This window comes from Pelobates fuscus, chromosome 8 (assembly GCF_036172605.1).
Source record: "Pelobates fuscus isolate aPelFus1 chromosome 8, aPelFus1.pri, whole genome shotgun sequence".
NCBI lineage: Eukaryota > Metazoa > Chordata > Amphibia > Anura > Pelobatidae > Pelobates > Pelobates fuscus.
Window position 1 is genome coordinate 72,654,506 of NC_086324.1, and position 144,179 is coordinate 72,798,684.

At 43.0% G+C, this 144,179-nt stretch overlaps 3 protein-coding genes across 6 annotated transcripts in view; 2 read left to right on the forward strand and 1 right to left on the reverse strand.

Moving 5' to 3' along the window:
* The first annotated feature begins 2,114 nt into the window (after positions 1-2,114).
* C8H21orf58 (chromosome 8 C21orf58 homolog) lies at positions 2,115-19,736 on the forward strand. Of its 3 annotated transcripts, none has more exons than XM_063428742.1 (10): positions 2,115-2,203; positions 2,607-2,679; positions 3,674-3,731; positions 4,254-4,327; positions 11,161-11,352; positions 13,902-14,019; positions 15,846-15,985; positions 17,835-18,076; positions 18,231-18,274; positions 18,728-19,736. In XM_063428742.1, exons 2-9 carry the CDS (start codon positions 2,620-2,622, stop codon positions 18,247-18,249), a joined length of 903 nt encoding a protein of 300 aa, XP_063284812.1. In that variant the 5' UTR covers positions 2,115-2,203; positions 2,607-2,619; the 3' UTR covers positions 18,250-18,274; positions 18,728-19,736. The 3 variants fall into 3 exon arrangements, with proteins under 3 accessions (XP_063284812.1, XP_063284813.1, XP_063284814.1); XM_063428743.1 differs by having other exon boundaries at positions 2,123-2,195; XM_063428744.1 differs by lacking the exon at positions 2,115-2,203 and adding an exon at positions 2,222-2,242.
* Positions 19,737-23,484: 3,748 nt separating this feature from the next.
* On the reverse strand, positions 23,485-103,713 carry YBEY (ybeY metalloendoribonuclease). 2 transcript variants are annotated; one of them, XM_063430045.1, is made up of 5 exons: positions 103,665-103,713; positions 43,691-43,904; positions 26,253-26,384; positions 24,161-24,229; positions 23,485-23,836 (listed from the first exon to the last, which is right to left on the reverse strand). In XM_063430045.1, the coding sequence occupies exons 2-5, from the start codon at positions 43,898-43,900 to the stop codon at positions 23,750-23,752; spliced, it is 498 nt and encodes a 165-aa protein (XP_063286115.1). In that variant the 5' UTR covers positions 43,901-43,904; positions 103,665-103,713; the 3' UTR covers positions 23,485-23,749. The 2 variants fall into 2 exon arrangements, with proteins under 2 accessions (XP_063286115.1, XP_063286116.1); XM_063430046.1 differs by lacking the exon at positions 103,665-103,713 and adding an exon at positions 48,262-48,354.
* A 22,496-nt stretch (positions 103,714-126,209) lies between these two features.
* LSS (lanosterol synthase) overlaps positions 126,210-144,179 on the forward strand; it is a 24,648-nt gene continuing 6,678 nt past the window's right edge. Inside the window, exons 1-20 of the mRNA XM_063430043.1 lie at positions 126,210-126,312; positions 127,205-127,364; positions 128,961-129,099; positions 130,137-130,245; positions 131,023-131,144; positions 131,331-131,427; positions 131,611-131,746; positions 131,824-131,932; positions 133,281-133,399; positions 133,475-133,572; positions 133,889-133,916; positions 134,002-134,058; positions 135,517-135,588; positions 135,866-135,916; positions 138,538-138,687; positions 138,767-138,863; positions 138,974-139,079; positions 141,332-141,397; positions 141,492-141,572; positions 143,426-143,590. Coding sequence (XP_063286113.1) covers positions 126,299-126,312; positions 127,205-127,364; positions 128,961-129,099; positions 130,137-130,245; positions 131,023-131,144; positions 131,331-131,427; positions 131,611-131,746; positions 131,824-131,932; positions 133,281-133,399; positions 133,475-133,572; positions 133,889-133,916; positions 134,002-134,058; positions 135,517-135,588; positions 135,866-135,916; positions 138,538-138,687; positions 138,767-138,863; positions 138,974-139,079; positions 141,332-141,397; positions 141,492-141,572; positions 143,426-143,590 — 1,976 coding nt within the window. The 5' untranslated portion in view covers positions 126,210-126,298. The remainder of the gene's footprint in view (positions 126,313-127,204; positions 127,365-128,960; positions 129,100-130,136; positions 130,246-131,022; positions 131,145-131,330; positions 131,428-131,610; positions 131,747-131,823; positions 131,933-133,280; positions 133,400-133,474; positions 133,573-133,888; positions 133,917-134,001; positions 134,059-135,516; positions 135,589-135,865; positions 135,917-138,537; positions 138,688-138,766; positions 138,864-138,973; positions 139,080-141,331; positions 141,398-141,491; positions 141,573-143,425; positions 143,591-144,179) is intronic.

Genomic DNA, 144,179 nt, shown 5'->3' on the forward strand with positions numbered 1-144,179 from the left:
AGTTGACCAATTAATATCTACACAAGCCGATTATCATATGAGTGTTAGAGGTAAATCTGAGTGGAGATTAAAGACCTCCATCATAGGTTATGTTTGCATAGCAAGGAAAGGAATAATGTATAATACTTCTGTAGGAGAATTAACTTGTCTAGGGCAAAAAGCTTATGATGATGATACAAAGAATACAACTTGGTGGTCGGCTTCAAATGTCTCAGAACCATCAAACCCGTTTGCTAGATACGCCAATTTAAAGGACGTGTGGTTTGATCTATCCATCACATCTACCTGGAGAGCCCCAGCAAATTTGTACTGGAACTGTGGTAAGAAGGCCTATTCGGAGTTGCCACAGGACTGGGAAGGGGCATGTGTGTTGGGTATGCTCAAACCATCCTTCTTCTTGTTACCGATTGAAACAGGTGAGACTTTAGGTGTTAAAGTGTATGATGTGAATCATAGGAAGAAAAGGGGACCCATAGAGATAGGCACCTGGGAAGATAATGAATGGCCTCCCCAGCGTATCATAGACTATTATGGGCCAGCCACGTGGGCTGAGGATGGTACCTTTGGTTATAGAACCCCTATTTATATGCTCAACCGTATTATAAGATTACAGGCGGTGGTTGAGATTATCACAAATGAGACATCACAAGCGCTCAATCTTCTAGCGAAGCATAACACCAGGATGAGGACAGCAGTCTACCAAAATAGATTAGCCTTGGATTACCTTTTGGCAGTAGAGGGAGGTGTATGTGGGAAGTTTAACCTGAGCAATTGCTGTCTTCAAATAGACGACGAAGGGCAAGCAATAGCTGAGCTTACTAGCCATATGGTTAAACTAGCGCATGTGCCTACTCAGGTATGGAAAGGGTATAATCCAAGTAGTTGGTTTGGTAGCTGGTATGAGTGGTTTGGAGGGCTTAAGGCAGTGGTAGGTGGAGTCCTACTAATTTTAATGTTGTGTCTACTCCTACCGTGTCTTATACCCTTAGTAGTTAGGTCTGTGCAAAGCCTGATAGGAAGTATAGCAGAGAGGAAGGCTGCTGCACAGATAATGGCGATTTATAAGTATAAGGCTTTAGATCAGGGAGAACCAATGCAGGAAGATGAGTGTTAAAAGATTCACATCATAAGATAAGTCTGGTCTGGTTCAAGGTAACTTGCGGTGTAAGCAAACCAAGGTTAAGTGATGCCTCAAGTAATTGTAAAATATCAAGAGGCATCAAAGGGGGGAATGTGGTGGAATCTCGGTAAAAATAAATTTAGTAGGCCGAGATTACCACGTGGCATGTGTACGTGCATATGCTGACGTATCGATCAGTTGGTTGCACGAGGCAAGATACGATCAGTAGTGTACGGAGCATGTGCAAGAATACAGGATGTAGTATTCCCCCTCCTCCATTGTGCTGGACAAGCCATGCGGTCAAACAGGAAGTTAATTCTTATTTGTGTTGATTGGTTAAGAGAATGTGCGGGTGGAGCTTAATATGGGAGGAGTTATATGCCTATATAAGGAGCCTGCACTATTGTCCGGGGCTCAGAACTTGCTGTATTTTGGTGACATTAGTCCCTCTGAGTCCCGATCGGTGATCCAATAAAGAATCTCTTCCTTCCTGAAGAAACCTGTGTCCATCTCTCTGTGCTTGGCTTCCGTCAGTTTCTCCGGTATCACTGGGGCAAGGCTTTCCTGAGAAATGTAAGATGACGTTATGATTTACTAATACAAATAAATTTAACCAAAATGTAATTTAGAATAAGAATATTGTATCTTATTTACACAGACTGGCTTTTAAATACATTTATTGTATTTTAAAGACAATTTAAAGGGAGATGTATTGCTGTGGAGCTCTTGTATAGACTCAGGCACACCAAAAATACAAATAGAAAACAGAGGGTCCATCCATAATAGGGACACTTGGGACTGGTATGCATTACACAAAAGCACTCTGTTTATGTAACATGGAAAACTAACTCTTGTCTCCTCCTGAAATACAGCATAAAGATTATCAAGGAGGAGTCAGTTGTTAGGTTTCTTTTAAACATAGAGGCCTATCCAAAGGATTTAAGGGTTGGGCCAGATAATTTACATCCCTTGGTTACCAAACTGTTTACAGGAAGTGGCAAGTGTCACATAAATCTACATTGAGGGCACAACATTTACTGGACAAAGGCTGGAACAAAAAAATATATCGGATAAAGTAAGCAGGTGCAGTATTAACAGGCCTCTTCTCTGCGTAGTCTAAAAGTATGCTTTTATTTGTATTTTATTTTACCTTCTCTCGGGCTAGGAAGCAATGTTTGAGTATGGGTATATAGTGATATAAAGATGGCCAATTAAGGAATATATTACATGGTACACATTGAGCAGAGCGATAAGGTAAGATATTTTGATAGAGTAATAGACCAAATAAAGGGTTCATAGTGACAAGGAAAGGCATGTATTAAAAAACTACTTTTTTTATGACAGAGTCAAACTTATTTCTAGAAGAGACTCATGGACAGTGATTTCCACTGAAAAGGCAAGGGAGCCATATTCAGAAGTGAAAAAAATGGGCTTTAAATATAACATTTAACTTTAATTTGCATTTTGTGTCCCTTTGTCATGGAAGGGTCACGCTGAAGATGGAGGATCAGTCACTGGTGGATCACATGACTAGGCTGAAACTTAAACTACTGGAGAAGGTGAGAGTTTCGCACCCGTGGAACTACTAAACTGCTTCTAATGATTTATTTCTATTTGTACGGATGGTGACATCGCCTATACATTTATTTCTTTAATCCATGAGTAATAATGCACAGATTAACTCCTTGTAGTCTGTGGGTCATAAGCTTGGGTAAAACACAAACATACATGTCAGAGTCTGCTCAAGATTTGTGGGAGTTACACTTCTGAGGAGTACTTGTGGCTATTTTACTGATGGCAGCTGATATATGTTCTGCCCGGGGCTGTAACTCCCACTAATCTCAGGCAGCACTGGGACATTCCTCCATGTAACCCCTACATCATGGGTGCCCAAAATGTAGATCCCCAGATGTTGTAGAGCTACAACTCCCATGATGCTTTGCGTGCCTTTGGAATGCCTTTAGAATGGCAAAACATCATGAAAGCTGCAGATTTAAAACTACATTTTGGGCAACCCTGCCCTATACTAAACGAACCCTCTACACACGAACCACTACATTACCCTAGGCCTAACACATTACTCTAACACACTACAATTGAACCACTACCTTTGGTCTTATGATTTATTATGAAATCTCCATAACAAGACCTCAAAGTGCTTTTTATGTTTTGCATATGTATTCATTAAGAACTCTAACAAAAGGTTTTAATGTAAACTATAATATACATAATTGTTAATTTTTTAAGTTCTTAGAGTGCTAATATTCTTACAAAAGTATTAATTTTGCTGATGTAAAAAACACTGATGTACATAACTAATTACGGTAGGTATAAATTCAATTATGTATTATGCACCCCCCTTATGTATTATGTTTAGAAGCATCCATAACAATCTCAGAACCCAGAGCACCAATCATGCCTCCTTCCATTCGTTACTTGTGTCTGCCTAATTTATAAACCCATCTTTCAGCTCATAAAAGAACATAATTACAGTACTTCATCAATTAGAGCCTTCTTATCTAACTGTTTTAATTTCTGTTTGATGTTTATCAGAGACTGGAAAATGAGCGTGACATGGCTGAGGAATCTGACACTGAGCCTAGCACTGCAAGTAAGAAGCCTATTGGAAGAAATTGGGTGATCAGGCTGTAGGGGGTTATTATTTGATGTCATATGTTAAGTGGGTTAGATTAGCCGGTAAACATGTTACCTACCTACTTGTGTTAAAACTACAAGTTATTTTTCTATGTCGTTTGGTGTAGAGCTTGGCAAAGCCAAATAAATGCTAGTGGTGAGATCACACCTTACAAAGCATGTTTATGTAATAGGGTGTTGGCTCATTGTGCAACAGCAAATCTCTCTATCTGTATGATAATTAGGAATATTCGGGGCTGAAAATTAGTCTAGCCAATTTTAGCGGAGCATAGATTTAAAGCCTTTATTACTGGGGATATTGAAGGCTACTGTGTAAAATATTAGGCTAACTGATCCAGGGTATGTGTGAGATTGGCCTAGGTTTACAAGTAAAGTAGATATATCATAGGCTGTGCAACCTGGAAGATGTTCAGAACAAATGCATGATTATGTAGGTCATTGTGTTGTCTGTAATTGTGACAGTGTCCTTTGTATTTAGGAAGTTATGATGGCCATGAGGAGGCACTGCAGTCTGCTTTGCGCAGGAGGAAGGATCTGCTGCACAAACTGAGAGTGAGTAGCTCAAGAGTGTGTGCAAAGTATACAGTTAAATGGATGCTCCAAGATGGTTGTACCACCCATCTTTAATGGCTTACTCCAAGCACCATTACCACTTCAGTGTTTTGAAGTGGTTTGGTGCTAGGAACCTGTATGCGCTTTGGTTCAATAAGAAACAATATATAATGTTGCTGCTGGAGATATAACTCCAGCTCATGCAGTTTTCATTAGCCAGTGTGGGATGTGAGTTCCAGGCTTTCTAATTTTAAAGGGGCACTATAAGCACCAAAACAACTTTACCTTAATGGAGTGGTTTTGGTGTATAAATAATGACCCTGCAGTTAAACTGCTATGTTCTCTGCCGTTTAGGGGTTATATCAATTTGTTCATTCAACTCTAGCAACACTTCCTCTGCATATGATGTACACAGTCTCCCCAGTGGCGTACTAAGGGGGGGGGGGCGGCCCGCCCCGGGTGCCACTGACTAGGGGGGTGCCATGACTTCCAGTGTCATGTGTCACCCCCCATCATTACGCTGCGCACAGCCGCAGCACCTTTGCGGCCAAACACCGGCGGGACTTCTTTCTTTATGAGGAGGAAGGGGAGGAGCGCTGCGGGCCGCGGCGTCGCGCAACGTGATGACGACGTGCGCAGCGCCGTCAGTCCGCCTTCACGGATCTTCAGCGGAAGGATCCATTTCCGGGCGGTGAGGCACCCAGGCATCATCAAAATGTAAGTAGAAAGTAGTTATTTTATGTCTGGGGCTGACTTAATTAAAGGGAGGTTGGATTAATTAGAGGGGGGTGGATTAATTAGAGGGAGGGTGGATTAATTAGAGGGGGGTGGATTAATTAGAGGGGGGGTGGATTAATTAGAGGGGGTGGATTAATTAGAGGTGGTGGATTAATTAGAGGGGGGTGGATTAATTAGAGGGGTGGATTAATTGGGGGGGAGATTAATTAGAGGGGGATGGATTAATTAGAGGGGGGCTGAATTAATTAAAGGGGGGGTGGATTAATTAGAGGGGGTGGATTAATTAGAGGGGGTGGATTAATTAGAGGGGGTGGATTAATTAGAGGGGGGGTGGATTAATTAGAGGGGGGTGGATTAATTAGAGGGGGTGGATTAATTAGAGGGGGGTGGATTAATTAGAGGGGGGCTGAATTAATTAAAGGGGGGTGGATTAATTAGAGGGGGGTGGATTAATTAGAGGGGGGTGGATTAATTAGAGGGGGTGGATTAATTAGAGGGGGTGGATTAATTAGAGGGGGGGTGGATTAATTAGAGGGGGGCTGAATTAATTAAAGGGGGGTGGATTAATTAGAGGGGGTGGATTAATTAGAGGGGGTGGATTAATTAGAGGGGGTGGATTAATTAGGGGGGGTTGGATTAATTAGAGGGGGGGTGGATTAATTAGAGGGGTGGATTAATTAGAGGGGGGCTGAATTAATTAAAGGGGGGGTGGATTAATTAGAGGGGGTGGATTAATTAGAGGGGGTGGATTAATTAGAGGGGGTGGATTAATTAGAGGGAGGGGGATTAATTAATGGGGGGATGGATTAATTAGAGGGAGGGTGGATTAATTAGAGTGGGTGGATTAATTAGAGGGGGTGGATTAATTAGAGGGGGTGGATTAATTAAAGAGGGGGGTGGATTAATTAGAGGGAGGGTGGATTAATTAGAGGGAGGGTGGATTAATTAGAGGGGGTGGATTAATTAGAGGGGGTGGATTAATTAGAGGGGGTGGATTGATTAGAGGGGGGTGGATTAATTAAAGAGGGGTGTGGTTTAATTAAAGGGGGTGCAGCACGGGGGAAGTTTATTTAGAGGGGGTATGTTTAATTAAAGGGGGGTGCAGGTTGTTTTTTTTTAATTAATGGGGTTGCAGTATTTTATTTATTAAGGGAGGATGTGCACTGCAGATTTTTGTTTTTTATTAAGGGGGTGTGCAGGGTTTTTATTAAGGGGGGTGTGCATGTTTTTTGTTAGGGGGGTTGTGCAAGTTTCTGTTTTTTATTAAGGGGGTGTGCAGAGTTTTTATTAAGGGTTTGCAGGATTTTTTTTAATTAAGGGGGGTTGTGCAGGTTTTAGTTTTTTTAAGGGGGTGTGCAGCTTTTTTTTTTTTTTAATTAAGGGGGATGTGCAGGGTTTTTTATGTGTAGGGAGTTTATGAAATGTATGTGATCGGGGTGCAGGGTTTTTATGTGTAGGGAGTGTATGAAATTTATGTGATCAGGGTGCAGGGTTTTTATGTGTAGGGAGTGTATGAGATTTATGTGATCAGTGTGCAGGGTTTTTATATGAAGGGCGAAGGGCAGGGGTTTTCTAGAAGGGGCGAGACCAGGGGCTTTGTAGAAAGGGGCAGGGGAGGAGTTTTCTAGAAGTTTCTCACCATCCCCTTTCTACAAAAGCACTGGTCTTCCCCCTTCTACAAAAATGGCGCATTTATACAAAACCCCTGCCCTGGCCCCCTTCTACAAAACCTCTGCCCTAGCCGCTACATCTTTTGAACCAAAATCCCTTTCCTATGCTATTTCTAAGGATCAGCTCAATAAAGTGGTATGGGTGCCAGGTCCCTCTAGTTTTAACCCTGCAGCTGAAAACATATGTTTCACTGAGGGTTAATCCAGCCTCTAGTGGCTGTCTCACTGACAGCCGCTAGAGGTGCTTCCGCAATTCTCACTGTAAAACTCACCGTGAGAAGCCGCTGGACGTCCATAGGAAAGCATTGAGTAATGCTTTCCTATGGGCAGTTTGAATGCACAGATTGGATCTAATCTAACGTCGGCAGGGGGAGGAGAGGTCACCAGCGCCGAGGGAGCCTGACGCTGGAGAAAGGTAAGTGGCTGAATGGGTTTTAAGGGTTGACCTCTTCTCCCCCGCCGACGTCAGCTCCCGAGTGGAGCCGAATGCACATGCGCGGCAAGAGCTGCGCGCACATTCAAACAGTCCATAGGAAAGCAAAAAAACTGTGGGTGTTTTCTTAAATTTTTATTATGGGGGGGGGGGGGAAGGTGCCACACTCAGGGTCCGCCCCGGGTGCCAAATGCTCTAGGTACGCCCCTGAGTCTCCCTACACATTTCAAGTAAAGAGAGTTCTAATGTGTAAACTTTCTGTTTAGTTTAGAATGTATCTCCTTCTCTGTTAATAGCCTGCTGTGGGATTAAAGTTCTATTCACAGAGTAGGAGAAAAAAGCTTCTAAAATAAACAAACTGTGCTTGTCAAATCTGATTGAAAATGAAACAATTTTTTCATGTTGGCTATGTGAGTCACTGCCAGGAGATACGTAGGTAGGGCTGAATAAACAGAAACAAAAGTGATTTAACTCCTAAATGGCAGATAATTGAACAGTGAAACTGCAGGGACATGATCTATACACCAAAACTGCTTAATTAAGCTGAAGTTGTTTTAGTGCTTAGAGTATCCCTTTAATTCTGTGCATATACTATACACAGGCACTTCTTCATTGGTTAAGAACAATCCATTGATGCCAATGAATGAACAGCAGTATCGGCATCTGACTTCTTTTATTTCTTTTTATGATTTTGCCTTGTTCTCAGCCTTCTCCTCTGATGTTCACCTCAACTAGGAAGTGGCTGAGATTTCTCACTAGTTTTCCATTTGTTTCTAGTATGTGTATGATATCACATGCAGCCTGCTCTATATTTCTCATCAAGGTAAAGTGTGTGTGTGCGTGCGTGCGTGCGTGCGCGCGTGCGCGCGTGCGTATCTATTCATTTCCCTCCCAAGTGTTTCAGAAGTGCGACCAGACCTCATTCAACAGAATAGGAAAAACGCAGTTTATGGATTTCTGGGGAAACATGCAGGCTAATGAGGTTCGAGGGGGTGCTAGGTTGCATGGATATTTTGTTTGTTTGCAATAAGCCATGATTCTCTCATCATGCAAATAAGCAAACTAACAATAGTGCTCTGTCAGATAAATATTAAAAAGTGAACTTCTCATAATGCTCATATAACAGCCTCCAAAACAAATATATAATTTTATCATAAATAAATGATATATTGAATAGCTTTAGGAGATGCTATATACTTACCTCCTCTCCAGTGTTTCAGAGCCGTAATGCTCGCAGGTACAAGATTGTTACACAACTCAGTGGGATTGTAAAGTGTCCATAAGTAGCGTAATCCTCTTTAATGATGCCAGCACATCAGAACATAGTTACATCAGTCACTTGGTCCCTTTATTCTTGCAGGAAGTGCTCTGAGAGAATATCAGTGTGACAGAGTGCAGTAGAACCTACTGTGGGAGGGTTCTCCTGCTGTCTCATTTCAATGTAGGCCACCTTGGAGGGCGCCAAATATCAACTTAAGAACAGTAAGAAAAAGTATATAGAAGCAAATGGGTAAAAAGCAGTAACCACTCCTGTAGCTTTAAAAAGCTCACATATAATAACAATAAATAGAACTATGGTAGCAAGTAAACTCTCAAAAAAAACAATGCACTAATCTAAAAAGATAAGTGCAAGAAAAACAATAGTTTTATTTATTGTTATCAATACAGTTATTGTGCCATTATATGTTTCCATCTGTTTTTCTCTTTTATATGTGAGCTTTTTTAGGAGTGGTAGGTAACTGTTTTTCTACCTTTTTGCTTCTATATACTTTTTGTTCTTTCTGATCCTAAGGTGATACTTGGCGCCCTTCAGTGTCCGCTTGATGATATTATGTTCCAGCACTTTTATTTGTATGTTTTATTTGAAGGCTTGTTGGGAGTTGGCGTAGAGAGGCAGCCTTTTCCACCTGTCACACCTGCATCCATCTATATTGTGATTTATTCGCTTTCATTCTATGCGTTACTGACAGGTGGGGGAGTGACCAAAGTTTAAAAGAGCTTTAAAAATCTTTCAAATCTATATGTTTATTAGCATTTTTATTAACACGATGTGTAGATGAAAAGTTATGTATTTTAATTTAGTTTGTATATGCCATGACAAGCACAACCTAAACTGTGTCCCCACCCAAAGAATAATTATAATCTTGATCCATATATTTATCTAGCTTATCCTATCTATGCAGTATACATACCTTGTTATCTCTTAAAGTTAGTTTTTATTCCTTTTTTTTTCTTTCCACATTCCATTTTTTAAGATTAAACAAGTATTAAACAGTAATAGTTGTTTCATCACAAGATAAACATCAACATATGAATATTACATTACAGTGTATACAAAGCTACATAAAAAGACATACAACATAAAAAAGATATCGGGTCAGCCATCGGGATCTGAGAGTTGGACGGAGTCAGTGTCACTTCTTTAAAATAATCATTTAGTGCTAGAGCCACTTTTGGAATGTTATTATTCGTGTTTTATCTTATAAATGCATCTATGCCAGGGTTATTAATTTAAATAAGGTATAGATAGTTTATTCTTTGTAGTAATCAAACCATTTCCCCCAAATCTTATTGTAGGAACTGTTATTGTTATCCTTAAAATATACCGCCTTTTCCATTAAACCTTGATATTGAATCTGAGTTTGGATGTCTGTTATAGAGGGAGATATATTCTGTTTCCATTTTCTAGCAATGCACAATTTGACAGGCATCAAGACATGTATAGTCAAATATTTAGAGAATTTATCCATTTTTGGGAAGTCTAAATGGAATAGGAATCTTTCTGGAGATAGCGTCAATAAAAAGTTTAGATAATTCCAATTTAAGAATATCTAATCCTGTACAGTCCCACCACACATGTTTGAATGAGCCACATTCACTCTTACAATGCCAACAGATATTTGAGGAGTTAGCTTGGAATTTACATATTTTCGAAGGGACCAAAAACCATCTATGGATAAGTTTAAGGTATGCTTCCTGTATATTTATACAATGGACCGTTTTCCTTAAAGCTTCAAATACTTTTGACCAATCCTGACATTAAAAAAGATTTATTTAATTCGGTTTCCCATCTAGAGATCGTATTGTATTTTACCTCTTGATTTAATACCTCCAAAGATCTTGTAACTGCTGAAGATTTATTTTTAACCTCTCCAAAAAGGATCTTGTCAAAAGGCGGGTCTTTAATTATAGTTACCTTAGAAAGAAAGTTTTTTTATTCTTAAGTAAGTGAAATGTTCTTTATTTACAAGTCCAATTTTTTCTTTAATACTTGAAAAGCTGCAAATACCAGAGGTATCGTATAGGTCCTGAATTTTTATCCCATCTCTAACTAACCAACCAGATAAATGAAGATCTTGAATGAAAAATTTTAAAATTTCCAAAGGGGCATTTGAGGAAATTAGATTTTTAGCAAAAAAGTATTTCTTTATTGGTATTATAGATTGAAAAGTGTGGAAGATAATTAAATTATCAATAGGTAGGTTTTTAAAACGTTTTAGTTTTCATTCCTTTTATGGTTGATAAACTTGGGTTCATTAAAATTAGTCTACATGTTGGATTTGACCAATATTTAATGGATTATACAGATATAGCATTAACAACATGTGCAAACATTTTTTTTTAAACTAATAACTAAACACAAAACACAGTCACATTTGACATTACTGTAAATCCACTTGCTTTGCATCTTCTGAAGTGGCATGAAATGTGTCAGCCAATCAAGTTACTTAACGTTCTACAACGTTGCTGAGTTAAACGCTAAGCAATGATTTAAATTACAAAGCAGGTTCTGAAGCAGAAAGGATGGTCCAATGCCTGGAACCCCTCTTTAAGATGCATGAAATAAACAGCGCTACAGAACTTGTTGGCGCTTTATAAATAATAATGACATTTTAAAATGAGATATTTCTTTCCAGTAAAACTACAGAATTTTTACATTTGAACACTTTGTCCTGTTTGTCTTAAATATAAATATGATTCAATATTCACAGGAACAACACCTCCTTGAAGAGATCGCTCGGCCCCACACTTGGGAGGGCACACGTCGCAAAAAATTCAGTGCGGAACCTCTTCAACCAGTGGCCCATGTGCCGTATTACCATCCACCACCTCCTGCTGAGCCGCCTATACGCTTTTATCCTCCACCACCTCCTCCAGAACCTCCCAGAATCATCCAACAACAGGTAGATCTTTTATAATTATCATAATTTTCATACAGAGCAGTGAAAACAATGGAAATTATTTTGATTCATGCGCCAATGGCAATCTTTTTTTCTTCACTACTATAAGAACACCTTTAACTTTGAGTACAAGCTGTAGAATAATCCAACCATTCATAATACAACATTAAACTTGTAATAACGTTGGTAGAGTGATTTTTGTACTATCTGGATGATGTATTGTGCAAAGGCATTATTTCCATCCTAAGCAAGGTTTGATAGGTCTGTACGCACATTTGGAAATAAAAAAAAATGTATTAACCCAGCTACAGCAGATATTCTGGGCTTTGGTTGTATAGTTTGTTAAACTACTACTGTGAGAGAAAGTGTGAGGTTGTAACCAAAAACTGATAGTACCATAACAACTACAATGAGTTGTGGTGATTATGGTGATTAGAGTGCCCATTTAGAAATATAAACTTAGCTTAACCAAACTATTGTATTCTCCAAGGAATTGCAAATGTAAAGCTAAAATAACTGAGATGGAAGCAGAACATAGGTAGTTTCAAAGCCTTGGTGACTTCCCAACCATTCATGTTTAAGGGTTTATTCATTATACTGCAAATTGTTACAAATTAAAACCGGGATTGTAAACTGTAGAGTGAAATAGCTGATATGGAAAAAAATCTCCAGCTCAGTTGTATTCACTATTTTAGTGTCAATGTTTACATTTGCATTTAAATAATTTGGAGCAGAATCTTGCAGAGAGACTCATGGGCTGGTGTCTCACCCAAAGACTATGGTCCCTTGTGATAGAAATTACCCTCCAGCCATGGTAGGCTAAACTCTTCAGAACATCTCAATACAAAATATCTGGGCATTCGTAACAGGTTAATTACCAAGGACACAGTAAAACCATTGACTGGGCAATTGACAAGGTTAAATCATACTGACACCTGAAGGGTTAACTCTGTATAGCACAAACCAATGTGGACAACAAAGGGTTAACATTGTGTTGGACTGGTGCAGTTTACGAAGGAGGACAGTATTTGATGCGGCAGGCCTGCTGAGTTAATTGCGTGCGTGTTTTACAGTGGTCAGTGTGTCCAACCACGGGTGCACCTTTGACTGCAGAGCCACCTGGCACAAAGTGGTAAATGTGCAGAGCTTCACCTAGGCTTTGCAAAGCACCAGGAAGGTTCACGGGTTACCAAGACTCATTGATGCACTTGTGGAGCGAAGGCAAGCACGCCTGGTCCAGCCACACAGAGGAGCTATTGTAATTTAAATTTCTGAAAAACTTAATGCTTGCCATGATAGAAAGGTGTCAGAACACACAGCACTTTCAATAGGGATGTGAGCATCAGAACTGAACCATGGAGCAGTGGAAGAATGTTACCTTGTCCGATGAATATTGGTTTCTTTTAGATCCGCTGGATGGCCAGGTGCGTGTGTGTCATTTATCTGCAGAAGTGAGGGCAGCAGGATGCACTGTGGGAAGAATACAGGCCAGTGGAGGGAGGGTTATGCTCTGTGCAATGTTCTGCTGGGAAACCTACCTAGAGATTGTTGCAGACTACTTACACCCCTTTATGGCAATGGTGTTCCCTGATGGCAGTGGTCTCTTTCAGCAGAATAATGCACACTGTCACACTGCACAAATTGTTCAGAAATGGTTTGAGGAACATGACAGAGTTCAAGGTGTTGCCTCGGCCTCTAGATTCCCCAGATCTTAATCAGATTGAGCATCTGTGAGATGTGCTGGAACAACAAATCCGGTCCATGGGGGCCCCACATTGCAACTTGCAGGACTTAAAGAATCTGATGTTAATGTATTGGAGCTAGATACCACAGGACACTTTCAGAAGTCTTGTGGAGTCTATGTCTTGAAGCATCAAAGCTGTTTTAGCAGCACAAAGGGGACATAAACGATATTAGGCAGGTGGTTTTAAAGGGACACTCCATGCACCCAGACCACTTCTGCCCATTGGAGTGGTCTGGGTGCCAACTCCCACTACTCTTAACCCTGCAAGTGTAATTATTGCAGTTTTTTATAAACTGCAATAATTACCTTGCAGGGTTAACTCCACCTCTAGTGGCTGTCTACTAGACAGCCACTAGAGGGCACTTCCTGGATCATAGCACAGGAAACCTGTGCTAGAGCGTCGCTGGGCATCGCTCATTTCCCCATAGGAAAGCATTGCATGCGCATTAGGTCTCCCCGGCTGGTGGGCGGGATCAGTCTCGCCCACCGTCCGACACAATCACGGGGAGGAGCGGCGGCGGAGGAAGAAGCAGCGATGTGGGACATGTCGCTGCCACTGGTAGGTAACTGAAGGGGTTTTCACCCCTTTAGCAACTGGGGATTGGGTGGTGGGAGGGAGAGGGAACCTGCAGTGCCAGGAAAACGGATTGTTTTCCTGGCACTGGAGTTTCCCTTTAATGTTGTGGCTCATCAGTGCACATGTCGTAATGCATGGATATATTTGCGTATGCCCATGTTCCATACAGATCGGGCATATTTATAGATTTTCTCTTGTTTGTAATGAGCTTAATCTGTTTATTCTTTACAGTTACCTCAGCAGCCAGCAACTATAATTCAGCAGTTACCTGCACAGCAGCCGCTCATCACTCAAATTCCCTCGCCACAGGCTTTCCAGCCACCTCCTCGCTCAGGCAGCATAAAGGAAGGTGAGGGATAGTGAACAAAAATTGTATACACAACACAAATCTGTGGTGCCTTTTAGTAGACAGCTGGCACACTTGATTCTTCTTTTATAAAAACTTGTTTGTGTTCCATGTCCTACAGTTGTGGTTATTGTGGTAGAATGACTCCAAGAGAACATTCCAAAATTGAGGTAATCAACAGATATGTTCAAATGGTTTCTGTGGTGACTACACTACTTTTATAAGGTTATTTATTAGGAAGTCCAAAAGGCCCCATACAGAACAGGGTAAAACAATCTGGCTGCATCCATGTGTATTTGGACTGCAAAATCTGGACAATGTGCAGTTGTGCACACTATTTAACAATGTCCAGATTTTGCTAGTCAGACACTGAGGAAGTCTGAATAAGGTTTTAGCCGCATTGGACGGAAAATTAACTCTGCAGCTTATGTAAGGGAAGTAACTTCTATTAACATTATTTATCTACATAATGCATTCGAAAATGAGGAGTCTTTTCCCCCACCAGTTTACAGTTTTTCTCTCACAGGAAATTTTAACAGCTGTAAGAGTAGTGTGACATCTAGTGGTCATAGATAAGAAATACTTTCCACTCTTTCCTCTCTAGACCCATTATGTGATGTTAATAAAAATAGATAAATGATAGAGTTAATCCTTTAGTTATTTTGGGAAATTATCTTAAATCCGTAAGGTTTTAATAACTTTATTCTTTTAGTAATAATAATTTTACTTGAGTGTTCCTTAGTAGTTTTAGCTTGGGCCCTTGCCCTTTAAAAAATTATTTTAAAAAAAAACAAAAAAACAAAAAAAATTTTACTCATGTTTTATCCAGGGCATGTCAGCTGCTGCTATTCTTTGTAACCTGATCCTTGTTCTAGTGTAATGCCTTTCAAAGGAAAATATTGGAAACCTATTGGGCATGTTTGGCACTCATTCAAAGCCATTGGGTGCATCATACTATTCCTAATTACCTTGCACATGAAGACTTTAAATTATGTAAAGTTTTCAACAGGACTGCCACTGTAATATGACATGTTATACCAAAATGTAAACTCTGCTGTTTTCTTAAAACTGCAATGTTTTATATTGCCACACAAAAATGACAGGGTCTAGGTAACAAAACCACTTCATTGACATGAAGTAGTTTTGGTTATTCTAGTGTCCCTTTAATATTACTACTCCATGGACAAAATCTTCAGAGTTTAATAACTTTGTTAAGGAATTACTAAAGAACCCACAGTGCATTTGTTTGTTTTTCAATCTGATTAAATTATATATATATATAATATTTAATGAACATGTGCATTGAATTTGTTACCATATAAACCACCAATACAGCAAAATACGTGGACTTGTATCATACTACACTACCAGGGTTATTCACTGAATTGTGGGTTCAAAATGAAAAAGTAAAAATTAGAAAATTGAGAAAGAATCTCAAATATTGAGCGAAAACAGATGAGCTGGGTGAAAGCAGAGTTAGATTTTCTTCCTGTTTTCGCTATTTTGGCCTAACATAGAAACATAGATAGAAACATAGAATGTGACGGCAGATAAGAACCATTCGGCCCATCTAGTCTGTCCAATTTTCTAAATACTTTCATTAGTCCCTGGCATTAATCCAAGATTAGTGATTAACTGTGATGGTAATTACACCACTTTCAGACTTTATACCATGATGAAACTGTTAGATATGTTATTATATCTCTCATTGCAATTTATTTTTTTATCATTGGGGGGTTTCATGTTATTCCTGACATAATATTGTAAAAACTCTACACAGTTTTTCTTGTTAGAGTCTGTTGTCAAACTGTACATTTCTTGTTTTGCAGACATGGTCGAGATGATGCTTATGCAGAATGCACAAATGCACCAGATCATTATGCAGAATATGATGCTAAAAGCACTGCCCCCTCTTGCACTAACACAGCCTCCAACCAGCACACCCCAACCACCAGTCCAGCCACACCAGGTACTGGTTTCGGATTCTTCTTCATCAGTGGTGGCTCTTTTTTCTCAAAGAGTTTATTTCCCCTTTCCTCTATTCTTTTTATTTTATTTTTTTATAAAGGTATACACTTCTTTTCATCTGGCGTAAATGTACTGATTTGGGTAGGGCCTCTTACAGGAAAATAAAATTAGTATTAATGAAAATGTGATTAGAGATAGGGGTAACCGAACATGGTACACTGATCTGCGTCACCTAATACACTTTGTTTATTTTTTTAAATGTTGTATTTTTTGTTGTGCATTATAATAATAATAATACAAACGAGCTTGGGGTGCCCCAACAGCAGTCCTCAAACATAGCTTCATGTACAACATTTTGGGTAAATGCAAATTTTTTCTATTTTTTTTAATATGATCTAAACAATATATTCAAGACATGAGTGAACTTTTGAGTACAGACATGTGGTAAGAGTACTAATAAGAGCAGAGCATGCAGACTGACCTGTCTGTAGTTAAAGATAAATTAAAACAATAATGGTAGCGTGTTTTAAATTTATAACAGGCTTATCTCAACAAGAGAACTAATGGCATGCTTCCCCCAGGAGGCTTCAAGCAGCTTACCTAGGTAGGGAGTAAGTGTCAAGGTATAAGTGATTGCAGTAATTGCTTAATAGGTGTAACGTTCACTAGGGACAGAGTAGAGAGAATTGCATTAACGATCCCTAGAATGGTCGGATTATGCAAAAAGGGATAGTCAAAACACAAGTGCAATGCTCAATGGTAAACCAAGACCACAACAGGGCACTGAGGCAAGGGAGGGGTTAGCTTATATACACACAGGGTGTGTCTGATTGGCTGACCTCCAATTAGTGTTAACCTTTGGGACACAGGTGAGTGTCGGCAGATCTGAGCAGAGGCCGGGGACAGAGCTCTCCATGACCCCTCTGCCTTTTTGCTTGGCTCAGGCTTGGTCTAAGACGGCTAATTCTGGTGCCCTCACCGCCGGTACCATTGTGGATACCCGGTGGGGCTTTGAAACCTGGAGATAGCATGGGGGAACCCGCGGGTGCGGTGGCATCGCAGGTCGTGTAGGAGTTCCAGCGCTGGGCTGTGTTGGTGCCCTCCTGTGTGCTAGCTCTATGCTGGAGCAGTGTGTGCTTCCCGCTTCGCTGCCATGTTGGAGCACCTTGCGCTGTTGGAGCCAGAGTTTCCCGTTTCAGGCAAAGAGTCTGCTCTTGTGGTGAGTAGGCACTCGATTGTCTGGGTAGAGGCTGCTGCATTCTCAGCTCCAGTTTGCACCAGAAGGTAGCGAAAGATATGTCCAGTCTGGACATGATATCTTGAATGTCCCTTGGGTTGTCAGGGGACCCTGTTGTGTGCGTGGGGGAGTCGGAATATTTTGCTTCAGCCCACATGGTTTTGCCCCATGGTCTTTTTTGAGCAAGGTAGTCTCCCAGAGGTGGACCGGGATCACCCCCGCCGGACTGGTGGGGGGAGGGGGGGTTATGGGGCGCCTCTATAGTGCTGGATGACGTCGGGCAACTCCAGGCCGGGAGATCGGCCACCTCTCCCACCTGGTGTGCTCTAGGTCGCATGTTCCAAGTCGTGTAATAGATGAGCTCTTGTCAAGTGTTTGACCCCTGCAAGGATTGTCAGCTTGTGTAAGGAGCAGGTACGTTGCAGGATGCCAGCCAAATCATACTTTTTAAGGCCAAAAACAGCTTTTTAATCAGTAGAGGAGAGGAGAGGAGCTCTATCAACACAGAGCCCCGGAGAGGAGCTCTATCAACACAGAGCACCGGCCCTCTATTTCCTCTGTACGGAACTTTTCTTGATTGTTGAGTTCTTTGTCTGTATTTTTATGTTCGTAGGATTCACACTTTGCTAATCCTGTAATTATGAGAGCTGAAAAGATTAGACCGTCCTCTGTGCATCATCACCACCATTACACCCCTCCTAATCAGTCACCTCTACAACCTACCATGCAACCAGGACACGGATATCCTATGTGGTCACAAATGATGCCTTCAAATCACATGGGACAGATGGGTGGATTCCCCCCTGCCATTCACCACGTGACAGGCCCAACCTCCACACTACCTGCATTCAATACGTGAGTTTTTAACAGATATCCCCTTTATGTATTGGGCTTTAATCTATTTGTTCATCCCTGTCATTTAGGAACTACCATCCCCATTTTTTTATTTCCCTGATTCTCCATTCACATATTCTCTCTCAGGTGCAGTAACAAATTTTGTCTTCCACAGACTTCCCAGTGGATTATGATACAGTGAGCTGACAGAGGACAAAGGTAAGAGTGGATTACATATATATTTTCAGGTACCTTCTCCCCATTACACAAAAACAAGCACACACACACACACAAATTATAGTGAACGCTCACGGTAGTAATCATGTTAGCTGGGTGGGACAACTAGTGAGTGAGCATTATGAGATGCAAGGAGGGTAAACTTAATACCTATGTAAGGTATTAATAGCTGGGGTAAGGACAGACAAAAATGGCAGTAAGGGGTTTAAGAAGAGGCACACAAGAGGGTAAGGATAGTAAGGTGAGACACACAAGGATGTAGTTCAAGTAAGGAGAGAGAACAATTATAGGGGCCAACAGATAATTACATAACCTAGACATGCCTCTGATTAGCCTTACACACTACATATTTATAGCTATAGATATAGATATAGAGAGAGAGAGCGTGCTACCTTCTTGTATTGATATGCTTTCTTTTGCTTATTTTTCGGACAGATCAAAAGAGCAGAGTGCAAAAAATCTAAATGAAGAATATACAGAGCTTATACGTGATCCACGTGTTCAGCTGAAAGTAAACACGCAACATATGCACCATTTCCCTGTATAAGACAGATTCTGGAACAAGCTACAATAACATCATCATGTTATGAAGCTGACACATGTTATATGAGCTGGGGGGATGTAATTCAATTTCTCTCAGTAACCAAGACTGACTTATCAGTATACATCTGACCACTTAATTACAGATCCTAGCTAGCACTGCAATATCTTGATCGGGTATATTCTATGACTCATTATTTTGTAATACAATTGACCAGATAAAGATAACAATTATGTTAATTTTGTATTTTTTGTAAATTTAATCCATTAAAAGTTTTTCTAACTAAATATTACTTAGCATCACCACCTTCGTTGGTAATTACAAGCAAATTTGCTCTTCTCTTTTCAAATCAATATTTAATTTATTTTTGTCAGATATAAAAAGCTCTATAACGAGTGATGGTATAGTGGCAAATACAACAGAAAATAGGTGAGCATTTGCTGAAACGGGGGTGCTATAAAAACCTCAATTATCACCACAGCAATGATTAAATCCAAAAAAGAAACCGTCCAGCCAGCACTCTCCAAACATGTGAAGTAGTGCTTATTGACCTAGTTCATAGTAAAAAGCAGACAAATTGCAATGTTTTGACTAACATAGTGTTTGTTAGGCTTGATTACTGTATTCATTGAAACATTGCCATTTGTATGTGTGCTGCTATGCACTGAATACAATGACACTTAACATTTTTATAGAGTGCTGGGCTGTTTATTTTTTTTGATGTTCTATAGACAAATGATCTCATCGTAACTTCCAAATAAACAGATGCAAAAAAGGAAATATTTACATTTTAAGGAAAAATGTTCATTAATGTATGCTTCTCTTCTATCTGAAAATAAAGGTTTTACGATAATTGTTTTAAAAAATAAATAAATACATTAATAAAATCTGATTTTTATATATGAGTTTTAATCAGAATCTGTAAATCTACTGAAACTACAATATTTAATGAAACTCTCCGGGCTAAATTTATATAATTCTTTTAAATGTATTATTAATATTTTATCATTTATGTATAGCACCAGCAAGTTCCGTAGAGCTGTACAAGGGGTAGACTAACAGACGTAATTGTAACCAGACAAGTTGGACGCACAGGAACAGAGAGGTTGAGGGCCCTGCTCAATGAGCTTACATGCTAGATTGTGTGGGGTAGGGTACAGTGACATAAAAAATAAAGGTAGGGGAATCAAAGAAGATTGCTAGAAACGTATTCACTGCTGACTTAGTAGGATATTTTTGACAGTTGCGGGAGAGGAATCAGGGTGCAGGGATGAAAAGCTGTTAACAGTTTAATTGATGCGCTTTCCTGAAGAAGTGAGTTTTCAATGATTTTTTTTAAAGAAATGGAGACTGGGTGAAAGTCTAACGGAGAAGGTAAGGGAGTTCCACAGAAAAGGTGCAGCCCGGGAGAAGTCTAGAATGCGAGCATCAAAGGTAGGAGTACTGACAAGGATAGATGTATTCAGCAGAGCATAGGGGCCTAGACGGGATATACTTGTCACGATAGTGACCCCTTCTCACAGAGTGTAACCTTAAATAGAACGTATACCGGACCTTAGAGTGGCCGGACTAACGTTTAGAGTAGTCAAAAGGAATAGCCAGAGATCAAGGGAGTACAGAAGACGGATAAACGATAACCAAGCCAAAGTACGGGGAACCAGAGAGTAGAGTAGTCAATAAGGAAAGCCAAAAGTCAATAACCAGTAAAGAATCAATAGTTTAGCTAGAGAGCACTAGGGGAACCAACAAGAACCACACTAGGGCGCCTTACAACTGTCAGGGACGCCCTTTTATAGTGTGGGGTATGTTGCTTTAAAACCACGCCCCCAAAAGGTCCGGGGGCGTGGCCGCGTTTGAGTTACGTCGGCAGTTACTTGCCGGCTACGGTGCGCATGTGCCGTATTATAAAAAAACGAGCGGTGTGAGCGGCCGGCGTCAGAAGGGCTGTGCCGCTCACCGGAAGAGGATGCCGTGCTGCGCGGGTCCGAGGAGGTAAGGTAAGGTATCGTTACAATACTTGTCTTTTTAGGTAGGATAGTAGGTTGAAGCAGCATTATGTAAAGACTTGTAAGCAAGCACCAGAATCTTAAATTGAGCCCTATATCTAACTGGAAGCCAATGTAGGGACTGACAGAGGTGGGAGGCGTGGGAGGTGCGGGCGGACAGGAAAATGAGTCTTGCCGCCGCATTCATTATAGATTGCAGCGGTGCAAGCTGGGAACACGTAAGACCACTGAGAAGGGGATTGTTGTTAAGGTGAGTTGTTAAGGTGAGAAAGAACAACGGCATGAACCAGCACCTTAGCCGCGTCTGGCGCTAAATATAGGGGCCAGATTTTTGAGATGGAAGCTGCAGAATTTGGCGAACGACTGAACATGAGGGCCGAAGCAGAGGCTGGAGTCGAAGAGAACGCCTCGGCAGCGAGCCTGCAAGGTAGAGGTGATGGTAGCGCAGTTGACTTGGAGGGTTGTACAGATAACATTTAAAAAGTATGGAAAAACAACCAATCTAAAAAAAAATAGCCAATAAAAAGATTCACATTTATAGTTGCAATAAGTTTAGTGAAAAAAGCTTTTCTACGAAATCTTTCAAAGAGTTGGCTTTTTCACACAAGTCTCTGCACAGCACAGCTTTATCATAAGGATAGAGATTTCTAAATTGAATTGAATTTTAGCACAATTCCTGACAGATCCTGTAATATAAAGGATAGTTTTATACGTCCATATATAGGCATATGCATGCCTCTAGAATCCTAAAATATAATTTTTCCATAACACAGTTTATAATTCCTGTTACCTGGCTGTTGTAGTGATGTCATTTCCAGGTGTGGACATGCCTCCCAGCATGCTTAGATTAGCTCTTTCTGGTATACATGGTGCAGGGCCATGTTGAGTCTGGTATGCATGTTTAATATGTTGACGTTATAATATAAATAAAAGAGCACAAGACTTTTCTAAAATGGGGTGCATTGTGTGTTACTTAAGGTGCATGTGTAGAGACTTGTCCACTAGTGTTGATTTATATTTCATTGTATCTGCCTTGCTCATGTTTTATGATTGTTTGCTCTTGCTCTTGGCATGCATCATCATATCTGCATACATTCATGCCAGGATTCACCACTTTCTCTTATTGGGATATATGTACTAAGCGCACCATTTACATGGGAGAGTTCTGTCGTTGCTTTAGCAGTTTACCTTTAAAAGGGCACTGTTTCTTTGGCTGGGTGCTTGCCTATTACCTACATGGGTCCCAAGTGTGGTGTTTCTGTTTCAGTTTTGTCTTGCTCTATAATTTCAAGTCTCATGTCCTGATCATGTTGCATATTCTCCAAGTCAAATAAATATGGTTTTTCAATCCACGTTTCAGAGCAGAGAGTCGCAGCATGTTCTGAAGCTAGTTGTGCCAATGCCAAACTGGAGGCTTACCGATATTGCTTCTGTCTGCGACTTTTCTTATCTTCATGTGCTTTATCTATGTACTGACTTAGCATTTGACTCTGAACTTGCTCCATTCCATATGCAGAGTTTGTTGTGCTTGTGGTTAAATTACTGGCACAGCCAGAGTGTGAGAATTAATGCTCTGCACCAGTCCTGTCTTGGGCAATACTCTACATATTGAGCTCCTTCTACCATCTGTTCTAAGTCTATCCTGTTAAAGCTTGGAGATAGGAGCTGCACTCAATCCCAGCAGCCACCCGGTGCTCTGGAGCAGGACTAGCAGTCCCACAACGATAAGGCAACCAAAAATAAAATTTTCCAGGCAATCAAGGTGTTGACAAAGACCCCTTGGCAGGTCGAAACGTTGCTGCTATTTTCTGTTCCATTAAAACTGCTTGCGGCTTGAACACCTTGAATGCCTGGAGATTTCGCTGCGTTCGTTATGGAACTAAATTTGGCATTAGGACTTTGTGGATTCCCAGTAACCTAAGTGGAACTTAGCCACGAATGTTATTGAACTGTTTTCAGCATGAGGTGAGCATGAGCACCCCATATTGCGGCCACAGGAGCTCCCGAAAGTTGACCGGCCAAAGCACCGGTGGCGTTTCCCCTACACAGCATGGATCTAAGCGCTATTTGGAGAACTTGAGCCCTTAGATCAGGGCTATTTGGGCATGTTATTTTGTGGGGTTATTTTATATTTTTATGATGTTTTTGGTTATTTTTATGTTTTATATTTGTATGTTTGCATCTCTGTTCCTGGGAGATAATTAGCTTACCGGTCTTTAACACAATTATCTCCCAGGCACTGAGATCTTTGGGAGGGGCTTGCATTGTATTGTGTGGAGACCCCTTGCTGGGGGTTATGTATATAAGCAGGCAAATTGGCCATAATAAAACAGTTCATTTTGTACCCTTCATCAAGTCTAGGCTGATGTTTGGGGTAGCTCAGAATTATAATCACTGCTTCACTTTGGGACCTGAAAGACTTTAACGGATATACCCAGTCAGAGTATACGGGATCCGTTACATAACTCTTCTGGCTTTTTACACAACATTAATACCTGCAAAGCAGGTAAGTAGCCCGTGCATTGCAATGGAAGCACACCCAGAGCTGGTGAATTTACATCATTGATATCAAATGAGAAAGGATTACAGTGATAGCTGTTTAAATACTTTGTTATTTAAAGAAACAATAAATCATCTATTTAAGTTCAGTTTAATATAAAAAATAAATATTTACAAATATTAACATTCTGAGTGCAAGGTCTTAAAGTATGTAGAGTACTTGATGCTGCCATCCATTTCCAAAGGTAGTAGAGCCTAGTTTTCTTTAAAAGTAGAAAAAAAAAACCAACAACCTGAAAGAAAGACACATTTTGAACTTTGAAATATACAATGTATTTCACAGTCTCATGTGTTTAGAAACCATGTAACACCAAAGTATCTTGACATATGGATAAGATGTCCAAGTTATCGTTACAAATGGTTTGTAGTCAGAGGCTTCAAGCTGTATCCGGTAACTTTATTTATCTCCGTCAGAATCTCTCTTTCTTTATCAAACATCTGTTGAAGAGAAATATGGTTTACATCCACAATGCTACTGTGTGCAATCTTATGGAAAAACATAGGACTCTTGATGAGTGATTCAACGGAAACCTTCACGACACTGAATAAAGCATTGAAAAATCACTTTTAACTTGAATCAACATTTTTTTCTTTTTTGTTGCATGTATTGGAAGAGGAGAAGCATCAACAAGTGTTTTTTGTTTTGTTTAGTTTTTTAACTAATGAACCACATTGTACATGTAACATAACACTTTCTACATAAAACATTATATCACTGGGTAAGTGTTTGGCTTAATATACACGTATTTAATATGGACCGACCTGCCTCCATTCTTCCACACTGTCATGTCTGTAACCTAGAAGATGGCAGAAACCGTGCACAGCAGTAACCTGGCAGTGACACAAACAGTATGGTTATTTAATGTCTGACTTCCCCAAATTTCATTAATAATAATCTATAGATGACATGCGAGGAATGGCTGTAGTGGTTATGGTGCTAGAGGTGTTCCTTTAAAAAGAAAATATGAATAAATAATTACGTATATTGGAAAATTTCGGTTACAAGACAACCAATGCAGAGAAGCTTGTACCAGTAAAACGGCTAACTAGAATCCAAGACAGACCATAAGTTACATAGAACATAGAATGTGACGGCAGATAAGAACCATTCGGCCCATCTAGTCTGCCCAATTTTCTAAATACTTTCATTAGTCCCTGGCCTTATCTTATAGTTAGGATAGCCTTATGCCTATCCCACGCATGCTTAAACTCCTTTACTGTGTTAACCTCTACCATGTCAGCTGGAAGGCTATTCCATGCATCCACTACCCTCTCAGTAAAGTAATACTTCCTGATATTTTTTTTTTTTTTTTTTAATTCTTTATTTTTACACACGACAGGTAAGGCAAGAATATTACAACTATGAGGCTTACGCAGAAGCCAGAATACAAAAAGATCAGTCTTGTAAATACAATAATTGACATCAAACGAGGTTTCAATCCACTTTATAACTTCTATACAACCTGCCTCCCATCGAGGATTATGTGTTTTTTAATTCTCCATTTATACTCGTCTGGTAGAGCAAGTATACTTTAACTGTGATGCCTACGCCTGATTTTATTTTTAAACCTTTGTCCCTCTAATTTAAGACTATGTCCTCTTGTTGTGGTAGTTTTTCTTCTTTTAAATATAGTCTCCTCCTTTACTGTGTTGATTACCTTTATGTATTTAAATGTTTCTCGTCTTTCCTCCAAGCTATACATGTTAAGATCCTTTAACCTTTCCTGGTAAGTTTTATCCTGCAATCCATGAACCAGTTTAGTAGCCCTTCTCTGAACTCGCTCTAAGGTATCAATATCCTTCTGAAGTACAATACTCCAAGTGAGGTCTCACCAGTGTTCTGTACAATGGCATGAGAACTTCCCTCTTTCTACTGCTAATACCTCTCCCTATACAACCAAGCATTCTGCTAGCATTTCCTGTCAGTCTATTACATTGTCTGCCTACCTTTAAGTCATCAGAAATAATCACCCCTAAATCCCTTTCCTCAGATGTTGAGGTTAGGACTCTATCAAATATTCTGTACTCTGCCCTTGGGTTTTTACGTCCAAGATGCATTATCTTGCACTTATCCACATTAAATGTCAGTTGGCACAACTCTGACCATTTTTCTAGTTTACCTAAATCATTAGCCATTTGGCTTATCCCTCCTGGAACATCAACCCTGTTACATATCTTAGTAACATCATCAAAAAGACATACCTTACCATCAAGACCTTCTGCAATATCACTAATAAAAATACTAAAGAGAATGCGTCCAAGTACAGATCCCTGAGGTACCCCACTGGTGACAAGCCCAAGCTTCGAATATACTCCATTGACTCAGTCAGCCACTGCCTAACCCATTCAACAATATTGGAATCCAAACTTAAAGTTTATTGATAAACCTTCTATGTGCAACAGTGTCAAAAGAGATAATAGATCATTTTCCATTGAAAAATTGTAAATTGGCAAGTTGGTCTAACCACAGAAAATAATATTAAATGGGGTGTTTAAATGGTAAAAAGCAAACTAGTGAATGGAAATTACACAAGTGTGTGAGTATTGAGATCAAGAAGTCCAAAAGAAAACAAAAATACATTTTGAATTACACACATCTAACACACAAATACACACTGCACACACACCCAAACTAAACTCAAACTTTATCCACACACTGACATTACACAAATACAACCAACCTGCAATCAAAAACAGACAATTCACCAAAGTCAGAAATGTCAGGAATTGGCCAGGGAATTTAAAAATATAGGACACAATAGCTGAAGTGGAAAGACTTCAGTTATAGAATTTATTTTTCCAATTTGTCTGTCATTATTGGTTTCCCCTTATGGCTTAAATCTTAAACACTTACAGTACAGGTACTGATGAAATCATCTTCCATTTCTTGACACTGCTGGTATATGTATTCAACCCCAAGGTAAATGTCACCCAAATTATATTCATCCTTAAAGGATGGAACAGGTACAGAGCCAGCATGCAGATCCTGTAAGCACAGATCAACATATACACAATTGAGTTTCTGGTCATATGCAGGCTATAAAATATGATTCCCTGCTTTGTTATGGCACACATGAAAAATAAATATAAATAATTACTAATTTGTTTTATCTTTAGAAAGTACGGATTGTAAGCAGTGAATTTTCTGTAACAATGAGGTGGGACACTATGTTTATTTTTTTATTCTTGTGTATCTGGAACCAGATTTATGGGCCAGAATAAAAGATAACAATAAAAATACAAGTACTATTCAAAATAGTCTTTCAAATGAGAAACACTGGAACAAAGTAAACCCTCTACTATCTTATGGATCAGTGTTATAAATCTCCTGGCCAGTATAAACCCAGATAAACATTGGTCAAGGGGAAATGTATCAGACTATGGGTAATTTGTATCAAGGCAAAAACATGTTCTCTTTTGGGGTAATATCATAAATAAGGAACAATTATCAAAGATATCAGTAGACTGTATTTAAACATCCAAAATCTTGTTGCAGAAGTGTGCTTGTTTTTCCATGGTAAATATTGTTTCTCAGTGGCAGTCTGCCATAGTGAACTGAAATAAATTGCCAGTCGGAATAGCGGAGTAGAGCGCTACCGTGTGTAGGAAATCAGGGTATGTCAGTCTCAAAAGGTAGTACACTGCGTCTTTAATTTATTACACCTTATTATATTGTTGTAGAATTATTAGCCCCTTTGTTTAAAACTATACCCTTACTGGGCCCCTTTGAATCTATACTCTTATATTCCTTTCATAGGCCTCATAGTTTAAATCTTACAAGAATGCTTTGTTCATAGAAATAGTGTGTCAGCAGGAAATGCTAGGATCCTGTTAAGTGAAACATTGTAGCAGATAGTCTTAATAAAATGTATAATTGCTAAAAAGGCCTTGAGAACTAACCTTGAAGAGACTAACGTGCCAGTTACTCAAAATGGTTGCTAAAGCCCCCCTCCCATCGAGTGAGCTCCTCGTGCTGGCAAGATGGTGCTGAAACCTGGAGGAGAAGATCATGACGTCAGCTATGACTTGAGGTGTAACACCCAGTGGGGAGGGCATTTAACTAACCACTTTACACCTAAGCCAATTGATAATGTTTTCTTGTTGATATCTTGATTTTCATCAATGATGTAATTTTGCCTTTATAAGGGTCTGCGTACCCACTTTTGAACAGATGCCATTACATTTCCTGAAGTTCTTTCATTTAACCTGAACCTCGTGTCAGTGTGAATTTACTTCTGCGTATACGCAATTTAATCATCTCTAATTTGGTCAGGAACAGATAGTCATTCAAACTCATTTGTTTGCTGAAAAGATTACTATATCAGTTGGCGCCCAACGTGGGGCTCTGGGTTATGCCCTGCTAGGGCAGTCGTCCAAGAAGACGCAGGGTGGATGAATCCTGGGGGAAGGAAGGAGATTGATCACCTCTGAATACCCGGTAGAGTTTGCTGCAGCACCTGGCCGGTATGTTCCAGCCCCTGTGATTGACCTGCCCCAGCGTCTGAGAGTGGCTGCCGAGAGGACATCAAAGTCAGGTAATATCTTGCCCAGAGACCCCTGTACCTTACCTGTTGACTATCTGTTACCTGGGTGTGTTTGAATTGTTTTGTCTTTAGCTTATGTGCCCGGGTTGAGTGATTGCCTGTTTACCCCTTTTAGGAGCCACGTGGCTGTGGCTGTAAGGAAAGAGGGGGGTGGATCTGTGGAAGTTTTCCTGGGGATCCTCTGTTTGCCTGTTTTACTCTTTTAGGTGCCGAGTAGCTACGGCAGTAAGGAAAAAGAGGGGTGGGAATCTGTGGAGGGGTGTAGACTCACTGCTTCCTGGGGATTCCCCATAAGTGTCGCTTTGACAAGCTGGCCTCATTGGACACCACGTTACTCTGCTTGCAGAGGGGTGGAACACTTCAGCCTTGAGCGCTGACGCTGGAAGTGTTCCGTTTTGTGTTGGTGGGATTGGATTCGGGCAGGCATTGCTGTCTCCATCACCACGTGGTAGTGTGACTTGCGGGTGGTTCCGCAACAGGGACACTACGGGAGTGAGGGTAGAGGTGGTTACGGGTTCGAACCACTATAACGAGGGAGGCATACAGAACTCGGGCCGGTGTTTGCTGTGTTCCGTTGCTGTCAGGTAGTGCGGCTAATCTGCAGTCATTCCCCAAGCGGGGACACTACGAGATTGAGGGAGGTGGCTTCGTCCACATGAGTAAAGGAAAGGGATTACTGTTGAACTTATTTGCACTGTGATGCATGTACTGTATTTACGCTTGAATATTGTCTTCATTGTCTGTCACGCAGATTCCTGTGTTTACTTTCATCTTACTCTCTGTATCATTTACACTTTCCCCTCCTATTTCTCTTTATTGAGAGAAGTGATTGGTCACACACATCTCGCCTCGCTCCAATCCGCGGCTACCTCGGGTAGGCGGAACCAGTGACTAGTCTACGTTTTGGGAAGACGTACGTAGGATTCATTCTTACGTAGCAGTCGAGCACTGTAGACATTCTCTTTCCATTTATCTTTCTCTATATCTGGGACGCCTTATATAGAGGGTATGGGACAGAAATTAGGTAAACCCAATAAGGGTTGGTTAGCATGTGATCTGGTAGAAGATAGAGAAGGAGAAGAGATGGTTAAAAAGGTTGATAAAATTGCTAAAGTGTGTGGGATTACCGTACCTCCGTGCGGTAGATTGCAGCCTGAGAGCTGGCGTAAGTTACTGACAGAAAAGAAAGGAAAGCTATTAGATCATGATTTAGTCCGGACAGCGGAGGCTTGGTACCGAGTGGCAAAGGCTATTCAGCAGGAGGGATGGATTGAGGAAGAGGTTGATCATAAAGGTTTAAAGATGTTTGTGTACTATAAAAACTTTGTTGCTGGGAAGTTCTCCCAGCCGGCCCCCACCCCTGGTCCTTTCCCCATCAATGCCCCTGTTTGCCCAGTCCTGAATGCTGATGGATCCTTATTCTCCCCTCCATCAGTCTCGCAGCTCCCATCATCCTCATCCAACCCTCTACGACGCCCATCCCCCTCCAGCCCATTTCACCCCTCCAACATGCCCTCCGTCCGTCCGTCCTCCCCAACCACGTGCCCCCCTGCCTGCCCTTCCTCCTCCTCCTCTCCACCCACTGACCTTCATCCGTTTCCCCTCCTACTGCTCTCTCTCTCTCCCCTCATGCATCTCCTACTTCTCTTACTCCGCCTTCCGCTCCACCTACTACTCCAGTTCCTCCTACTCCACCCTCTCCTCCTCCTTCTCCACCCACTTCCCATCACTCCCCTTCCCCACCGTCATGCCCGTATCCTCTGTACCCTTCCGCCCTCCCTAGTCCTTACCCATCACCACCGCCCTACGCCTACGCTGCCCAAATGCCTTGGCCCCTCACATATCCTTACCCATCGCCTCCGCACCATTCATCCATCTCCCCTGTGCCGCCCGTAGTCACCCAGCCAGCCCATGTTGGACCCGCTATGCCCACATCCAACATGGCCGCCACGTCCTTACTAAACCCGAACATCACTTCCTTCCACGCCTCCAATATGGCGTCTCCCAGTAACACAGCACCCCTTATGCCAATCCTTCCGAATGATCTGCTACCACCGGCTTTTAATTCACCAGCAGCCCCGGCCGGTGGAGTGCCACTCCTACCTCCAGCATTAACACCACAAGTGGTGCATCCCCCGGGAGTCCAGGGGACACGCGCAGATGAGTTTGACTCAGTTAGTTCCCATGACTACCAGGTCCCGCCAGACTCCAGGGGAGTTTCGCCCCAATCATCCCGGCGTTCTCTAAGCGACCCCTTCGGCCGTAGACATCAGGGAGACAAGGCCCCTATAATGTATGTCACCTTTAACCCAACCCAGGCTAGTGCACTAATGAAATCACTTCCTGACCCTGAAAAGCAGCCCATGCCCTTCTACAGAGCGATAGTTCAGATCCAGCAGACCTATTCCGCCGCCTGGCGAGACTTGTTGAGCCTTTGTGCCATTAAGGCAGGAGATGCCTATTGGCCTAGCATTGCCCACCACCTCTGTACTAATTGGTTAGCCAGTGATACAGATTATATGTCTGGAATTGAGTTCTGTGACCAACTGAGGGCCTGGGCTAAGGACAAGCTTGCAGACCTGGCAGCAGGCCTTAATGACATTATCCAGGAAAAAGGTGAATCTGTAGAAAGATTTCATGCCAGACTTTTCCAAGTGCTTACTGACCTAGGGTTTGAACTCAGCAATAAGATACATGCTCAAATGCTCTCTGGAGCTTTTGTTCAAGGCATCAAAGACTGCTCCTAGTTGCTAGGGGCCTGGAGGCAGCACAGGTTCCGAGGAGACCCCTTCCCACTCCTCTTATGGTGTCACGACCACCGATCCCCAGAGGCACCAGACATGCAGATGTAACCTGCTACAACTGTGGGGAAAAGGGCCATTACAAGAGCGATTGTCCTGCACCCCCTAAACAACAAAGACCATATGCTGACAGGCAAGGATCTAGGCCTACAGCTACCACAAAGGCCCCAGCATCTCCTCCTGATTCAGCCCAAGAAGACTAGGAAATTGGCAAGCCTGTATCATTAACCCCTGTTATGGCAGTGTCTACAGGGGAACAAGGGGGGGCCACTAGCCACTGTTACTCTACCCCTTGAAGGTCACCCCACTACATTCCTTGTCGATACAGGTGCAGCCAGAAGTGTTCTGCGAGAACAAGACCTGCCTGATTCTTCATTTCTGTCTAATATTGATGTCTCCTGTGTAGGGGTGGATGGTCTTCCAAGACAGAGTCCATTAACTACCCCCTTACGGGTTGGCAGCTGCCCCAGCCTGCTTGCCCATTTTGTGGTGTCATCCACATGTCCCATTAACTTGTTAGGTGCTGATGTGCTTTCCCGCCTGCAGGTGTCAATCACTTTCACACCTGATGGCCAAGTGTATTATCTTCGGCCCTGTCTGATTCAGATACCTCAGCCTTGTGTTCCTTACCCCTGATGCTTGATCTAGAGAAACCCCATGGTTATGCAGAAGGCATGAGAGACAATTTCCCTGAATCTCTAATGAACAGTGTCCCTAAGACTTTGTGGTCCTCAGGCCCGGAGGACATAGGCCATATTAAAGTCCCACCAGTGATGGTCAAGCTCATCCCAGGGGCAAAGCTACCAAGAAAGTCCCAATACCCATTGAAACCTGCCCAAGCGGCAGCCATTACTAAGCAAGTCCAGGCACTACTGAAAAAAGGGGCTCTTGTTAAATGTGAATCTCCATGTAACACTCCTTTGTTTCCTGTGAAAAAGAAGACACCCAAGGGTGAACCAGAGAAGTACCGAATGGTCCAGGACCTCAGAGCAGTAAATGAGGCAACAGTTCTGGACACCCCGATTGTGCCAAATCCGCACACACTCCTCTCTGGCGTTCCGCCCTCTGCTAGATACTTCACAGTGATTGACCTGGCCAATGCATTCTTCAGTGTTCCCCTGGAACCAAGCTGTCAATACCTGTTTGCCTTCACACATGAAAAACAACAATATACATGGACTGTTATGCCCCAAGGAGCACAGAATTCCCCAAGCCAGTTTGCAAAAGCAATGAGTACCATTCTTGACCCCTGGCAGTCTGACCATCCGGAGGTTGTCCTACTTCAATATGTGGATGACCTTGCTCCTTTGTGGAGATGATGTCCCCACAACAGAAACATGTTCTCTGGATCTCCTCTGTTATCTTGCAGATTGTCAGGTTACCTGAAGTCTCTACCTCCGAAAGAGGTAGAGACTTAGTAGTTTATCCCTCCAGCAGGTCGGCTTCCTCCATCCCTCGCGGCTCTCCTAGTCACTCTCACGCCGGCCGCGAGGGATCCGTCTCATTTTATGACGTCACGCACGCTGCCCGACGTCATGACGTCAGTCCGGACTGAACTGTCACTCAAGTGACTGGGAGCCACTCAGGACTCGTCGGAGGCGGGTCTACTCACGGTAACCAGGGTATTTAAACCTGTCTCTCCCATTCACTCATTGCCCTGTCGTGGTTCTAGCCTGTCTAGTCACACAGTGCTCTGGTGTTTTCAGTTATTCCTTTGGTTCCGACCCGGCTAGTTTGACTTACTCTGTTTTCCTCTGGTATCCTTGACCCGGCTTGTTCCTCGCTTACCTGTCCTCTCGTTCCCCCGACCTCGGCTTGTCTCTGACCATTCTCTTTACTCTCCGTACGTTAGTCCGGCCATTCTAAGGTCCGGTATACGTATCCTGTCCTGTTTGTACTTTGCGTGTTGGATCCCTGTCCCGATCCTGACATTACGACAGGGCCAATGGATCCTGCGGGTACAAACAGTCAGGTTGGTCCCTCTGATTCCAGGTTTGACGCCATGGATCACAGAATGGACCAGATGGCACTAGCACTACAGGCGCTATTATCTCGTGCCAATAACCCACCTGAAGAGATCCGTACTACTTCCATCTCTCCTGTAAGTTCTGGCCTAGAGGTAGCCACTGTAGGTGCCTCTTCCCGTATTACCCCACCTGTACGTTATGGTGGTTCACCGGAGAGGTGTCGTGGTTTTTTGAACCAGATTAGTATCCACTTCGAACTACAACCCCGCTCCTATCCTACAGATAGGGCGAAAGATGGATTTATTATCACCTTACTCATTGAGAAAGCTCTGAGATGGGCCAACCCACTATGGGAGAACGATAACCCGTTGGTATATAATTATAACGCCTTTGTAGCTGCATTTAGAAGAACTTTTGACCCCCCTGGTAGGAAGGTCAATGCAGCCAGATTACTGTTGCGCCTGAGACAGGAGAACCGAACACTTGTGGATTATGCACTAGAGTTCAGGTCTCTGGCGGCAGAAGTCAAGTGGAATGAGCAGGCTTATATAGATGTATTTTTGAACGGGCTATCAGATATTATCCTTGATGAGGTTGCTACTAGGGAGCTTCCTGAGAATTTAGAGGACTTAATTTCGTTCATTTCTCGTATTGATGAGCGTTTAAGAGAGAGACAGAACACTAGAGAGAGGAACTTTAGACCTGCCTTTAAATTAGCCCCTACATTTCAAAGTCCTGATTCCAATACCTCACTGTATCCTGAACCTATGCAGATAGGCAATACTCGCCTCTCTGAGGAGGAGAGACAGTACAGGAGAAGGGAGGGTTTATGTATGTATTGTGGAGTCAGAGGTCATTTGCGTCTGAATTGCCCTATTCGCTCGGGAAACGCCCGCACCTAAGTTTCTCTAGAGGACAGGCCTTGGGTGTTTCTATTTTGTCCTCTACGCATAATTATAAAGATCACAGGCTTCTGTTACCAGTTTCTTTAACGTGGGAGAAGGGAATGCTAAAGACCATGGCTTTGATAGATTCCGGAGCTGCTGAGAATTTTATCGACCAAGTCTTTGCTACTAAACACACTATCCCATCCCAGTTAAGGGATACAACCTTGGCCGTTGAGGCCATAGATGGTAGACCTTTACTTGAGCCTGTTATCTCTCGTGAGACTATACCCATTAACTTAACTGTTGGTATCTTACACGAGGAGAACTTATCACTTATGCTCATTTCATCTCCTTCTGTTCCCATAGTCCTGGGCTACCCATGGTTAAAGAGACATAACCCTATTATCGATTGGGAATTAGGGGAGATACTCTCATGGGGCCAGGGTTGTCAGGAGAGGTGTTTACGCAGGGTGTCTCCATTGGCTGTGATTAACACACCAGATAGTTCTACCCAGTCTACAGGGAGACAGATACCTCCTCTGTACATAGACTTAAAAGCAGTATTCGATAAGAAGAACGCTGATACACTACCCCCACACAGGACCTTTGATTGTAAAATTAATCTATTGCCCGGCACCATGCCCCCCAGGGGTAATGTATATCCTCTATCCATTAAAGATAATTCTGTTTTAGAGGAGTATATTCAGGAGAATTTAGACAAGGGATTCATTAGGGATTCATTAGGAGATCCTCTTCTCCCGCCGGGGCTGGATTTTTTTTTGTTAAAAAGAAGGATGGTTCACTCATGTATTGATTACCGAGGTTTGAATAAAATAACCATCAGGAATGCCTACCCGATCCCCTTGATTACCGAGCTCTTTGATCGGCTTAAAGGTTCTAAGATTTTCACCAAGTTGGACCTCAGAGGAGCATATAACTTGGTGAGAATTCAACAAGGTCACGAATGGAAGACTGCGTTTAATACCCGCTACGGGCATTATGAGTACACGGTCATGCCTTTTGGTCTTTGTAACGCACCGGCAGTATTCCAGGATCTGATTAACGAAGTTCTTAGGGAATTTCAACAGGATTGTGTTATTGTGTACCTAGATGACATTCTCATACACTCTAGAGAGATTGAGACCCATCATAGACAAGTCAGAAAGGTATTACACAAGCTTCTACAACACGGCTTATACTGTAAATTGGAGAAATGCAGTTTTGACCAGACCCAGATAGATTTTCTTGGATACGTGATTTCTGGTGAAGGCTTTAAGATGGATCCTGACAAACTCCAGTCTATTCTAGATTGGCCATTGCCTAAGGGACTCAAGGCTTTTCAGAGGTTTATTGGGTTCTCCAATTATTATAGGCGCTTCATTAAGGGTTACTCTTCCATTATTGCACCCATTACCAATATGACCAAACAAGGGGTTGATACTAAGACCTGGTCTACTGAAGCTCTCATTGCTTTCAAAAATCTCAAAGAACTTTTTGCCTCCGCTCCAATATTAGTCCATCCTGATACGTCCTTGCCGTTCCTACTTGAGGTCGATGCCTCTGAGACAGGAGTAGGTGCCGTTCTCTCACAAAGGTTGGGGGTGGATAAACCGTTACATCCTTGTGGTTTTTTTTCCAAGAAACTTTCTGGGCCTGAAAGCAGGTATGACATCGGAGACAGGGAACTGTTAGCAGTCATTAAAGCCTTGAAAGAGTGGAGACATCTATTGGAGGGTACCTTACATCCGGTTACTATTTTGACGGACCACAAGAACTTGTCCTATATTGGGGAGGCCAAGCGTTTGTCCTCTAGGCAAGCCCGTTGGTCCTTATTCCTGACGCATTTCAATTATGTGCTTACTTACAGACCTGGTTCTAAGAACTCTAAAGCCGATGCTTTGTCTCGACAATATGAACCTTGCACTGTATCTGAACCGATTCTTTCTTCTATAGTTCCAAAATGCAAGATTGTTGCTAATACGAATCTTAGGATTCATTCCCCGTTACTGGCCGAGATCATTAAGCTGCAACATCTAGCACCTAATCAGACTCCTGAGGGTCGACATTTCGTCTCCCCTACTCTTCAACTGGAGCTGTTGCAATGTTTCCATAACAGCAAGATGGCGGGACATCCTGGTATCCGTAAGATGTATGCTTTGATTTCTAAAGACTTCTGGTGGCCTACTTTACGTAAGGATACTAAAGATTTCATCGCTGCGTGTGAGGTGTGTACTAAGACCAAACAACCTCATACGCTCCCAAGTGGATTCCTGCATCCCTTAGAGGTACCAGAGAAACCATGGTCTTGTTTGGCCATGGACTTTATTGTCGATCTACCTGTATCTAAGAAACAGACTGTTATCCTCACCGTGGTTGACAGATTCACCAAGATGGCTCACTTCATCCCCTTGCCTAAACTTCCATCCTCCCCAGAGTTGGCAGAGATATTCGCGAGGGAGATTTTTCGCTTACATGGGATACCTTCTCAAATTGTATCTGAGAGAGGGTCCCAATTTGTTTCCTGTTTTTGGAAATCCTTTTGTTCTCAACTAGGTATTAAATTAAATTTCTCTTCTGCCTATCATCCCCAGTCTAACGGAGCTGCTGAACGCACTAACCAAAAAATTGAGCAATATTTACGTTGTTTTGTTTCCGAACACCAGGATGATTGGGTCGGTTTGATTCCTTGGGCGGAGTTTGCCACAACAATCTCGTTTGTGACTCTACTCATTCAAGCCCCTTCTTCATGAACTATGGCTTTCATCCATCTATTCTTCCCTCGGTTTCTCCTTCCCAAGGTGTACCGTCGGTTGATGTACATGTTGCCAATTTGAGGAAGTTGTGGGACCAGACTCGACAAATTCTACTACACAATTCTATGCTGGTTAAGAAACACGCCGATAAACGTAGAAGGGCGGCTCCGATTTTCGTTCCAGGCGATAGAGTATGGTTAAGCACTAGGAATATTCGGCTTAAAGTTCCTTCCATGAAATTCGCTCCTCGATATATTGGTCCTTACAGGATCTTGACTCGAATTAACCCAGTGGCGTATCGTCTAGCTCTCCCAGCTGCCTTACGCATCCCTAACTCCTTTCACGTTTCATTGCTGAAACCCTTAGTCTGTAACAGATTCTCCTCCACGACCGCCCCTCCTCGCTCTGTTCAGGTGGAGGGTCAGGAGGAGTATGAGGTTAACTTCATCATTGATTCTCGTATCTCTCGGGGGAGAGTACAATATTTGGTCGACTGGAAGGGATATGGTCCTGAGGAGAGGAGTTGGGTACCACAAGAGGATGTTCATGCTCCTCGCCTTCGCAGGGCGTTTCACTCACGCTTTCCGTCTCGTCCCGGTTCCTTCCGCCCGGTGGGCGTATCTGAGAGGGGGGGTACTGTCAGGTTACCTGAAGTCTCTACCTCCGAAAGAGGTAGAGACTTAGTAGTTTATCCCTCCAGCAGGTCGGCTTCCTCCATCCCTCGCGGCTCTCCTAGTCACTCTCACGCCGGCCGCGAGGGATCCGTCTCATTTTATGACGTCACGCACGCTGCCCGACGTCATGACGTCAGTCCGGACCGAACTGTCACTCAAGTGACTGGGAGCCACTCAGGACTCGTCGGAGGCGGGTCTACTCACGGTAACCAGGGTATTTAAACCTGTCTCTCCCATTCACTCATTGCCCTGTCATGGTTCTAGCCTGTCTAGTCACACAGTGCTCTGGTGTTTTCAGTTATTCCTTTGGTTCCGACCCGGCTAGTTTGACTTACTCTGTTTTCCTCTGGTATCCTTGACCCGGCTTGTTCCTCGCTTACCTGTCCTCTCGTTCCCCCGACCTCGGCTTGTCTCTGACCATTCTCTTTACTCTCCGTACGTTAGTCCGGCCATTCTAAGGTCCGGTATACGTATCCTGTCCTGTTTGTACTTTGCGTGTTGGATCCCTGTCCCGATCCTGACACAGATTAAGGATGTAAGGCGTCTCTTGTCAAACTTCAATTTTGCCAGCCTACTGTAATCTTCTTAGGCCACTGCCTGTCACATGGCACCAGGCATCTCACACGTGATCGTGTCAGAGCAGTGTTGGCCATTCCGCCTCCAAAGACCACGAAATCCCTGCATGCTTTTCTAGGCCTCATCTCATACTGCAGAGCCTGGATCCCTGAGGCCTCTCTGCTCATGCAACCCTTGTATGATGCTCTCAAATCAGACCCCTTCTGTCTGTCATCAGAAGCATTTGACAACTTCTATACTCTTCAGCGTGCAATTGCCTCTGCCCCTGCTCTTGGCCTGCCAAATTACGACAAGCCTTTCAAATTATTTGTGTCTGAACGAAAAGGCCATGCTACAGGCGTCCTCACTCAACCACATGGTCCTGGCGGACGTCAGAGGCCTATTGGTTTCTTCTCCTGTCAACTGGATATCGTAGCCAGAGGTACCCCCTCCTGCCTTCGTGCTGTCTTTGCAGCTCAAGAACTTATTGAATGTACTGGGGACCTGGTTCTTGGCCACCCTATTACTGTTTTGGCACCTCATGACATTTCTGCAATAATTAACCAGGTCCAAATCAAACACGTCACAGCTGCCAGACACCTTCGACTCCAGTGTCGTCTTCTACTACCTGACAACGTCACCCTCCAAAGATGCCAGGTTTTAAACCCGTCCACTCTTCTGCCACTCCCTGAGGGGGGTACCTATTATGGATTCATCATGGATGAAGGATATGTCCTACTCCTTACACACACCCTTGCAAAACTGCTCCCCAATTTGCCTCCCTGTGACGGGCCTGAATATGCTTTCTGCACCATGTGGTGCAAACCAACCATCAACCCTGACCCTCATTATGAAGATGAACTTTTTCAATTGGTTGAGGTAACATTCACCCTACAGGACTTCTACTATGATACTGAAGGTAACAGTATGGCTTTGGTCCAACTGCCACATGGACTTGAACATCTGTACCATCATTGGGACACAGCCATCCCACATGTCCATGTAACCAAGTCAAAAACCAAGTCATGGAGTGATCTTGGGCCCATGGCGAAATCGTGGGCCACCATGAATACTTCACAGCTTCAAGAGAAAGGCGTTGCCAGGTATCCATCAACTGAACGTGAACATATAAGAGCATGGCCACGTTACTTTCTGGAAGAAGAATTTGAAGACCTGGTCATACAGCATGACTATGATCCAGAAACCCCCCATGATTGCTTCGAACAGATGAAAATGGAAACAACACACCTACCAACCGTGCATGAGGATCCACTAACAGATCCTGACATCACCCTGTTTGTGGACGGCTCCAGATATGCTGATGAAGAAGGAAAATATCATACAGGATATGCCGTCACCACAACAGATTAAATTATTGAGTCATCATCTCTACCATCAACAAAGTCTGCACAAGAAGCTGAATTACAAGCCCTAACTTCAGCATGCAAGATTTCTGAAGGAAAGCGCGCCAATATCTATACAGATTCAAGATATGCACTGGGCGTGGCTCATGACTTCGGACTGATTTGGAAAACAAGAGGATTTCTTACCACTGCCGGTACACCAGTCAAGCACAGTTTTGCAATCAGGGAGCTGATGGATGCCCTCCTACTTCCAGAAGAAGTGGCTGTTTTGAAGATAAAAGCACATGGGAAGTTGGACTCGGATGAAGCAAAGGGCAACCATCTAGCTGATCAAGCTGCAAAGCAAGCTGCAAGAGGACCACAGGAAGTGGAAAGAAGAGTGTCCGGAAATGAAGAAACTCCAATATTCACTTTGCAGACTCTTCCAACCGATCTAAAGATCTTACGAGAACAACAGGCTACAGTAGCCCCCGAAGAAATACAAAAATGGAAACAGAAAGGGGCTGTTCTAAAGGATGGAGTGTATTACAACAACCTCAGATTCTGCCTCCCTAAGAGTTTGTACCCAGCAGTTGTTCAATGGGCACATGGCCCCGCACACTTATCAAAAGATCTGATGAATGCCCTTGTACAGAAGTACTATGAAGCTCCTGGAATTACCACGCTAATCAATAATTACTGCAAGGCGTGTGTCATCTGTGCTAAATGTAATCCTGGGAAAACAGCTAAAGTCCCCTTGAAACACCTGGCTAAACCCATGTATCCATTCCAAAGAATCCAGATAGATCATATCCAGATGCCAAAGAGTGGCAACTATGAATATGCACTAGTAATAGTGGACATGTTCTCAGGCTGGCCAGAAGCCTACCCAGTGATTAACATTACCGCCAAAACAACAGCACGACGTCTACTTACAGAAATTGTGTGTAGATTCGGGTTGCCGGAAGTTATTGAAAGTGACCAAGGTCCGGCCTTCACAGCATCAGTTACCAAAGAAATTTGGACTGCTCTAGGAGTGACTCTTGCTTTTCATACCCCTTATCACCCACAGAGCAGTGGTAAGGTGGAGCGTATGAATGGTACCTTGAAAACTAGAATGTTAAAAATGTCACAAGAAACAAAGATGCCCTGGCCAGAAAGCTTGTCAATAGCCCTGTTCAGTGTCAGACATACACCCAGAGGAAAGCCCTCATTGTCCCCTTATGAGATTCTATTTGGGACTGCACCCAGGCTAGGTTGCTATTTTCCCCAACAACTACAACTACAAACTGATGTTTTGGTAGATTATGTAACTGAACTTGCAGGTGCCTTAAACAAAATCCATGCCCAAGTTTTCTCTTCAATTCCAGATCCCGATACTGACACAGGCAACCACAGCTTGCTCCCTGGTGATTGGGTCCTGGTCAAGAAATTTGTGCGGAAAAACACCCTGGAACCCAGATTTGACGGACCATTCCAAGTTCTGCTGATCACCTCCACTTCTGTCAAGTTGGCCGGGAAAGGCAACTGGATCCACGCCTCCCACTGCAAGAAAACACCTGCCCCAGAGAAAACCGATTCCGCACAACCATGTACTTCTGGTACCTTATCCCCTTAATTGGTCTCCTTAAAGCACAGCAAGTGGCCATTACTAAAGATGCTAGTGGGTACACCTTCTGGTATAATTCATCATGTACCCGTGTAGCCACCTTTACCTTTGATTACTGTGATATTGTAGATTGCCCATTCCCTAAATCACAGATCCAAGCCATTTATAAAGATATACCACAAGCAAAAGACCCTTATGTTTGTGTAGTTGACAAACAGTGGGGACACAACTGTAACCATTGGGGGGCGGCGGGATGGAATGCCGGGCCTGCCTGGGGTTACAAACCAAGAAGTGCCTTATTAAAGATAGATGACCATGGTAGATCCCTCCTCCAAAGAATGACTTTAAGAAAGCCTGGAGGAGGTACACCTATGAAATTGATGTTGAATATTGAACATCCTGGCCCAGAGGATGCTGACCAATATGTAATGGGAATGTATTGGAGAAAGGGTTCCTATAACAAATTAGGTAATTTCTACCTCAAGGACATGTGTCACTCTCCAGAATGGCAAGGGGCTGAACATATGGTCCCAAATCCGCTGAAACCACATATCCAGTCCTTTAGGGACATGATGGCCATTGCTAACCCCACTTTTGAAGATAAAATGGCCGCTGAAACTGGATTTAATGACATTAATTTATGGTTAGAGTGGATGAGATATAATGCCAACAAGCATAATAGAACCGCATGTTATGTATGTGGTGGTGCCCGGCCTCATCTTGGCACCGTTCCCCTAACCCTCCCTTTAGAAATAGAAGATTGCTTCTTGAATCTTTTTGCCTACCGCTATGATTTCAACAGGTCCCTCTGCAAAGCATGGACAGCAGAGTACCCTCTCCTAGTAGGAAGTGTCAAACCCCCAGATGGAATCACAATCTATAAAGGTAATTACACTTGTTACACCATGTATGATGGGATTGGTAAATTCGTGGGTAACTTTTCCAAGGGTTATTGTGCCACCTACAGAACTGTTCCTATGCGCCTGTTACAACACCATCCAGGTCACTAGGAGATATTTACTGGTTATGTGGAGATTTACAGTTAAGGTCTAGACTGGAGTCTGAGTGGTGGGGAGAATGTACCCTAGTTAAATTCATCATGCCCATTCACATTATTTCTGATAGTCATCCTGACATTCATGATCCTCCACTAACATCAGCCAGAGTCAAGCGTGAAACCCCAGTAAAAGGCAGTTTCGACCCACACGTTTACATAGATGCCATTGGAGTGCCTAGGGGGGTACCTAATGAATTTAAAGCCAGAGATGAAGTTGCCGTGGGGTTTGAATCACTGTTCACTATAGTCACTGCCAATAAAAACCTTAACTGGATAAATTATATCTATTACAACCAACAGCGCTTTGTTAATTACACCAGGGATGCCCTCCAGGGTTTAGCCGAGCAACTACAAGCCACATCCCAGATGACCTTCCAGAAGAGACTGGCCTTAGACATGATTCTAGCTGAGAAGGGGGGTGTATGTAAAATACTACCCGACACCATGACTTGTTGCACTTACATTCCAGAAAACACAGGCCCTAATGGTAAGGTCACCCTGGCCATAGAAAAATTAAATAAACTCTCAGAAGAGTTGAAAAGGAATTCTGGGGTGACAGATCCCTGGGAAAAATGGTTTGGTTGGATGACTGATTGGCAGAAAGCTTTAGTCCATATTGGTATGGCTCTATTAATTTTTCTTTTTATCCTCGCTCTTCTCGTTTGTTGTGTCCTCCCATGCCTCAGAAAGTTCCTACAGAAGACTGTAGACCGAACGACACCAACCTTTACTCATCTGGAAATTGGTGATCAAGACCTGACATCACCCTGTATTCCGCTACAAACTCTACCTTATGACGATGAAGTGCAGAAATTATAGGAAAGGACAGCTTAGGGACAGCTTCCGTCTGTATGGGTTAGTCTACCGTGTGGAGAAGTGGTGGACAAGCCACCGCGGGATACCCATGGAGTGAAGTGTTCGAGAGCCGTACTGACGGATGAGCTGCAGCCTGTTAGGGTCAGACAAGGGATAGACTTGCACTTTGCATTAACACCAAGTTAGCGGTCATGGGGTTTACGTGTCTTTGGGCTAACAAGTCTTCTGATATTAACAAATAAAGTTTTATCTTTTTAGTAATTAACATTTTAAGGGGGGACTGTTGTAGAATTATTAGCCCCTTTGTTTAAAACTATACCCTTACTGGGCCCCTTTGAATCTACTCTTATATTCCTTTCATAGGCCTCATAGTTTAAATCTTACAAGAATGCTTTGTTCATAGAAATAGTGTGTCAGCAGGAAATGCTAGGATCCTGTTAAGTGAAACATTGTAGCAGATAGTCTTAATAAAATGTATAATTGCTAAAAAGGCCTTGAGAACTAACCTTGAAGAGACTAACGTGCCAGTTACTCAAAATGGTTGCTAAAGCCCCCCTCCCATCGAGTGAGCTCCTCGTGCTGGCAAGATGGTGCTGAAACCTGGAGGAGAAGATCATGACGTCAGCTATGACTTGAGGTGTAACACCCAGTGGGGAAGGCATTTAACTAACCACTTTACACCTAAGCCAATTGATAATGTTTTCTTGTTGATATCTTGATTTTCGTCAATGATGTAATTTTGCCTTTATAAGGGTCTGCGTACCCACTTTTGAACAGATGACATTAAATTTCCTGAAGTTCTTTCATTTAACCTGAACCTCGTGTCAGTGTGAATTTACTTCTGCATATACGCAATTTAATCATCTCTAATTTGGTCAGGAACAGATAGTCATTCAAACTCATTTGTTTGCTGAAAAGATTACTATATCAATATCACAAATTGGATTTGAGAAGCAGTGAATTATAAATCCAGAAGATCCAAGTTAGGTGGAGACATTTTACTACTTGATGATTTTTACCAAAATATTGCAAATTCAGTTTGAGTGTAAACCAATCCTACGTCCCCTGGGGAACTGGCTTTACCCTCACAAGCTCTGCTTCAGCTGGGAAAAATATCTTAATATGACAACAGGACTGACATTTCTTATGGAAATGGACATTGGTCCTAGACATACAGTTGATGGGATTAGTGTTTTTTTCTAGATGATGTAGAATGGCATGTCAGCTCACAAAGGACACACAAATGAGGTTACCTCTCCTTAATAGAAATATGAGGTTATATGTACCTCATAAAATGGGAAAGAAAGTACATCTGTGGCTGTGTCCTTCCCTCGATATATTCTGTTGATTCTCCTCATCTTGGCATTGCTTGCACAGATCACAGCCATGTCAAAGCATTTCACTCCAAGGCAACTTCTGGCAATCTCCAGGCTAAGCCGTATGGGAGTCCTGCGGACACTGACCACTCGTTGCACATTCCTCACAATGATGGACATTACCCTGAATGAAGAACATGTATATAAACACACAGTGAACATTTCTGTACTGACTCGCTCTGAAGCAGGTTTAACGACAGCTCTGGCAGTTGCAGAAGTCGTATCCCAGTACTAACGAGCATTCACTGGCTGGATGCTCTCAGCCAATGTATGACATTCTATGCATACAACTATGAACAACATTTTCATCTGCACATATAGATTCCAGGCACCATGACTACTTCAAATTATTTAAGTGGTTATGGTGCTTAAAGTAACTCTTTGGGATATGTTTGTAAGTAAAGTGTGCTGAGTTCGAATATGTAATTTTTATGAAGATTGAATGTATAGTTTTAAAGTTATAAAAATGCATAAAAAAGTACAAGTCTTAGCTTGGAGATAATTGAGTAGATACAGTAAGAAACTCAATTATCTCCCAAGCAGAGTACCTGCCATTAAACATCAGTTCTTCTTCACCCTCAATCTAGAGTCCTGTCTCTTATTGGGGGAATTGCTATATCACTACAAGGGATTGCTATGCTCTGCATGCTCCCTTGGATAATCACTTCTAAGCTCTTTTAAGAGCTTGTTCCTGCTTCACTCTCTTGGATTAGAGGTTCACCCATTGGAGCCTGGATGGCGAGACCCCAACCAAGCTGCGGCGGTTTGTGGGGTCTGCGAAGCGCTTGGAGCCCTCTGTAAGCGCTAGGAGCATCCTTCAACAGAGGTACCCACTTAACACTTGACCAATTAAAGATGTATTCTCTCTGTTATCTTGCTTTCTGCATATGATGTATTTCTGCCTTTATAAGGGGCTCGCCGCCCCCATGATTAAAACATTCCGAAGTTTTTCATTAACTGGAAAACTTGTGTCTCAGTGTGATTTACTTCTGCATGCATGCATCGTTTCAAACAAACTGGACAGGGGGCATATACTCGAGCAGACACTTACAAATACACAGACAGCCATACAAATACACAGCCATACACCTATACACACAGACACCCATACACCTGCTGCTGGGCAGGCAGGTAGGGGGGCGGACAGGCAGTGAGGAACGCTCAGCTACCTCGTGGGCCGCAGTGATGCCGGGAGCCAGAGTGACGCCATATTCCGGCTCCAGTACCAGCATCACTGCGGGGAGCTGAGCAGGGAGAGCTTACACTCAGCGCTCCCTCGCCGCGGCCCGCATAAATATTAGTTGTGGGACGCCCACGTGTTTGACATGGCTGATGTACATGGCATTACTGTTTTGATCAATTCTGCAACTTTGTAGCAACTGGTAAAGGCCATGCAGCTACAGGAAGTACTCTATTGTGGGAAGATGATGAAATGCATTTCTATAAAAATAAAATTAGTTTTCATGTATGATGCATTCAGAAGTGTGAATGTTTTACTTTAAAAAAAAATCTACTTGTCCAAGCGACTAAAGTGGCAGTCCAGTCTACTTGTCGATAATGACAATCTACTTGTCCTGACACCAAATAATTTCAATTACAAAGATTGGAGCGCCTGCTAAGAATCCTGGGTATTGACAGGACTGCGTGCTAGTCTCTCAATTTTCACAAATTAAATCTGAATTAAAATGGAGGCAAAAACAGCTGGTCTGGTAAAATTCTCTAACTCTCCATTAGTCCCAACATTTGCCAGAGTTTTGCCATTTGGTTTCATTTTGTAAACATTCTTAGTTTTGTGAATCACCCAAAGTGTCTCACCGTCTACTTGCTGTCTGTCATGTGTGTGCGGTGATACTGGCTGTGTGTCTATATAATGTGTGGAGTGTACTGGCTGCATGTAAAATGTGTGTGGTGTGTCCTGGGTGGATGCAATGCACATGTAAACAAACAACAACTTTCTGCCAAGGTCCCGTGGAACTAATTTCCTCTGCAATATAAATTCCACAGCCCTGTGCATTCAAATTTAACAAACTATGTAGTACTCTCTTCTATTTATGGGATTATGCCTGGTCTGTTTTATTTAAATGTGTGTCAATAACACATCTAGTAACAGTATAATGATAGTATATTGAAAACTTAACAAAAGGCAGTGGTCTTTGTTAAGTTTTGTTAGTGAATGTTAGTAGACAAAACGTTGTCATGGCAGCTTACTTGTATTAAAGTCTCCACTTGAACACATTTTATGTGCCTGGGCCCATTTATCTTCTACATATTCCAACTCAAAATACCATGGACTTGTTAAGCAATCCCTGTGTTCCGCTAGCGGATTACATCTTTTAGAAAAGAACCTCTTGACCTTTCTGTTGTGTGATGTGGCCATCAGATGTATCTGTGGGGATCCCCACTGGCTGGAAATGCCCCTGAAACACTTCTTCTGAAGGTGCCCATTCTGCTGAAATAGTCGACTCCACAGTCGAATTCTCCAGATATGGAAGGTAGATGGCCATCAAGCCTGCTAGTACTCTGTTCCCATCATGAGAAGATGGAGGATTGACATAATCATGAAACTTCTACTTTCTCCTTGATTATTTATGTCAGATACCACAGATGTGTTGTTCACTTTTTTTTAATCACTAGTTCCATATAAGAATGCTAAAGTGACGAAGGACTAGCCATACCGCTCTGAAGTCCAGAAAATCGGTATGAACTGACTTCATGGCTTGAGATCAGTGACATTGAACATATTGGGAAAACAGAGAGGCACACAATGCTATCTGCCGGGCATCGGTGATGATTATTTCCCAAGAATCTTCCTTCAACGAATATCCCTTAAAGATGTAATCCTACACTAATCACCATTGGAGAACAAATTTCACTTGCTGGGAAACAGGAATCTCATGTTCTGGGCACTGTTATTTGTAGTGATCCAGGAAGTATCTTTGAGGTATCCTCGTTCCACTGAGCCCACCTGGTAAGGCGTATTTTGGATGAAAGAGAACCCAGGAGACTCACATGCTAGAGATAGAGATCCACCTGATCTTATATTGGATGTGAAAACTCCTCTATTGAGAGGAACACTGTAGCTGTGGTCATGATTAACCTTGTTCTCAAGTAAACCAGCTCATGAGTCATCCTCAGATGACTCTTCTAGTGTTTTAATCCATTCATAATCTTTAAAAATCGTTATTGTCAATTGTCTGTGTTCCAGAATAGATTCTTTGCCGGAGAAGAATATTGTCCAGACCATGGAAGATGTTGATCCCTTGTGTACTGATCTTTGCCACCAGTTCTACCAGTACTTTGGGAAAGTGTGAGGAGCCATGCTCAACCTTAATGTCAAAGGAAATGCTGATTCTCTATAAGCAAAGTCAGGAGTCAACAGGTATCTGGGGTGGACAAGCAAGGCAACTGTGCGACAGGCAAAAAAACTGAGCTTGAATGGAAGTCAGGCTGTCTGTAATCATGCATCCCACTGAAGGCAGGGCAAGCAGTGACCACTGTTTAACTGTACAGTCTATACACGTTTAAAGATGCGCTCACATTATACCTTTTTTGGACAGATACCTGGTATGCACAAAAGGAGGAGTCAGGACAGGGGAACAGGGCCAGAAATTCAGGACTGTCCCGTCGAAATCTAGATGATTGGGAGGCATCTAAAATCTAATCTATCGTTTAGACATTTAACCCCTTAAGGCACGTGACATGTGTGACATGTCATGATTCCCTTTTATTCCAGAAGTTTTGTCCTTAAGGGGTTAAACTAATGCAGTAGAAATTGGCATCTATACTACAGCTCATTGAGAAAATAAGAAAGCCCTGAACGTGTGTCTCACTGAGATACCTCTGATTGGTTTATTACCAAAGACAGACTGATAAGGGAGAGCTAGCAAAGGCTGCAGGTCTGAAACTTTTGCAAGCTGTTTTTTCATATAGCCCAAAACAAAAGCATGAATGTTTTCTTTAGCTAAATGTGGACTGAACTGTTGATAAAAATAAAATTGGAGTATTATTTTATATATATATATATATATATATATATATATATATATATATATATATATATATAAAAGTGCAACACTGCTCCTATTTTTCCGTGGGATTTTCAAGTTGCAAACAATATGTATGAACGTATAAAAATGTGGCACAAAATAGAGAAAATAGATGCAGCCATGAAATCAGTCATATACCACTTTTACTACTTTACATTAAACAGTTTCTATACACAGCTCCCATGGCTTCAAGGTGACCCTCAGAATTTCTAGGCACCTCAGTATAAGGTAAAACTCTGGCATCCCTTTATGTACAGTAACTCATTTTATCACTTTCCCCATTGGACCCAGTGACCCCGGAACCTTTATCTCGCCCTACCCAGGAGTCTAAGCCGGTAAAATCACGCAATAAACCGTAACTATTACACTTTACCGCAGACTTCACCGTGGGACATTATACTATGTGACACCCGGTGGCTATTTCTCTTGTATTACCTTCAGTCAGTGTACAGCAAGGATGGGTTTCCCATTGGCCGGAAGGCATTGCTGCAGCACCGGAAGTTTACATTCTAGACCGGAAGTGCGCCACCGGATAGGAAGAGGACAGCAGGCTGTGTTGTGTTGTATGTATCAACATGTCCCAAGGCAGTAAAAGAAAAATGGAGCAGTTTAATTTAGCACACTGACAGACACGGGTTTAAAACATACATCAGTGAGAACTTATTGTTTGACTGGAGAAAGTCCTGTAATAACCTCGCACTCTGGCAGCATACTGCAATGTGAATCACTGGCATACGTACCACCATTTTAATCACTGGCAATTAAAACTGATGTTTAAGGTTTTAGCTATCAAAAAAAAAAAAAAAAAAGCCAAAGTAGAAAAATGACCTATGCTCTCAGTCTGGCTATTATTATTTTTTTACCTACAATTTCAAATTTGAATGTAAGATGTCTTGTATATAACTCTGTTTAAAGTAAATGTGGATTAATTCAGACATTATTATAATTAATAAACCGAACCTAACTCACTTCTACTTCAGAGGCGAGAGTTTTCCCCACTGCAGCTATACTCCAGGAGATCAACGTTAATTGGACATTAGTAACCAGAACAACTACACCTTAAAGGACCACTATAGTGCCAGGAAAGCATACTCGTTTTCCGAGCTCTAGTGGGTGGAAGGGGGACTCTCATCCTCCTTTGGCCGTCATCGGCTGAATGCGCATGCCCGGCAAGAGCCGCGCGTGCGCCAGCCTCATAGGAAAGCATTCTGAATGCTTTCCTATGGACGCTGGCGTCTTCTCACTGTAAAAATCACAGTGAGAAGCGCGGAAGCACCTCTAGCGGCTGTCAATGAGACAGCCACTAGAGGCTGGATTAACCCTAAAGTAAACATAGCAGTTTCTCTGAAACTGCTATGTTTACAGCAAAAAGGGTTAAACTTAGATGGACCTGGCACCCAGACCACTTCATTAAGCTGAAGTGGTCTGGGTGCCTATAGTGGTCCTTTAACGCCGTTACGGCGTTCTATGCCGCCCAGGCAGCCCTCCCACGGTAAATGAGGCCCCCTATAGCTGGCTGTGGATCTGTCAGCATGGGGACTGTCTAAAATGTCAGACAGTCCCCCTGCTGGTGGGGAGTGTAAAAAAAAAAAATTACAAGTATTTATATATATATATATATATATATAATATATATACATCTTATATATATGTAACGTCATATGTAATGTATTTTAATATTAATAAAATACACTTAGAATGATGTTACATATATATAAGATGTATATATGATATATATAATACATCTATATCACTAATCACTAATCTTATTGATTTTTTTGATTGGGTAACTAAAATTATAGATCAGGGTGGTGCAGTAAACATTGCTTACCTAGATTTCAGTAAGGCTTTTGACACTGTTGCACATAGAAGGCTTATCAATAAACTGCAATCTTTGAGTTTGGATTCCAATATTGTTGAATGGGTAAGGCAGTGGCTGAGTGACAGGCAACAGAGGGTTGTAGTCAATGGAGTATATTCGAAGCTTGGGCTTGTCACCAGTGGGGTACCTCAGGGATCTGTACTTGGACCCATTCTCTTTAATATTTTTATTAGTGATATTGCAGAAGGTCTTGATGGTAAGGTGTGTCTTTTTGCGGATGATACTAAGATATGTAACAGGGTTGATGTTCCAGGAGGGATAAGCCAAATGGCAAATGATTTAGGTAAACTAGAAAAATGGTCAGAGTTGTGGCAACTGACATTTAATGTGGATAAGTGCAAGATAATACATCTTGGATGTAAAAACCCAAGGGCAGAGTACAGAATATTTGATAGAGTCCTAACCTCAACATCTGAGGAAAGGGATTTAGGGGTGATTATTTCTGAGGACTTAAATGTAGGCAGACAATGTAATAGAGCAGCAGGAAATGCTAGCAGAATGCTTGGTTGTATAGGGAGAGGTATTAGCAGTAGAAAGAGGGAAGTGCTCATGCCATTGTACAGAACACTGGTGAGACCTCACTTGGAGTACTGTACACAGTACTGGAGACCATATCTTCAGAAGGATATTGATACCTTAGAGAGAGTTCAAAGAAGGGCTACTAAACTGGTTCATGGATTGCAGGATAAAACTTACCAGGAAAGGTTAAAGGATCTTAACATGTATAGCTTGGTGGAAAGACGAGACAGGGGGGATATGATAGAAACATTTAAATACATAAAGGGAATCAACACAGTAAAGGAGGAGACTATATTTAAAAGAAGACAAACTACCACAACAAGAGGACATAGTCTAAAATTAGAGGGACAAAGGTTTAAAAATAATATCAGGAAGTATTACTTTACTGAGAGGGTAGTGGATGCATGGAATAGCCTTCCAGCTGAAGTGGTAGAGGTTAACACAGTAAAGGAGTTTAAGCATGCGTGGGATAGGCATAAGGCTATCCTAACTATAAGATAATGCCAGGGACTAATGAAAGTATTTAGAAAACTGGGCAGACTAGATGGGCCGAATGGTTCTTATCTGCCGTCACATTCTATGTTTCTATGTTTCTATATATATTTATATATACACGTATAAGTACAATAATTAATAAAATATTAAAAAAATAAATTATATATACATATGTAATTTCTTTCTAACTGTATTTTGTTATTAATATATATATATTGGTAACAAAATACACGTAGAATGATATTCTATATCTATCTATATATAAAATACAAATAACCGCAAATATATACAGATAAAGATATATAATTACATAAATAACTACATAAGTGTACACGTAGACTTTAAATACATATATATATGTATATATATTAAAGTTCTATGTGTATATTTAAGTAATATTTTAACATAATTATGTGATTTAATTAGTTAAAATTTGATTGACATGCCTGACAACCCAGGCAAAAAGTGCAGAGAATTTGAATTGCAAGCACTATATTTAACCCTGTAACTTTCCAAGACACCATAAAACCTGTACATGAGGGGTACTGTTTTACTCAGGAGACTTCGCTGAACACAAATATTAGTGTTTCAAAATGGTAACTTGTATTACAACAATGATATTTTTAGTAAAAGTGACTTTTTTAAATTTTTCACACATGAACGGCACTTTTACTGACGATATTATTGTTGTAATACAAGTTACCATTTTGAAACACTAATATTTGTGTTCAGCGAAGTCTCCTGAGTAAAACAGTACCCCCCGTGTACAGGTTTTATGGTGTTTTGGAAAGTTAGAGAGTCAAATATAAAATACAACTCTTAAAGGGACCCTATAGTCACAGTCTAACGTAGTGGTTCTGGTGTCTATAGTCTTTCCCTGCAGGCTTTTCAATGTAATCACTGCCTTTTCAGAGAAAAGGCAGTGTTTACCTTACTGCCTATTAACACCTCTAGTGACAGTCACTCAGACAACCACTAGAGGTGCTTCTTAGTCCAGTGCTGCACAGTGTGCAACACCTACGTTTAAAGTCTCCATGCTCTGCATGGAGGCGCTGACAGATCCCCATAGGAATTCATTGATTCGGTGTATGTGGAGATGCTGATTGGTGAGGCACGGCGTTTTGACACGTACATGCAATAACCTTCCAATGCTTTCCTACGGGGCTTTAGCTGACACTGGATGTCCTCATCCAAAGCGTGAGGACGTCCAGACTCAGACCACCAAAAGTTGCCTAACGACCCGCAAGTGCCTCTAGTGCCTGTCTGGTAGACAGCCACTAGAAGTGGTGTTAACCCTACAATGTAATAATTGCAGTTTATGAATAATTGCAATATTTGTAATTGCAGGGTTAAACTGACAGGGGCACTGCACCCAGACCACTTCAATGAGCTGAAGTGGTCTGGGTGCCTATAGTGTCCCTTTAAATATAAACTAAATGATATACTAAATATTAAACCTAATATTTATTATTATTTTATTATTATTATTGCCATTTATATAGCGCCAACAGATTCCGTAGCGCTTTACAATATTATGAGAGGGGATTTAACTATAAATAGGACAATTACAAATAAACTTACGGGAACAATAGGTTGAAGAGGACCCTGCTCAATCGAGCTTACATTATGAATGATTATTATGAATGATAATCCCTAATTTAATCCTAATCCCAAAAGTTTCCTGCTGCTAATATCATTACTGATTACTGATATTAGCAAAGGGAATTGAAGCTAAAGGGCTATGTTGCTGCCGTCTACTGGCTATTTTCAGTATGACAGCTTCCTATCTTTAAAGGAACACTATAGGGTCAGGGACCCTATATTGTTAAAATCACTATCTAGACCCCCTGGCCCTCCCTTACACGCTAACTATACTACATTCTTTTAGTCCAGTCTGCTGCTGGCTCTGCCCCGATCTGCCTGCTTGACGGATATCATCAGGAGTGTTGAACTGAGCCAATCACAATGCTTTCTCATAGGAAAGCATTGGATTGGCTGACCTTGTCAAGGAGGCAGATGAGCCACCACAAGCCAAACACAGTCCTGGCCAATCAGCATCTCCTCATAGAGATACATTGAATCAATGCTTCTCTATGAGGAAAGTTCAGTGTCTCCATGCAGAGGGTGGAGAAACTGAATGGTGTGCAGCACTGCCCCAGGAAGCACCTCTAGTAGCCATATGAGGATGGTCAGTTGAGTTATCCCTAGGCTGTGATGTAAACACTGAATTTTCTCTGTAAAGACAGTGTTTAGTGCAAAAAGTCTAAAGGGAATGATTCTACTCACCAGAACAAATACAAGTTGTTGTTCTGGTGACTATAGTGTTCCTGACACTGCAGGCACCCAGAGCACTTCAGCTCATTGAAGTGGTCTGGGTGCAATGTCCCATGTCCTTTAACCCTACAGTGGTAATTATTGCAGTTTCTGAGAAACTGCAATAATTACCTTACAGGGTTAACTCCTCCTCTAATGGCTGTCTAGCAGACAGCCACTAGAGGGACTTCCGGGTGCTTAGACAACTTTTGGTTGTCTAAATAACACTGAAAGTCTTCCAGCGTCACCCAAATTTCCATAGGAAAACATTGATTAATGCTTTCCTATCGGGAAATCCTAACGTGAGTGTGGCCACAGCCACGCATGCGCATTAGGTCTCCCCCGCTGGCTGACGGCGGGGAGAAGCGTGGGCTGAGCCTGATTCAGGTAAGTGTCTGAAGGGGTATAACCCCTTCAGCGCTGCGGGGAGGAAGTGGGGCACTGTAGGATTCTGTCTATCTGTAGGATACTGTTACAGAGTTGCATATAAAGCAATATACTGTAAAATTCCCAATATAAAAATATAGGGGGCGGAGCCGAGCCACGAAGCGGAGAAGTCGCATGGGGCTGCAGCTCCCGCGGAAAAAGCAAACTTTTGCCCATTACAGCCCATTAAACCTCCTACAAATCACCACAGGTGAAAGAGAGAGACGGCAGAACCGATATGGGGCGTAAATCTAAAAAAGCAAAGCCCGATCAGCCGAGGCAGAGCCAAGACATTGGGGCCCTGTGGAGACAGGCACGCGAGGCGGCAAGGCCCAAAATGGCCGACCATACTGACACATATTCCGACTTCTCGGACGATTTCTATCAGGAAGAAGAAGTCCCAATGACCACACACTTACCTACACTGGGGACCAAACCTCCAGACCCGGACAACACTCCGTTGACCACATCAGTGCTAAAAGCCCTGTTGGCAGGCCTCCAGACCACGCTACAGGCGGACATGGCTGCCCTACGCACGGAGCTACAGGGCATGAACGGAAGGCTGGGAACCCTGGAAAACACCTCTGTGGTGAGAGATGCGCAAATCACCGCAATGCAGGCGGAAATTACTAACCTACAACACAAAAATGAGGAATATGACCGACGGTTCGCCGCCGCAGAGGAAGAGCGCAGAGCCACTAATATAAAGGTACGGGGGCTGCTGGAAGATATACCGGCAGAGGAGCTGCCGCACTTAGTCCGCAGGCTCCTGACGGAGCTACTCACACCGAAGCAGTCTAAAAATATCCCAGTTGAATCCGTATTCAGGGTCCCAAAACCGGCTAGAGCCCCGACCTCCGCAACCCGTGACCTTATAGTCCGCTTCCACCACCGCAAGGACAAGGCCACAATCCAGGCAGCGCTTAAAAATAGAACCCAGGTCTAATTTGAAGGACATTCCTTAACCTTCTTCGCCGACGTAACTGGCGGCAGGCTAGCTTGGAGGGGGTCCCTGAAGCCATTCACTACCCTCCTCAGGCAACGGGACATTAAATACAGGTGGCGCTGTGGTGGAATCTCGGTAAAAATAAATTTAGTAGGCCGAGATTACCACGTGGCATGTGTACGTGCATATGCTGACGTATCGATCAGTTGGTTGCACGAGGCAAGATACGATCAGTAGTGTACGGAGCATGTGCAAGAATACAGGATATAGTATTCCCCTCCTCCATTGTGCTGGACAGGCCATGCGGTCAAGCAGGAAGTTAATTCTTATTTGTATTGATTGGTCAAGAGAATGTGCGAGTGGAGCTTAATATGGGAGGAGTTATGTGCCTATATAAGGAGCCTGCACTATTGTCCAGGGCTCAGAACTTGCTGTATTTTGGTGACACTAGTCCCTCTGAGTCCCGATCGGTGATCCAATAAAGAATCTCTTCCTTCCTGAAGAAACCTGTGTCCATCTCTCTGTGCTTGGCTTCCGTCAGTTTCTCCGGTATCATTTGGTGCATTGGCCGGGAAGCTCATCGTTCAACGGTAGCTGAGAGGCAGAGGCGTGAGACGGTCTATCTTTGCCCACGTTCTCTACGGCTGCACCCCTGAACTTCTGCGTGGACCTCCCTTCGTCTCGGCGCCACTGGTCTGTTGTCCAGGAGATCATCGGCCTCTACGTAAGAAGTGCTGGGGTGTCCCCGTCGATGAGTGTGAACTCAGGTTCAGGAACGAGGAGGTAAGACAACTGCTGTTTTAGACGGCAGACCCACTAGGGGTATACCGATTGTGCGGTAGGCCCATAAGGGGTTTGAATTGTGTATGGAATCTGCCCCCTCTGTCGGAGGGAAGGAGCGAAGGCGCACCGCTCAATCGAACGCTCTTTAGTAAGACCATTTGATTTGGTTTGGAGTCAGGCGGGGTTCTGGTGTAAATAGCCCTAGCCGGACACCGGTGTCTTGTCTAGACTAGCGTTCTACGGTGTATATTTTGTTCGCTAGGTCGGAGGGACCGGGAGACTAAGCGGCGTCTGTGTAAATTCGGTTCGCTAGCTCTCAACCTATCTTGGCTAAGTGGGAAGGCGTGTAAATTTGGAACCCACTAGATTTTTGATAGAGTAATCGACTAAGAGGCGTCTGTGTAAATTCGGTCCTCTAGTTCGCTATATGTGGTGCTTGGGCAGTGTGGCTAACCAAAACGGATGTAGATAGTTTTAGGTAGTCCATTCAAGGTACTGGCCAATAGTTTAGTTGGGAATTGTAAATGTGTTAAAGATTGATAGTAAAGTGTATATCTTGTTAGATAGCGCAAGCTCAGCCGTCTAGCGAGAGTGTTAATAGTGTGTTGCTGTATCATAGTGCACGGTACCATAACCCTGTATATTTACTGATACTGTATATAAGTACTAATCATTGTCGTCTATTGCATGTTTAACACCATAACCACTAATAATTGTATTGTGACCTTAAATTATGCTTTGACCTATGCTAACCGTACTGTAACCGCTATTTGTAAAAGACGATGTTACTAGGGTGTGTTATAGACGGGTAATTCATATATAGAGAATTATAGCGTGGGTGACTGTATAGTTTCGCCAAAGGGCATAATATTGATTATTTAGTGACTGGTGTAACAGCTGTGTGTGTACGGGAATTCCCTGAGTGTTTATTGTGTTATTGTGTACGTTTCACTTGGTAACCGTACCACGTGGTGCTGTTGCCAGAGGAAACGGGTGTGACTGTTGAATAGTACGCGTGCATAGTATTCGTTGTCAACGACGTTCCATTGATAAGTATGGGCGCGTCGGAGTCAACGATTCCGGATCCCTTAGGTTGTATGGTAAAGAATTTTAAAAAGGGATTCAAAACATGTGATTTTGGGGTTAAAATGTCTCCTGTACGTTTGGTCACTTTGTGCACTAGGGAGTGGCCTACTTTGGTTGCGGCATGGCCGACACGTGGTAGTTTGGATCCAACTCTGGTACAGCGCGTATACGTGGCTGTATCAGGTAGGCCTGAACTTTACGGACAGTTTCCATATATTGATTGTTGGAGACAGGCCGTAAACGACTCGCCAAAATGGATTCAGATATGCCACGAGGAGCAATGTCGCCTCATGGTGGCCAGGACTTGCTTGTCCACTAGGACTGTGGTTAGGCCCATTTTGGACACGCCCCCTGAGTCCGAGATCCCTTTGCCGCCCCCTTACTTCCCTTTAAGAGGAAATGACGCGAATGCAGGAAGTTCTATACCCCTCCCCTCATTGCCCTCATCCACTTCCGCTTCCTCCTCTAGTACAGAATCCACCCCCCCTCGTATTAAACCTCCCCTTCCGGAACCAGAACCAACCCCCGTTAGATCTAAATATCCTGATTTGGCGCCACTTCAAACTTCCGGTCAAGCTTCTTCTAGCTCGGCTGGGAGTATTCTATTTACCAGCTTTTCACAAAATCAAGCTCCCACATCCTCATGCCCTATTTCCCCCCGACTGGAACCCATAACTGACGCCCCTCCACGTAGCCCTATACTAACCCGACAACTGACCGGTACCCAACAACTTAGACATTATCAGATGCCTCTTCGTCTGAATCCCGGGTCAGCCTATCTCGATGCCGCAGGTCAAATGGCACATGCTGACCCAGTCTTCGTATATGTCCCGTTCACTACTACCGATCTCTTGAATTGGAAGACCCACAATTCCTCGTACACTGAGAAACCACAAGCTATGACCGATCTGTTCACCTCGATAGTTCAGACACATAACCCGACATGGGCTGATTGCCAGCAGTTATTAATGACATTGTTTAATAATGAGGAAAGGACAAGGATTAATCAAGCGGCCATTAAAGCGCTAGAGGATAGAGCCCGTGCTTTAAATCAAGCCAATCCGGCAGCATGGGCTGCAACACATTACCCTAATACCGATCCCGATTGGAACGTTAATGGCGCAGATATGGTTCAACTCAAAGCCTATAGAGACGCTATAATTGCTGGCATGAAAGCCGGAGGAAAGAAAGTCATTAATATGTCGAAGACAGTTGAGGTGATTCAGAAAAGTGATGAAGCGCCCAGTGTCTTTTATGACCGATTATTGGAGGCATACCGCTTGTATACCCCCTTTAATCCGGAAGACGCAGATAATTCCCGAATGGTAAACTCCGCCTTTGTCAGCCAAGCTTACGGAGATATTAAGCGCAAGCTACAGAAGTTAGAAGGGTTTGCAGGAATGTCTATCACCCAACTAATGGAGGTAGCAAATAAAGTATATATGAACAGGGAAACAGAGACTAAGAAAGAGGAAGAGCGCAAGATGCGTAGAAAGGCAGATATGCTAGCGGTAGCGATAAGTATGGGCGCGTCGGAGTCAACGATTCCGGATCCCTTAGGTTGTATGGTAAAGAATTTTAAAAAGGGATTCAAAACATGTGATTTTGGGGTTAAAATGTCTCCTGTACGTTTGGTCACTTTGTGCACTAGGGAGTGGCCTACTTTGGTTGCGGCATGGCCGACACGTGGTAGTTTGGATCCAACTCTGGTACAGCGCGTATACGTGGCTGTATCAGGTAGGCCTGAACTTTACGGACAGTTTCCATATATTGATTGTTGGAGACAGGCCGTAAACGACTCGCCAAAATGGATTCAGATATGCCACGAGGAGCAATGTCGCCTCATGGTGGCCAGGACTTGCTTGTCCACTAGGACTGTGGTTAGGCCCATTTTGGACACGCCCCCTGAGTCCGAGATCCCTTTGCCGCCCCCTTACTTCCCTTTAAGAGGAAATGACGCGAATGCAGGAAGTTCTATACCCCTCCCCTCATTGCCCTCATCCACTTCCGCTTCCTCCTCTAGTACAGAATCCACCCCCCCTCGTATTAAACCTCCCCTTCCGGAACCAGAACCAACCCCCGTTAGATCTAAATATCCTGATTTGGCGCCACTTCAAACTTCCGGTCAAGCTTCTTCTAGCTCGGCTGGGAGTATTCTATTTACCAGCTTTTCACAAAATCAAGCTCCCACATCCTCATGCCCTATTTCCCCCCGACTGGAACCCATAACTGACGCCCCTCCACGTAGCCCTATACTAACCCGACAACTGACCGGTACCCAACAACTTAGACATTATCAGATGCCTCTTCGTCTGAATCCCGGGTCAGCCTATCTCGATGCCGCAGGTCAAATGGCACATGCTGACCCAGTCTTCGTATATGTCCCGTTCACTACTACCGATCTCTTGAATTGGAAGACCCACAATTCCTCGTACACTGAGAAACCACAAGCTATGACCGATCTGTTCACCTCGATAGTTCAGACACATAACCCGACATGGGCTGATTGCCAGCAGTTATTAATGACATTGTTTAATAATGAGGAAAGGACAAGGATTAATCAAGCGGCCATTAAAGCGCTAGAGGATAGAGCCCGTGCTTTAAATCAAGCCAATCCGGCAGCATGGGCTGCAACACATTACCCTAATACCGATCCCGATTGGAACGTTAATGGCGCAGATATGGTTCAACTCAAAGCCTATAGAGACGCTATAATTGCTGGCATGAAAGCCGGAGGAAAGAAAGTCATTAATATGTCGAAGACAGTTGAGGTGATTCAGAAAAGTGATGAAGCGCCCAGTGTCTTTTATGACCGATTATTGGAGGCATACCGCTTGTATACCCCCTTTAATCCGGAAGACGCAGATAATTCCCGAATGGTAAACTCCGCCTTTGTCAGCCAAGCTTACGGAGATATTAAGCGCAAGCTACAGAAGTTAGAAGGGTTTGCAGGAATGTCTATCACCCAACTAATGGAGGTAGCAAATAAAGTATATATGAACAGGGAAACAGAGACTAAGAAAGAGGAAGAGCGCAAGATGCGTAGAAAGGCAGATATGCTAGCGGTAGCGATCGCAGGCGTAGATAGACGGGGCCCAGATAGAGGCGACAGTAAGTGGAATGAGGAACCTCTGAGTAGAAATCAGTGCGCATACTGTAGGGAAGAAGGGCATTGGAGAAGTGAGTGTCCGCGAAGAGAACAGTATGAGAGAGACAGACCTAGGACAGGTTACGGAAACTTTAGAGGCAGAGCGAGAGGTAGAGGAGGCCCCGGAGGGAGCAATGGTAATAGAGGGAGTAATGGGAACAGAGGAAGTGTAAGGGAAGATAGGTACTATCCAGCAGCGCAAAGGTCCCGCGATAGAGAAGGTAGGGACTTTGTGGGATTGGCTGACACGGTTATGGAGGACTATTGATACCGACCGGGCTCCATCCCCCTTGGTCGAGCGGAGCCTATGGTCGATGTATCAATAGGGGGAAAAAGGAGTGCGTTCATGATCGACACTGGTGCTGAACATTCGGTGGTGACTGACCTAGTTGCTCCTCCATCTGGAAGAACTATTACTGTAATAGGAGCAACTGGGAGAAGTGCTGCAAAACCGGTTCTTAAAAGTCGACTCTGTACATTGGGAGGCCACGTAGTAAAACATCAATTCCTTTATATGCCTGAATGTCCAGTCCAATTGCTGGGACGTGATATGCTATCTAAGTTACAAGCGCAGATTACGTTCCTACCAAATGGAACAACATCCTTAAAGTTTAATGGACCTTCAGGTATTATGACATTATCCGTACCAAAGGAAGAAGAGTGGCGACTTTATACAGCGTTGACTATCCAAAACCCTAGGAGTGATGAATCCCTATTCAACATACCAGGAGTTTGGGCAGAGAACAACCCACCAGGACTGGCCCGCAATATTCCACCTATTAAAATCGAACTAAAACTTGGGGTTTATCCAGTGAGCCTAAGACAATATCACATCCCGCAGAAGGCTAAGAAGAACATCCAATCTTATCTGGATAAGTTCATACGGTATGGTATCCTAAAATTCTGTACTTCCCCCTGGAACACCCCATTGCTGCCTGTTCAAAAGCCCGGTACAGATGAGTATCGACCTGTGCAGGACTTGAGAGCAGTCAATGATGCGGTTGTTAGTATACATCCAGTTGTGCCCAATCCATATAACCTGCTTGCTTTAATTCCGGGCGGGGCTACTTACTTTACAGTCTTAGACCTCAAAGATGCCTTCTTTTGCCTCCGAATTGCCGCAGAAAGTCAATGTATCTTCGCTTTCCAATGGGAAAACGCTGTGACGGGCTCAAAACGCCAAATGACCTGGACAAGACTGCCCCAAGGGTTTAAAAATTCACCTACCCTATTTGGTTCAGCTCTAAGTCAAGATCTACTGGATTTCGAGTCCATCCCAGGAGAGTGTGTATTGTTACAATATGTAGATGACTTGTTGATAGCAGCAGTTACAAAGGAAATATGTCAGCAAGCAACGCACGATCTACTACACATTCTCTGGAAGGCAGGATACAAGGTGTCTAGAAAGAAGGCTCAGTTGTGTTTGCCAACTGTCAAATATCTGTGATTCCATATCTCTGAAGGCCAAAGAATTATGGGGCCAGAGAGAAAAGAAGCTGTGTGCCAAATACCGATACCCAAGAATAGAAGACAAGTGCGAGAATTCTTGGGGGCAGCAGGCTTCTGTAGGATATGGATTCCCAGCTACGCGATACTGGCAAAACCTCTGTATGCAGCTATCAAAGGTACAGAGCATGACCCCTTCTTATGGACTCAAGAACAGCAAACGGCATTCGAAGATGTGAAGAAGGCTTTGATGAGTGCCCCAGCATTAGGTCTACCTGATCACACACGACCATTCTACCTGTATGTACACGAACAAAGAAGAATGGCTGTGGGAGTATTGACACAGTACTTGGGATCATGGCAAAGACCTGTTGCCTACATGTCTAAGCAACTGGATGCAGTGGCCAGCGGACTTCCACCTTGTCTAAGAGCCGTAGCTGCAGCCGCCCTGCTAGTAGCTGAAGCCGATAAACTCACTCTGGGTCAAGAACTTTATGTACGAGTCCCACATGCAGTACAGACGTTGTTGGATTACAAAGGAAATCATTGGTTTAGTAACAGCCGTATGACCAAGTATCAAGCAATGTTGTGTGAAAACCCAAGAGTGCATTTAGAGACTGTAAATACCTTAAATCCAGCTACCCTTTTGCCACAACCTACTGAAAGTCAACATGATTGTTTGGAAGTAATGGATGAAGTATTTTCAAGTAGACCAGATCTTCGTGATTTTCCCATCCAGAACCCCGATGTTCAATATTACACCGACGGCAGTAGTTATGTGAAAGAAGGGATCCGCTATGCGGGATATGCAGTAACAACGATAGACAAGGTGATAGAAGCTCGGCCACTGGCAAAAGGAACATCAGCACAAAAGGCAGAATTGATAGCACTGACACGAGCGTTACAATTGGCTGAAGGTTTAAGAGTGAACATCTACACGGACTCCAAGTATGCGTTTTTAACCACTCATGCCCACGGAGCTTTGTATAAAGAAAGAGGACTATTGAATTCAGAAGGCAAAGAAATCAAGTACGCAGCTGAAATCCTACAACTATTGGAAGCAGTGTGGGAGCCGAAAGAAGTCGGTATTATACATTGTCGAGCGCATCTGAGAGGAGATGGTGATGTAACCAAAGGAAATCGGATGGCAGACAGTACAGCTAAGCGTGCCGCTGAATCGGGAAGACAGGAGTATGTGGGGCATATAGCTGCTCTTATACCAACTCCACTGCCTCAATGGACTCCAGTTTATACAGCTCAAGAAGAAGAGTGGTTAAAGACTGAACCTGGAAAGTACTTGGAGAACAAATGGTATCAGTTAGAAGATGGAAGAATAGTTATTCCAGCATCACTAGCGGTAGAAATTGTCCAAAACTATCACAACGGGACACATTCTGGGAGAGATAGTACAGAAGAATCTCTCAGAAAACATTTCTACATACCAAGATTGTCCAACTTGACTCAGGCCATTGTAAGAAGATGTGTAACGTGTGCTAAGAATAATGCAAGGCAAGGACCAGTAAAGCCATCAGGAGTCCAGTTTATGGGAAGACTCCCCATGTCCGATTTACAAATTGACTATACAGTGATGCCTAAATCTGGTGGACATCGCTACCTGCTGGTAGTTGTGTGTACCTATTCAGGCTGGGTAGAAGCATGTCCTACTCGTACAGAGAAAGCAGGAGAAGTTGTGAGATTCCTGCTACGAGAAATAATACCCCGATATGGACTACCCTGCTCTATAGGATCGGACAATGGTCCAGCTTTTATGCACCAATGCCTACAACAACTGACTCATATGCTTGGTATAAAGTGGAGGCTTCATACGGCATATAGACCCCAGAGTTCTGGTAAGGTAGAGAGAATGAATAGAACTATTAAGAATCAGTTGGCTAAAATGTGTCAGGAAACCCAACTTAAGTGGAACGTTCTCTTGCCCATAGCTTTATTGCGAATCCGCAGTACACCTACCAGAAAGATGGGCCTCTCTCCTTTTGAAATCATGTATGGGCGACCACCTCCCGTACTTGGTAACTTAAGGGGGGATTTGAGTCAGTTGGGAGAAGGAATTACCCGGCAGCAGGTTGTAGAGTTGGGTAAGACTATGGAGGAGGTACAGAAATGGGTACAAGATAGATTACCTGTGAATATTTATCCCCCAGTTCATAGTTACCACCCAGGAGACCAAGTGTGGATTAAAGAGTGGAATAATGTACCGTTAGGGCCCAAGTGGAGAGGTCCTTATGTTGTTCTTTTGTCTACCCCTACAGCGATAAAAGTAGCCGAAGTGACTCCGTGGATACATCACTCCAGGGTTAAACCAGCAGCAGTCGATTCTTGGCAAGTTACAGCAGATCCAGAGAATCCCTGCAAGATCCGGTTAAAACGCACGACTCAGTCGGAGTGACGAGGAACCTTGTGGATTACAAATTTTATTGTTTCAGAGATTTGGTAAGTGAGTGAGAAGGCCATAATAAAGCCTGTCCGCTCACCGACGTGTAGTCAGGAAAGTCTCGAAGGGACCCCTGTGAAGACGAGCAGAACTCCATTCCCTGCAGCCCTTACATCCTGGAAGCTGAGGTGCCATCGCACGGACGAAGACTGAGGATGACGACGAAAGATGTATTCATAATAATGTTTTTATATGTGTATTTTTATATTCAGGAAGGTAGAGGTACCAACACCCCTAGCTGTGAGGTATGCATTAAGACTACAAGAACAGGTAACCATATTTCCCAAACCCTAATTTGGCATTCGCAATACGAGTGTAAAGGAGATGTATCAAGATGTAGATACTTAAATATAGAATATAGTGTGTGCCATTTAGGAGTAGGAGAACCTAAGTGCTTCAGTCCGGAGTATCAGCCTCGTACAATTTGGTTGACTCTCAGGAATGGAGATCCTCAGGGGACCCTAATTAATAAGACGGTATTAGAATCCGTACATTCTTCGGGTGTTCTGCTATTTGATGCGTGTAAGGCGATATCAAGTGGTAAAAAGCCGTGGAATGTATGTGGGGATCTTAGATGGGAGAGGACGTATGGGTCTAACGATAAATATATTTGTCCCAGTAGTAAAAATAAGTATGTGAGTCCTAGATGCCCAAATAGAGATTATAACTTTTGCCCATATTGGTCTTGTGTGGGGTGGGCAACTTGGGGACAGACAGTAGACAAGGATATGATCGTGACTAAGTTGCCTACCAGTCCATATTGTAAGTCTATGGAATGCAATCCAGTCCATATACTTATAAATAACCCCGACAAGTTCTTAGATAAATATGGTAATTTATTTGGGTTTCAAATATATGGGACGGGTTTAGATCCTGGGACAGTATTGTTTATAGGGATAGAGACTGATACGGTATCCTCCCAGACTCATCAAGTATACCATTCCTTTTATGAAGAGATGAGCATAGATAATAAGATCCCCCATAATGCTAAAAACCTGTTCATTGATTTAGCCGAAAGTATTGCCGGTAGTCTTAATGTTACCAACTGCTATGTGTGTGGAGGTACTAACATGGGAGACCAATGGCCTTGGGAAGCAAAGGAGGTAATGTCCGGTTCTGAGGCAGTTGACCAATTAATATCTACACAAGCCGATTATCATATGAGTATAAGAGGTAAATCTGAGTGGAGATTAAAGACCTCCATCATAGGTTATGTTTGCATAGCGAGGAAAGGAATGATGTATAATACTTCTATAGGAGAATTAACTTGTCTAGGGCAAAAAGCTTATGATGATGATACAAAGAATACAACTTGGTGGTCGGCTTCAAATGTCTCAGTGTCAGGATCGGGACAGGGATCCAACACGCAGAGTACAAACAGTAGCCAGATACGTATACCGGACCTTAGAATGGCCGGACTAACGTAAGTAGTACAGTATAGAATGGTCAAAGACAAGCCGAGGTCGAGGGTAACAGAAGACAGGTAAGCGAGAGACAAGCCGAATCAAGGGTAACAGAGATAAGCAGAGTAAGGTAAACAAGCCGGGTCAAAACCAAAAGGGATAATAGAATACACAAGCACTGAGTGACTAGAGCAAGCTAGAACCACGACAGGGCAATGAGCTAATGAAAGAAGCTCTGTTAAATACCCTGTTTAGAGCAGTAACCACGCCTCCGAGGCGTCTAGATTGGTCCTGCAGCAATTGACTGACAGGTCGTTCCGGGGGAGTGTCCTGATGACTACTTCCTGCCTAGATGCTGTAAAAGGCAGTCACTCCCTCGCGGCCGGCCTAGCATGACCGGATAGACCGCGGGGAAGGGAGCCATCAGACCGTCTGGATGGAGGAACAGCTAAGTCTCTACCTCTTTCGGAGGTAGAGACCACAGGTACCCTGACACTCAGAACCATCTAACCCGTTTGCTAGATACGCCAATTTAAAGGATGTGTGGTTTGACCTATCCATCACATCTAACTGGAGAGCCCCAGCAAATTTGTACTGGATCTGTGGTAAGAAAGCCTATTCGGAGTTGCCACAGGACTGGGAAGGGGCATGTGTGTTGGGTATGCTTAAACCATCCTTCTTCTTGTTACCTATTGAAACAGGTGAGACTTTAGGTGTTAAAGTGTATGATGTGAATCATAGGAAGAAAAGGGGACCCATAGAGATAGGCACCTGGGAAGATAATGAATGGCCTCCCCAGCGTATTATAGATTACTATGGGCCAGCCACGTGGGCAGAGGATGGTACCTTTGGTTATAGAACCCCAATTTATATGCTCAACCGTATTATAAGATTACAGGCAGTGGTTGAGATCATTACTAACGAGACATCACAAGCGCTCAATCTTCTAGCGAAGCACAATACCAGGATGAGGACAGCAGTCTACCAAAATAGATTAGCCTTGGATTACCTTTTGGCAGTAGAGGGAGGTGTATGTGGGAAGTTTAACCTGAGCAATTGCTGTCTTCAAATAGATGACGAAGGGCAAGCAATAGCTGAGCTTACTAGCCATATGGTTAAACTAGCGCATGTGCCTACTCAGGTATGGAAAGGGTATAATCCAAGTAGTTGGTTTGGTAGCTGGTATGAGTGGTTTGGAGGGCTTAAGGCAGTGGTAGGTGGAGTCCTACTGATTTTAATGTTGTGTCTACTCCTGCCGTGTCTTATACCCTTAGTAGTTAGGTCTGTGCAAAGCCTGATAGAAAATATAGCAGAGAGGAAGGCTGCTGCACAGATAATGGCAATTTATAAATATAAGGCTCTAGATCAGGGAGAACCAATGCAGGAAGATGAGTGTTGAAGATTCACATCATAGATAAGTCTGGTCTGGTTCAAGGTAACTTGCGGTGTATGCAAACTAAGGTTAAGTGATGCCTCAAGTAATTGTGAAATATCAAGAGACATCAAAGGGGGGAATGTGGTGGAATCTCGGTAAAAATAAATTTAGTAGGCCGAGATTACCACGTGGCATGTGTACGTGCATATGCTGACGTATCGATCAGTTGGTTGCACGAGGCAAGATACGATCAGCATGTGCAAGAATACAGGATATAGTAAGTATTCCCCTCCTCCATTGTGCTGGACAGGCCATGCGGTCAAGCAGGAAGTTAATTCTTATTTGTATTGATTGGTCAAGAGAATGTGCGGGTGGAGCTTAATATGGGAGGAGTTATGTGCCTATATAAGGAGCCTGCACTATTGTCCGGGGCTCAGAACTTGCTGTATTTTGGTGACACTAGTCCCTCTGAGTCCCGATCGGTGATCCAATAAAGAATCTCTTCCTTCCTGAAGAAACCTGTGTCCATCTCTCTGTGCTTGGCTTCCGTCAGTTTCTCCGGTATCATTTGGTGCATTGGCCGGGAAGCTCATCGTTCAACGGTAGCTGAGAGGCAGAGGCGTGAGACGGTCTATCTTTGCCCACGTTCTCTACGGCTGCACCCCTGAACTTCTGCGTGGACCTCCCTTCGTCTCGGCGCCACTGGTCTGTTGTCCAGGAGATCATCGGCCTCTACGTAAGAAGTGCTGGGGTGTCCCCGTCGATGAGTGTGAACTCAGGTTCAGGAACGAGGAGGTAAGACAACTGCTGTTTTAGACGGCAGACCCACTAGGGGTATACCGATTGTGCGGTAGGCCCATAAGGGGTTTGAATTGTGTATGGAATCTGCCCCCTCTGTCGGAGGGAAGGAGCGAAGGCGCACCGCTCAATCGAACGCTCTTTAGTAAGACCGTTTGATTTGGTTTGGAGTCAGGCGGGGTTCTGGTGTAAATAGCCCTAGCCGGACACCGGTGTCTTGTCTAGACTAGCGTTCTACGGTGTATATTTTGTTCGCTAGGTCGGAGGGACCGGGAGACTAAGCGGCGTCTGTGTAAATTCGGTTCGCTAGCTCTCAACCTATCTTGGCTAAGTGGGAAGGCGTGTAAATTTGGAACCCACTAGATTTTTGATAGAGTAATCGACTAAGAGGCGTCTGTGTAAATTCGGTCCTCTAGTTCGCTATATGTGGTGCTTGGGCAGTGTGGCTAACCAAAACGGATGTAGATAGTTTTAGATAGTCCATTCAAGGTACTGGCCAATAGTTTAGTTGGGAATTGTAAATGTGTTAAAGATTGATAGTAAAGTGTATATCTTGTTAGATAGCGCAAGCTCAGCCGTCTAGCGAGAGTGTTAATAGTGTGTTGCTGTATCATAGTGCACGGTACCATAACCCTGTATATTTACTGATACTGTATATAAGTACTAATCATTGTCGTCTATTGCATGTTTAACACCATAACCACTAATAATTGTATTGTGACCTTAAATTATGCTTTGACCTATGCTAACCGTACTGTAACCGCTATTTGTAAAAGACGATGTTACTATGGTGTGTTATAGACGGGTAATTCATATATAGAGAATTATAGCGTGGGTGACTGTATAGTTTCGCCAAAGGGCATAATATTGATTATTTAGTGACTGGTGTAACAGCTGTGTGTGTACGGGAATTCCCTGAGTGTTTATTGTGTTATTGTGTATGTTTCACTTGGTAACCGTACCACGTGGTGCTGTTGCCAGAGGAAACGGGTGTGACTGTTGAATAGTACGCGTGCATAGTATTCGTTGTCAACGACGTTCCATTGATAAGTATGGGCGCGTCGGAGTCAACGATTCCGGATCCCTTAGGTTGTATGGTAAAGAATTTTAAAAAGGGATTCAAAACATGTGATTTGGGGGTTAAAATGTCTCCTGTACGTTTGGTCACTTTGTGCACTAGGGAGTGGCCTACTTTGGTTGCGGCATGGCCGACACGTGGTAGTTTGGATCCAACTCTGGTACAGCGCGTATACGTGGCTGTATCAGGTAGGCCTGAACTTTACGGACAGTTTCCATATATTGATTGTTGGAGACAGGCCGTAAACGACTCGCCAAAATGGATTCAGATATGCCACGAGGAGCAATGTCGCCTCATGGTGGCCAGGACTTGCTTGTCCACTAGGACTGTGGTTAGGCCCATTTTGGACACGCCCCCTGAGTCCGAGATCCCTTTGCCGCCCCCTTACTTCCCTTTAAGAGGAAATGACGCGAATGCAGGAAGTTCTATACCCCTCCCCTCATTGCCCTCATCCACTTCCGCTTCCTCCTCTAGTACAGAATCCACCCCCCCTCGTATTAAACCTCCCCTTCCGGAACCAGAACCAACCCCCGTTAGATCTAAATATCCTGATTTGGCGCCACTTCAAACTTCCGGTCAAGCTTCTTCTAGCTCGGCTGGGAGTATTCTATTTACCAGCTTTTCACAAAATCAAGCTCCCACATCCTCATGCCCTATTTCCCCCCGACTGGAACCCATAACTGACGCCCCTCCACGTAGCCCTATACTAACCCGACAACTGACCGGTACCCAACAACTTAGACATTATCAGATGCCTCTTCGTCTGAATCCCGGGTCAGCCTATCTCGATGCCGCAGGTCAAATGGCACATGCTGACCCAGTCTTCGTATATGTCCCGTTCACTACTACCAATCTCTTGAATTGGAAGACCCACAATTCCTCGTACACTGAGAAACCACAAGCTATGACCGATCTGTTCACCTCGATAGTTCAAACACATAACCCGACATGGGCTGATTGCCAGCAGTTATTAATGACATTGTTTAATAATGAGGAAAGGACAAGGATTAATCAAGCGGCCATTAAAGCGCTAGAGGATAGAGCCCGTGCTTTAAATCAAGCCAATCCGGCAGCATGGGCTGCAACACATTACCCTAATACCGATCCCGATTGGAACGTTAATGGCGCAGATATGGTTCAACTCAAAGCCTATAGAGACGCTATAATTGCTGGCATGAAAGCCGGAGGAAAGAAAGCCATTAATATGTCGAAGACCGTTGAGGTGATTCAGAAAAGTGATGAAGCGCCCAGTGTCTTTTATGACCGATTATTGGAGGCATACCGCTTGTACACCCCCTTTAATCCGGAAGACGCAGATAATTCCCGAATGGTAAACTCCGCCTTTGTCAGCCAAGCTTACGGAGATATTAAGCGCAAGCTACAGAAGTTAGAAGGGTTTGCAGGAATGTCTATCACCCAACTAATGGAGGTAGCAAATACAGTATATATGAACAGGGAAACAGAGACTAAGAAAGAGGAAGAGCGCAAGATGCGTAGAAAGGCAGATATGCTAGCGGTAGCGATCGCAGGCGTAGATAGACGGGGCCCAGATAGAGGCGATAGTAAGTGGAATGAGGAACCTCTGAGTAGAAATCAGTGCGCATACTGTAGGGAAGAAGGGCATTGGAGAAGTGAGTGTCCGCGAAGAGAACAGTATGAGAGAGACAGACCTAGGACAGGTTACGGAAACTTTAGAGGCAGAGCGAGAGGTAGAGGAGGCCCCGGAGGGAGCAATGGTAATAGAGGGAGTAATGGGAACAGAGGAAGTGTAAGGGAAGATAGGTACTATCCAGCAGCGCAAAGGTCCCGCGATAGAGAAGGTAGGGACTTTGTGGGATTGGCTGACACGGTTATGGAGGACTATTGATACCGACCGGGCTCCATCCCCCTTGGTCGAGCGGAGCCTATGGTCGATGTATCAATAGGGGGAAAAAGGAGTGCGTTCATGATCGACACTGGTGCTGAACATTCGGTGGTGACTGACCTAGTTGCTCCTCCATCTGGAAGAACTATTACTGTAATAGGAGCAACTGGGAGAAGTGCTGCAAAACCGGTTCTTAAAAGTCGACTCTGTACATTGGGAGGCCACGTAGTAAAACATCAATTCCTTTATATGCCTGAATGTCCAGTCCAATTGCTGGGACGTGATATGCTATCTAAGTTACAAGCGCAGATTACGTTCCTACCAAATGGAACAACATCCTTAAAGTTTAATGGACCTTCAGGTATTATGACATTATCCGTACCAAAGGAAGAAGAGTGGCGACTTTATACAGCGTTGACTATCCAAAACCCTAGGAGTGATGAATCCCTATTCAACATACCAGGAGTTTGGGCAGAGAACAACCCACCAGGACTGGCCCGCAATATTCCACCTATTAAAATCGAACTAAAACTTGGGGTTTATCCAGTGAGCCTAAGACAATATCACATCCCGCAGAAGGCTAAGAAGAACATCCAATCTTATCTGGATAAGTTCATACGGTATGGTATCCTAAAATTCTGTACTTCCCCCTGGAACACCCCATTGCTGCCTGTTCAAAAGCCCGGTACAGATGAGTATCGACCTGTGCAGGACTTGAGAGCAGTCAATGATGCGGTTGTTAGTATACATCCAGTTGTGCCCAATCCATATAACCTGCTTGCTTTAATTCCGGGCGGGGCTACTTACTTTACAGTCTTAGACCTCAAAGATGCCTTCTTTTGCCTCCGAATTGCCGCAGAAAGTCAATGTATCTTCGCTTTCCAATGGGAAAACGCTGTGACGGGCTCAAAACGCCAAATGACCTGGACAAGACTGCCCCAAGGGTTTAAAAATTCACCTACCCTATTTGGTTCAGCTCTAAGTCAAGATCTACTGGATTTCGAGTCCATCCCAGGAGAGTGTGTATTGTTACAATATGTAGATGACTTGTTGATAGCAGCAGTTACAAAGGAAATATGTCAGCAAGCAACGCACGATCTACTACACATTCTCTGGAAGGCAGGATACAAGGTGTCTAGAAAGAAGGCTCAGTTGTGTTTGCCAACTGTCAAATATCTGGGATTCCATATCTCTGAAGGCCAAAGAATTATGGGGCCAGAGAGAAAAGAAGCTGTGTGCCAAATACCGATACCCAAGAATAGAAGACAAGTGCGAGAATTCTTGGGGGCAGCAGGCTTCTGTAGGATATGGATTCCCAGCTACGCGATACTGGCAAAACCTCTGTATGCAGCTATCAAAGGTACAGAGCATGACCCCTTCTTATGGACTCAAGAACAGCAAACGGCATTCGAAGATGTGAAGAAGGCTTTGATGAGTGCCCCAGCATTAGGTCTACCTGATCACACACGACCATTCTACCTGTATGTACACGAACAAAGAAGAATGGCTGTGGGAGTATTGACACAGTACTTGGGATCATGGCAAAGACCTGTTGCCTACATGTCTAAGCAACTGGATGCAGTGGCCAGCGGACTTCCACCTTGTCTAAGAGCCGTAGCTGCAGCCGCCCTGCTAGTAGCTGAAGCCGATAAACTCACTCTGGGTCAAGAACTTTATGTACGAGTCCCACATGCAGTACAGACGTTGTTGGATTACAAAGGAAATCATTGGTTTAGTAACAGCCGTATGACCAAGTATCAAGCAATGTTGTGTGAAAACCCAAGAGTGCATTTAGAGACTGTAAATACCTTAAATCCAGCTACCCTTTTGCCACAACCTACTGAAAGTCAACATGATTGTTTGGAAGTAATGGATGAAGTATTTTCAAGTAGACCAGATCTTCGTGATTTTCCCATCCAGAACCCCGATGTTCAATATTACACCGACGGCAGTAGTTATGTGAAAGAAGGGATCCGCTATGCGGGATATGCAGTAACAACGATAGACAAGGTGATAGAAGCTCGGCCACTGGCAAAAGGAACATCAGCACAAAAGGCAGAATTGATAGCACTGACACGAGCGTTACAATTGGCTGAAGGTTTAAGAGTGAACATCTACACGGACTCCAAGTATGCGTTTTTAACCACTCATGCCCACGGAGCTTTGTATAAAGAAAGAGGACTATTGAATTCAGAAGGCAAAGAAATCAAGTACGCAGCTGAAATCCTACAACTATTGGAAGCAGTGTGGGAGCCGAAAGAAGTCGGTATTATACATTGTCGAGCGCATCTGAGAGGAGATGGTGATGTAACCAAAGGAAATCGGATGGCAGACAGTACAGCTAAGCGTGCCGCTGAATCGGGAAGACAGGAGTATGTGGGGCATATAGCTGCTCTTATACCAACTCCACTGCCTCAATGGACTCCAGTTTATACAGCTCAAGAAGAAGAGTGGTTAAAGACTGAACCTGGAAAGTACTTGGAGAACAAATGGTATCAGTTAGAAGATGGAAGAATAGTTATTCCAGCATCACTAGCGGTAGAAATTGTCCAAAACTATCACAACGGGACACATTCTGGGAGAGATAGTACAGAAGAATCTCTCAGAAAACATTTCTACATACCAAGATTGTCCAACTTGACTCAGGCCATTGTAAGAAGATGTGTAACGTGTGCTAAGAATAATGCAAGGCAAGGACCAGTAAAGCCACCAGGAGTCCAGTTTATGGGAAGACTCCCCATGTCCGATTTACAAATTGACTATACAGTGATGCCTAAATCTGGTGGACATCGCTACCTGCTGGTAGTTGTGTGTACCTATTCAGGCTGGGTAGAAGCATGTCCTACTCGTACAGAGAAAGCAGGAGAAGTTGTGAGATTCCTGCTACGAGAAATAATACCCCGATATGGACCACCCTGCTCTATAGGATCGGACAATGGTCCAGCTTTTATGCACCAATGCCTACAACAACTGACTCATATGCTTGGTATAAAGTGGAGGCTTCATACGGCATATAGACCCCAGAGTTCTGGTAAGGTAGAGAGAATGAATAGAACTATTAAGAATCAGTTGGCTAAAATGTGTCAGGAAACCCAACTTAAGTGGAACGTTCTCTTGCCCATAGCTTTATTGCGAATCCGCAGTACACCTACCAGAAAGATGGGCCTCTCTCCTTTTGAAATCATGTATGGGCGACCACCTCCCGTACTTGGTAACTTAAGGGGGGATTTGAGTCAGTTGGGAGAAGGAATTACCCGGCAGCAGGTTGTAGAGTTGGGTAAGACTATGGAGGAGGTACAGAAATGGGTACAAGATAGATTACCTGTGAATATTTATCCCCCAGTTCATAGTTACCACCCAGGAGACCAAGTGTGGATTAAAGAGTGGAATAATGTACCGTTAGGGCCCAAGTGGAGAGGTCCTTATGTTGTTCTTTTGTCTACCCCTACAGCGATAAAAGTAGCCGAAGTGACTCCGTGGATACATCACTCCAGGGTTAAACCAGCAGCAGTCGATTCTTGGCAAGTTACAGCAGATCCAGAGAATCCCTGCAAGATCCGGTTAAAACGCACGACTCAGTCGGAGTGACGAGGAACCTTGTGGATTACAAATTTTATTGTTTCAGAGATTTGGTAGGTGAGTGAGAAGGCCATAATAAAGCCTGTCCGCTCACCGACGTGTAGTCAGGAAAGTCTCGAAGGGACCCCTGTGAAGACGAGCAGAACTCCATTCCCTGCAGCCCTTACATCCTGGAAGCTGAGGTGCCATCGCACGGACGAAGACTGAGGATGACGACGAAAGATGTATTCATAATAATGTTTTTATATGTGTATTTTTATATTCAGGAAGGTAGAGGTACCAACACCCCTAGCTGTGAGGTATGCATTAAGACTACAAGAACAGGTAACCATATTTCCCAAACCCTAATTTGGCATTCGCAATACGAGTGTAAAGGAGATGTATCAAGATGTAGATACTTAAATATAGAATATAGTGTGTGCCATTTAGGAGTAGGAGAACCTAAGTGCTTCAGTCCGGAGTATCAGCCTCGTACAATTTGGTTGACTCTCAGGAATGGAGATCCTCAGGGGACCCTAATTAATAAGACGGTATTAGAATCCGTACATTCTTCGGGTGTTCTGCTATTTGATGCGTGTAAGGCGATATCAAGTGGTAAAAAGCCGTGGAATGTATGTGGGGATCTTAGATGGGAGAGGACGTATGGGTCTAACGATAAATATATTTGTCCCAGTAGTAAAAATAAGTATGTGAGTCCTAGATGCCCAAATAGAGATTATAACTTTTGCCCATATTGGTCTTGTGTGGGGTGGGCAACTTGGGGACAGACAGTAGACAAGGATATGATCGTGACTAAGTTGCCTACCAGTCCATATTGTAAGTCTATGGAATGCAATCCAGTCCATATACTTATAAATAACCCCGACAAGTTCTTAGATAAATATGGTAATTTATTTGGGTTTCAAATATATGGGACGGGTTTAGATCCTGGGACAGTATTGTTTATAGGGATAGAGACTGATACGGTATCCTCCCAGACTCATCAAGTATACCATTCCTTTTATGAAGAGATGAGCATAGATAATAAGATCCCCCATAATGCTAAAAACCTGTTCATTGATTTAGCCGAAAGTATTGCCGGTAGTCTTAATGTTACCAACTGCTATGTGTGTGGAGGTACTAACATGGGAGACCAATGGCCTTGGGAAGCAAAGGAGGTAATGTCCGGTTCTGAGGCAGTTGACCAATTAATATCTACACAAGCCGATTATCATATGAGTATAAGAGGTAAATCTGAGTGGAGATTAAAGACCTCCATCATAGGTTATGTTTGCATAGCGAGGAAAGGAATGATGTATAATACTTCTATAGGAGAATTAACTTGTCTAGGGCAAAAAGCTTATGATGATGATACAAAGAATACAACTTGGTGGTCGGCTTCAAATGTCTCAGTGTCAGGATCGGGACAGGGATCCAACACGCAGAGTACAAACAGTAGCCAGATACGTATACCGGACCTTAGAATGGCCGGACTAACGTAAGTAGTACAGTATAGAATGGTCAAAGACAAGCCGAGGTCGAGGGTAACAGAAGACAGGTAAGCGAGAGACAAGCCGAATCAAGGGTAACAGAGATAAGCAGAGTAAGGTAAACAAGCCGGGTCAAAACCAAAAGGGATAATAGAATACACAAGCACTGAGTGACTAGAGCAAGCTAGAACCACGACAGGGCAATGAGCTAATGAAAGAAGCTCTGTTAAATACCCTGTTTAGAGCAGTAACCACGCCTCCGAGGCGTCTAGATTGGTCCTGCAGCAATTGACTGACAGGTCGTTCCGGGGGAGTGTCCTGATGACTACTTCCTGCCTAGATGCTGTAAAAGCCAGTCACTCCCTCGCGGCCGGCCTAGCATGACCGGATAGACCGCGGGGAAGGGAGCCATCAGACCGTCTGGATGGAGGAACAGCTAAGTCTCTACCTCTTTCGGAGGTAGAGACCACAGGTACCCTGACACTCAGAACCATCTAACCCGTTTGCTAGATACGCCAATTTAAAGGATGTGTGGTTTGACCTATCCATCACATCTAACTGGAGAGCCCCAGCAAATTTGTACTGGATCTGTGGTAAGAAAGCCTATTCGGAGTTGCCACAGGACTGGGAAGGGGCATGTGTGTTGGGTATGCTTAAACCATCCTTCTTCTTGTTACCTATTGAAACAGGTGAGACTTTAGGTGTTAAAGTGTATGATGTGAATCATAGGAAGAAAAGGGGACCCATAGAGATAGGCACCTGGGAAGATAATGAATGGCCTCCCCAGCGTATTATAGATTACTATGGGCCAGCCACGTGGGCAGAGGATGGTACCTTTGGTTATAGAACCCCAATTTATATGCTCAACCGTATTATAAGATTACAGGCAGTGGTTGAGATCATTACTAACGAGACATCACAAGCGCTCAATCTTCTAGCGAAGCACAATACCAGGATGAGGACAGCAGTCTACCAAAATAGATTAGCCTTGGATTACCTTTTGGCAGTAGAGGGAGGTGTATGTGGGAAGTTTAACCTGAGCAATTGCTGTCTTCAAATAGATGACGAAGGGCAAGCAATAGCTGAGCTTACTAGCCATATGGTTAAACTAGCGCATGTGCCTACTCAGGTATGGAAAGGGTATAATCCAAGTAGTTGGTTTGGTAGCTGGTATGAGTGGTTTGGAGGGCTTAAGGCAGTGGTAGGTGGAGTCCTACTGATTTTAATGTTGTGTCTACTCCTGCCGTGTCTTATACCCTTAGTAGTTAGGTCTGTGCAAAGCCTGATAGAAAATATAGCAGAGAGGAAGGCTGCTGCACAGATAATGGCAATTTATAAATATAAGGCTCTAGATCAGGGAGAACCAATGCAGGAAGATGAGTGTTGAAGATTCACATCATAGATAAGTCTGGTCTGGTTCAAGGTAACTTGCGGTGTATGCAAACTAAGGTTAAGTGATGCCTCAAGTAATTGTGAAATATCAAGAGACATCAAAGGGGGGAATGTGGTGGAATCTCGGTAAAAATAAATTTAGTAGGCCGAGATTACCACGTGGCATGTGTACGTGCATATGCTGACGTATCGATCAGTTGGTTGCACGAGGCAAGATACGATCAGTAGTGTACGGAGCATGTGCAAGAATACAGGATATAGTAAGTATTCCCCTCCTCCATTGTGCTGGACAGGCCATGCGGTCAAGCAGGAAGTTAATTCTTATTTGTATTGATTGGTCAAGAGAATGTGCGGGTGGAGCTTAATATGGGAGGAGTTATGTGCCTATATAAGGAGCCTGCACTATTGTCCGGGGCTCAGAACTTGCTGTATTTTGGTGACACTAGTCCCTCTGAGTCCCGATCGGTGATCCAATAAAGAATCTCTTCCTTCCTGAAGAAACCTGTGTCCATCTCTCTGTGCTTGGCTTCCGTCAGTTTCTCCGGTATCATTTGGTGCATTGGCCGGGAAGCTCATCGTTCAACGGTAGCTGAGAGGCAGAGGCGTGAGACGGTCTATCTTTGCCCACGTTCTCTACGGCTGCACCCCTGAACTTCTGCGTGGACCTCCCTTCGTCTCGGCGCCACTGGTCTGTTGTCCAGGAGATCATCGGCCTCTACGTAAGAAGTGCTGGGGTGTCCCCGTCGATGAGTGTGAACTCAGGTTCAGGAACGAGGAGGTAAGACAACTGCTGTTTTAGACGGCAGACCCACTAGGGGTATACCGATTGTGCGGTAGGCCCATAAGGGGTTTGAATTGTGTATGGAATCTGCCCCCTCTGTCGGAGGGAAGGAGCGAAGGCGCACCGCTCAATCGAACGCTCTTTAGTAAGACCGTTTGATTTGGTTTGGAGTCAGGCGGGGTTCTGGTGTAAATAGCCCTAGCCGGACACCGGTGTCTTGTCTAGACTAGCGTTCTACGGTGTATATTTTGTTCGCTAGGTCGGAGGGACCGGGAGACTAAGCGGCGTCTGTGTAAATTCGGTTCGCTAGCTCTCAACCTATCTTGGCTAAGTGGGAAGGCGTGTAAATTTGGAACCCACTAGATTTTTGATAGAGTAATCGACTAAGAGGCGTCTGTGTAAATTCGGTCCTCTAGTTCGCTATATGTGGTGCTTGGGCAGTGTGGCTAACCAAAACGGATGTAGATAGTTTTAGGTAGTCCATTCAAGGTACTGGCCAATAGTTTAGTTGGGAATTGTAAATGTGTTAAAGATTGATAGTAAAGTGTATATCTTGTTAGATAGCGCAAGCTCAGCCGTCTAGCGAGAGTGTTAATAGTGTGTTGCTGTATCATAGTGCACGGTACCATAACCCTGTATATTTACTGATACTGTATATAAGTACTAATCATTGTCGTCTATTGCATGTTTAACACCATAACCACTAATAATTGTATTGTGACCTTAAATTATGCTTTGACCTATGCTAACCGTACTGTAACCGCTATTTGTAAAAGACGATGTTACTATGGTGTGTTATAGACGGGTAATTCATATATAGAGAATTATAGCGTGGGTGACTGTATAGTTTTGCCAAAGGGCATAATATTGATTATTTAGTGACTGGTGTAACAGCTGTGTGTGTACAGGAATTCCCTGAGTGTTTATTGTGTTATTGTGTATGTTTCACTTGGTAACCGTACCACGTGGTGCTGTTGCCAGAGGAAACGGGTGTGACTGTTGAATAGTACGCGTGCATAGTATTCGTTGTCAACGACGTTCCATTGATAAGTATGGGCGCGTCGGAGTCAACGATTCCGGATCCCTTAGGTTGTATGGTAAAGAATTTTAAAAAGGGATTCAAAACATGTGATTTTGGGGTTAAAATGTCTCCTGTACGTTTGGTCACTTTGTGCACTAGGGAGTGGCCTACTTTGGTTGCGGCATGGCCGACACGTGGTAGTTTGGATCCAACTCTGGTACAGCGCGTATACGTGGCTGTATCAGGTAGGCCTGAACTTTACGGACAGTTTCCATATATTGATTGTTGGAGACAGGCCGTAAACGACTCGCCAAAATGGATTCAGATATGCCACGAGGAGCAATGTCGCCTCATGGTGGCCAGGACTTGCTTGTCCACTAGGACTGTGGTTAGGCCCATTTTGGACACGCCCCCTGAGTCCGAGATCCCTTTGCCGCCCCCTTACTTCCCTTTAAGAGGAAATGACGCGAATGCAGGAAGTTCTATACCCCTCCCCTCATTGCCCTCATCCACTTCCGCTTCCTCCTCTAGTACAGAATCCACCCCCCCTCGTATTAAACCTCCCCTTCCGGAACCAGAACCAACCCCCGTTAGATCTAAATATCCTGATTTGGCGCCACTTCAAACTTCCGGTCAAGCTTCTTCTAGCTCGGCTGGGAGTATTCTATTTACCAGCTTTTCACAAAATCAAGCTCCCACATCCTCATGCCCTATTTCCCCCCGACTGGAACCCATAACTGACGCCCCTCCACGTAGCCCTATACTAACCCGACAACTGACCGGTACCCAACAACTTAGACATTATCAGATGCCTCTTCGTCTGAATCCCGGGTCAGCCTATCTCGATGCCGCAGGTCAAATGGCACATGCTGACCCAGTCTTCGTATATGTCCCGTTCACTACTACCGATCTCTTGAATTGGAAGACCCACAATTCCTCGTACACTGAGAAACCACAAGCTATGACCGATCTGTTCACCTCGATAGTTCAGACACATAACCCGACATGGGCTGATTGCCAGCAGTTATTAATGACATTGTTTAATAATGAGGAAAGGACAAGGATTAATCAAGCGGCCATTAAAGCGCTAGAGGATAGAGCCCGTGCTTTAAATCAAGCCAATCCGGCAGCATGGGCTGCAACACATTACCCTAATACCGATCCCGATTGGAACGTTAATGGCGCAGATATGGTTCAACTCAAAGCCTATAGAGACGCTATAATTGCTGGCATGAAAGCCGGAGGAAAGAAAGCCATTAATATGTCGAAGACCGTTGAGGTGATTCAGAAAAGTGATGAAGCGCCCAGTGTCTTTTATGACCGATTATTGGAGGCATACCGCTTGTACACCCCCTTTAATCCGGAAGACGCAGATAATTCCCGAATGGTAAACTCCGCCTTTGTCAGCCAAGCTTACGGAGATATTAAGCGCAAGCTACAGAAGTTAGAAGGGTTTGCAGGAATGTCTATCACCCAACTAATGGAGGTAGCAAATAAAGTATATATGAACAGGGAAACAGAGACTAAGAAAGAGGAAGAGCGCAAGATGCGTAGAAAGGCAGATATGCTAGCGGTAGCGATCGCAGGCGTAGATAGACGGGGCCCAGATAGAGGCGATAGTAAGTGGAATGAGGAACCTCTGAGTAGAAATCAGTGCGCATACTGTAGGGAAGAAGGGCATTGGAGAAGTGAGTGTCCGCGAAGAGAACAGTATGAGAGAGACAGACCTAGGACAGGTTACGGAAACTTTAGAGGCAGAGCGAGAGGAAGAGGAGGCCCCGGAGGGAGCAATGGTAATAGAGGGAGTAATGGGAACAGAGGAAGTGTAAGGGAAGATAGGTACTATCCAGCAGCGCAAAGGTCCCGCGATAGAGAAGGTAGGGACTTTGTGGGATTGGCTGACACGGTTATGGAGGACTATTGATACCGACCGGGCTCCATCCCCCTTGGTCGAGCGGAGCCTATGGTCGATGTATCAATAGGGGGAAAAAGGAGTGCGTTCATGATCGACACTGGTGCTGAACATTCGGTGGTGACTGACCTAGTTGCTCCTCCATCTGGAAGAACTATTACTGTAATAGGAGCAACTGGGAGAAGTGCTGCAAAACCGGTTCTTAAAAGTCGACTCTGTACATTGGGAGGCCACGTAGTAAAACATCAATTCCTTTATATGCCTGAATGTCCAGTCCAATTGCTGGGACGTGATATGCTATCTAAGTTACAAGCGCAGATTACGTTCCTACCAAATGGAACAACATCCTTAAAGTTTAATGGACCTTCAGGTATTATGACATTATCCGTACCAAAGGAAGAAGAGTGGCGACTTTATACAGCGTTGACTATCCAAAACCCTAGGAGTGATGAATCCCTATTCAACATACCAGGAGTTTGGGCAGAGAACAACCCACCAGGACTGGCCCGCAATATTCCACCTATTAAAATCGAACTAAAACTTGGGGTTTATCCAGTGAGCCTAAGACAATATCACATCCCGCAGAAGGCTAAGAAGAACATCCAATCTTATCTGGATAAGTTCATACGGTATGGTATCCTAAAATTCTGTACTTCCCCCTGGAACACCCCATTGCTGCCTGTTCAAAAGCCCGGTACAGATGAGTATCGACCTGTGCAGGACTTGAGAGCAGTCAATGATGCGGTTGTTAGTATACATCCAGTTGTGCCCAATCCATATAACCTGCTTGCTTTAATTCCGGGCGGGGCTACTTACTTTACAGTCTTAGACCTCAAAGATGCCTTCTTTTGCCTCCGAATTGCTGCAGAAAGTCAATGTATCTTCGCTTTCCAATGGGAAAACGCTGTGACGGGCTCAAAACGCCAAATGACCTGGACAAGACTGCCCCAAGGGTTTAAAAATTCACCTACCCTATTTGGTTCAGCTCTAAGTCAAGATCTACTGGATTTCGAGTCCATCCCAGGAGAGTGTGTATTGTTACAATATGTAGATGACTTGTTGATAGCAGCAGTTACAAAGGAAATATGTCAGCAAGCAACGCACGATCTACTACACATTCTCTGGAAGGCAGGATACAAGGTGTCTAGAAAGAAGGCTCAGTTGTGTTTGCCAACTGTCAAATATCTGGGATTCCATATCTCTGAAGGCCAAAGAATTATGGGGCCAGAGAGAAAAGAAGCTGTGTGCCAAATACCGATACCCAAGAATAGAAGACAAGTGCGAGAATTCTTGGGGGCAGCAGGCTTCTGTAGGATATGGATTCCCAGCTACGCGATACTGGCAAAACCTCTGTATGCAGCTATCAAAGGTACAGAGCATGACCCCTTCTTATGGACTCAAGAACAGCAAACGGCATTCGAAGATGTGAAGAAGGCTTTGATGAGTGCCCCAGCATTAGGTCTACCTGATCACACACGACCATTCTACCTGTATGTACACGAACAAAGAAGAATGGCTGTGGGAGTATTGACACAGTACTTGGGATCATGGCAAAGACCTGTTGCCTACATGTCTAAGCAACTGGATGCAGTGGCCAGCGGACTTCCACCTTGTCTAAGAGCCGTAGCTGCAGCCGCCCTGCTAGTAGCTGAAGCCGATAAACTCACTCTGGGTCAAGAACTTTATGTACGAGTCCCACATGCAGTACAGACGTTGTTGGATTACAAAGGAAATCATTGGTTTAGTAACAGCCGTATGACCAAGTATCAAGCAATGTTGTGTGAAAACCCAAGAGTGCATTTAGAGACTGTAAATACCTTAAATCCAGCTACCCTTTTGCCACAACCTACTGAAAGTCAACATGATTGTTTGGAAGTAATGGATGAAGTATTTTCAAGTAGACCAGATCTTCGTGATTTTCCCATCCAGAACCCCGATGTTCAATATTACACAGACGGCAGTAGTTATGTGAAAGAAGGGATCCGCTATGCGGGATATGCAGTAACAACGATAGACAAGGTGATAGAAGCTCGGCCACTGGCAAAAGGAACATCAGCACAAAAGGCAGTATTGATAGCACTGACACGAGCGTTACAATTGGCTGAAGGTTTAAGAGTGAACATCTACACGGACTCCAAGTATGCGTTTTTAACCACTCATGCCCACGGAGCTTTGTATAAAGAAAGAGGACTATTGAATTCAGAAGGCAAAGAAATCAAGTACGCAGCTGAAATCCTACAACTATTGGAAGCAGTGTGGGAGCCGAAAGAAGTCGGTATTATACATTGTCGAGCGCATCTGAGAGGAGATGGTGATGTAACCAAAGGAAATCGGATGGCAGACAGTACAGCTAAGCGTGCCGCTGAATCGAGAAGACAGGAGTATGTGGGGCATATAGCTGCTCTTATACCAACTCCACTGCCTCAATGGACTCCAGTTTATACAGCTCAAGAAGAAGAGTGGTTAAAGACTGAACCTGGAAAGTACTTGGAGAACAAATGGTATCAGTTAGAAGATGGAAGAATAGTTATTCCAGCATCACTAGCGGTAGAAATTGTCCAAAACTATCACAACGGGACACATTCTGGGAGAGATAGTACAGAAGAATCTCTCAGAAAACATTTCTACATACCAAGATTGTCCAACTTGACTCAGGCCATTGTAAGAAGATGTGTAACGTGTGCTAAGAATAATGCAAGGCAAGGACCAGTAAAGCCACCAGGAGTCCAGTTTATGGGAAGACTCCCCATGTCCGATTTACAAATTGACTATACAGTGATGCCTAAATCTGGTGGACATCGCTACCTGCTGGTAGTTGTGTGTACCTATTCAGGCTGGGTAGAAGCATGTCCTACTCGTACAGAGAAAGCAGGAGAAGTTGTGAGATTCCTGCTACGAGAAATAATACCCCGATATGGACTACCCTGCTCTATAGGATCGGACAATGGTCCAGCTTTTGTGCACCAATGCCTACAACAACTGACTCATATGCTTGGTATAAAGTGGAGGCTTCATACGGCATATAGACCCCAGAGTTCTGGTAAGGTAGAGAGAATGAATAGAACTATTAAGAATCAGTTGGCTAAAATGTGTCAGGAAACCCAACTTAAGTGGAACGTTCTCTTGCCCATAGCTTTATTGCGAATCCGCAGTACACCTACCAGAAAGATGGGCCTCTCTCCTTTTGAAATCATGTATGGGCGACCACCTCCCGTACTTGGTAACTTAAGGGGGGATTTGAGTCAGTTGGGAGAAGGAATTACCCGGCAGCAGGTTGTAGAGTTGGGTAAGACTATGGAGGAGGTACAGAAATGGGTACAAGATAGATTACCTGTGAATATTTATCCCCCAGTTCATAGTTACCACCCAGGAGACCAAGTGTGGATTAAAGAGTGGAATAATGTACCGTTAGGGCCCAAGTGGAGAGGTCCTTATGTTGTTCTTTTGTCTACCCCTACAGCGATAAAAGTAGCCGAAGTGACTCCGTGGATACATCACTCCAGGGTTAAACCAGCAGCAGTCGATTCTTGGCAAGTTACAGCAGATCCAGAGAATCCCTGCAAGATCCGGTTAAAACGCACGACTCAGTCGGAGTGACGAGGAACCTTGTGGATTACAAATTTTATTGTTTCAGAGATTTGGTAAGTGAGTGAGAAGGCCATAATAAAGCCTGTCCGCTCACCGACGTGTAGTGTATAAGCCAGGAATGTCTCGAAGGGACCCCTGTGAAGACAAGCAGAACTCCATTCCCTGCAGCCCTTACATCCTGGAAGCTGAGGTGCCATCGCACGGACGAAGACTGAGGATGACGACGAAAGATGTATTCATAATAATGTTTTTATATGTGTATTTTTATATTCAGGAAGGTAGAGGTACCGACACCCCTAGCTGTGAGGTATGCATTAAGACTACAAGAACAGGTCACCATATTTCCCAAACCCTAATTTGGCATTCGCAATACGAGTGTAAAGGAGATGTATCAAGATGTAGATACTTAAATATAGAATATAGTGTGTGCCATTTAGGAGTAGGAGAACCTAAGTGCTTCAGTCCGGAGTATCAGCCTCGTACAATTTGGTTGACTCTCAGGAATGGAGATCCTCAGGGGACCCTAATTAATAAGACGGTATTAGAATCCGTACATTCTTCGGGTGTTCTGCTATTTGATGCGTGTAAGGCGATATCAAGTGGTAAAAAGCCGTGGAATGTATGTGGGGATCTTAGATGGGAGAGTACGTATGGGTCTAACGATAAATATATTTGTCCCAGTAGTAAAAATAAGTATGTGAGTCCTAGATGCCCAAATAGAGATTATAACTTTTGCCCATATTGGTCTTGTGTGGGGTGGGCAACTTGGGGACAGACAGTAGACAAGGATATGATCGTGACTAAGTTGCCTACCAGTCCATATTGTAAGTCTATGGAATGCAATCCAGTCCATATACTTATAAATAACCCCGACAAGTTCTTAGATAAATATGGTAATTTATTTGGGTTTCAAATATATGGGACGGGTTTAGATCCTGGGACAGTATTGTTTATAGGGATAGAGACTGATACGGTATCCTCCCAGACTCATCAAGTATACCATTCCTTTTATGAAGAGATGAGCATAGATAATAAGATCCCCCATAATGCTAAAAACCTGTTCATTGATTTAGCCGAAAGTATTGCCGGTAGTCTTAATGTTACCAACTGCTATGTGTGTGGAGGTACTAACATGGGAGACCAATGGCCTTGGGAAGCAAAGGAGGTAATGTCCGGTTCTGAGGCAGTTGACCAATTAATATCTACACAAGCCGATTATCATATGAGTATAAGAGGTAAATCTGAGTGGAGATTAAAGACCTCCATCATAGGTTATGTTTGCATAGCGAGGAAAGGAATGATGTATAATACTTCTATCGGAGAATTAACTTGTCTAGGGCAAAAAGCTTATGATGATGATACAAAGAATACAACTTGGTGGTCGGCTTCAAATGTCTCAGTGTCAGGATCGGGACAGGGATCCAACACGCAGAGTACAAACAGTAGCCAGATACGTATACCGGACCTTAGAATGGCCGGACTAACGTAAGTAGTACAGTATAGAATGGTCAAAGACAAGCCGAGGTCGAGGGTAACAGAAGACAGGTAAGCGAGAGACAAGCCGAATCAAGGGTAACAGAGATAAGCAGAGTAAGGTAAACAAGCCGGGTCAAAACCAAAAGGGATAATAGAATACACAAGCACTGAGTGACTAGAGCAAGCTAGAACCACGACAGGGCAATGAGCTAATGAAAGAAGCTCTGTTAAATACCCTGTTTAGAGCAGTAACCACGCCTCCGAGGCGTCTAGATTGGTCCTGCAGCAATTGACTGACCGGTCGTTCCGGGGGAGTGTCCTGATGACTACTTCCTGCCTAGATGCTGTAAAAGGCAGTCACTCCCTCGCGGCCGGCCTAGCATGACCGGATAGACCGCGGGGAAGGGAGCCATCAGACCGTCTGGATGGAGGAACAGCTAAGTCTCTACCTCTTTCGGAGGTAGAGACCACAGGTACCCTGACACTCAGAACCATCTAACCCGTTTGCTAGATACGCCAATTTAAAGGATGTGTGGTTTGATTTATCCATCACATCTAACTGGAGAGCCCCAGCAAATTTGTACTGGATCTGTGGTAAGAAAGCCTATTCGGAGTTGCCACAGGACTGGGAAGGGGCATGTGTGTTGGGTATGCTCAAACCATCCTTCTTCTTGTTACCTATCGAAACAGGTGACACTTTAGGTGTTAAAGTGTATGATGTGAATCATAGGAAGAAAAGGGGACCCATAGAGATAGGCACCTGGGAAGATAATGAATGGCCTCCCCAGCGTATTATAGATTACTATGGGCCAGCCACGTGGGCAGAGGATGGTACCTTTGGTTATAGAACCCCAATTTATATGCTCAACCGTATTATAAGATTACAGGCATTGGTTGAGATTATTACTAACGAGACATCACAAGCGCTCAATCTTCTAGCGAAGCACAATACCAGGATGAGGACAGCAGTCTACCAAAATAGATTAGCCTTGGATTACCTTTTGGCAGTAGAGGGAGGTGTATGTGGGAAGTTTAACCTGAGCAATTGCTGTCTTCAAATAGATGACGAAGGGCAAGCAATAGCTGAGCTTACTAGCCATATGGTTAAACTAGCGCATGTGCCTACTCAGGTATGGAAAGGGTATAATCCAAGTAGTTGGTTTGGTAGCTGGTATGAGTGGTTTGGAGGGCTTAAGGCAGTGGTAGGTGGAGTCCTACTGATTTTAATGTTGTGTCTACTCCTGCCGTGTCTTATACCCTTAGTAGTTAGGTCTGTACAAAGCCTGATAGAAAATATAGCAGAGAGGAAGGCTGCTGCACAGATAATGGCAATTTATAAATATAAGGCTCTAGATCAGGGAGAACCAATGCAGGAAGATGAGTGTTGAAGATTCACATCATAAGATAAGTCTGGTCTGGTTCAAGGTAACTTGCGGTGTATGCAAACCAAGGTTAAGTGATGCCTCAAGTTATTGTGAAATATCAAGAGGCATCAAAGGGGGGAATGTGGTGGAATCTCGGTAAAAATAAATTTAGTAGGCCGAGATTACCACGTGGCATGTGTACGTGCATATGCTGACGTATCGATCAGTTGGTTGCACGAGGCAAGATACGATCAGTAGTGTACGGAGCATGTGCAAGAATACAGGATATAGTATTCCCCTCCTCCATTGTGCTGGACAGGCCATGCGGTCAAGCAGGAAGTTAATTCTTATTTGTATTGATTGGTTAAGAGAATGTGCGGGTGGAGCTTAATATGGGAGGAGTTATGTGCCTATATAAGGAGCCTGCACTATTGTCCGGGGCTCAGAACTTGCTGTATTTTGGTGACACTAGTCCCTCTGAGTCCCGATCGGTGATCCAATAAAGAATCTCTTCCTTCCTGAAGAAACCTGTGTCCATCTCTCTGTGCTTGGCTTCCGTCAGTTTCTCCGGTATCAATCCATTAATGTATTATAAAGCAGAGTATGTAGAATTAAATGAATATATGCTTGCAATATAAAGTATTAGTAGATCATACCTTTCCTGATTGTACAGGTAATCTCTCAGTATATGTCTCCTCCAGAGTTGGTCAGTAAGTCTTGTCTATCATTAGTCAAGCAGGTATACCGTCTTTACCTGAAAATAAGACTGGGTCTTATAGTAATTATTCCCCGGAAAAATGCACTAGGGCTTATTTCGGGGAAAACAGTAGCAAGCATGTGCTAGAAAGCAGGTCTACATTTGGGGGAATTCCCCCGAAAATAGACCAGTTCACTAGGGCATAGAGTCCTACTAATCCATGTTCAGGGAAACTTCCCCAAACATAGATTGCTTACACGTTTATGGAATCACACGAATCTATGTTTCCCTGAGAATATATGTTTTCTGGGGTAGGGCTTATATTACGAGCATCCCCCGAAAATAAGCTAGGGCTTATTTTTAGGGGATGTCTTATTTTCAGGGAAAGAGGGTATATATTATAGTATAGCATTTCTAATTACAACAGGTATTTATGGGTTAATTATACATCTTTAGGTTAATAACAGGTCTTATGTGAAAATTAAAATAAAAACATCCTTATCAGGTTATTGTCATAACCTAAAAACTAGTAATATAAGTACCAGCGCTTTTTAAATAAAATAGAATTAGATCACAATATGTCTGCTTTTAAATAATCAGCTGCTATACATTCAAGCGATCCCTTACATCACCAACATCAAATACAAAACCAAAACGAATGTAGCGCTTTAATGATAAATAAATAAATCACCTTTGGTTTAAATTGGACAGAGGATTTCCCCTTATGTGCTTAATATGTGCAGGTATCTACAAAAGATAATTTAACATAGTGTAGGTCACATATAGCAATACAGTTCACTTATCATTACAAATTTTACACTCACAAACGGAGAGCTATAGACCCAGCTCTGGTTTGAATCACTTCTGGGTCCGTTTAGGCGACCCACCCCTATTGCCGGTATAGGTCTTGTCCTATGTCAAAGATAAAAAACACCAACGATTGCGCAGTATTGTCAAAAGTGTATATATTCTAAATGAAAATCCAAATGGGTACTCACAAGCCTGGAGTCATATAGTAATGACTCAATTGTTAAACGTCGTGCAGATTTGGGACTGCACTCCCTTCTGTGTAAGTTGAAGTACTGGAAACCAGGATCAGTATAAAAAACGATTTCAATTTATTGTAACAATATATAAAACAATAAATAAAAAAGGCATCAATATGCAAACCGGAACGCGTTTCGCCACCAATAATGTGGCTTCCTCAACCGGGTAGAATAATTCTGTGTCTTTGGTTTCCCTGCATTCATTTAAATACCGTAAAAAATGGCGGGCGGAGAGCAGGTGATTGTGAACCGTCACACGCCTGTACCACCCACAGATACGGCGTGTGCGGTCCATGCCTCCCTCTCACACGGCTATCCGGGGGAGGGGGGGGGGAACGGAGATGTAGACACCTTTTGTTCTTTTCGGCTCCATTTGTTTCAGACGGATTTATTTCCAACGTAATGTCCCAAATACGATACAAGTGTTTTCTCATTTAAAATGTTTTTGTTTCAACGGATTCATATTTCGATTTCCCATATAGGTGTCCATGCATAATTACAACAAAAAAGTCCGTATTAGTCCATAAATGTATCAAGAGAAAATAGAGAAAAAATAAAAACATAATATCAATTATTTAACAAGGATAACACTATCTCATTTTTATTTAATATACATATTCCAATAAAAAGTTTCTTTCTTCTTCCTGATAGATCTATAACTTAGAAAGATAAGGTTTTACACTCTATATGAATTCAATTATGTTAAAAATTAGTCTCTATTCATAGTGAACTATGGAATACTAAAATGTTGATAATAGTTCTTAGGGAAATGACAATTTATAAATAGCATTCTGGGGGGGTGTCAGGGTACCTGAAGTCTCTACCTCTGAGAGAGGTAGAGACTTAGTCGTTTATCCGTCTAGACGAGCCGTTTCCTCCGTTCCTCGCGGTCCATCTAGTCACTTAAACGCTGGCCGCGAGGGATCCGCTTCCTTTTCTAACATGACGCTCGGTACGTGACGTCATGACGCCTATCCCGAGTGACCTGTCACTCAATTGTCCGATATCAAATCAGGACTCGTCGGAGGCGTGTCTACTCTCCGGAGTCAGGGTATTTAAGCTTGCTTCTCTCTTCAGCTCATTGCCCTGTCGTGGTTCTAGCTTGTCTAGTCACTCAGTGCTCTGGTATTCTAGTATTCTCTTTGGTTCTGACCCGGCTTGTTGTACTACTCTGCTTGTCTCTGTTATCCCTTTGATCCGGCTTGTCTCTCGCTTACCTGTCTTCTCGTTCCCTCGACCTCGGCTTGTCTCTGACCATTCTCTATTATTCTCTGTACGTTAGTCCGGCCATTCTAAGGTCCGGTATACGTACCTTTCTACTGTTTGTACTCTGCGTGTTGGATCCCTGTCCCGATCCTGACAGGGGGCAGGGCCTGACTGCAGAAGGGAGCAGACGTGTGCTGCTGTAGCTCCAGCGGCCACGCACAAAACGACCTAAAATTCACGATACGGAACCTGCGACCTGACCCACACTGGCCAATAATCGACTCAGGGGACCGAGACCGGCAGAATGACACCTCTCCCGAGGCTGTACGCCAAAGTCCCGAATATCCAGCCGTTGCGGCCTACTCACGAGGCGGACACGGGGGAGGCGGCCGCTCTCCCGTTGTCGCAAAGCATTGACAAACTCAGTTCCGGCTCCCGTTCCCCCCCCCTATGGACCGGAGGGGGTTATCCCGGTCCCCACCAACACAGTGAGTAAAGAGACACTGATTGCAGCTGACTGCCCAGACTGGGGCCCTGGACAGGCCGGACCCAGCAAGATGGCGGAGGCTGCATCCCAGCCTCCATTCATGCTGCCACAGCCGACCAATCTGGACCGGATATTCCAGAACTTCTGGGCCCGACTGGAACGACTCCTAACCGGGTCCCCAAATGGAGAGGAGATGCAGGAGGTGAGGAGAAGGGGAAGGAGTGGGCTGACCCCGGGTAAAGCTTGCCCCTCAACACCCACTGTACCCACTAAATACCCACCTGGGCCGGAGGTCCCACGGAGACATCCTCCACAGCTTCAGCCACCACGTCGGAAGCCCGCCCGCCGCCGGCGGCGGCGAAACATCAGGGCCACCCACGGCGCCCACCAGGGGAAAGACCCGGCTCACATAGACGCCCGAGTCTGTGGCAAGAAGAAGCCGACCCCACAAGAGGCCTGGGGCTGGGGAAAAGCCCTCCCTTCCTCACGATCTCTCAGCACCGACCACACGTCGAGAGATGTTACATACAGTACATCCTCCACTCCAAGAGCAGCCATATACAAGCTTGGTGACCCACCTCAACGACTCCCATCACGCCCAGGAAGCCACCGCATCAAATTGCCGTCCAGAGGACCCTCAATGGGTATTGACTGCACCCCTAGAACCCGGGACCGGAGGGCCACTGATTTCAGCCCCTGCCGTCTAACACCCCACAACTGCTTCAAGGAGATCCAGAGCACTGGTGTCGGCTGAACGCCAACGACATCGAGTGAGGACTTAAGCATACCCGGTGCCCGACTACCAGCTTAGAACACAATGGGACTGGCGATGCTCTGATTGCCACTGCTAACATGCATACTTCACTGATGTCAGACCTTTCCGTTTAGACTTTGTTTTATGTTGGACGTTTAAAATGTTGAGATAGGACATGCAACAATCCTTAGTTTAACCGTATAACTATTTTAAAGAACTACTGGGCCTTCCTAGCTGCCATGTTAGCTTAGACTGCACAACGACCTAGGGAAATGCAGTCGACAATAGTTTGCGTTCACTCTATAGCGACACTGTGGTTTATAGATTCCGTGTACACATCTTGAAATAGTTCTCAGCTAGCATGTACTGATGTTACGGTCTCTAACACGTTTATTGTTTTCAGCTGGAATAAGTTGTAAATATGTGAAGCGTCCCTTAACCCCTTAAGGACACATGACATGTGTGACATGTCATGATTACCTTTTATTCCAGAAGTTTGGTCCTTAAGGGGTTAATGTGACTACCCCCTTCGCCTGGTCAGCCAGTTCATGTTCAAGACAGGAAAGTCGTATGCTCAGTACAGTGTAAAACACTTAGATTACTGTACATTAATGATCGTATTAAGCCTGTATGACCTACCTCTTACTAACATATGATCGCTAGCCTGTTGTGTTCTAAGTCTTACTAAACAATCTATGGTTCAGCCTGTCTCTTTAAATCTTTAAATGGGAAAAAACGCAACTGTTTCATCTGTCATGGCATTACATGCGTAGCTGATCTAGCACTGTTCAGCAACAAGTACCTTTATTATTATTTTATTTTTATTTTATTAACCAAGCTTGTATTAATCTGTTTATATGACGTTTCTAAAAAACAAAAAATATGGCAGTCTTTCTTAGAGGTGTATTGTTCACTATCTTGTTATCGTCAACTCGTGTTACCCCACAATGCCTCCTCTTTCTATTCTGTACCCCGTATCGCATATGCCATAATAAAAGAAATATAAATAGCATTCTAATCTTAATTTTTTTTGTAAATATAATTTTATTATTACGTATATATTTTGCAGAAATCATTACAATGGTGAACAGCATTCAACATTTGTAAAGGTGAGACTCGTTGGTCTCCCAAAGGTTGTTATAAACTGAGGCACGCAGGCCCTTTTTTCTTTCTGAGAAATATTTGTGGTAGACTCGCAGGTCTCTCGTTCTTGTGTCGCATTAAATCTCTACGGGACGCGCAGGTCTCTGCTAGTCACTAAAACATTACGTTTGTAAATATATATCAAATAGCCAGGTAATATAATTTAAATAGGTCTCTTAGTAACCGAAACAAAATCGATGAACAGTTTTGAACATTTCGGAGCGTGTGTTTGGGCAGGACTCACAGGTCCTTCGGTAGGTTTTGTGAGTGGAGGCGCACAGGCCCCTGTCTTTCCTAGTTGAGCATTTTGATAGACTCACAGGTCTCAGGTGATTAGAGTGCATTGTGTCGTCATGGGACATTTAAGTCAGGGGTCTCTAGGGTTGACCCGTCTCCCCGAGTGCATCCGCGAATTTGTCCCCTGTCGTTGTCAGTATCCAGTGTGTCCAGATGTCCAGGTATTGTTGTGCCCTATCTGTAGTTTTCATGTGTATGTCTTCCGTCACCCTGAGGTCTTCCATTTGTGCAAACCATTCCCGAAGTGTAGGTGCCTCTGTGTTCCTGCGGTGTTGGGGAATGAGTTGTTTTGCTATATTTAGTATCCGTATAGTTAGTGATCTTTTGTATTTGTTGCTAGTTACGGTAGTGTGGTGTAGGAGCATTGCCGATGGGTCAAAAGGTGGTGGTTGCCCCGAGAATGTCTGTAGCATTTTATGTATCCCTCGCCAGAAGGGTTGTATCTTCTCACAGTACCACCAGATGTGTATGTGCGTCCCTGTCCCTGTCCCGCATCTCCAGCATCGTGTGGAGTGATCTGGGTGCATGTTGTGTAAGATGTCCGGAGTGCGGTAGCATTGTGTGAGTAGTTTATATGCGGTCTTCTGGTGTCTGCTAAAGACTGCACAGTGGTGTGTTAATGTGCATATTTTGTCCCATTCCCCGTCGCTGAGTTTTTGGTTCAAGGCCGTTTCCCCTTTCCCCTTTTCCCCTTTCCCCTTAAACCTAGGTGTCTCTACTGGGATCTGTTTTTGTAGCAAGCCATATAATATGGATATCCCATGTGGAAGTGGTTCCGGGTCGAGACATAGTTGCTCAAACTCTGTGGGGGTACGTCGCAGAGCCCTTCCCTGAGGTAGAGTATTAAGATAGCTTGTCAGTTGTGCATATGTGAACTTCTGTATGAAGGTCGGGGTCCGTCCTCCTACGAGATCTGAGAGGGTCTCCCGACCCGTCGGTATGTGGATGTGGTGGAGCCTAGGTAGTAGGTCTGGGATAATGCTTCTGAGTGCTAGCGGGTCGAGTCCTGGTGGGAAATCCACGTTATGCATCTGGGGGAGCAGAGGTGACGGGTACGGGGCAAGGCCGGCTCTGTCTGCTATACCGTGCCATACTTGTAGGGTATTTCCCACGTAGATGGGTGCCTTTTCCCATCTCCCCCTTGGTAACCACAGGGCAAGTGCTATGGGGATCCCCAATTCTGCCTCCTCCACTGTTTTCCATTGTGTTACAGACCGTTTCAGCAGAAAAGGGGTAAAAATCCGTTTAGGCGATAATCCCCTTTTCACAGACAGGCACAGCTACTGTAAAAGCACCCAAACTCACGAATTCGGATATAAGTGAATGCACCAAACTCCCGAACTGCATACAAGGGAATAAGGTAGCACTCCAAACTGGAACCTCACGAATAGCTGCTAGCAGACGAACAGGAAAAGCATACATCAGCTTACACTCCTAGCAATCAATCTCCAGCAGCATACAGTGAATCCCCCCAAGAACGAGACAAGGCTCTGTGTTGAGGGTCAAGCAGTGGTCTCAGGTGCTGGCACACCCAGCCTGGTTTTTATTACAAGTGTACACATACAGGCCACACCCAGGGGGAGGCATAAAATAACCAATAGTATCACGGGTGCAACCCACACATCCCCTCCCCTTAGTGTGACACATAATCCCATTATACATACAGTAAAAATACAGTTTCCACACAAACTCTGTAACTTTAAAACCAAACATCACATTCACATAAAAATACATATCCACAATCAATCCATTCAAGGGAACAACATATTAAAAAAATGGCATGAATCAGACCAGGGGTTCAAAAGTTAGTAAAAGTATCTTTTGTTCCCCCTGGCTGGCAGTAAAACATCCCCACAATGCATCCTGGTTTCCTCCCTTCTGCCCTGGAGATAATTGGAGAAGTAATCCAATTATCTCCCAGGTCAAAGACAAAACTCCATTACACATGTGGGGACCTAAATACAGGAATATGTTTTAAAATATATAAAGTCAGTTTTATTACACCAAACACAGACATGTTACATATCCCCAGATAGCTCAGGTCTGAGTGCACATTATTAGGTGAATGGCACGCAGACCACACAAATACAGTTTAATTGCCATGGAGCCAAAGTCTTTCCCATAGTCTTTCATTATATGAATAGGCTCCATGGCATAACTATCTGGGGGTATCACCGCTCACACAGGGCAAGTACCGAATGACCCCACTGTGTTTAAAGGGCCAAAATGAGTGACATGCACTCTGTTAGGGCCGAATACGTTTTTTAAAAGGGCCCAATCTCCCAGGGCCATAGTCCAAAGGCAGCAGGCGGGCAACCAGGCTCCTCCAATGCAATGTGGCGAGATTGGTCTCGTCACACATTGTTTGTGGACATTAAGTTTCGACCATTCCAGTATTCTAAGGAGGTGGCATGCTACATAGTAGAGGTGGAAATCTGGCAGTGCCATGCCTCCACGCTCCCTGGGTTGTGTGAGTTGTGAGAATTTAAGCCTGGGCCTCTTCCCTTTCCAGACGTATTCTCTCAAGATCCTATGTAGGGTTCCAAAATAGGTCCTAGGGATTCGTATGGGTATTGTCTGCATCAAATATAACAGCCGTGTTAGTAAGTTAAATTTTTTGACCTGGACATGGCCGAACTAGGAGATGTGGGGGTATGACCATTCCCCCGCATCCCTCCTGAGGATGGACAGCATCTGGGCAAAGTTGTCTTTAAAGTGGTCTGAGCTATTTCTGGTGAGCCAGATGCCCAGGTATCTGATTTTAGAGTCTGCCCATTGGAACGAGAAGCTCTGGCGCAGTGGTGGTTCCCGATGTTGGGGTATTGAGATGTTAAGAATATACGACTTAGCAAAATTTATTTTCATATTTGATATCTCTCCGTATTCCCTAAAGGCCTTAATTAGGTTCGGGAGTGAGATTTCGGGGTTTGAGACAAAAAAGAGAAGGTCGTTGGCGAATGCCGCAACCTTGTGTTGTATGTTGCCTTTTTCTATCCCTGTGATATCCTGGTTATTTCTGATTGCTTGTAAAAATGGCTCTAAAGCTAAAACAAAAAGAATTGGCGACAGGGGGCATCCCTGGCGGGTGCCGTTTTGTATTGTGAAGTCTTCTGTAAGTGCTCCATTTACGATGATTTGGGCTTTGGGTTGTCGATATATTGCCTCTATCCAGCCTCTCATGTGTGCCCCCATGCCAAGGTGTGTAAGGGCCTGGAACAGGTAGGTCCACCCGATCCTGTCGAAGGTCTTCTCCGCATCCGTGGATAGCAGGAGAAGGCCCCCGACCCCCGCCGGCTCCCCATGGGCTATCGACAATGCTCTGATTGTATTGTCCCTGGCCTCCCGCCCCATCACGAACCCCACCTTGTCCGAGTGCACCAGGGCGGTGATGTGCAGCTGAAGGCGGGTCGCCAGTATTTTCGCTAGTAGCTTCATGTTGCTGTTTATAAAGGGATATGGGTCTGTAGTTATTACAGTAGTCTCAGTCCTTCCCTTCTTTTGGGATGAGCGTGATATGTGCCATTAGGGACTGCGTGGGCAGATGGTGCCCTTCCCTAAGCGCGTTGAAAGAGGCTAGCATTGGCGCATATAAGGTCTCTGCAAAGCTTTTGTAGTAGCGTAATGGGAGACCATCGGGGCCCGGGCTTTTACCCGCCTGGAGGCTTTGACTGCCATCGCTATTTCTTCAACAGCGATGGGTTCCTCTAGCGCTTCTGCTACCTCTCGTTTTATGTGCGTGTGCGTGTTTGGAGGAAGTCATTTAACCGAGTCATGAGGTTGGCTCGCGATTGTGCATCTCGTGGACTTGGTAGGGAGTAGAGGTCTTTGTAGTAAGAGCGTATGACTTCTTGAATTTTGGTGGGGGGGGGGGGCGGTGTACTATCCCATTTCTATCTCGGATTCTTTATATATATGTCTGCTGTCTACGTTTGCCCAGCATTCTCGCTAGGAGTTTTCCACTTTTGTTGCTGTGTGCCTCAAAGAATGCTTTATGTCGTGCTGCTTCTCTATGGTGTCTGGCATTCAGGAGTGTGGTCAGTTCCCTTCTCAACAGGAGTAGTTTAGCCTGGTGTATGGGGAGTCTGTCCCTTTTGTTAGATTCATCTGTTGTCTGTATTTCTTGTATAAGCGCCGTAATGCGCCCCTCTCTTTGTCGCTTTAGCCAGGTCCCTTTTTGTATAAGGTGGCCCCTTATCACGCACTTATGTGCCTCCCATATGTATGTGGGTGAGGTCTGGTCTGGTGTGTTAGTTGTGAAGTAATCTTTCAGTATCTTATCTGTCTCCGTCAGGACGTCTGGTAGAGACAGCATGTAGTCGTTCAATCTCCAGATGGAGACCCTGGGTCTATATAGCGGTGAGGAGAGAGTAAGTGTCAGACCATGGTCAGACCACGTCGCTGTTCCCTGCTCCTCTGTTTTTACCAGGGTTAGGTGATGGTGTGTCGTGAAGAAATAGTCTAGTCGTGATTATGTGTTGTGTGGTTGGGACAAGAACGTGTAGTCCCTTTCATCTGGGTGGTGTGCCCTCCAGCAATCTATCAATTGTGAGCGTTTTAGTAAGGCTTTTATTAGGGTTAGGTGTTGTGTCGGGACCTTGGATGTCCTGGAGGACGAGTCCCATTCGGGGTCCATGGTTATGTCGAAGTCCCCCCTAAGATCAAAATGCCCTCCGTGAAGGTTCGTAGTATGTGTAGGGTGCGGGTTAGGAACCTATAGTGCTGTTGGTTGGGAGCATATATGTTTGCGATTGTGTATGTGGTTCCAGCTATGGTGCCCTTCAAGAACAAGTATCGTCCGTCGGGGTCTGTCTTGGTCTCTGTTTCGTAGAATGGCACCCGTTTATGAATTAGTTTGGCGACCCCTCTCGCTTTGCTTGCCCTGTAGTCGCTATAGTATCCCTGATCTGTCATTTTTGGCCTGAGCCCTTCTTTAAAATGCGTTTCCTGGATGTATATCACGTCTAACCTAGATTTGTGGAAATCTCTCAGGGCGCTCGAACGTTTCTCGGGTTTGTTTAGACCCCTTGCGTTTATAGTGGTCATGAGTAGATCTGCTTGGCGTATTGACATGGTGTCAGTTCTCTTAGGGGACCTCAGGGTATCAGGCTATGAGTAGCAAATCTAAGAGAAAGGGAGGTATAGGTAGTCCGTCGGTAATGAACCAGCGTCTGTCTGATCGCTGTCTAGGTGTGGGCGGCCAGGGAGGGGCTAGTCACCCTCCCACCAGGGGGTTAAGGTGACTCCCTGCCCAGAATTGTATGCCCCTTCCTTTCGGGGGTCGAAGGAGGTCACGAGCCACTAAACTGTGCTCGTGAGTGTGAGGTCTGTTGTGGCACCAGTCCTCTAGGTACTAGGTTTCATTTCCTGTGCCGTCCCCTAGTGGTTCGTTATGTGTGTCAGTAGTCTAGGTGTTCGTCGCCGTATAAAACTTAGCCCTAGGGCCATTTAGTCTTGTTGCATGTCGAATCTCTAGTAGTTCCGGAAGTATGAACATGTGGGGGTATACATGTTAAACAGTTGAACATTTAAACATGTGTGAGTAAACAAGCATTACATTGGCATGTAATCAAGATCAGGAAGGAGGTTCAGCGCTGATAGAAAAACAGGGAATATGACAATAAGGCAGCACACCTATAGAAAAGGGGAATCCCCTCTAAGCCCCTTAGAGTACAATGGAGAGTGAAACAAGTGAATAAAAAATATTGAGAATACTGGAGAGTAGCGATACCTTATAGTCCGAATATAAATAGTCCAAATATGCAGGTGATAATCCTAGTAGCATCTCCATATACCGTGAGTATATTTTATTCTGTTTCAACATTTTATCAACTATACAGTGAGCACTATATATTTTATCCTTTTATCCCGAGCTGGACTACTCCCCCAATTTATTCTACTGAAGCCCGTTCCCCCCCTCCGCCCCAGCTGTTCCCCCTGTTCCCAGCTGTTCATATGCGTTTGCCATTATGGCCTAAGTCCCCTACCGTTCCCTCCCCCCCTCGAGGGCCTGGGCACCCCCCCCCCGCGCACTCTCCTACAGGGTCATCATGCTGCGGGGAGGTGGACCCCCCGACCCTGCCCGGCTAGGACACAGACCCCCGCTCTCCCCCCCAGCGTCCCTCCCTCCACCCACTGCCCCGGACCCCCCTGTCTCGGCTATGCGGTAATTACAGTCCTGGCTGCCGGGATGGGCAATTCCGCCGGGACAAGGCCTTTTCAGCCCCCAGCGTGCAAGTATGGATCCTCGGTGGTCCGCCATAGCTGTGTGCCTAGGGACATAGAGTCACTGCAGTCCAGTCCCTCCCTCGTGTGCCAAGATGGCATCAGGAGATCCCGGTGAGTACTGGGCTCATCTGGGGCATGGCGTCCGGGGGTCGCGGGGCGGCATTACCTGCGGCCAATCGTCCGGCTTGTATATGATGAGGGTGGGCCTTGGGCTCCGGCGGGATCGGGCCCACGGTGCACGGGTCTAGGCACTATTCTTGGTGGTCTACGTCGAGGTCCCGGACGGGCGCATCGCCTGTTGTCGACCCCGTCGCTGTCTTTGCGGCCTCGGTTGGAGTGATTGGTTGTTTGTAGAAAGTGAGTAAAAGGCCAGTTGGTCCGGCCATGGCATCTGGATCGGGGGGAGTTGCAGCTCCCGTGTCAGCTCCGGCAGATCTTCTGCTTCTCTCACCAGGAAGGGGCCTGCCGGTGTAAAGATTTGTATGCTAGTTGGAAAATGTGGCAAACCTAGCCACTTCTGGACTATAGTTACTAAAGGTTGTCCGTAGGCTGAATGTGTACTGTGTATGTTAAACTGTGTATGTAATGTATTATGGCCGTTCGCATGCTGGCAGCCGTACGCTGCCAGCATACAAAACCTTTCGTTCGACGAAACACGGCTATCCGGGCCGTTCACCATACGAATGCGGGCTCCCCAGGTAGACCACCCACTCACAAGTCGTGTGGCACCAATTAACCGATTGCAACAATGTTGCAATCGGTCATTAAGGGCTCTCCTAGGTGGCCGTCGTTCGGCTACCGACCATGCGGCGGTCGGCCATCTTGGATCCTTTGTCTCTGCAGCGGTGTTCGGTCGTCGAGAGCCTGGAACTGAAAACGGCTACTCAATGATCCGAACACCGCTGGACTTCCCGAGCGTTCGGGAGTTCCGCGTTCGGCACATTCTGTTCCCCATCGATGTTCGGTACTTTTAAACCGAACTCGATGTTTTAATGTATTTAGTGCGGCGTTCGGTTAGTTTAGCTGGGATCGGAGCGGTATTCTCACTAAATGTGCCCGCCGACCCCAGCTATCTACCGAACGGTCATTCGTCTAAAAGCGAGTAAAATTGTGTAAAATATATATTTCTGTATAAATTGCCGGTTTTGCTGCACGAGGGGATAATCCACTTAATCGTCCATTTTAGTGGGAGTATCCCTCTCGTGCAGCAATGCCTGTTGGGATAATCCTGTTGCCTGATGGGAGAACTTCCCTGTACTATCTGTAAGGAGACCCCTTGCAAGGGGAACTGCATAAATATGGAAGTCTGTGAATAAAGCAGTTAGTTGACTCCCAGACTGTGTTTCGTCCGGTTATTGGGAGGGTTGGGGAACTTGTCTTACTTTTCAGCGCTGACTGTGGATGTACCTGTGTAACCAGCGGATATCGGGGATTTTACCATTGCCCTCCGCTACAGAAAAGTCCAGTGATATCGGAGTTTATTGGATTGTAGGATCCTTGTAAGTGGGTGCATGGCCCTGCGGTAAGCCAGCATCGCTGGGGAGAGGTCTGGGAATAGCTGAATCAGTGCCCCGTTCAAGAGTAGCCGATCCATCTCTCATCTTAGCTCAATGAAGAAAAGCTTCCCAAGGCACCTCTCCCAGCTGGTTACCACAATAGCAAAATATGTCTATGGAAAAAGTAGGGATGCAGCTGTATATTCTACAAGAAATATATCAACCAAACATAGTGACCGGACCGGAGCTCAGCCACGCTACAATAGAGGTTGGGGAGTGAGAGAGTCCACTGAGGGAGGGAAGGGGGTTGTAGGAGAGACCACTAGGGGAGGGAGGGGGGTGGAGGAGAGTCCACTATGGGAGGGTGAGGAGAGACCACAGAGGTAGGGGGAGGGGGGTGGGGAGAGACCACTAAGAGAGGCAGGGGGTTGGAGGAGAGACCACTAAGGTTGCGGGAGGTGAGGAGTGCCCACGAAGGGAGGGAGGGGTGGGGGGAGAGGAGAGACCACTTAGGGAGGGGGGTGGAGGGGGAGAAGAGAAACCACTAATGTAAAGGGGGGAGGAGGGGAGAAACCACTAATGGAAAGAGGGGAGAGGAGAGACGACTAATGGAAAAGGGGGAGGAGAGACCACTGGGGGAGGGGGGTGCAAAGGAGAAACCACGAGGGGAGGGGAGAGAGGAGAGACCACTAAGGGGGAGAGGAGGGAGGGTGAGGAGAGACCAGTAAGGGGGAGAGCTCTAAGGGGGAGGGGAGGGAGGGGGGAACCAAGGGATGGGGAGGTAGGAGAGAACACTAAGGGATGGGCGGGAGCACCAAGGGATGGGGGGAGGTAGGAGAGAACACTAGGAGACAGGAGGGGAGAGATCTAAGGGACGGGAGGGGAGAGCTCTAATGGACGGGAGAGCACTAAGGGACAGGAGGGGAGACTTCTAAGAGACAGGAGGGGAGCACACTACAGGAAAGGGGGCAGGGAGCGCACTAAGGGACAGGGGAGCTCACTAAGGGACATGAGGGTAGAGCTCTAAGGGATGGGAGGGGAGAGCAGTAAGGGACGAGGGGAGAGAGGCTGAGGAAGGGGGGAAAGAGAAGCACAAAAGGGCTGGTAGGACTGGTAGCCCCTATCCTACCCCACAAAATCTCTCTTTCACTCCACACACACACCGTTTACCTATACACACACAGAAACACACAATGCATCCTTACACACACAGAAACACACCATGCTTCCCTTACACACAGAGAAACACACAATGCATCCCTTGCACACATACATAGAAACACACAATGCATGGCCTTACACATACACACACAAACACTTCTCTTACACACATACAGAAACTCAATGCACCCCTTACAGACACTCAATGCACCCCTTACAGACACACACACTGCATCCCTTTTATACAAAGAAACACACCTTGCATCCCTTAGACATACAAACACAGATTCACACAATGCATCCCTTACACACAACCAGAAAAACACAATACATCCCTTAAACAGAAACACGCACTGCTTTCTATCCCTTACACAAAAACACACTGTATCCACTACACACACACACACACACACACTGCATCACCTACACAAAATGGTATCCCTATACACTACATACCATAAGTATACACCCCATCAGGTCCTGGGGCCCAGACCTTGAGCTGTGTAATGGGCACCAAAAAATGGAGCTGCTTCCCACTCCCCAGGACATTGATTTGTGCGACCACAGTTACAAACAGCCTTCAGAGAGCCTGTTCTACAACAGACCAGTGGAGCCAGACTGCCACAAGAGCCCATCATCATCCTCATCTGGTTGTAAGTAGGCAATTTAGTTTATTATTTGTGGCACTAATCTCTAATTTATCTCACATTAAAGGGAAACTATAGTCCCCAGAACCACTGCAGCTTAATGTAGTGGTTCTGGTGTATATAGCCTGTCCCTGCAGGCTTTTTAATGTAAACACACACTGTGTGAAGCACTGGCGTTGGTTCATATGGCAGATCATATGGGTGGGGCATTGTGATTTCAAATGGGTGGGGAGGCAATTTTTTTATTTTGCCTAGGGTGGCAAAAATCCTTGCACCGCCCCTGGTTTAACTGTACAGTCTGTACACGTTTAAAGATGCACTCACATTACACTTTTTGGGGACAGATACCCGGTATCCACAAAAGGAGGAGTTATATCAGGGGAACAGGACCAAAAATTCAGGACTGTCCCGTCGAAATCTAGATGATTGGGTGGCATCTAAATCTAATTTATCGTTTAGACATCTAAACGATATACGATTGCAATAGAAATTGGCATCTATACTACAGCTCATTGAGAACATAAGAAAGCTGTGGCAGAACCTACACCCATTCATATACTTTCACATTTTATTTCGCATGTTTCATCCTTTTCCGTTCGGGAGTACTTTATACGAACGGAATTGTTTCGTCTTCCGAACGAGGACCACCACTGTACCCCATTAGAACGTTGACACCGGCCACTTAAGTGCAAAACCGCAAGGGAAGTAATTAATTAACGCTTCCCCTGGGTGGCCGCCATTTCATATAATTGAACTCGTGGGGAAAAAAAAATGGCACCCATCTTGTCTCCCGAACGTGGGCAGCGGTACTTAGTCGTCAAGTGCCTGGAACCCTTTTCGGCTAGGAACGCCAGTAAAACTTAGACCGCTGCCCATTGTATTTCCCGACCACTAATACAATCGACGTTCGGGAGATATGAACTACCAAATAGGGGGAGATTTAATATCCTGAAATAAAGAGATTCCTTTGCACAGTGTTCGCACAGGAACCTCATGAACGGAGACCGGCTAAGGGCACCTATTTCCCTGGAACTGTTTTGGGCTAGCGCCTCGTGCCTGGCCGATCAAAACTTCACCTCAATGGCATTCCCTTTTCATCAAATTGATCTGAGTGATTCTTGGATATGTTATACACTCAAATCGGGGCTATCGGGGAATGTACTTTTTGTGGGGTTCCTATGTATGGTGGGGACACTTTTGGGGTACAGTATATTTTGTTGGATTTTCTGTACCTGAGAGATAATTAAATCAGAGTTTTTTTTCTCACTCAATTATCTCTCAGGCACAGAGGATCCTGGGATTGAAACCCCTGTTTTATTGTGTTGTAAGCCCCTTGTAGGGGACTTGGCATAAAAGCCGTGTGTTTCATCTGGTTACCGGGGGAATTGGGATTTACTTGTGTTGATGGTTCCAGAGTGGCTGAGTGAAGGTATTAGCTGAGGTAACCAGTTGGGTTACCCGTGGTCCGCTACAAAAGCCCTGAACGTGTGTCTCAATGAGATACCTCTGATTGGTTTATTACCAAAGACAGACTGATATTATTATTATTATTATTATTGCAATTTATATAGCGCCAACAGATTCCGTAGCGCTTTACAATATTAAGAAGGGGATTTAACTATAAATAGGACAATTACAAATAAACTTACAGGAACAATAGGTTGAAGAGGACCCTGCTCGATCGAGCTTACATTCTATAGGAGGTGGGGTGTAAAACACATTAGGACAGGATAAGGGAGGACTAGCAAAGGCTGCAGGTCTGAAACTTATGCAAGTTGTTTTTTTCATATAGCCAAAAGCATGTATGTTTTCTTTATCTGAATTTGAACTGAATTGTTGTAAAGGATTTCTGGGCACTTCAGTATAAGATAAAAATCTGGCATTCCTTTATGTAAAGTAGCTTATTTTACCACTTAGGTACTTTTTTTTCCTTCTTTTTCCTTTTACCCAGTGACCCTGGAACCTTTATCCCACTCTACCCAGGAGTCTAAGCGGAATAAACCGTAACTATTACACTTTACCGCAGACTTCATCGTGGGACATTATACTATGTGACACCTGGTGAATATTTCTCTTGTATTACCTCCAGTCAGTGTACAGCAAGGATGGGTTCCCCACTGGCCACAAGACATTGCTGCAGCACCGGAAGTTTACATTCTGGACCTGAAGTGCACCACCGGATAGGAAGAGGACAGCAGTCTGTGTGTTGAATGTATCAGAATGTCGTACTCTTCCCCTGTACCTTATGTCTGTGTGTGTCAGGATTACAAGTTGATCCAGCACACAGTACTGTGTCACACCTAGGACTAAGGATAACGTATGGCCGGACTTAACGTCTCCAAGAATAGTCAAAATACTTGCCGAGATCAGGGACACAGAATCAGACACAAAGATGAGGGAAAGCCAAAAGTCTGACAGGCAGACAGTTACACACACAGTCATTTACAAGCAGTCACACACAGTTGTAGCCAGACAGACCTGAACACAGTTACAGGCAGACAGTCACATATACAGTCACACACACACGGTTACAGGCAGACAGTCACACACACACAGTTACAGGCAGAATCACACAATCACAGGCAGACAGATACACACAGTCACAGGTAGTCACACACACATGGTCGCGGTCAGGCAACTCCAGACACTATAGATCAGGTGTGGGGAACCTTTTAACTGCCAAGGGCCATTTGGATATTTAAAACATAATTCGCAGTCATACAAAATTATCAACTTAATAATTAGATTGCTCTATTTGGTCAAACATTTAACTGACTCACTCCTAATGTGATGGCTGGAACTGCTTCTCTTTTGTGTGATGTTAGCTGGTATTGATGTTGCTGCTCGCAGTGGGTGTGGTGCAGTGTGTGTGTGTGGGGTGCAGTGTGTGTGTGTGAGGAGTGCAGTGTGTGTGTGTGAGGGGTATAGTGTGTTTGTGTGAGGGGTTCTGTGTGTGTGTGAAGAATGCGGTGTGTTTGTGCGAGGGGTGCTGTGTGTTTGTGTAAGGGATGTTGTGTGTTTGTTTAAGGGTTGCTGTGTGTGTGAGGGGGTGCTGTGTGTGTGAGGGGGTGCTGTGTGTGTGGGGGGTATAGTGTTTTTTGTGAGGGGTGCTGCGTGTGTGTGAGGGGGTGTAGTGTGTGTGTGTGTGTGTGGTGTAGTGTGTGTCAGGTGTCAATATTGTGGTGGGGGGATCAAGGAGAAAATCTGTATTTTGTTTACTTTAAAAAGAGGAAGAAAAAAAACTTAATGTACCCCCCCACCCCCTTTTTTTAAACTAACAAAGCATTATTTTCAACGACAAAAATACAACTCTTAAAGGGACTCTATAGTCACCAGAACCCATACAGTCCATATAGTGGTTCTGGTGTCTATAGTCTTTCCCTGCAGGCTTTTCAATGTAAACACTGCCTTTTCAGAGGCGCTAAAAGATCCCCATAGGAATTCATTGATTCAGTGTATCTCTATGTGGAGATGCTGATTGGTGCAGCACAGTGTTTAATCGCGTATGTGCAATAACCTTTCAATGCTTTCCTACGGGGTTTTAGCTGACACTGCAAAGCGTGAGTACATCCAGCGTCAGACTACTAAAAGTTGCCTAACGACCCGGAGGTGCCTCTAGTGCCTGTCTGGTAGAGCTTGGTTGCTTCATCTAAGTGTTGCTTCTAAGTGTGTGTGTGGTTGGAGATATTCTGGAGATGACCTGGAGGTAATCCGAGGTATTCAGGAGGATAAATAAAAAGTTAAGGTTTGTTTGATTTAAATTATTCACCTCATTGGAATGGCAGACTTAGTTCAGTGTAATAGTTGCTTTGCATTTGTTTCACGTTCCACTTTTTGGAGGTTTGGTTGTTGTCTAATCTGTAGACAGTTCTCTATTTTGCGGCAGGAGATTGTATTTTTGAAGTCTGAGATTTGTAAATTATCTGGTAAACAAACTCAGGCTGGAACTGCTGCAAAGCCACTGCCGCAGAGACATACTAGGAATGGCAGATGGATTACTGTAGGATCTGGTAGACTTGGAGTTGTGGATAAAAGGCATATTGCACAGTCTGTTGCTCTACATAATTCATTTTCTGCACTTTCAGAGTGTAGTGGTGTCGTGGAGAGAGGCACTGGGGCTAGTGGTGTTGTGCAGAGAGGCACTGAGGCTAGTGGTGTTATGCAGAGAGGCACTGAGGCTAGTGGTGTTGTGCAGAGAGGCACTGAGGCTAGTGGTGTTGTGCAGAGAGGCACTGAGGCTAGTGGTGTTGTGCAGAGAGGCACTGAGGCTAGTGGTGTTGTGCAGAGAGGCACTGAGGCTAGTGGTGTTGTGCAGAGAGGCACTGAGGCTAGTGGTGTTGTGCAGAGAGGCACTGAGGCTAGTGGTGTTGTGCAGAGAGGCACTGAGGCTAGTGGTGTTGTGCAGAGAGGCACTGAGGCTAGTGGTGTTGTGCAGAGAGGCACTGAGGCTAGTGGTGTTGTGCAGAGAGGCACTGAGGCTAGTGGTGTTGTGCAGAGAGGCACTGAGGCTAGTGGTGTTGTGCAGAGAGACACTGAGGCTAGTGGTGTTGTGCAGAGAGGCACTGAGGCTAGTGGTGTTGTGCAGAGAGGCACTGAGGCTAGTGGTGTTGTGAAGAGAGGCACTGAGGCTAGTGGTGTTGTGAAGAGAGGCATTGAGGCTAGTGGTGTTGTGAAGAGAGGCATTGAGGCTAGTGGTGTTGTGCAGAGAGGCACTGAGGCTAGTGGTGTTGTGCAGAGAGGCTTGAAGACTATGGTGAGGCCTAATAGAAAGCAGTTGTTGGTGGGGGATTCCATCATAAGAGGTGTGGAGATGGACAATGGTGGTCTTGTGAGGTGTCTTCCCGGAGCTACTGCTCACAGAGACAGGAGACGTATCTGTAATATTGTTAAGCAAGCAAAGCAGGAAGGGGAATTGGATGTACTTGTCCATTTAGGGACAAATGACTTCGCTTGCAATGAGGTTTCAGAGGTTAAGGAAGTTTTTAGTGTTTTTGCCAATGATATACGGCAGGTTGCTTCCACATTGTCATTCTCTGAAGTTCTGCCTGTGCATAACACTCAGAATGACAGGCGGATGCGTATTAGGGACTTTAACTTGTGGCTTGGTGAATGGTGTCGGGAGCAAGGATTTGGCTTTATTGCTCATGGTAGCTCTATTTGGAATGGAAATAAACTGTACAAAAAAGATGGTTTGCATCTTTCTCAAAAGGGAACAAATGTTCTCAGTGAGCAGTTCAGAGGTTTTGCTAGGATGTATTTAAACTAGGAGGGGGGGGCAAAAGGGTGATAAAACATCAATCCAATTGTCCCCCAAAACAAGGACAGAAGGTGCCTGTAGCAAGTGTGTTAAAAAATGATAAGCTTAGAGTCATGTCTACAAATGCTCGCAGTTTAGGGAATAAGATCCATGAACTTGTGGCAATAATGGCAACTGATAGTGTAGATTTAGTCGCTGTTACTGAGACATGGTATAATGAGAAAAATGACTGGGACATAGCAATACCAGGGTACTCTTTATATAGAAAAGACAGGGAAGGCAAGAAAGGGGGAGGGGTGGCCCTGTATGTAAAGAATAGCATAAAATCTAGCCTAATAAAGGTTAGTGAGGCGAACATAGAGTCAGTTTGGGTTACGTTAGAATTTGGTAATCACACAGTAACTCGTGTAGGTGTGATATATAGGCCCCCAGGACAAATTGAAGAGTTAGATAATCTACTAGTTGAAGAAATAGCTAAAATGACAATGAAGGGGGAAGTTATCATCATGGGTGACTTTAACCCCTTCAGGACCGGCCTGTTTTTGCGATGTTTGTACGTTAAGGACCAGAGCAGTTTTAACACTTTTGTGGTGTTTGTGTTTAGCTGTAATTTTCCGCTCTCTCATTTACGGTTCCCATACAAGTTATATACTGTTTTTTTCACGACAAGAAGGGCTTTCTTTACATACCAGTATATATATTATGTCATATATTGTATTTAAAAAAAATAATAAAATATGGTGAAAAATAAAAAAAAAAAACATGTTTTTGGACTTTTACTTGAAAAATCTTTTACTTATCTACAAAAGCTAATGAAAAAAACTGCTAAATAGATTCAAAATTTTGTCCCGAGTTTAAAAACACCCAGTGTTTACATGCTTTATTGCTTTTTTTTGCAAGTTATAGGCCTATAAATACAAGTAGGAAATTGCTGTTTCAATATATATATATTTTAAATGTATCAATAGTGACATTGTTACACCGTTATCTGTCATAAATCCCTGAAACACACCTAACATGTACATATTTTTTAAAGTAGACAACCCAGGGTATTCAAAATGGGGTATGTCCAGTTTTTTTTAGTAGCCACCTAGTCACAAACACTGGCCAAAGTTAGCATTTATATTTGTTTGTGTGTTAAAAATGCAAAAAACGCTAACTTTGGCCGGTGTTTGTGACTAAGTGGCTACTAAAAAAAGCTGAACATACCCCATTTGCAATACCTTGGGTTGTCTTCTTTTGCAAATGGTATGCCATCATGGGGCTAATTCTCATTCCTTGGCTACCATACGCTCTCAAAGGCAACCTAACCAATCTGACAAATTTCAATAAAAAAAAAAAAAGTAAAATCAAGCCTTATATTTGACCCTGTAACTTTCACAAACACTATAAAACCTCTACATGTGGGGTACTGTTATACTCAGGAGACTTCGCTGAACACAAATATTAGTGTATCAGAACAGTAAAATATATCACAGCAATAATATCCTCAGTGAAAGAGCTGTTTGTGTGTGAAAAATGCAAAAAACTTCACTTTCACTGACAATATCATCGCTGTGATATGTTTTACTGTTTTGAAACACTAATATTTGTGTTCAGCGAAGTCTCCCGAGTAAAACAGTACCCCCATGTACAGGATTTAGGGTGTCATAGAAAGTTACAGGGTTAAACACAGTGCTAGCAAATTAAATTATCTGGACTTTTGGCCTGGGTTGGCAGGCAGGTCCCTCAAATTGCAATCATTAAAATTACTTAATTAGGTAAAAATATTACATAAATATGCACGTAGAATTTTAATATATATACATATTTATATATTTGACGTCTACGTGTATATTTATGAAATTATTTATGTAATTATGTATGTGGACATATGTATATTTCGTATTATTTTTATTTATTTATTTATACATAGATATATATATCATTACATTCTAAGTGTATTTTGATATAAATATATATATATCAATATCAAAATACTGTTAGAATAAAACTGAATATATATATATAATTTTTTTTTAATTATTAAAAATTATTTTTATTTTTTGTTATTTATTTTTATTAACATATTATTTGTATTTTATAATAATATATATATATACCATATATATAGTTATTATATATATTGTATATATTCGTGTGTAATTTAAATATAAGTGTATTTTTATAATTATATACGTATATATAAATATAAAAATACACTTAGTGTGACATTATATATATGATATATATACATATATTATATATAGGTATATATAGATATAATACATGTATATATAGCATATATATACACATATTATTTTTTTTTTTTTACACAGATTTTTTTTTTACACTTTATTTTGGATTTTTCACTTGCAGGGAGACTGCCTGTCAGCACAGACAGTCCCCCTGCAGGCAGATACACAGACCCCTATTGCGGTCATGTGATCAAGTGATCACATGGCCGTGGGGTCCTGATCTGCCGAGGGGGGACTGCCTGGGCAGACAGGCAACCCCCCTGGACCGGGAGGAGAGCTGATCGCCGCCGTGGGACCGACGGCGATCAGGTAAGTAGCCCAAAACCGTTATGACGGTTCAGGACCGTCAGCGGTCCAAACGCACGTTTTACCGCTGACGGTCCTGAACCGTCAGCGGTCGTTAAGGGGTTAATCTTCCTGATGTAAATTGGAAAACAAAAATAGCTACTTGTGCCAGGAGCACACATATTCTAAACTCCCTACTGGGATTGTCTCTAAAACAAGTCGTTGAGGAGCCAACTCGTAAAGAGGCCATACTAGATTTAGTGTTAACAAATGGAGATTTGGTATCAGATATTACTGTTGGTGAAAGTTTAGGATCCAGTGATCATCAGTCAGTGTGGTTTAATATAAGAACAATGACTGAGTCACACCACACAAAAACAAAAGTTTTAGACTTTAGAAAAACAGACTTTTCCAAAATTAGAATATGTGTAAAGGAGTCATTATCAGACTGGAGCAATTTAAATGGAGTCCAAAAGAAATGGGATTATTTAAAAGTTGCACTACTGAAGGCAACAGAAAATTGCATTAGGCTTGTCAGTAAAAGCAAAAAATTCAAGAAACCACTGTGGTACTCCACAGAATATAGCCAAAATAGTAAAAAAACAAAAAGTTAGCATTTAGTAATTATATAAAAACCCAGAGTGAGGAAGACAGAATGACCTATAAGATTAGGCAGAAAGAGGCTAAGCAAGTTATAAGAGCTTCCAAATCACACACAGAAGAGAAAATAGCACAGTCAGTAAAAAAGGGGTACATAAATGAGAAAAGAAAAGTAAAACAAGGATTAGTTAGATTAAAAACAAAAGAAGGAAGGTATGTAGATGAGGATAAAGGTCTAGCTGACTGCCTCAATGAATATTTTTGTTCAGTATTTACAGATGAAAATGAAGGAAAGGGACCACAGTTAAGAAAAAGGATAAATGAGTCATTTATTACACGTGAGTTTACAGAGGAAGAGGTTCTATTTCAACTGTCAAAAGTAAAGACAAATAAGTCAATGGGACCTGATGGAATACACCCAAAGCTATTAAAAGAGCTTAGTGGTGTACTAACAAAACCATTAACAGATTTATTTAACCAATCATTGATAACAGGAGTAGTCCCAGAAGATTGGAAGTTAGCGAATGTTGTGCCCATTCACAAGAAAGGTAATAGGGAGGAGTCGGGCAACTATAGGCCAGTAAGCCTAACTTCAGTAGTGGGGAAAGTGATGGAAACCATGTTAAAGGATAGGATTGTTGAACATCTAAAAACACATGGATTTCAAGATCAGAGACAACATGGGTTTACTTCAGGGAGATCATGCCAAACTAATCTTATTGATTTTTTTGATTGGGTAACTAAAATTATAGATCAGGGTGGTGCAGTAGACATTGCTTACCTCGATTTCAGTAAGGCTTTTGACACTGTTGCACATAGAAGGCTTATCAACAAACTACAATCTTTGAGTTGTGATTCCAATATTGTTGAATGGGTAAGGCAGTGGCTGAGTGACAGGCAACAGAGGGTTGTAGTCAATGGAGTATATTCGAAGCTTGGGCTTGTCGCCAGTGGGGTACCTCAGGGATCTGTACTTGGACCCATTCTCTTTAATATTTTTATTAGTGATATTGCAGAAGGTCTTGATGGTAAGGTGTGTCTTTTTGTGGATGATACTAAGATATGTAACAGGGTTGATGTTCCAGGAGGGATAAGCCAAATGGAAAATGATTTAGGTAAACTAGAAAAATGGTCAGAGTTGTGGCAACTGACATTTAATGTGGATAAGTGCAAGATAATGCATCTTGGACGTAAAAACCCAAGGGCAGAGTACAGAATATTTGATAGAGTCCTAGCCTCAACATCTGAGGAAAGGGATTTAGGGGTGATTATTTCTGATGACTTAAAGGTAGGCAGACAATGTAATAGAGCAGCAGGAAATGCTAGCAGAATGCTTGGTTGTATAGGGAGAGGTATTAGCAGTAGAAAGAGGGAAGTGCTCATGCCATTGTACAGAACACTGGTGAGACCTCACTTGGAGTACTGTACACAGTACTGGAGACCCTATCTTCAGAAGGATATTGATACCTTAGAGAGAGTTCAAAGAAGGGCTACTAAACTGGTTCATAGATTGCAGGATAAAACTTACCAGGAACGGTTAAAGGATCTTAACATGTATAGCTTGGAGGAAAGACGAGACAGGGGGGATATGATAGAAACATTTAAATACATAAAGGGAATCAACACAGTAAAGGAGGAGACTATATTTAAAAGAAGAAAAACTACCACAACAAGAAGACATAGTCTTAAATTAGAGGGACAAAGGTTTAAAAATAATATCAGGAAGTATTACTTTACTGAGAGGGTAGTGGATGCATGGAATAGCCTTCCAGCTGAAGTGGTAGAGGTTAACACAGTAAAGGAGTTTAAACATGCGGGGGATAGGCATAAGGCTATCCTGACTATAAGATATGGCCAGGGACCAATGAAAGTATTTAGAAAACTTGGCAGACTAGATGGGCTGAATGGTTCTTATCTGCCGTCACATTCTATGTTTCTATGTTTCTATGTAAGTGGTGTTAACCCTACAATGTAATAATTTCAGTTTATGAATAACTTCAATAATTGCAATTGCACGGTTAAACTGACAGGGGCACTGCACCCAGACCACTTCAATGAGCTGAAGTGGTCTGGGTTCCTATTGTGTCCCTTTAAATATAAATCAAATGATATACTAAATATTGAAAAAAAATAAATCTATTATTTATTATTATGAATCATAATCCCTCATTTTTTAAAATTTGTTATTTTTTACATGAGAAAAATAACATTTCAGTACAGGAAATGAGACAAGTCAAGCAACACTGGTAAAGTTCAGCAGATAATGTCTTTGCATCAATAGTAGCAGAGCGTCTAAACATTGAGACATTTGTCATATAAGAAGGCATAGTACAAACACAAGATATTTGCAGTTTGATATATATCTGGAGTATTCGTTATTCTATAGTCTAGCATAGATCCAGCTGTGGGGCATGAACCCTATCAGCGTTAACTGTTGAATGCGTTCATATGCAGTGTTTGTCTCTTGAGGGTCATTCAGATGTACCCTTTCTAGTAAAACGTGTACCTGCTTTTCCCTGCAGTACATGTGCCTGTGCTCTAATATGTCCCGCCAGTGCGTGGGCACCCATGCCTGTCCGCCAGGTTATCACTTTGATGGGTCGGGGGCTCTGGATGGGAGTGGGCAGTTTCCCATTGTCTAGTTCTATATGTTGAGGCGTATTAGCCATAAAGAGGGCTGTATGTGTCCCTCATAGGTCTCCCTCTGTTTCCCGGTATGTATTCATAAAACTGATCCATGGGCTCCAGCAGTCAGTGTAGAGTGATAGAGTGAACACTATAGGGACTGTCACGATTCGGGGAACCAAACACGCTAACACACACACAGAAAAGGCGCTGTACCGGACCTTAGAGTGGCCGGGCTAAGCACACAAAGAATAGTCAGGAGACAAGCCGAGTAAGGGGAACCAGAAGACAGAATAACGAGAAACAAGCCGAGGTCAAAGGGTAGGAGAAAGTCACAAAGTCAGATAAACAAGCCAGAGAGTACGTAACCATAAGCACAAGTTTCAGTAGCAATACTAGCAAGCAAAGACCACAACAGGGCAGGGAGGAACAGGAAAGGAAAGTATTTAAATCTTAAGGTTAATTCTGATTGGGTAATTTCCAATCAGAATTAACAATCACACATGAGAGATATCTAAACCTCCCACTGTGATTGAGGCACTGTGCCTTTAACACCGGGTCAGGTGGCTGACCCTGGCGTGTTATATATTGGGCGGTCTCACAGCGTGCAGCGTCATGCATGCTGCCGCTGGGGGACGTAGAGGAAGATGCGGGCGGCATCCGAGGCTGGAAGGATGCCGCTCGCCGAGCCCACGAACAGGAGGGGACCGCGGACGGCTGGAGGGTGAGTACCGCGAGCGGAGTGCAGCCTCCCCTCGCAGCCGCCCGCGGGATCCTGACAGGGACAGGGACACAAACATGTATATTGTTAAAATCACCATCTAGCCCCCCTGACCCTCCCCTACACCCTAACTATGCTAAAATCTTTTAGTCCAGTTTGCTGCTGCTGGCTCTGCCCCTGATCGGCCTGCTTGACTGATATCATCAGAAGTGTTGAACTGAGCCAATCACAATGTTTTCCTATAGGAAAGCATTGGATTGGCTGACCTTGTCAATGAGGCACATGAGCCACCACAAGCCAAACAAAGCCCTGGCCAAACAGCATCTCCTTATAGAGATGCATTGAACCAATGCATCTCTATGAGGAAAGTTCAGTGTCTCCAAGCAGAGGGTGGAGAAACTGAATGGTAGCCATATGAGGAGTGGTCAGTTGAGGTATCCCTAGGCTGTGATGTAAACACTGCATTTTTTTCTGAAAAGCCTGAAGGGAATGATTCTACTCACAAATACAATAAGCTGTTGTTGTTCTGGTGATTATAGTGTTACTGACACTGTAGGCACCCAGAGCACTTCAGCTCATTGACTTGGTCTGTGTGCAATGTCCCATGTCCCTTAAAGAGACACTATAGTCACCAGAACAACTACAGCTTATTGAATTTGTTCTGGTGAGTAGAATCATTCCCTTCAGGCCTTTTGCTGTAAACACTGTCTTTTCAGAGAAAATGCAGTGTTTACATTACAGCCTAGTGATAACTTCACTGGCAACTCCTCAGATGGCTGTTAGAGATCCTTCCTGGGTCATGGCTGCCTAAAATGTATCCAAACATTCAGTGACTGAAGGGGTATAACCTAAGCTCTGTGGGGAGGAAGGGAGTGGGGCACTGTAGGATTCTGTCTTTCTGTAGGATACTGTTACAGAGTTGCATATTAAAGGGACACTATAGTCACCTAAATTACTCTAGCTAAATAAAGCAGTTTTAGTCTATAGATCATTCCCCTGCAATTTCACTGCTCAATTCACTGCCAATCACTTAACCCTTTCAGGACCGCGGACGGTTCAGGACCGTCAGCGGTAAAACGTGCGTTTGGACCGCTGACGGTCCTGAACCGTCATAGCGAAAAACGGGCTGCAGGAAGCGATCAAAGATCGCTCCTGCCAGTACAATGCTGTAACTATCTGCCAGACATCCCAGGCAGATAGTAACAGCCAATTACGGTGTGTGAGCGATCTGTGATCGCTCACAATTGGCTGCTGTCAAAGTGGGTGTTACAAACACTCCCCTCTCTCCTCTGTAGCGTTTTGTGAGGAGAGAGAGACAGAGATCGTGATAGTTTGTTGCAGCAGAAGTGTTCCAGAGTATCTAAAGTGAATTAAAAATCAATTTTAACCCCTTCCCTGCCAGATCTGTTACAGCAGTGCATTTGTACTGTCTGTCTTTTTTTTTTGCCCTTAAAGGGTTAAATTTTTAAAAAAAATATTTGTCTTGGTCTGTCTTGGTCTGTCTTAGTCAGTCAGTTTCCTTCCACCAAATCTCCATTAGATTTTTGTGACAGGAGTTAGTTTAGGGATTGCTGTTTAGTCTGTTTTAGTAAAAAAAAAAAAAAAAAGTATAAAAAAAAAATGTGTGTGTTTGTAATTTGTTTTAGTCGTGTGTAAAACATGCAGCGTATGTATAACTTGCAGGAGGCATATGCCTTCTTGGCGTCAGACTCTGACGCCACTGACACTGCGTCAGATTTTGACCCAGGTCAGTTTTCTGACATGTCTAGTCAAGACGACATGTCATCTGTGGTGATCCGGCTGAAGAAAGAAGCTGTGCTTCCTCTGCTATGCCAAATGTGGAGGAGGACTGGGTACCTCCACAGTTAGCCGAGCCCAACGTCCCCCCTTTTAGTGCCAACGCAGGCATTAATGTTAATGTGGATGGCTTCTCCCCAATGCAGTATGTAGAACTATTTTTAGGGGATACCATCTGGGAGGAGATTGCTTCCCAGACTAACTTGTATGCTACCCAATTTATTGACAACAATCCAGGTAGCTATACAGCCAGGGAGCATGACTGGCATCCCACAGATGTCCCAGAGCTTAAAAAAGTCTGGGCTCTTACAATGCTCATTGGGATTATAAAAAAGCCATCGATTCGCTCATACTGGAGCACCAACCCAATAATGTCGAGTCCAGTATTCTCCCAAACCATGCCTAGAGCCAGATACGAGTTACTGCTGAGATTTTTACATTTCAGTGACAATACCCTCTGTCACCCTAGAGATCACCCCCAATACGATAGGCTTTATAAAATACGCCCACTGCTAGACCATTTTCAGGACAAATTTTCGGATGTTTATACCCGCCAACAAAATTTATCCATACATGAATCTCTAATGAAATACAAAGGGAGATTAGGGTTCAGACAATACATCCCCTCAAAGCGCTCTAGATATGGCATAAAACTGTACAAACTGTGTGAGAGCGAAAGTGGATACACATTTGCCTTTCGTGTATTTGAGGGGAAAGATGGTCAACTGGACCCTCCTGACTGTCCTGACTCCCTGGGGACAAGTGGGAAACTTGTATGGGACCTACTAAACCCCTTGTTTAATAAAGGTTACCACCTTTATGTGGATAGTTTTTATAGTAGTGTCCGTCTGTTTAAAACACTTTATGGTTTACAGACACTGGCCTGCGGCACTGCCAGAAAAAATTCAAAAGACTTTCCACGATCTCTCATAGATGCAAAATTAAAAAAAGGCGAATGTAAAGCACTTCGCAAAGCTGAAGTGCTTGCACTAAAATTTAGGGACAGGAAGGATGTCCACATGCTCACCACCATCCATGACGAACGCATGTCAGACGTCTCTGTCCGGGGCAGAGTAGAGTCCAAACCGGTTTGCATCAGGGCGTATAATAAGTACATGGGGGGTGTTGATTTGGCTGATCAGCTGATGCAGCCATATCTTATTTTACGAAAAACCAAAGCATGGTATAAAAAGGTGGCTATCTATCTGATGCAAATAGCAACACACAACTCATTTTTACTTTTTAAAAAAAATAATCCAGGGAAAACCACCTTTCTCCAATTTCAGTTGAAAATAATTTCTTTAACAATTTATGGAGATGGACAAGTTCCAACAACGGTGCAAGCTGAGTCCAGACATTTTATTTTTAAGTTACCGCCAACTGCTAGAAAAAACACGCCCCCAGAAACGTTGCCGGGTCTGTTTTAAAAACGGGAAAAGGACAGACACCCCTTTTCACTGTCCTGATTGCCCTTCGAAACCAGGACTCTGTGCAGGAACATGTTTCAAGCTGTACCACACAGAACAGTTGTAAGAAGTGTTCCTGAATTTTTATTTTATTTTCTGTTTCTTTGGAAAGCAGCCATTTTTTTGTTAGTCAGTTTCCTTCCCCCAAATCTCCATTTAGATTCTATTTGCAGGAGTCAGTTTAAAGATTGCTGCTAAATGTACATTTGCTACCTGCACATTTGGCCTAACAAGTTTTCTGGCAGTAACACATAACCAGCTGGCCAAAACCAGATGACGTGTGCATAAAAAACAGAATAAAGAAAATACCACTACACTTTCTTTGGGGGGCAAAATGGTTGGGGGAAATAAGTCAAAACACCCCATCCTCTATAACCTTTGATGTCTACTTTATAAAAATATATACTATACATATTGTCATGATGGTAACATTAACTGGGGGGTACAAAAATATGTCAAACTGAAGATAGACCAAGCATACCTATATATCAAGTTGAAAAACTGACATGTACAAGTTCTGATTGTTGCCTTTTGGCCCCCAAACAACCCGGCAACCATGGGGGGTATCACTGTACTCGAGAGATGTTGCTGAACATATTGGGCAGTGTTTGGCAGTGACACATAACAGGATCTGTTAATTCATGCCTAAAGTACAATGTGTGTGACAAAGAAACAAAAAAAGATTACTATCCAAAAGTTTGACAAAGGCTGGTGGTAGAATTCAGTGCATGAAAAGTGTTAAAATACCACCATTTAAAATGCCCTGGGTTGTCTTTTCAAAAATATATGGTTTGATGGGGGTAAAATACATTGGCTCAAATGGGACATAGGCGCAGGTTGATTACATGTCAAAATTCCAAGTTGGGAAACTGATAAGCGCACCTGCCAAACGTGGCCTTTTAGCCCCCAAAGAACCCGGCAAGCCTATGCATGGGTGGTATCACTGTATTCAGGAGATCTTGCTGAACACATATTGGGGTGTTGTTTGGCAGTGACACATAACAGGATCTGATAATTCATGCCTAAAGTACAAGGTGTGTGAAAAAAACAGAAAAAAATTTACTAACTCAATGTTTGACAAAGCCTGGTGGTAGAATTAGTGCATGGAAAGTGTAAAATTTCCACCATGTGAAATACCCTAGGGTGTCTACTTTTCAAAAATATATGGTTTGATGGGGGTAAAATACATTGGCCGGCTTCAAAAATGTCCCAAATAGGACATGCATGCAGGTTGACTACATGTCAAAATTCCAAGCTGGGAAACTGATATGCGCACCTGCGAAATGTGGCCTTTTAGCCCCCAAACAACCCAAAACACCTATACATGGGGGGTATCCCTGTACTCGGGAGATGTTACTGAACACATATTGGGGTGTTGTTTGGAAGTGACACATAACAGGATCTGTTAATTCATGCCTAAAGTACAATGTGTGTGAAAAAAACAGAAAAAAAAATTACTAACTCAATGTTTGACAAAGCCTGGTGGTAGAATTAGTGCATGGAAAGTGTAAAACACCTAACAAAATCTGTGAATTTATACCTGAATTGCAATTTATGTGAAAAAAATAAACTACCCATGCAAAGTTTGACAAAGGTTTGTGGTAAAATGGCTGCATAGAAAGTATCAAAATATTCTTAGATGAATACCCTTGGTTATCTAGTTTAAGAAAAATATATACATGTGGGGTGTTTTTTGGAGATTTATGACATAACAGTGTTACAATGTCACTATTGATACATTTGAAAAATGTAAATTTTGAAACCGCAATTTCCTACTTGTACTTATAGCCCTATAACTTGCAAATAAAAGCAAAAAAACACGTAAACATTGGGTGTTTTTAAACTAAGGACAAAATGTTTAATCTATTTAGCAGTTTGTTTCATTCGATTTTGTAGATCAGTAAAATATTTTTAAAATATATATATTTTTTTTGTCAATCTTTCTTTTATTGAAGCATATAAGATGGGGTACAGAACGAAAAGGGGAGGGAAATGTAAAAACAATTTACAGTAAAGGATTAGTACATCGATATTTTCAGAAAATTACATTTCCTGGGTGACAATGCTTAATTTTTTAAGTAGGTAAGTTAACTTGTAGCGAATCTAAAGCACGTTGTAGCTAGTGGCTGAGCCTATTCTGATAGACTATAGGAAAGTAACCTTAGATTATACAATAGCTTAGGCACACAGTGAATAATAACAATTTGTGCGTGACGTCTCTAGATTAAGTAAGGTAGGTATTTAGATCTACAGGACTAGGTTCATGCTAACTGGGTCATCACTAAAATCAGCTCCGTATAGTATTTGCGAGAGAATTAGTATGTCGCCTGAGAGCAGGTGAAGCAAAACATAAGGTGAACTATGTGTGGTCGCCGATTAAATCGTAAAACTGTAAAAATTGTTTAGGCACTAAAGTAAATGGAAATCCTACCATTGCATATATCATCTGCCCTCAGCATTGCGTATAACAATATGTCATGCCTTAACTATGGTATCCTCTTACTTCCTGGTTCCACGGAGCTTAGCCACACCCCTTTATGACACGGTCTCCCTATTTAATCCGACCGCACCAGCTGATCGACGCTGGATTATTCAACTACGTTCCGTACTCACGAACCGGCTGCAACATCGTTGTGAAAGCCCTCTGTTACCGGACCGGACTAGAAGACTTCAAGTTCCCTTCACCTCTCCTCTTCCACGACTAAAGCTGAACTCTCTCCTTCCAGGATAACCGCCTCTGAGGAGATCTCGGGAACCAGTGTTCTATGTGCCGGAAGCTAAGTAAAACCTCTGTGATAAGCGTTGCATTTCAAAGCTGTTATTTCCTGTCTTCAAAGTCCTTCGATAAAACAAAACCGTTACAGCTAACTTCAACTCATATTTTATCTCAGTTAGCTGCATCTGTATCGCTTCAGTTAAAGTCTATGGAACAGCTATTGTAACTTCTTATCACCTAATTCATTAATACTACTAAGAGACTCTTTTGGATTCAGTGTCTGCTAATTACTACCGTTTACTACTTAAAGCTACAGTGCCTGTAATTGTGGACTTCAGTTATCGTTTACTACTTAAAGCTACAGTGCCTGTAATTGTGGACTTCAGTTATCGTTTATTAATTAAAGCTACAGTACCTGTAATTGGACTTAAAGTCAATACCTTTTACTTTTGATAATAAATATTCAAACTATAAGAAATCTGCAGTTGTGTTCCTTCATAACAAATGTTTAGACGTGACAGAATAATCCAGCCATTGTAATGGATCCAGCAGATTTCGATTCTACAATAACACGCTGAATAAAAGAGTTGATACACTAGCCCAAGGTGTGCAAGACCTGCAAGTTACTAACGAAAGAATTCTCACTTATGTCAGAGATCTACAAACTCATACACCTCAAACCATTCTGCACTCGGCTAGTGATCCTGCTGTATGTAACCCTGAAAAGTTCTCTGGAGATCGTTCCAAATATAGGGAGTCCCTCAACTCTTGCAAACTATTAATTGCTTTGAAACCTAGATCTTATCCTACAGAAAGAACTAAAGTTTGTTCGGTTATTTCCTTTCTAAGAGGTGAACCTATGTCATGGGCCCATTCCTTTCTGGAAAACGATGACCCCATCTTAGACTCACTGGATGAATTTTTTGAAGCCATGTCTCTCCTCTATGAAGATCCTAACAAACAAGCAACAGCTGATTTAACAATCAGAACACTACAGCAAAAACATAGACCCGTTGAAGATTACATTGCTGAGTTTAAAAGATGGGCAGTAGAAACACAATGGAATGACATCACATTGCGCAACCAATTTCGAATTGGTTTATCTGAAGCTGTAAAAGACGAACTATCTAGAACAGAACTCCCTACTACTTTGAACGCTCTAATACACTTATCAATCAGTATTGACAGAAGATTAAGAGAAAGAAAGGCCGAAAAAGCCCTCTTACATTCTAAAGACCGCAAACCTTTCACTCCCTCAAAAGCTCCAGAAAAGACTTCCTTACCAAGTGAACCTATGGAAATAGGGGTAATAAGAAGTCCTCTCACTCCTGAAGAGAAGAACCGAAGACGTAAATTAAACCTATGCATGTATTGTGCCTCTCAAGATCATTTGGTTTCTGATTGTCCCTTATTAAAACGGACAAAGGTCGGTAGGCAAGCCTATACCTCTGCGATCTTCAGTGCACTCCCTTCTACACCAACCACTCAGTTCACTCCTATATCTCTTATACTACAGTGGGACAAGGTGAGAATTGTGACTGAAGCTATCATCGATTCTGGTGCAAATGGAGTATTCATCGATTCAACCTTTGTAACAAAGAATAAAATTCCTTGTGTTCGAAAAACCATTTCTGTTCCTATTAAAGTGATTGACGGCTCCCTTATATCCTCGGGACCGATTCTTCATGAAACCATCCCTCTAAAGGTAACCACCAATCATATTAATACTGAATTTCTAGTATTTGATGTTATTCCATCACCTCTCTATTCCGTTATAATAGGGATCAACTGGTTAAGGAACCACAACCCTCAAATTTCATGGTCTCCTTTCTCTATCACCTTTAACTCACATTATTGTAAAGAAACATGTTTACAGCAAATTCCTATTCTTCAGATCTCCAAAGAACCAACTATACCTTCTTGTTATTCAGACTTTTCAGACGTATTCAGTAAAAAAGAAGCTGAAACGCTCCCACCTCATCGTTCCTACGATTGTCCTATAGACCTCATACCTGGTGCCCCTATGGATAATTCAAAAGTCGATTGTATCATCAACTGGCCTGTTCCCTCTACAGTAAAAGAATTACAGCGATTTCTAGGGTTCGCCAACTTCTACAGAAAATTTATTAAAAACTACTCTGAGATAGCTCACCCACTCAATCAACTTAACAGTAAAAAACATCCCTTCAATTGGAACGAGAAGGCTCAAAGTGCCTTCAATGAATTAAAGAGAAAGTTTACAACAGCTCCTGTTCTTCAACTTCCAAATCCTTCATATCTTTATGTCCTTGAAACGGATGCTTCGGAATTTGCAATTGGAGCTGTCCTTTCTCAACACAAAACTCCTCAAGAACCTCTTCATCCTGTCGCCTTCTTCTCACGATCATTATCTCCTGCCGAAAAGAATTATCCTACCAGGGAAAAAGAATTATTAAGTATTAAAGTGGCTTTAGAAACCTGGAGACACCTTCTTGAAGGTGCTCAGAACTCTTTAATCATATATACTGACCATAAAAATCTCGAATATCTTCACTCCAATAAAACACTGTCTGCTCGACAAGTAAGATGGAATCTCTTTTTCTCCCGGTTCAACTTCCAAATAGTCTTTAGACCTGGGTCTAGAAACAAAAAGGCTGATGCCCTTTCCAGGATCCATAAAGACACTAAAATTGAACCTCCTCCGTCTACAGTCATTGGAATCTTATCTTCTCTTATTGACGACATTAAAGGTCTCAGTGAAGATGCTCTTGAACTTCCTAAATCAATTAAATTATCCAAGAAAAACGGTCTCTACTATTTTAAAGACCGGATTTACGTACCTCCCTCTTTCAGAATTAAAGTACTCGAATTTATTCATGATTCTCCTCTGGCAGGTCATCCAGGTATAAAAAAGACCCTTGAATTGTCTAAAAGATACTATTGGTGGCCTCGTCAAGACCAAACTATTGAATCTTATGTCAAATCTTGTTCTGTATGCCAAAGATCCAAACATGTCCATCAACAACCATTCGGTCAATTATTGAATTTACCGATTCCTGAACGACCTTGGCAATCCATTTCTATGGACTTCATGGTGGAATTACCTCATTCTCATCATCCTGACCCTTTCCAAAGAAATGTTACTACTTCTCCTGATCCCATATTGGTCCAGGGCGAAGAAGAATACGAAATTCAAAGTATACTGGATTCAAGGATCCATCGAGGCTCTTTACAATACCTCATCAGATGGAAGGGATATGGAATTGATGAAGATACTTGGGAAAACTCCTCTGTCGTTCATGCTGACAAATTGATTTCCAATTTCCACAAGCGTTACCCTTCTAAACCAAGTCAATAGCACCCAGAGGTTGCTCATTAAGGAGGGGGTACTGTCATGCCTTAACTATGGTATCCTCTTACTTCCTGGTTCCACGGAGCTTAGCCACACCCCTTTATGACACAGTCTCCCTATTTAATCCGACCGCACCAGCTGATCGACGCTGGATTGTTGAACTACGTTCCGTACTCACGAACCGGCTGCAACATCGTTGTGAAAGCCCTCTGTTACCGGACCGGACTAGAAGACTTCAAGTTCCCTTCACCTCTCTTCTTCCACGACTAAAGCTGAACTCTCTCCTTCCAGGATAACCGCCTCTGAGGAGATCTCGGGAACCAGTGTTCTATGTGCCGGAAGCTAAGTAAAACCTCTGTGATAAGCGTTGCATTTCAAAGCTGTTATTTCCTGTCTTCAAAGTCCTTCGATAAAACAAAACCGTTACAGCTAACTTCAACTCATACTTTATCTCAGTTAACTGCATCTGTATCGCTTCAGTTAAAGTCTATGGAACAGCTATTGTAACTTCTTATCACCTAATTCATTAATACTACTAAGAGACTCTTTTGGATTCAGTGTCTGCTAATTACTACCGTTTACTACTTAAAGCTACAGTGCCTGTAATTGTGGACTTCAGTTATCGTTTACTACTTAAAGCTACAGTGCCTGTAATTGTGGACTTCAGTTATCGTTTATTAATTAAAGCTACAGTACCTGTAATTGGACTTAAAGTCAATACCTTTTACTTTTGATAATAAATATTCAAACTATAAGAAATCTGCAGTTGTGTTCCTTCATAACAAATGTTTAGACGTGACACAATAGCTTGATCAGCATCATATAGTATTTGCATGAGAGTTAGTATACAGCCTGAGAGTAGGTAAATCCTATCATGGGACAAAGTATGTGTGGCCATTAATTAGCTCCTAGAACTGGAAAAACACATATCATGCTTAAATATGACTGGCTGTGCTTAATAATAGTAGTCTCTCAAGATATTATGCTCTACAGAGTAAGAGAAGAGAACATGGTAACACCATTAACGACTAAACAGTTCCTAGCCAAGCGTGATGGTAGTGAAACTGTCCATTAGTGGGGCTGGGTCAGCCTATACCGTTGCTGGGTAGATCCTCCGTGCGCGTCTGAGAGGGGAGAAAAATGGCCTCGGCAATTTGAAAGTTCCATAGGGGTGTGACTTGGTACGGGCCTGCGGTAGCCGTCTGCCAGCCCCAGGTTTCCGTGAAGGCCGTCACCTGTGTTCCACTGACTCGGTAGCTCAAAGAGGCCGGGTCTTCCCTATTTCGGGCGCCATGTGGGGCTCGGATGTTTCGCCGCCGCCAGCGGCGGGTGAGCCTCTGACAGTGTGGTCGGTGCCTTGGAGTCAGACTCCATGTGGTCTTCAGCCTGGGAAGGCAGTGTGGGCGGCCCCCAGGACCGCGTCCCTGTCGTTGTAGGTATAGCTTCGGGCCTTGAGGCGCATCTTTAGGCCTGGTAGAGACTCCGTTGCCTGAGTGAAGCGGTCTTAAATGTGTTTTGGGTTTCACACGTCTCCTCCGCCTCTTGTCGGATGGCGTCTCATAAGCCTTCTGACTGATCAAGCTTGGAGCGGAGCGGGGAGGGTGCGGCGGGCCAGGTGGCGGTTTCATGTTTCGCGGTTTGCTTTCGAGCTTCTCCCAAAAGGCTGTGAATAGCTTATCAAGGCGGACCTCCAGCGGCTCCAGTAGGTCCCATGTAGTGGGAGACCATGTGGAGTCCGCCATCTTGTCTGCAGCTGCACAGATTGGCCGTCGTTTTCGGGTTACCCCTTCGTCGCTTGGCAGCAGGTATTGGGTCGCTGGGACCGGGATAACCCCCGCCGGTCCATAGGGGGGGGAACATGGACCTAGGCTCTGTTTGTAAGCCGTCGCCGGCAACGGAGGAGCGGCCGCCTCCCCCATGCCGGCCGTGCTTGTAGGCCTCAGGTTACTTTGCCGGGTGTTCTGTCGTCGGTACCTGGTATTTGGCACCAACGCGTAGCCCTTGTCAGCAGCTTTCAGTTGGTGTCTCGTTTGACGTGTTTTGGAGTCGTTTAGTGGCATTTTCCCCGACTGATTCAGCATTTGGAGCGGGAGCAGCTTCGTCCTGCGTCCGCTCAGCTCAGCGTCCAGGCCACGCCCCTTTTAAAAATATTTTAAGTAGAAGTCAAAAAACACGTTTTTTTGTTTTTTTTTCACCATATTTTACTATTTTTTTAAAATTAAATTATATGACATGATAAAAATAATAGTATGTAAAGAAAGCCCTTTTTGTCCTGAAAAAAACAATATATAATTTGTATCGTAACAGTAAATGAGAGAGCGGAAAATTACAGCTAAACACAAACACCACAAAAGTGTTAAAATAGCTCTGGTCCTTAACGTACAAACATCGCAAAAACAGTCCGGTCCTGAAGGGGTTAAATCACTTTGTTTCTGTTTATGCAGCCCTAGCCACACCTCCCCGGCTATGATTGACAGAGCCTGCATGAAAATAAAAACTGGTTTCACTTTCAAACAGATGTAATTTACCTTAAATAATTGTATCTCAATCTCTAAATTGAACTTTAATCACATGCAGGAGGCTCTTGCAGGGTCTAGCAAGCTATTAACATAGCAAGGGATAAGAAAATCTTAAACAGAACTTGCAATAAAGAAAGCCTAAATAGGGCTCTCTTTACAGGAAGTGTTTATGGAAGGCTGTGCAAGTCACATGCAGGGAGGTGTGACTAGGGTTCATAAACAAAGGGATTTAACTCCTAAATGGCAGAGGATTGAGCAGTGAGGCTGCAGTGGCATGTTCTATACACCAAAACTGCTTCATTAAGCTAAAGTTGTTCAGGTGACTATAGTGTCCCTTTAAGCAATATACTGTACATTTACCAATGTGAAAATATATTTAGGAAAAGAAAACACATTTAAAATTCTTACTGTAAAGAACCACTTCCTCTGTTATTGCACTTAACTCTTTGCACTTGTACAGTCCTGTGGAAAATCTGTTAAGGAATGGATATGTTCAATTATTTGAAATTCCCTTTAATTTCCTGGCATGCAGTTAATAGTGGATAGGGTCAGCAGATATTTCATGATGACTTGTAAAGATATTACCTGTACGTAAAAGGGCTGCCCAGCTGTAGTATGTATGTAGAATTCCTATGCTGCAAGATTTCTAGTGCACTGATGTTCCTGCTGTAGCATCTGCAATCTACAAACTGCAGGACAACATTTTTCCAATGTTGACCACCAATATGTAAATAGATGCAAAGGAAAACACAGACCATCAGGCAATCTTGGGTGATATGTCACTGCGTGAAATAACTGCTCAACGTTCTAGTGAACCAGTAACAAAATAAGGGAATTGCCCTGGATACTTCAGGTGTGGGTGGAGCTTATAGTCCTGCATAGCGTGTGATAGTTTCATGTTCCAAGCTGACATGGAACGTTCTGTTTTTCATTGGATAACGTCTGTGTGGACCCTGATCTGATTGGCTACATTTCTCTCTGCTCATGTCAGGTTAGTGTGATGCGTGATCGGGCGGCGCAATGCATTTCGGGAATTGTGGTCTTTAATGACGCCTGTGGATAGAATGAGACCTCGTCTAAAACTACAAATCCCGTGAAACCCATGTACATTTGGAGCAAGATAATTTCTTGATGCAAATACAGAAAATACACAGAGCTGAGAAATGAGTGGAGGAACGTGAGTATTATGCGGGAGTAGTTTGTAAATCTACTTTGATACATATGCTTAGATGTTCTACAATATAGTGAAATTAAACACTTAATATGTGATGCTATTATATTTTCAAAATGTGTTCTCAAAGGAAAATTCTGAAGCTGTGTTCAAAATCGGAAGAGACTGCAAAACGAGATAAATCCTTATTAAATGTATTTTGTCTTTAAAATTAGCCCTACCTGAATGCAATACGTTCAGTGACCCAATTGCATCTTATTATAATGAATGCTACCTCCTAGCAATAACATTCATAATAATGAAACGATACAATTCTAAAAAGAAAAGGATTCAATCAGTGTTTATCAGACCAAACCATACACACACATACAGATATAGGTTTTGGCTTTAAAATGATCCTCTCTCCAACATGAAGTTGTTATGGTGCCAAGAGGTCCTTGGTGTTTCCTTACCATTAGGCGTTTAACCGTTTCATGAATGGTTTAACCCCAAAATCTTTGCCTCAGCACCGAACACTCCGACTCCCTGTCCTTAACCCCTAATGGCAATGAAGCGTCAGGCACCTCCTGGAACCAAAACAACTTCATCTCAACATGATGCAGATAACTTTAATACGCTGTTGATTAATGTGACATACTAATAATTAAAATCACAGTTTGATTAATGAAATATCTTTTAGTTTGTGACATTCTCTTTAAAAAATATAATTTTTGATGACCTTTATAAACCTCATCTCTAATACTGTCTCTCTGCCCTAATTACTTTTACTGTGCTGTAGATGTTCAAAGGCCATTCCATGTAATGCTTACCATGTGTTAACAATAAACTGTAATATCATTTGAACACAGCTATCTTTACCTTTATAGCAAGATCAGAATTAAGTAATTTCTCTTCTCAGGTGCCTACGCAGGAGGGGTGGCCCTTACAAAACTCCTCCAGCCACAGACCTTACACGATGGCGACTCACATGCACAGAAGGCAGGCAAACTTGGAAATTTGTTGAGGGTGAGGACCGAGAGCCTAGTGTTTTGGAGGCTCATTCTTTAGGACTGAATACGGTATGTTTGATATACACAGACTGGCTAACATTCATCTTGTGTATAGTGATACAGTTTTACGTACGTAATGTCTGTAAACTGTATTTAACTGTATGGAACCAGAAATAGAGAATTATGCAGCTTAAAGGGTCACTCTAAGCACCATAGCCATCGGAGCTTATTGCAGTGGAGTAGCTTGGTGCCATAGATTGATTGATTTATTTGTGTATGCTATAGTTTTGAAGTAGTATAACAAAAAACTTGATTCTATAACACCTAGAGCTTGCTAGTTGTGCAGCATCATTAATCATGCAGAAACTACACTTCTCTGTTATCAAGTGCGTACCCATCCAGTCTTGAACGAGAGCTCTTGTCTAGAATAAGAGCTCAGAGGGTGTGTTTGACTGAAAACCAAAGGGTGGCGTCCACTGAGTTCTAACACCATAAATACTACAGTGAACCATAGGGAAGTACCACTTGAATAGTGTCATACAATCAGTGTATCTATATTAGATTTAATTTTTTTTTATGTTGGTATGCCAGCTCTTTATTAGTCATTAGTCAGGTTATAGCAGCTTTGTGCTATGTAGCAAGTGTCAGACCACTGATGCTTATCTGCATTTATATTGCACTAAATGGATTGCAAGCTCTAAGGGTCTAGCAGGGCACAGGATGAGAGACCCATTTTTCTGTCTCCTTAGACGTTGCTTGAATAGACACTTGCATTTCTGTCCTGACTCTGGGATTTGGTTTACAGCACAGGTTGCAGCGTGTTGCAGTAATCCAAGCTTCACTAGAGGGTTTACAGATGCCACTATGATTTGCATGAAGAACAAAGTCTGCATTGCTTTTAGGGGAATACTATCAGAATTGTATTTGGTAACACGCCAGGATGATGGAGTTTGGGATTATTAGAGAAATTAGAATTTAATTCCCAGATTGAGTTCCTAAACTGCTGTCAGAACTTGAAGACACTGTAGTTATTGATCTGTTTCTCACAATGGCATGGATGAATTTATCTGAGTGACATTGCTGGATTTTCCATATTTTTAAGTGACTTGGCTCAATAAGACATGCGTAGCCAAAGATTGCATGGACTATTCCGTGGTTTGGGCCACTTGCATATGTGGCAGTCCAAATGACAAAAAAACCATTAGTTATCCAAACAACTGAACCCCTTACTGCTGCTAGACTATAACTCCCGATTTCCAACTTGGAAGTATCAGACAAGATCTAAGTTTCTTTGAATTCTTTCTTTTTGGTAGAAGATATGCAATACAATAGGGAAAATTCTGCGTACTTCATCTACATTCGTCTCAGAGTCTATTCTAATATACTTAGTAAATATACTCTAAAATGTGAATGTCCAATACAAATCTCACTGGAGGTTTACCTGCACTATTTCTCAGATGTGTTCAATGATTTTGTAACCAATTAACCCTTTCATATGTCACTAAGCCCTACTTTAGTGCATCACTAGATTATAATTACTATTATTAGTATGGATGTTGTTTTATAAGATCAGGAATGTATTGTATAGGAATAGAGTTAGGCAGCCCGAGGAGTTTACAGTATAGTGGATAAACTAAAAAGTTTGAATTTTGTTCCTTTTTATAGAGTGAATTTCGGCCAAATTTACCAAAGGCAAACACTGCGCAGGATGCAGCCGATAATGGGCTAACATTTTATTCGGCTTTACAAGCTGAAGATGGACATTGGGCTGGTGATTACGGGGGACCCCTATTTCTTCTGCCAGGTAATTAAATTTTTTGGAGCCTTGTATTCAACACAGTAAATTCATGACTTAACCTTATTTCCTAAGTAAATGCATAAAATGCTTGCCATGCAATATGAGATATCAAGCAATAATTTTAAATCATACATCGTATGTCTTCCGGTATGTATTTCAGAAATAAACCATTTATGTTGATGTGGGAGACAAGCTAGGCCCACCAGTGAGGTTATGGTAGTCCTGCATTATCTGAAAGCCGAAATCGTACCTTATACAGTCTCACAAACCTTGTTAGGGTTAATCATCTCTCTGCAGTTGTACATTTTTGCCCTTTTTTGTGTGGGATTTACCTGTGCCTCATTATATGTTGCTCAAACAACAATGATAACAATAACGACGTAAATATGACAACTCAACGAGAAAAACTCCTGTGACATGCTCCTTCAGTGAGTGTGTTGGACTTTTGCTTTATTGGATTGTGGAAGGTGATTGCATAGTAACTGTGGGTAATGAATGCTGCTACAGACTCCAGCCTGAGCATTTTATCAATGGAACACTTCAAGCACCATACGTAGTACAGCACTCTATAGTGGTTATAGTGCCAGGGTTGCCCTGTTTCCCCCTCAATGCAGTAGTCAAACCATTTAAGTACAGTTTAGCTTCTTACCTGGGTTTTGCTGAGCACTACTTCCTTCCTCCACTACTTCAGATAGAGAGCCGGAAGCTAGGGCTTAGCTCAGGAAAGCGAACAGAAGCTCCTGATTAGGAGCTGCTGGCACTCTGTCGGAAGTAGTGGAAGCGACATGCAGCCTGTGGTGGACCCCAAGTAAGAAATCAAACTGTTCTAAATCTGTTTGGCTACTTACAATAGAGAGGACCATGGCATTCCTGGCAGCATAAACACTACAGCGTGCTATAGTGCTTATGGTGCTTGGAGTGATCCTTAATCAATTTGGCTTCCAAATAATCATCTCAGATCTTTATAGGTTCCCCTTTTATGGCAGGGCTCAGCTCGTGATTTACCTGTGTCTGATTGTGTGTCCCGTATTATGTATTTTAAGGTCTTCTAATTGCATGTCATGTGACACAAACACATCTGCCAGATGCTACAAAGAAGGAGATGATACGATATTTACGCTCTGTACAGCTAGCAGATGGAGGATGGGGGCTGTGAGTATTACCATTGGTCACCCTCTTTATATCTTGCAGTCAAATATAATCCCCTTTACATTAAATCATTATTATAGTTCTGTGTTTGCCTTGCTGTAAGCCAATCATAATTAATTAATACTAGAATCATCATCTCAATAAATGTTTTCATTTTTTTCATGTGTGAAATTAACTTTAAATTTCTCAATAAGCAAGTTTATGTTTTGCTTAAAGAAATGTGGTAACCTAAGTAATGTTTGCATTTACCTAAAAACACTAACACAAACTTATTCTGCCTAGTAGAGCATAAGAGAAATGAGAAGTTCTGTGGATAAGCTTTTAAAGGAACACTCCAAGCACCATAACTACTATGATGCACAGTTTTAAAATGCTTTGATTGCTTACCTGGGGTCTACTAGAACCCGCTCCCTGCTTCCACTAGCCAGAAACCCTCTACCTGAGCTAAGCCTGGCAGTGCAGGGCTTAGTTTATTAGCTGAGAGCGGTCAGTTGACACTTTTTTAGCCAGTATGCTCTCCCTGCCCCACAGGACTTAGCTCAGGATTGCTAATGGAAGCTCCTATTTAGAGCTTGCAGTTTTTAGTTGGAAATAGTGGAAGCATGGAGCGGTGGGCGACAGACTCCAGATACGTAGTCAGAAAGTTTTAAAACAGTCCTGACACCATAATCACTACAGAGTGCTGTAGTGTTTATGGTGCTTGGAGCATTCCTTTAAGGTGTACACAATAGATGGATCTCTGAGAGTGCTATTTTGATCTCACTGTCCTCTCTTCCCTAGGCACATTGAGGATAAGAGCACAGTTTTTGGCACTGCTATGAACTATACTTCACTGCGTCTCCTTGGGGTGTCCCAAGATGATCCAGATGTGACAAGAGCACGGAACAACCTACACAGCAAGGGTTAGTTGTTAATGTTAATGTATATGCTCAGTACCCCAGTAGCAGTTTATGCCTAGTTCTAAACCTTTTAGCCACCACTAAGAATAAATATATAACATATTTGTTCAGTACATCTTTCCTTTCTTTCCTTCTTTCTCCATTGTTCTCCATTTTAAACCTGAGCTTTATGTATTTTTATTCTTGCAGGTGGTGCTGTTGGTATTCCTTCATGGGGGAAGTTCTGGTTGTCTGTACTGAATGTATACAGCTGGGATGGAATGAACACTGTGTTCCCAGAGATGTGGTACACTTTTTTTTTTTGTCTGTCTGAATCAGTGTTCTACATCTCTCTTCTTTTCATTGTGTTAACCTGGCCATTTTACTTTGTTCTTCTACCATCACTTGTTCTTCTCTAATATCCAAACTCTGTCTGGCTCCATCTTGGTTATTACCTTCTCTCAATGCTTACTTACTGTCTGTGTTTTAGGCTTTTGCCAAGATGGTTCCCTGCTCACCCAAGCACCATCTGGTGTCACTGCAGACAGGTTTATTTGCCTATGAGTTATTGCTACGCCACCCGTCTTTGTGCTCGTGAAGATGATCTGATCCGTAGCCTGAGACAGGTAGGGAGCTGAGCACTAAACACTTTTGGTTTGACTCGTTATTGTGAATACAGATCTCATAGGTTTTTCTCCTGTAGGAGTTATATCTAGAAGACTACAGCCGTATTAACTGGCCTGCTCAGAGGAACAATGTCGCTTCTTGTGATATGTACACACCTCACAGTGCAATGCTTAACATTGCCTATGGTAAGGCACTGCTTTGTAAAAAGTTTAGTCTGACTTGTGCTTATTTTTATTCTAGGTGAGCATTTTGTTGTGTACAGCTATCTGCATATAGTCTATTTTTTCTACAACTGGTTCGTTTTCTTCTCCTTGCTGAATCTGGACAGGTAGCTTAGATACCTGTCTTATCCTTCCAAAAGAACCTTAAAACCCAGGGTTTGCCTCTCCTTTGACCCTGTTTTGGTGGAACTCCATTTGTCAGCATGCTGTTATGTTATGTGACTCTAGTTAGGTATTCCTGGTGGAGACAGCGCAGGCTGTATTTCTGGGACTTGAATTATCACAGGAGCAAACTGTGTTCATTTATCAATTACGAAATGCACTCCTGGTGCGTTACGTCATCTTCTACAGTTCCATAACTTTTTTTGGGGGGGGAGGGGGGGAGGTTGGGGGTCAACGGAGAACTGTTTTTCTTTTTTTTTTTTTGTGGGTGGGGTTGGACAACTTTGTTGGCTTAATCAGCGTTTGGAAAGTCTCTATATGAAAAGCACAGCAACGTCTTTTCTGTCACACAAGTGTGTTCTACATATTAATAGCAAGGTTAACTGTTGGTCTTGTTAACCGAAACTAATGTTTGCAGTGGACACCTACACAGGCTTTGATTTGGAACCACATTCTAAATTTGTTACCGTTTTTTTCTGTTTTTCTTTTTATAATAGGAGTTGTGTGGTAGGGCAAGCATTCAGACATGATATTCAAGGGAAGCGAGTTAAAATATAATTGCACAGCATGACAGCAGTAGCGTACTTAAAGAGATAAGGCTTTCCAACGTATTTCAAGATTATGGTGGGAGCAGAACTATTTGCAATGCTTCTCTTTGCATCTGTTTACAAAACACAACTTTATAGAAGGCTTTGTAAGGTGATTTCCAATTGGACTAAAATATTGGTCTCTCTCTGGAGACTACCTCAGGTAGGCGTCATGGATGTCTCGACTAAACAAAAATGTGTCCCTATTTGAGTCACTAAACAAGATGGATCTACGAGAAGTCCTAGGTGGAATTATCCCCTGGTGTACATATTTGTACCTATGGCATTAATTCCCAGAAAAAAATCTGGGCATTGATTCCTTGCATTTTGCATTTATTTGCGTTTATTATTTTTATTTCTTCCGCTGGAACTCAATGTTCTTCTTTTCTCCCCTTGTTATTTGTATGCATATTTCACATTGTATTAATTGGGTTTTATAGTCTATTTTGCACTCTTGTGTTATGTTTTTCATGATTATTTTCCTCTTTATTCTACCACTTTTCTTCCTGCTTTCCATCCACAGTTCTTTTCTCCTTCTTACTCATAAATGTCTGTGTTCACAGTTTTTCTGAACCTATATGAATCATATCATCTGACTTCCCTTCGACGCCATGCAGTAAATGAGCTGTATGACCACGTTAAGGCTGATGACAGGTTCACCAAATGTTTGAGCATCGGTCCGGTGAGAATCCAGTGGGATGTTTTGGCATATGGGTGTTGTGAAACAGGTCAGAGCTTACACTTTTCTTCCCTTTAGATTTCCAAGGTGATTAATATGCTGGTCCGTTGGCATGTAGATGGCCCTGAATCCTCTGTATTTAAAGAGCACGTGGACCGTATCCCTGATTATCTGTGGTGAGTCACCCTGCTTTGGATTACCAGGACACAAGTGGCCAAATGGTAATTTCTCAGCTGTTGCAGAACTACAGCTTCTGTGTTGCTTAATGAGCCATAAAGTTTACAAAGCACCCTGGAAGTTGTAGTTTGCAGATGTTGCGAACATACTTTGGGCCACTCCGATCTAGAATTTTTTCATTGTCTCTTGCTGTCATAAGGCCCATTTGTACACAAATAGATAGCTTCCCACCCTACGCTATTAATTTTGATTGCTGATCACCATTTCTTCTGAATGTTTTTCCTCCTTAAATTTGAACTTCTCTTCTCTTTCCAGGCTGGGTTTGGATGGGATGAAGATGCAGGTATTGCATTCACTTAATCTCAATATATGTACTCTGTCTACGCCGACGCTTTTCACTCTTCAATATGATTTTTATATTCTTTCAGGGCACAAATGGTTCTCAGTTGTGGGACACCACATTTGCTATCCAAGCATTTCTAGAGGTAAATCAAGTTTCAGCTGTGTGTAAACAGTGAAATAGAAAATGCATGTGTATGTTTATGGTTTTCTCTAGGCCAAGCACTTCATTGTACTAAGAACCCCAATAGAAGTAAACATTGTAAGCATTGTGTATAATGTTTCAAACAAGCATGCTTACTAATTTATCATGAGTATCATTGTAATGCTGCACACACTACAATAGAGTGACAAGTGACCCATGTGTCAGGAAACGTTGTGAAGGACAGGTTTTAAAATTGATCACATAAATAGAGAAACACTCAATTGCCCTGATTGAAAAGTGTTACAATTATGAATCCACTCCTGCTTCAGCTTTAAACTGTTCCAATGTTCATTTTTTTAAATGCCATACTGTATATCATTTTCCAGCTATGGCCCTTAAACTTTATACTCTGGGAAACAACAAGCATTTTTTGATGCATTATTTTTCATGTCTCTGTGTATATACTTTTCTTTTTAAAACCTAAAACTGACCTGTAGATGATGGGATGGGAGGTAGTTTATTTGTTAAATTGACTTACAGCTGCCACTGAAAAAAAAAATCCACTTTTTCTCGTGGAATCATTTGCTGCTCTCACAGAAAGTGGCATTTTATGTTTTGTATTGTAATATATTCTATATTGGATGGTTAGAGCAGTGGTATTGGTTTTAACAAAACTACAAGCTGGAGGTATGGCCTCTTCATGTTGAATTCATTATATAGATTATGCAATATAGCATTGGCAAAAAATAATAAATCAGAAATGTAAATAAATAAAAGATGCATTGGCATTCCTGCATTTTGCATCTTCTGTAACGAGCACTCACCAAACTAGGGAGTGATTTCAATAACATTGCTGAGCTTATCCTATATGTGCAGCACATTATGGGAACAGCACAGGTTTCTGGGAGTTCAGTTCAGTTGAAGTTTAATTTCCGAAGACATGTTTGCATCAAAAAGGGGACTCATGCAAGTTGGGAGGGATGGGCTGAAACGGCGGGCTAAAGAATCAGGGTAAAATGTTATTAACCAAAAATACAAAAAAAAAAAAAAACAATAATAATTAAAACTAGACAGTTTGGCATAAGTAACTGTAACCTAACTTACATGGGTTCTGGAGTGCCCCTTTAAGATTAAAATGTATTTTAAAAAATTTTTTTTACTACCTAAACTAATTTACCTAGTCAGGGTACAGATATAAATAAAGACTTGCTAATAATCATTTTATTTTGTACAAAGTGTTTGTGTGTCTGTGCTTCATTCTCTCTGTGTTATACTTGTCTAGAGGGTTCACAATTGCACACATACATTGCACTGTTATTCATAGTTACTTTTTTAAGATTTCCTCTTGGTTATGATTCTGAATATTATTTATTTCACAGCACTAATATAGCCCAAAATATATTCATTCAGACCCTGAAAGATTCTCCTCTTACACTCGCGATAATTCTTCATTTTTCAGGCAGGAGCTCACAAGAAAGTTCAGTATCAGGAGTGTCTGAAGAAAGCTCATGAATTTCTGCGTATAACACAGGTCAGCAGGCAAGATGGGCACTGCAATTGTGTGGGTGAGATTGGGGGAGGTAAGTGGGGGATTGTGTTTTGGGGGGCTAGGGAGGGGAATTCAGTACCGATGGGAGCATGGGTAGAAAGAGCTACCGTGTATTGGGAATAGAGGAACGGGTTTCTTTGGAAAAATGAAAAAGGAAGAAAACCAACACTGTTGAATACTGAGATTGACTAGGAATGTAGACCTTACAATGCTGTATATGGCATGGATATAATTTAATTGCTGTGTTTATATATTACAGATACCAGACAATCCTCCTGATTACCAGAAGTATTACAGACAAATGAACAAGGTAATGTTTTCATCTTGCAGGGATATTTACAGTGTGATGAAAGTTCAAGATACTAGTTAGCTACCAGTGCATGTGTAAACCCATTGTGCATATGTAAATGGTAGATATATACAAGTCATATTAGATCTTATCAGATCTCTCTCCACTTGTCTTGTGCCTTCCTTAATGCACATCTTCAACTGCTCTCTCTTCTGGCGTTGTCCCTGCTGATCTTAAACATGCCACTGTAGTACCTATCCTGAAAAAAACTGTCCTCCCCCTCTAACTATCTTCCTATATCCCTACTCCTTTTTTCCTCAAAGCTTCTGGAAAGACTTGTCTTTACCCGTGTGTCTCACTTCCTCAATTCCAACTTTCTCCTTGACCCTCTTCAATCTGGCTTCCGCCCTCTCCACTCTACAGAGACTGCGCTTATCAAAGTTACTAACTACATAATTGCAGCTAAATCAAAAGGCCACTACTCCATACTAATTCTTCTTGACATCTCTGCTGCCTTTGACACCGTTGATCATGCTCTCCTTCTTCACACTCTTCAATCACTCAGTATCTGTGACTCTGTCCTCTCATGGTTTTCCTCCTATCTCACCCAATGCTCATTCAATGTCTCCTTTTATAATGATACCTCCATCCTTCGTCCTGTCTCGGTTGGAGTACCCCAAGGCTCTGTCCTTGGTCCCCTTCTATTTTCTCTTTATATTGCCTCTCTTGGCAAACTTATTACCTCTTTTGGAAACGGAGCTCCTTGTCTTTCCTCCTCCTTTTACTGATCCTTCTCTTTTGCTCTCCCTTCAAGTTAGTGGTATCCTCATAAGTCCATCCTTGCAAGCGCGCTGTCTTGGTGTCATTCTTGATTCTGGCCTCACCTTTGAGCCTTTGTAACCCTCTCCTGATTGGTCTTCCCAAAAGCCGTAATGCACTGCTACAGTCCGTAATGAATGCTGCCGCCAGACTGATTTTCCCCTCTAGTCGGTTCTCTCACACCTGACCCCTCTTTCAGTTCTTACATTGGCTTCCTGTATCCTTTAGGTGTCAATTCAAGATACTAATTCACACCTATAAAGCACTGAACAATTCTAGCCCCTCTTATATCTCTTCACAGATCCATAGGTATGTCCCTTCTCGGTCTCTCCGCTCTGCCCGTGACCTTCTCCTGTCCGCTGCTCGCACCCGTACGGCCAACTCACGCTTGCAGGACTTCTTGCGGGCGGCTCACTTCCTGTGGAATAGCCTGCCTACCGCCATCAGACTCTCTCCTAGTCTTGCATCTTTTAAGAAGTGCCTTAAAACTCATCTCTTTAGGAAAGCTTATGGCCTCCCAGAGTAACCTCTACCTCACATACCTGTCTCTTGATCTCTCCTAAAGGGCAGCACTCTACTCTCTCTTCCAGCTCTGCTTCACTCCCACCTTATTTGATTGCGAATTCCTGTCCTAATGTGTTTTATACCCCACCTCCTATAGACTGTAAGCTCATTTGAGCAGGATCCCCTTCAACCTATCGTTCCTGTAAGTTTTCTATTAATTGTCCTATTTATAGTAAATCCCCCCTCTCTTAATATTGTAAATCGCCATGGAATCTGTTGGCGCTATATAAATGGCAATACTAATAATAATAATAAGTCATAGCTTGTTTCATGAACTGGAATATATTTCTTCTGTTCATTTGTGCTTAATGGTGAAATGTGTAAAGTCACTTCTCGTGGCAGCTGAATATATTTCTCTTACTGCTGTAAAAGGACTAGTACATATCACCCAAGTTATAGTTCAACAACAGTTGGGGATCTACCCTGGTCACCCCGTCACATGCAGGGATATATTCTATTATCAGGGGTGATTATACATCCAGTAAAAGTAGAGAACTGCTAATTAGTTAGTTAATGTTACATTTAACTCTTTTAATAGGATGCAGTCAGAGAAATGGTCCCACAGGGCCCCAGAACAGATACACAATATGACTCTAAATAACAATACTGGCTCAGTTCTCTACCATGTCTGGTCTCTACATATTAAATTCTCATGTGACAAACCTAGGCCATGTTCAAAGGCCAATCACATAGACACTATGTCCAGTATTTACATCGGTCTTGTCTATTTTGCTTTCTGTTTTTTTTATAATGTGTTTGTCTTGTGTTTTTACCATGACTGCTATTGTGTGAGCAGGAACCATTTCACCTCTAATATCTGTCCATTGCTTGTTATATATTGTACAGTTTTCTCTTTGTCACGCTGTGTCGTATTGTACAGCTTTCTCTTTGTCACACTGTGTCCTATTGCACAGTTTTCCCTCTTTGTCACGCTGTGTCCTATTGCACAGTTTTCCCTCTTTGTCACACTGTGTCCTATTGTACAGTTTTCCCTCTTTGTCACACTGTGTCCTATTGTGTTATTCGCTAAACTCCAAATTTTTCCCGAATTAAATTCAAATGTAAAAAATTGGACAAAAATAGCTGATCTTGAAAAATTCTTTAACTCAGCCATAGTCACAACGTGACTGTTTTAGACTCCGTTTTGCCATTCAGATTTAATCAGTGAAAATTAGGCATTTCGTGAATAACACTGACTTTTTTTTTTTAATTGTACAATTTTCTCTCCTCTTCACACTGTGATGTGTTTTGTGTTGCAGGGCGGTTTCCCATTTAGCACCCGTGACTGTGGTTGGATAGTGGCCGACTGTACAGCTGAAGGACTAAAATCTGTGATGTTACTTCAGGAAAAGTGCTCCTTTCTGACAGATATTATCCCTCGGGATAGGCTCTATGATGCCGTCAATGTGGTGAGTGCATGTCTCACCTCATGTTTGTTTTTTTGTATTTCTGACTGTGACTACCACTGACTTTTAATCCATCTCACAGTTGCTCAGTATGAGGAATCCAGATAATGGCTTTGCTACGTATGAAACAAAGCGAGGCGGACATTTGCTGGAATTGCTCAATCCTTCGGAGGTGTTTGGTAAGTGATTAAAAAGTGAGAAATTGAATATAACATCATGACATGTACCACAGATTCACAGGTGTTTCTTTTTGTCAAACTGATGTTGGTGTATTTTTGTTTTATTTCAGGGGACATCATGATTGATTACACATATGTGGAGTGCACGTCTGCTGTAATGCAGGCACTAAAACATTTTCATGACTGGGATCCAGACCACAGAACGCATGAAATAAGGTTTTGTATTATTTAAAAAATACCTGAATATTTAACTGTGCTGTAACTCTTTCTGACATATGTATTCATCTCAGGATTAAATGCAGGTTGGGGCCTGAGTCACACAAGAGTGTTTAAGGCTCTTGTTATGTTTATAACTTTGCTTATGCAGCCCTAGTTGCACCTCCCTGCATGTGACTTACACAGCCTTCTTAAACACTTCCTGTAAAGAGTTATCTAATGTTTACACTTCCTTTATTGCAAATTCTGTTTTATTGAAAATGTCCTATCTCCTGCTCTGTTGATAGCTTGCTAGACCCTGCAGGAGCCTTCTGTGTGTAATTAAAGTTCAATTTAAAGAGCAGGAGATACAAACTTTTACAGTTAGTTAACATCTGATTGAAAATTAATATTTTTATTTTTTTATTCATGCAGGCTGTGTCAGTCACAGTCAGGGGAGTTGTGGCTAGGGCAACAGAAACAAAAGTGACTCCTAAATGGCAGTGAATTGAGCAGTGAGACTTCAGAGGCATGATCTATACACAAAAATGCTTCATTAAGCTGACATTGTTTTGGTAATTTTAGTGTCCCTTTAAGGCCAGAGTAATGGAAATGAAAGCATAGCTGACTGAGATTTTTACAGTTAGATTATTTTGACCTTAAATTTGAAATTCTGTTCAAATTCACTTTTAATTCTCTCTTAATAAGTGAATATTCCTGGAAAGCTACTGAAAATTTTATAAAAATTAAATATTTTGGTAGTAACAGTCCAACCTAAAAAAAACATCTTATATTTGATGCAATTCACTACCTATTCCTCTTGTGTATGCTAACAGCCTGTTGTAGTGGTTATGATGCTAACAGGTTTCTCTTGCCATTCCCTGGTTCTGAGTGCTTTCAAGCAGTTTGACTTGAATGAAGTCAAGCAGTTTGACTTGCAGGTGCCCTTGAAGGGTCTTGCAGGTTCTCACCGTATTGCTACTATAAAAGTTGCATTTCCACATTATACATGTCAATTTTGCCCAAATAATAGGAAGTATAGGTTCCCTGAAAGCATCAGCTGGCACACTCTGCTAATAAAAGCTGCCCAAATTTGACCAAAATTGACATGGCTTTTGTGGAAATATAATTTTTGCAGTTGCAATAAAGTGAGAGGGTGGGCCACAGGCGCCTGGGGACCCTAAGTGTGTGTTAGAATGCTTGTAAAGAGTTTTAACACAAAACCAGGGCACAGAACAAGGCTGTAGTGGTTATGGTCCTTAGAATATCCTGTGAAATTCAACAAAACAATTAGACAGGACACACATGTCAAAGTGCATAGAATCTGAGAAATGCTCATAACCATTGTACAAAGCTACATAATATATAAGAAAAGTATACGTAATAATAAAAAATATCCAATGCTGGAATTTTAGCCACGTAAGTGGTTCTTACTGCTTATTAATTAAAGGAGCACTATAGTGCCAGGAAAACAAGCCCGTTTTCTTGGCAGTATAGGGTTATTAGGTCCTCCCCACCCTCATGGCCCCCCTTCAACCACATACCTTTCTCCAGCGCCGGGCTCCCTCGGCGCTGGGGAACTTTCCTCCTCCTGACGATGTCAGCGCCGAATGCACATGTGCGGCAAGAGACTTGCGCGCATTCAAACCGCCCATAGGAAAGCATTACTCAATGCTTTCCTATGGGCGTCAGCGTCTTCTCACTGTGATTTTTACAGGGAGAATCGCGGAAGCGGCCTCTAGTGGCTGTCAGTTTCTCGTTTCATGTTTATTTCTATTCTTTATGTTAGAAATGGTTAGGTATTCTAAAGTAATTCATTTCTCCTGCTTCCTATAGCAGAAAATCCACTCACATATTTGTGTAGAGTGCATTTACATTTAATTTCCAGCATGTCGCCACATTGCTAGCATTTCCCATGAATAGAACACACCTGGCTAAACTATGAACTACTGCAATATTAGAACCTGTTTGACATGCGTTCAGATCTACATTTTACAGCTTGTTATAAGGATATATGCTTGCTTGAGGTTACGGAAGCGTACATATTAAAAACCTTACCATTTTAAACAGTGCTAAAACAACATGTAGAACATGTTTTATTTTTTTATTTAGTATTGTATTCTTGGCTAACAGATTTATTTTAAGCTAAAATATGGTGTGCCAAAACAATTAATAACGCTAAACAAAATGTAGTAACTATAAATTCTTAATTGTCAAAGGCATAATGCATTTCCACTCACAAACTGACAACATAAATCTTTTGTGCTTTGCAGAGACACATTGCAGCGTGGGCTAGATTACTGTCGCAAAGTGCAGCGCAATGATGGGTCTTGGGAGGGGTAAGTACATAAAGTTGTCTTCTGTCAGTTTTTTTATTTTACTTGTTGCTAACTAGTTTTCACACTGGATGTTTTTGTTAAATTCTTTATGCAGATCATGGGGTGTTTGTTTTACATATGGTATCTGGTTTGGCTTGGAAGCTTTTGTTTGCATGGGATACACATATAAAGATGGGTAAGTACTGGATCTGTATGCCTTAGACTATGTGCTTTATTAATGTATTAGTGAGCTATAGAAGTAAAATAACAATGCAGATTCAGCCTTTAAACCAAAATAAGAGTTAGAAAAGTACCATGAACATTTCAGTTACTTGATGGTGTCATTGTACCTGTAGTCTGTATGTGCAACTTTTCAGTATGAATTGCTGCACATACAGAGTTTAACCTCTTTGTTGCCAGAAGTGTAATTCCACCTACTAGAGTTCTGGTTGGCTAATGTCAATTCTGTGCCAATTATATTGCACAGAATGGCATTCATTGCTGATAGCAGTCAGCTGACTTTCTCAGCCAATAAATGGCGACAGCATCAGCTTCTGGCAACTTCATAAAAGCCTGTCACCAAATCACCAGAGCCCAGCAGAGACTAAGGTAGACTAAGGTAAGAGGGCAAACGTTTGTTAAAAGGTTTGGCTCATTACTGGGCAATTTGGCCAGGGTACTTCTCACATCATAGCTCTACTGCATGCTGTAGTGGTTATGATGCTTGGAGTAACCCTTTAAATTGAGGATGTGTGACAATAGTTATGTATGCTTGGTGTTTATGAAATCAATGTAGGTTATGTAGGTAGTCCATGATTGGGTATTCAAATTGACAAAATAATGTAAAAAGAGGCTAATGCTAATACAGTACGTTTTAATTAAAGTGGAAGAAATATGTATAAGCACCAAAATCTTAAATAGGCGCACTCTACAACTGTATACGCTCCCAATATGCATGAAATTAAAGTGAAAATGAAATGGCATTAAAACAATGAAAAGTACTGAATTATTGTTCTTTTCACTGGATGGGTCTAATAAGTGCAGTATATATATCTTCTGACAGATTAGACGTGTGCAGTGTATATTCTTTGGTTGGGATAGAAACAAATAGCATATATTTTTTGAACAGTTTGGTTAGGAGTATATTGACATGTGGCTCAGACAAGAGCAGTGTATACTTTCAGACAGAAGCAGTTTATATGTCAAACCGGTCAAAAAGGAGTGGTGTACTTTGACTAACTTCTCATGGGCTGCATATATTTACTAACAAGTTAAATAGGGGATGTGCATATTCACTACCTAGTGACATAGGGGCTATATATATTCCCTTACTGGCCAGACAGGGGCCCTGTATATTCGTGACACCGATCACATAGGAATGGAGCATATTATTCAGGCAGGCAGAAGTGATATATATGTTAAAATACGGAACAGTGAATACTTTTAATAGATAAGAGCAATGCATATTTTTCTAGCAGGTCAGATCGAAGCAGTGTATGTCAGGCAGACATGGTGTATAGTGTCTATGGTGATGCATCAGACTGTATACTTCCAGACAGATCTGAGCATTTCATATCTTTAGAAATATCCCATTGGTGCTGTGTATAGTTCCAATCTAAACCAAATCCTCACTATCATAAAATAAGATTTTGAAACATTACATAGTCCTATAGGAGCATTCTAAATAGTGTGGCTGTTTCATCACTGACGAGATAATGTAAACCTTTCTGTACCAGTGGAAAGAGCAATCAGTATCCCCCTATTAATCTAGGATTAAATATTGTTTTATCCATTCACTCATAGGAAGTTGTTGCTAACAGTGCAGAGTTGCTAACAGAGTTACATTTCAATATTTACTCAGAGCTGTAAAAGAGCCCATTAGGCCTGGTGCTGACAATTATGATGTATGATTACATAAAACAAATATACAAGATTATTTTTTTTTTAAACAAATCAAGCATTTTTGTAAATTTGTATTGTTCTTTTTTTAGGGGGTTGGGGGGTTTGTATGAGATATTGAGTAATATATATCTTATTTCCTCTCTCTAGTTCCCCAGAAATCATCAATGCCTGCAATTTCCTTCTCTCCCACCAGATGGAAGATGGAGGCTGGGGAGAAGATTTTGAGTCATGCGAAGAGAGAAGATATGTTCAGAGTGCAAACTCTCAAATACACAATACATGTTGGGCTCTGCTTGGTTTAATGTCTGTAAGGTAGGTCAATGTAATGTAGCTATAGTATAAGGATTTTGCAACTTATAGGCTTCTTGGCAAAGCAAAATCAAATCCACATTCCCACACCTAACAACTAACCAAATCAAGGAAAAAAGATTAGAGAAGTTACACATAACTTTTATATATAGTCACACTTTAGGTTTACTGCTAGTATCAGGGAAAATAACATGTGGTTGTACATTGTAACATTGCTGTCTTGCCCTGAAATCAGTGTGTAATAATATCCTTCTTTAGAACTGGTTGGCTGATGTCTCTACATTACATACCTAGAATCATAAATAAGAAGCTGAGAAGGAGATGGTAAAATGATAGTCTGACAAGTGACAGCTTTTTGTGTGTATGAATAAGTACTGTGTGGCCTCAGGTGAAGAGATATTTACTGAATTTAGTGAATCTGTGCCAGGTACAGCCTTAACCACAACCACACAGACAAATCTAGATACTTTTTGCATGGAGATTTGAGAGAATGGAGAAATGTCATTAAAACTAAACCTTTCCCTCCTGTGTGGGTACAGTGACTGGCTCGTTTGATTGACCTCTCTATCTATTTGGGATAGGATTGTAGTTA

What these genes read in the sequence shown, in the direction of transcription:
- C8H21orf58 (XM_063428742.1), top strand. Translation starts at nt 2,620, where the DNA reads ATGGAGGATCAGTCACTGGTGGATCACATGACTAGGCTGAAACTTAAA. An exon ending in AACTTAAACTACTGGAGAAG is followed by an intron (nt 2,680 to 3,673) that starts GTGAGAGTTTCG and finishes GATGTTTATCAG; the next exon opens with AGACTGGAAAATGAGCGTGA. An exon ending in CTCAGGCAGCATAAAGGAAG is followed by an intron (nt 14,020 to 15,845) that starts GTGAGGGATAGT and finishes CTTGTTTTGCAG; the next exon opens with ACATGGTCGAGATGATGCTT.
- YBEY (XM_063430045.1), bottom strand. Translation starts at nt 43,900, where the DNA reads ATGTCCATCATTGTGAGGAATGTGCAACGAGTGGTCAGTGTCCGCAGG. An exon ending in TTTCTTTCCCATTTTATGAG is followed by an intron (nt 26,385 to 43,690) that starts GTACATATAACC and finishes CTGTGCTTACAG; the next exon opens with GATCTGCATGCTGGCTCTGT. An exon ending in GTGTGGAAGAATGGAGGCAG is followed by an intron (nt 23,837 to 24,160) that starts GTCGGTCCATAT and finishes TCTCTTCAACAG; the next exon opens with ATGTTTGATAAAGAAAGAGA.